The sequence below is a fragment of the Parasteatoda tepidariorum genome, chromosome 6 (assembly GCF_043381705.1).
Source record: "Parasteatoda tepidariorum isolate YZ-2023 chromosome 6, CAS_Ptep_4.0, whole genome shotgun sequence".
Lineage (NCBI taxonomy): Eukaryota > Metazoa > Arthropoda > Arachnida > Araneae > Theridiidae > Parasteatoda > Parasteatoda tepidariorum.
This window is the reverse complement of record NC_092209.1, coordinates 30,818,197-30,947,093: the sequence shown is the minus strand read 5'-3', so window position 1 is coordinate 30,947,093 and position 128,897 is coordinate 30,818,197. Positions and strand designations below refer to the sequence as shown.

The 128,897-nt window shown below is 28.4% G+C and overlaps 2 long non-coding RNA genes across 2 annotated transcripts; both read left to right on the top strand.

The window, feature by feature from the left end:
- The first annotated feature begins 28,106 nt into the window (after nt 1-28,106).
- On the top strand, nt 28,107-61,242 carry LOC122269424 (uncharacterized). The gene is made up of 2 exons (XR_006225179.2): nt 28,107-28,289; nt 60,577-61,242. It is a non-coding gene; the product is annotated as an uncharacterized lncRNA (long non-coding RNA).
- Nucleotides 61,243-81,837: 20,595 nt separating this feature from the next.
- Nucleotides 81,838-120,027, top strand: LOC107448627 (uncharacterized). Its single transcript, XR_001584674.3, has 3 exons — nt 81,838-82,256; nt 108,239-108,398; nt 117,722-120,027. It is a non-coding gene; the product is annotated as an uncharacterized lncRNA (long non-coding RNA).
- The last annotated feature ends 8,870 nt before the right edge of the window (nt 120,028-128,897 follow it).

Sequence of the window (128,897 nt, the reverse complement as noted above, 5' to 3'; positions counted from 1 at the left end):
TCGTAAGTATATTTTAGCCTCTTCTGGACTACTGCATTGTTATAAAAAATAAATAAATTGAAATTGAAAACCTTTCCATGCATACGTAGGAAAGTCGCAACACCCCGACTCCTTTTTATTTGCTTAAATTTTTACTTTTACTGTAGTAATCTAATTTTGAGAATTTGATAAAATTCAAATATACGATGTAAATTTTGTTGAAAGAAATTTATTTCATGAAATTTAGAAACTTCCGTGAAAAAATATTTTCCTTCCTCGAAGTTAACTTTTATTTAAATTTGGAAATTCTACCAAACTTAATATTTTTCCATATTTTCTTATGCATTTTGCTTTGGTATTAAATATTAAAAAAAAAAAAAAAAAATCGAAAATAAGAGAACTTTAATGCCTTGCGTAATCATTAAATGAAACTTAAATTTCAAAGATAATGTAAGCACCTTTTTCTACTCAAGTTTTAAATTAAAACAAAAAGTGCTATCTGCTCAAGTTTAGTATTTTAAATGAATATACAGATATTGTATGCAAAAATACTCTAAATTTACCAATGTTAAACCATATGTGTCAACCATAATAAGGTGTTACATTGAACCATATTCTCATTCAAGTTTGACCATAAGAAGAATTCAAATATTCCGTAAACATGCTTTCGGCAATTTTGGACTTTCCCTACCCTCTTGTCAGCAAGTATAAGCAAATCATAAACTCCTCTCCTGTTTAGATACTCATGCAATATTTAGACGGCCCCTATTACTAAAATTGATATAAAAACCATATGAGTTAAATGATCGATATTTTTTTTTAAAATTAATATAAACCTGAAAAAAAAATAGCCTAGTTTTGACACTAAAAACCTTTAGTAAAAGCAAAAGTTTTTGGGTTGAAATTTTTCTTTGCAATTCTAATTTTTTCCAGCAGTAAAAGCATAAATAAACTCTTTAATAAAACATCCCTTTTTTGCTACATTTTAAGTCAAAATACGTTTTATTGTAATTTTTTTCGGTTGCGATTATATTATGACTTTTATTCCAGCAGTTTTCTAAAATGAAAAAATGATGAAGTACAAAATCAATAAATGCCTGTTTGTAACCTTCTTTGCATTAAACATTAAGTAAGAGTCGAATCTGTTGCCATGTAGCTAGCAAAAAGAGAAACTTTTTTATAAATTAGTTTAAATGCCAAGCCTCCTCCCTACGGCAAACAATTTCCGAAAATCCAAATTAAATGTTCCATTTCCTGCTTTTACGTATTTCACTTCCATTTCTCCAATAATCTTGCTTCGCGCATCTATTCAATTTTTCATTTAATGAAACACTTTTCCAATACTTTTATGTTTGTGAGGTTAGTTCGTATGGAGAAATTCTGATCAGACAATTTCTATCAAGAATTCTCTGAAAATTTTATTTGTTTCATCAAACACAGTAAGTTCGTGTAAATGAGATTTCTGCAAACGATTCCGAAACTCCATCTACTGTACTAAGCAGAGATTTGAGTTCCACTGCTATTAATCGTCTGCGTTACAATCGCCAGTTTCCAAACGATACTAATGAAAATCCTTTCAAACTATGTCCTCTCAACTCCAGCTTTTAATGAGGAATTGATGAAAGAGTGTTGCGGATGTGGCAACACCGAATTTAGAGCCAAGTGGGAGGTCTTTTGTTGAATAGTTGTGTTTAAAATGGCGGTTGTTTGGTTGCTACAGGCGTCTATCTGGAATTCCAATATATTTTGCTGCCGCTAAGAGTTAATATCACTTCATTAATCTTGGATCCATTAAAGTTTGGATTAAGTCTCTGGAATTGCTATCCAATTTACTTGTCTAATTGCTTCGGAGTTGAAATGTGGAATTAAACTTATATCCCAGTGACGGGAATTCATTAGGCGCTTAACGCATGGAATTCTTTAACTTGATAAAATAAATTTCGATTTATCGACAAGCGTTCTATTTAAATTAATAACATACATTAAAAAAGTAAAAATAAATTAACTCTTGGGTTATGCAATTAAGTTAGAAATATCAATCTTTTTATATGAATAAAAAGAAATATTAAACTGATACAATTTGCGCTTTTCAAACTAATATATATACTTATAATATACATTATAAATAATCTATAAAAATAGTAAGCAAAAAAATTAATAAATATAGAGCTTACTGAATCACGTTAGTTACTTGGATTTTCATGAATTAAATTCAGATTTCAATTATTTCAGTGATACGCTCTAAATATGTAATAAATTAATTCGCGTGGACACATTGATGCTTTGTTAAATCAAATACCAGTACATTATTTTACAGAATAGGCATATTTTTGCTTTAACTAGTTTTTAAGTCCTTACCATAAGGTTTTAGCAAAAATTGGCAAAATGTGGCCAAAGTAATTTAGTCAGTGAAGTGATTGCAAATTTGGGTCTTTCATGTTGTTACTACATTTCGAGTTTTATGCTATATTTCTAGAAATGATTACGCGAATTAAAAAATTAGTACTCGAAACTATAAACGCTTAGTTTTAATTTTTAAAGTATTGGTTGAAAAACTTGGAATTATTAATTTCAATACCAAAATATAGAAGTCTATTTATATTTTGAAAGTCGATTGAATAAAATCAGAGAAATAAAAAGTCGTAATTTTAATTTTTATTCATGCAAAACTATACAATTGAATTCATTCACACTTTGAATTACTGCGCTAAATATGAATTTGAACAGATTTGAAACATTGTTATTTACATCAAGTTATAAAAAAATATGTATTTTTGGATATGGTGTCCCAAATATTCCAAATATCCCATATATCCCAAATAATTTATCGAAAATAATTTCAAATTCATATTTTAAAAATTATTCCAAAAAATAATATTTCTTGAATCGTTTGCAAAACATAATTAGAATTGTTTGCATGCTAATAAAATTTTATTTGATCGCAACATTTATATAATTATGTTCATTTATCATTATTAATTGTTTTTCAAAAAAAAAAAAAAAATTTAAAGAGAAATTGTTAGTAATTTGTTGAGTAGCAAATTATTCGAAAGCAATAGTTCGTTAATTGTGCAAAGTATTAAAATTATATTTAACGTATTTTTTTAAAATTGAAATTGATTATATTATAACTAGGAAATAATGAGCTAACAGTAACAGTTGTATATAATTATGTAAATAACAGTAACAATTGATAAATCAAATGATTGAAAATTAGCGTACTAAGTGAACAATGAACAAATCACTCCTTTTCTAAGTATTATTTCTTTTCAACAATGTTTCATGATTAATTATAAATTTCGATTGCTGCAATCGAAGTATATCTAAAGCTGGGAAAGCCGCACCATTGCTTTATACCAAGTATCGAACCCCAAATTATCATTTTGAACATCATTGTCATTATCGTCATCAGTTTAACCATCGACTGAGCTTTCGAATTACACTCAGACAATGTTCAGAGATACGTGCGCTTTACATTGCTCATCTTCCATTGACTAGGATATGCACGATAACTCTAGTCTAGGCTCGTTTTGCTAATGATTACTATTACCAAACAATTACAAGACATACTGCAATTACTGTAAGAAAAAAAAATTTTTTTTCTTGGTCACAGGATAGAAGTCGCCGGCTCAGATGAGACAATGCAAAAAAAAAAGAATTTTTTTCTTCTTTTGGGAAGATTGACAGAAAGACGTATTGAAAGATAAAATTAGTAGTATTTCTTTCCAGAAAGGTGGTTATTTCCCTTGCATGCTGAGGAAGGAAGAGATTAAAGCCCTCCCTTCGTGAAAGAGGGGTGTTCGGTGTCACGTGTGGAGGAGGAACGTAACGGTATGGCGGGGATGAGTTGTAATTTAAATTATGAGTAATAGAAATTGAATTTTGCTCCGGTGCTCCACTGGTCTTTGAATAGAATAAGTTCAATTTATTTGGAATTTTTATGCGAATTGATACTAATATAGATGAAGCTACAGAATACTTATTGTTACAATGTTACCAATATAGTTGAAGCTAAACAATGAAGCACAAATAGCATCATAGAGATAGTAAAACTATCGTTTTGGTTGTATGAATCAGCCTCAGTATTGAAATACTGAAACTTATGCAACCTTCTGTGTTTATATATATATANGTTTAACCGATATTTAGTCAACGCCCTCTACGCTAGTTTTGATAGATGGGCGAAATGTCATGATCAATTGGATGATATATATATAAATCCTTTACCTTTATTATTGAGTATTACCTTTTTTCCTTTCATTACTTATGGCATGTTGTGTTTTTTCAATAATATGATTTTGTTGTTTAGTTACCATTCAGTAGTGATTAAATAAAATTTGAAATTTTAAAGTAAAATACCGACTATTCTTGAAATTATGGCGAAAGAAATTGTTTCCAGAGATGAAAAAAAATGATGCAGCTTCTTCATTTTTAATTTTTTTTCACAAAATATATCCTTCATTCAGAATAGATAAGATACAGAAATTAAATCCTTCGTTCATAATAGATAAAATAAAGAGATTAAAACTTTCATTCAGAATAGATTAAAAGAAAAAAAAATTAAATGGATTATATGAAGTAGAAAAATTCTGGAAATCAAACTGTTCAGTCATAATAGACGGATACAGAAACTATAATTCTTAACACAGAATAAAAACAGAATTGAAATTTTTTCTTCCCCTATATTAAATAAAATTCAAAATTTAAATTCTTTATGCGGAGAAAGTTGAGAATTAAAATTAAACTCAACATCCGGAAAAGATAAATATAGTAATTAATTCTTAACACAGGTTAATAGAATGAAAATAGAAATTAAATTCTTTACACACAATCAATAAAGTACAGAATTTAAGTTTCTTATGCGGAAAATATTAAGTGTGAAAATCAAAGTGAATACAGATATTATAATTCTTCATACATACATATAAAATAAAAACAGATATTGTTTTAGTGATAAGGAATAGAGGTACTAATATGAAAATTTGTGAGCAAAGACAGTCAAATTCCCATACAAGCATATTGAACCTGAGTTCTTGAAAATAATTATGATGATAACTGCAACTAACTAATTTAATTTTATGAAATTGAGTTTCAAAATTTTGAAATAATATTTAAAAAAAAATTATCTTAAAAATCATGATTTTAAAGCATTTTTAAGAGCAGTGAGAGGAGAAAAAAAGGGAACACCTTTAATGAATAGTGTTCTCAGGATTTGTGTAAAACGACAAATTAATTTATGCAGACGATATTTTAAGTTTCAAAATTCGACACATATTTTTGGATGTATTTGGATTTTAGACTTTCAAACTATGGGGGGTAGTCGTACTCTGAGAAACATGATCGCACGAGTTTAACGAAAGAGGTTAAAAGCTCGGACTCCTTTATGTAAATTTCTCTTACGTATTTTCGCCATGTCTTCCGAAGTTTTTAAGCAAATCAGAGAAATTTTGCTGGCTAATATCATAATTATTCCAACTATAATAATACGTAATAAATGACGAAAGTAACAGACAATAATATAATAAATCACACAATATGGTTATTCAATATTCCGGCAGATAAAGTATGTTTGATTTCTCATTCATATTGTGTTATAAACTTTTCTGTTAAGACGTTTCGAATTAAAGTATCACGCGATATTATCATACTCACTGATATAAAAGGGAAAAAAAAAATTTTTTTTTTAATATTTCGTTCACTAAAGTTCAACATAATGAAAACTCGGATCTTATTACACCGCACACCGGGTTTGTTGATTAGTGCCCATGTCAATCACCAGCGTTTCTGTTTGGTTTCACAGTACCCCTTTCCCCACCTAAATATATGGTTTTAACCCTATATGAAATTACTTTTTCAACCTGGGTCTGAAGGGATCTTCTTTACTTCCTAAATCCATCCTTTGGATTATTTGTGCCATTCAAACTGGCGCTACTGTCAATCACTTTGTTTGCCGCTTAAGTATACGTTGCCATTCACTGTTTCATAAAATTGCCTGAGAAAAATCAGTTTCCGGAACTTCTAAAACTCGTTTATTTTTATTCTGATAATATGATCACTGTTTCAAATTGCTTCAATTTGTACCTGCTACAACATTTTTTAAAGCAGGCATTTTTTTACAAAATTTCTTGGATATTGCTTAATGCAGGCTTTCAGTGCACTGACAGTGCATAAATTGTTCTTTTAGAATATTTTTCCAAATCTGTTATAAATTACTACAAAATTGACGGATTATGGTGTTGACCTTATAAGAAATTACTTTTTCAACTTGGAATTGATGGAATCTTTTTAACTTCTTATATCCATTCTTGGAATTATTTCTGCCATTCACACTAACGCTACTGCTAATCATTTTGTTTGCTGCCTATGTATGTGCTGCCATTCATTGTTTTGTAAAATTACCCAAGAAAAATCAGTTTCTAGAACTTCTAAAATCCTTTTATTTTAATTCTGATAATATGATCACTGCTTCAAATTATTTCATTTTGTAGCTGCTACAACATTTTCTAACGCAGACATTTTTGAACAGAATTTCTACGTACCGGAGCACGTACCTAAAAATAATCCTTCACCGTATAGTCCACCAATATGACGGCAAGGGTACCCTAATCCACGATCCGTCTACTACTGAGAATATTTTACTTCAGCACTGTGGTCGGTGCGAGCCGAATGCGGTATTCGAATCCATCAGTCATCGTTGGGATTCGAACTCGGGACACCTCATTGGAAGGCAATTACTCCACCCCCTGAGCACCCACTGCTCAAAAAATATCCCTGGTATTGTCAGCGGTATCCCTGCCATTATTAAGATAGCGTCTTAGTGCTTGAAAATCCAATTATTAGATCAGAAGTTATTAAGGAGTTCTTTTTGCTAATATTTTGCACAGGGCCGGGATAGCCTGGTCGGTAGGGCGCTGGGCCCATATCCAAGAGGTCGTGGGTTCGATCCTCGCCGGCCGAAGACTCCCCGCGTAGTAAATGGTGACTGATGCACGTTAAATCTGTCGAGTCTCAAAGTCCTCCATGTTCCCACAACAAATCAATACCTCTGGGGGTACTGATCCAGGAGTTTCCTTGTCTTCTGGATTGGTTCAAAATTACAAGGCTACGGAGTTGAACGTTAGTAGTCGTAAACCCTTGAAATTGGGTCGGCTGTTCAACGACGGTTATAAAATAAAATATAAAATAAAATATTTTGCACACTGCACTTTAAAGCGATGTCTTTATCTACATTCACTGGGGAATGTCAACATTCGCCAGGTTTTGGATATTCTTGCCACAGTTCATGAAAATTATATTTCATTCCAAAGAGCGATGGGGAAAAAAGGAAAGAAAGAAAGGACGAAACAGTTCAGAGAACGATACAGATCAATCATAAATGAAGATTTAAAATTCGTTCTTGTTTCATATACTATTTTTCAACAAAAGTTACAAATGAAAACATTTCTTTATTGCAATGCTTGTTCAGCGATCTATTTTCATGTCAAAACGCGTTAAAGGCATTTATTTTCTGACAAAACAATTTGTTTAATATCAGTCCAAGCTAAAATTTTTGCTTCTTTTCGTTCATCTTCGTACAATAGATCACTCATCACTGCAAATTCAAAAACCGTATCTGTAAACATCTTGTTATTCGGTATATTATCATTGTTGTTTTTTTACCTTGAAACAACGTCGTGAGCAATCGTATTGGCGAAAGGGTTTTCAATTCGAAAATTGCTTTTATTGTTTTGGCGATTTTTAGAGACAATTGAATCTCTATTTTGAATCAGCAAGCGAGACAAGTCCTCATTAACGAAGGAATCAATCAGCAGTGTGTTGAACTTGTGGTTGAACTAAGTTCCGGATGATGACAATCAATGGTAATATTTTTGTTGAAATAATGCTCTCAGCATTTGTTGACCATTCTTTTCACTTTAAAATTATCATTCCGACGTTGGAATGTAATGTTGGGTTCTCATATATGCTTTTGTTACATACTCACGGTATTTAAAAGGCTGCTTTTGGAAACCCTGTTTTCATATGAAATAAAGTTCTTTTTTCAAATGACATGCTATTTTCATAACTGTTGTGAGTTTACAGCACTTATTCATGACTGTTAGACGAAGTTTAACCGATATTTAGTCAACGCCCTCTACGCTAGTTTTGATAGATGGGCGAAATGTCATGATCAATTGGATGAAACGTCACGAGAGATTGGGCAAAACGTTAATATGAAGAAAAGCCACAGTTCTGTTAAAAAGAAAAGTTCTTATGATCTAAGCTTTAAATATTTAAGTTACTCCAACCAAAAATAATTTCATCAGTAAACTTGTTTAAAAATTACATTTATTCCTTCAAAATGCAATGCTCGAGGTAAATATTTAGCCGTAAAAAATTTAATGATAAATATAATTGCGTAAATGCCATTCATAGTTCCTCATAATATTTAAAGTGGTGACGACATAATAATAACTCCACTTTATGGTTACCAATTCCTTTATATTTGTTTTATATTGTATTGTGGAAATCAAAATCATTGTAAATTAAATTTATTATCTTAAAAATAAAGAAATAGAGTGGAAAATTTAATCGCCACTTTAAATATTCTAATATTATCTAATTTAAAAACAGAAAAAGTTGGCCTTTTCGCATGGAGGCCTTGTGGTGTCATTGTCTTCGACTCCCCTTTCAGCATAATTTTGAGTTTTATTTAGAATAAATTTTCTTAGGATAGACCACTTTAAGTATCTCCTATAGCTCACTATCTGGTTTGAAATGGTCTATGCCCAGGGTCTCAAATTTTCAAAAATGCTCTTTGGAAGCAATGGACAGGTGAAAAAAACAGAATTATTATTTACACTTTTTCGTTCTTTTGTTCCAAAATTCCAAACTTTTAATGTCTTTAGGCAGCACCTGGAGGTAATTTAAACACGTACATCAACTCACACATTGTCTTATAATCCCCATGCCCTGCCATGTAAGTTCGCGCATGTGCGTTAATGCAGTTTTGGTGATCATTTCAAAGCAGATGTGCGACGCCAATTGTAAATTGAAAGCTTTTTCGGAAAAAGCCAAACTATAAACCCGAATGTGATTTTGAGTGGGAACCCACTAAACATAGGTTTAGATTCGTCAATTCCAAAACACCAAGACCAATCTAATACGAATGTCGTTAGAGACATTCTAAAAATCGTGAGTATCGTTGTAGCTTTCCTATTGTAAGCAATAATTTTTTTTTATGAACGTATCCGGCATAGGCGGGGTTCTAGGAGTGTAAAAATTCTAACTTCGAAATGCTTAGATTTGAAAAAGAATGGGTGGATTGAAGGTTGGAGATGGACTCCCCCCAATTTTCTGATGACTAGCAGAAATTTTTTTACCATCTCCTCCTTCGCTGGATGTATAAAAATTATATATTTGTCTGATTATTTTATTGTAGTAGTAATTTCAGAGAAGTCTCTAATTTTTTTCTCGTTTGAAATTTCGAAAATTGGTCTATCTTTTCATATTTTGCTCATTCATTTATTTCTTTGTTAAGGACGTTCTTTGTTATTATATTAGGTATAAGTTTCTGTCTAAGCATTAAAATAACCATTAAGAAGAAAAACAACACTTTTGATTATATTTATATCCATTAAACGCACCCATAAAAACTGTTAATGGGTAGATTCATCAAAAACTTAATTTGATGTTTATGTTGTTGCCGTTTTGCAATACGCAGTAATAATTATTACGAAATATTCGCCTTGATAAAAGCAATATCTATTTATTTCCGCATCTAAAGGAAAATTATTGCATTTATAATTCGCAAGGTTGTAAAATTCAGAGCGTTTAATGCATATTTATAACGCCAAACAAACTCTGGGAAAATAAAATTTTCTTTTGTTACTAGCGTTAAAAAAAAGTGAGAGCTTATTTCAACTTTTGGTAACTTTTTCACACTGAATTGTAGGGTTTTTTTCATGTTGAATTGTATAAAAAAATGTTAAATTTTCATTCCTCCAGAGCTACTTGATCATTTAAACTTTGGAATTAGTCATTTAAAATTACCTACTTTAAAATGATTTAAAATGCGCATGCTTTATAATTCAAAAGTTTTTTACTATTTATTAAAATAAATTAAAAAATAATAAATAACTGAAACTTCAGATAAATAAGTCATATAATTGTGTAAAATTATTTGATTATCTTAAACAGTACCAGAGATATGGTGAACTACGTAAGATGGGAAATTGACGTAAAGGGGCCAAAACTTTTGACCACGCTGATGTTTAAATTATTGGGACCAACTTTCAGATAGTCCTTACTCCATATATTTTGAGGATCAAAAATCCAAAAATGGTATGTTATAACATGATTTGTTTCAATGATTCGTTCCAAAATTATTACGTGTTCGCTTTTTTTCTTAATTTGCGCTTTGCTCATTTATCTAAAAGTCCTTAGAGGGAAAATATAAAGTAATCTTTCTTCCTTTTTTTTTCTTTAAATTTCTGAAAATTATTCAATTTAACCAAATTTTACTATTTCCTTTGTGTATATAAAGTGTTGATGAAATAATGGAACCATTATACGAATACATTTCTTAATACTTCTGAAGAAATGCTAAGAGAATCATTTTATAACTTCAGAAGTGATAAGATCATGCGATTTTGTCAATCATATCAATGAAGTTTAAAGAGTTTAGGGCTTGAAAGACCAACAATAAATTACAAACCAAAATAATGCATTTGAACATCCTATACCAGAAAATGTAGCAATAAATTTGTAACTTGTATAAATTATTTTGGTTATTATATGCAATAATCACACGAAGTTTCGTAAGCTTAGCATAAATATTTATGGAGATCTGGACATTTCTGTAAATACAAATTTTTTGTCTTACGTTTTTTTTGCTATAACTTTAAAAATATTCAATAAAATTAAACAAATTTCTTAGAACAATTTTAAATTAATTACGAAATTTTTGCTTAAAAAATTTGAAAAAAATTCGTTCAAAACTGTGCAATATATGATGAACTGAAGTAGTTATACTGCACATGAGCTTAAAAAATTTTAACCTTTTCGTATTCTTTAACTTTTTTTTTTGAATTTATACAACTAAACATTTAAAATGAAGAAAAAAGACATTTTATGCATGACGTTATGACTTATATGATAAACTTTAATATTTTAGATAGGCAGACTACGTGAAAAATAAGTTTCAATTGCATTATTAACTAAATTCAATCATACAAGTTAAAAAGAAAGGAATTAGAAAGGAATGTTGTCCAAGGAGTAAAGTCTAATGGTCTAATGTACAATGTATGGTGCTTTTAGGTACAACGCCGTGTTCTACCTTTGACCAATTTTCTCCTTTTTTTTTCCTCTGAGAGTATGGAATAATTCATTCACTGAGAAAGTTGCTTTATCAGACAAACGCATCATGTATTTCCTACAAAGCTTTTAAGTTATTGTAATTATTAATTTCTGTATAAATAAATAAGTAAATAAAATTGGTCCAAAGTATGATACTCTCCGCTGTTAAGCTTATTGAGGCTCACATAAGAGGCCTCTACCCTCATCATCTTGGATTTTAGGTGAAATTTTTGATTGAATTTTTGATTAGAATTTACTGATTTTCCTTTTGTATCAAACAAAGTATAAATGATACGTTATTATTCAACAGTACAACTTTTCAATAAAGGTAGAAACGAAAGAGGTCGTAAATTAGGAGAAATAGCACTTGATAATTTTAGTATTTCCATGAATTTTTCCTCAAACTTTTAAAGCAATAAAAGTATGTGATTTGTGGTTTTAAGGAAGTAATTTAAAAAACTGTACATTTGACAGTTTTTAGATATGTTATAAATTTTATTTTAGTACAGTTTAAACTGAGGAAAACTTATTTTGATGATGCTAAAAATTCTTATAACGTTAATTACATAAAAATGAAGATACTTTTCATAAATCTAAAAACAGACAATTGCATGCAAGTTAAATACTTTTCAAAAACTGCTGATTCCGAAATTGTATTGTCATAATTTTTTCGGAAAGTTTTTAAAAAAAAGCCTAAAATACCGCACACTTTATATATCTCAAATTCTGATTAGATGTAATTTACAGATATCGAAAGGTACTGCCGAAACCGATAAAATATTCACCACTGTTTTAGTTGTGAGATTTAAATTTAAAGGAATAAAAGTGTACTTAGATTTCTCCTTCCCCGTCTTTACCCTTTCGACTAAATTTGGTTTTTATTTATTTTATATTTTGTTGTTGTTTTGTTGTTGTTCTTTTTCAAATCAAGATTTTGTTTGGCATGTTTCAAACAAATCAATATTTGGGTCAGAAAGGATAGGAAACAATGAAAAAACTTTTTGCTCAGCTTAGAGCTCAAAGCTTGAATTGAAAAAAAACTTTTTTTCATTTATTCGTATCTCGAATTTGTTTCTTCCTTATCATTGTAAATGCCAGTTGTTTCTTTATTGTATTATTATTACATTTCCGTTAGAGTGGGTTTTGGCATGTTTTTTAAACCGAATAATTTGTTTGGGCTTACCGAATGCATGCATTGTGATGCAAAATATTAGTACACTCTTCGAATGTATATATTTTATTGTTGCTAAAAAACGAAAACATTGCATTAGGAACTCCCATTAGAGTTATATAAGCCTGCAGTTTTATAAATATTGTATTAATGCAGTTATGTGAAAAATATTCTAGATATATTTATATTCCTAACCTTTCGCAGTTATCGCAGAATTTCACCAAATTTAAAACAGGGATGGCAAATCCGGGCCCATGCAGGCACGCAAACCCATTCCGAATTGAAAACGAAAAATATTTTTTAGCTTTTCTTCAACTTTTTCCCTTCTTTTTTTAGCTGGCCCCCTTTTCAGCTCAGAAATTGTTGTTTTTTACTTATTGTTACTCAGTAATGAGCTTTGTTAGAAACAAATATTGTTCATTTCTGACTTAACATCATAAAAAACTTAAGGTGCTTTCAACTTCAGCTTTATCACCGAATCTTGTACAATTGTTATTCGTAATAAAGTGTAAGTTTTTAAGTTTTTTTTCCCTGTAAGTTTCTCTCGGTCATTATTCGTTCTTGTAAACTTTCTAATTCAATTTTTAAAAAAAAAATGTCGTTAAAAATGAATTTTCTGTCATTAACAATAAATTTTCTTGGTCATTTGGAATTAATGGTCCAATTTTTTTATTGGTAAATTTAAAGTTCTATAAATATACAGTTTTATTAACAAGAAAATATTAAGCATCGGCGAAGTAAATGCAGAACATTATTATTAGAAAGAAGTATTATTATCAGAATTAGTAAATTTTACTATCAAATGCATGCCCTTCTGCAAGCTACTTTTGCTAATTATTTTCTTATGCATTGCAGTAAACTTTTTTTGAATAAGTATATGCATGATTTGAGAAACAAAAAAGAGTAAGCTAAATAATTTTGTTTATTACCATATTAATTATGCAAAATTTCAATAGCATTTATCTTATAAAGTATGATCGATTTTCTTTCTTTTTTTTCACCCTATTTAGAACACTAAATAAAAGTATGTCAGAAATTTACCGTGTTTCCAGCTCTATGAGAAAAAAAGTTCACCAAAAGGTTCGACCATTTTTTTACCAAAGCATTTTGGTTATGATTTTGGTAAAATTATAACAGTAAAATATGGTTTTAAAAATATGTGTTAAAATTCGGTAATTTTATCATGACACCTTAGAGCATGACTTAAAAATCACTTATTCGGATAAATAAACTTTTCAGTTTTGTATTTGTACTAAATAGCAATAAGGACTATGGTTTTGTAAACAAGAATTTCGGGTGAACCGTTACTATATGAACGGGAAAATTACCTAATGAACGGTTTAAACAACGTATATTTTGATTTTATTAACCAGAATTGTTGTTTTTTTTCTACCTGAAATGTTACAGTATGGTAATTTTACAGAAGTTTTTTCTCTGTGTGCTATCTATACGCCCAGCCCGGCATATGGGCAATTTTTATTAGAATTGGAGGAGTAATTAATTGGTATATTCCGGTATTTCTGACTGTGCATGACCGGCCGGGCACGTAAAGGGTACAATATACATATGTTATCAGAAATTTTGCAAGTCTCAGGCATTGTGGGCAATGATTTTAGAGCTCTTATAAGAAGTGCTGCTAGTTGCAAAAAATTGGCAAAACACAACAATTCAACACCGACCAATATCATTAACAGTGCATACATTACATTAGCAACGCGTCTAAAGCCTGATTTGCGAAAAGTTATTTTTAAGATTAACGTATTTAAAGGTAGTAGTAGTTTACTTACGTCACACTAGAGCTGCACAATGGGCTATTGGCGACGGTCTGGAAAACATTTCCAACTGTGATCCGAAGTCATATCATTGCATTTCTGAACTTCTGAATCCTCATCTGATTTGTAGCCCGACGATCTGCCCTTGAAGTCAAGCACTTCGCAATAGAACAGTTTAACAAGGACTGATTCCCCACCAGCTCGATCCCTACGCAAGCTAATCCAAGTTGCCACCCACCCGCTCATTGACAGCAGTCAGTGATGCTTGATTTCGATGTTCTACTGGGACCAGTGTCTTAACGATCAGTCCATTGAGAGGCGAATATATTTAAAGGTTCAATACACTATATACCATAGTATCGGGTGACTCTGTGAGTAGATATGCATATATTTTATTTTATTTTTTCGTCGTTGAACAGCCGACCCAATTTTTGGGTTCACGACTACTAATGTTCAGCTCCGTAGCCTTGTAATTTTGAACCAATCCAGAATACAAGGAAACTCCTGGATCAGTATTCCCAGAGGTATTGATTTGTTATGGGAACATGGAGGACTTTGTGACTCGATAGATTTAACGTGTACCAGCACCATATACTACACGGGGAGACTTCGGCCGGCGGAGATCGAGCCCACGAGCACTTGGACATGGGTCCAGTGCTCTACGAACCGGGTTATCCCGGCCTTAGATATGCATATAGATGAGTTCCCCTCCCCCTCAACAATTTCTTTATGGCAATAGGACAATGGTCGAAAAGTGGAGATATGTGCTTACCATCGAGCCAGGCAACACAAAAGCACCAAAATAATATTCTCCTTCATTTTATTAAATTCTAGTAACATTAAGTATAGCATAGATAATAGTGTAATTCTATTTTCTAAGTGTTATGTAGGATACAAGTCAAAACGAGGATCAAACTCTAATTTTAGATGCTTGTCTGCAATCACGCGTCTTCAGATTGCTATTTATGATGCAATACACTCCAAAGTACCGTTTGGGAGATTATGAGCAGTGCCAATCTCCTCAAGAAGTTTCTGTATTGCTGTAACGCATAATACAGCGTCCTATTCAGATTAAAGAGAATAAAAGAAAAGTTCTTGAACCAACAAGAGTTAGTGGTGATTTTGAGAAAAATGTTGAATAGAAAATTTAGAATTTTTTTTTTTTAAATCATAAGTATGAAATGTGATCCGCTTAAATTAGCGTTTAATTCTGACAAACATCATCCCAGTGTATAAAGAAGAAAAATAATAATAATATTTTAAAAAACTACGTTTTTGTAGTGGAGAATAATAATTAAAAAACCAAAATTCGAAAAACGAAAAACATGGGGCACATGAAATACATAACAGTAACAGCATGTGTGTTCATGAGAATATGTGCATGTATATCTGTAATTGTATCTGAATGTGGATGTGCGTGTGGTTGTGCATGTGTATGAGTTAGAAAATGTGTATATGTATGTGTATATATTACTATATTTCATGTGCCCCACGTTTTTCGTTTTTCAAATTTTTGCTTTTTAATTATTATTCTCCACTACAAAAACGTGGTTTTTAAAAATATTATTTTGATTTTTATTGTTTTTTGTACTCACTTCCAAAATCTCAATTTTTTCACTCACTATACACAAAACTTTTCAACTGACATGTGATACTAATTTGAAATAATCGAATCGACAACAAAAGACAATCGCGAAAATATAAATTTTTCTTTAATTTTAATTTTATTTTACTTTGTATGTTTTTTTTTCTCTTCATTTTCATGCATTGTCATCCAATTCTGAACTATGTGCCAAATTTGAAGTCTGTAGCTAGTCGGGAAGTTAGTTTAAAATCGATTACAAAATTCCACCCGAACAGACATACACGAAGGCAAGTTGATATAAACGTGGTAAAATTGCCTAGTTACGACTCTGTTAGTTGCAAATCTCATTCTGTATGGAAAAAAAGTCGAATTTCTTTCTATACCATTCGAAATAAGCAGCATTTTCATTAAAGCAGATTCACTGATTCTTAATATCCTGTTTAATTTTACGAAAATTTAGGTTCATCTTCTCCCCAATCTCATTTTACGAAATAAAATCGTACATCATTCTTCTAGACTAATTAAGAGTAACGCATTCGCATCTTCAGCATAGTATTGTTGCAAAAGATGAATATTAAAATTGTGTAAAGAAAATTTATAAAAATTTATAGATATTAGAGATTTTGGCATAGTGCAAAAGAGGGTATCAATAACCATGCAATGCACTCTTATTTTTAACACTATCTTTACTTTCTTGAATGATCAATAATGTTTTAGAGAGATTTTATTTTTATTAGGGCATATACAACTAAAAATCATACGCTTTAATTCGAACAGTATGCACATTACTATAAGTGTTATAGAAATATTTTAAAGGAATCGATCAGTCTTATGTTAAACGAAATTTGATAAGTAAAAACTGAATTTAAATGTGCAATTCAAGTTTAACTGAGCATCTTATACTTTATTTAAAATAACTTATTTAACATACAACCATAACTCAGTACTGCCTGAAATCATACTGTGAACTAAATGCATTGCTGAGCTAATTGAAATTTAAGATGTAGTTGTTTATTTTTAACAGGAGATCTTAAATAGCTAAAAATGTCACTTAACTAAATGTCATTTAACACACGTCATTTCATTTTACTAAGAAATTTTCACAAAAAATTTCTTCTTACCCGAAATAGAACTGATAACATCGGAAGAAGACAAAATCGGGTTGCGATTCACAAAATAATGCATACAATAATGAAATTATTTTTAAACAAAGCACATCTGTCGAGATGCTCGAATGTTCACATCAACCACAGTGTTCAATTAAACTGGGGTCTAATTGGCCGAGTAGCATCAATGTTAAGCGTGGAGATAGCGGGTTCGAACTCCACAGTGACCTTGGATGTATCTTTGTGCAGTTCCTATCTAATTTGTGTCCTACAGTCGACTGATCGTTAAGACCCGGTTCCCAGCAGATCACCGAATTCAAGCATCACTGGCTGTGGTCAGTGTGAGGGTGGTTGACCACTTAGGTTAGTCTGCGTAAGGACCGAGGGTGTGCGGTATTGGTCCTCGTTAAACTGTTCTATCGTAAAGTGCTCGACTTTGCGTGCAGGTCATCGGGCTACCGAATCGGGGGTGACATCCCCACTGCTGAGGATCAAAATTGTGATGGTGTGTCTTCGGATCATCCTCAGGGATGCTTCCCAGACAGTCGCCAATACCCTATTGTGCAGTTCAAGTGCGATGTAAAATAACTACATTAACCTTAACCTTTCTAATTTGTGTTATCTCTTAACTTGACAAGGGCTTATAAGCCATTTGATGTATTTATTGATACGCCTACATGCAGACTCGTGTACGCAATTAAAAGAATAAGCTTTAATAAGCATAATCTTGTAAGCCTTTGTCAAGTAGAATATAACAAAGTATTAGACTTATAGGGTAACGGTGGGATTTGAACCCTCTACCTCCACGTTGCAGAGCGTTTGGAATGCAATACGGCTGATGGGAAAGCCCATTAGCCGTTCGAAGCCATTTCAGCACGCAAATCAGCACATGTATGTTTAACAATAAATAAACGAGCAGTTTCTCAGTCCCGTCCAACAGTCTGTTGCGCGGAGGTAGCAGGTTCAAATCCCACCGTAACTTTGGATAAATCTTTGAGATGTCATTCTTGAACTTATACAATCTGTTTTTTTAATTTGACAAGGTCTTAAAAGTCTTTCTTTGTAACAAGCACACAAACCTGACGCAAGACAGTAAATAAATAAACTAAACTAATCTCGAGAGAGCGGAAAGACAAGGGTGACTGGCTGTGAGTAGGAAGACAACTGGTTTGAGCCTCGAAATCACTGATGAATCTTCGGTACTTACAAGAGACTATCATACAAGCGCTCAATTGAATTATAACTATCCTCATAGTAACTATAAATGACTTAACTTAAAAATTGAAATCCCAAATACATTGAGACAAAAGAAAAAGAACTGAACTGTCTTTTTTCTATAATGACTATGAGTCATCACACCTTATCGCTGCTTACATCATACCAAGGTAGATTGCTGTAGAAAAATAGTATAAACTACAGCATACTCTTGTGTATTGCCATAACATTTCAATTGCAACTGCTGTTCGCCTGCATCTAAATACCAATCGGTGTGGTGGGTTCAATCTTTATCATCATGGCTCGTGCCAGCACGATTCTCCTTGCTGAAGGTTAATTATCTGGTCGAATTGCACTTCCACAGACTGTGTCTTAAGTGGTCCAGAATCCAAACAAATGTAGAGTCCTCGGTGGTTTTAGTGCCAGCAAAGTGCCAGAATTACTGGATAGACAGGGAGTATTTCGAGATGGATACTAGTACCAACATCTACCCTACGATCCATATGGTGACCGCGTGGTGTGCATATGTGCCAGTATTGATTTCTGATCGTCATTGAAGATGAATTCCAAAACCCGAGTTGTGACTCTAGTACGACGTTAACATATATTTGTTGTATCATAACCCCGTTTCGAAATTCAAACGACAGTGTCTTGGTGTTGTAAAGTGGTTGTGGGATGAAAGATGGCCACTTACCTTCAACCTGGTGGAAACCTCGTTAGTCGGTGGAGTTAAGATTTTGATCCCCAGGCAACACTATACATGAATCACAAATTTGTTCAAATTCATCAACTTAGAACACATAGATATACTGTGGATATTAGCGCTAAAAATAAAAGGACGATTTGTAAAGTGGCTGTGGGACAAAAGATGACCATTTACTGTTAACCTGGAGGAAACTTGTGGAGTTAAGGTTTGGATCCCCCAAGCGATACGATATATAAATCACAAAGTTGTTCAACTTCATCAATTTAGAACACATAGATGTACTGTGGATATTAACTTATAAAAAGGACGATTTAAGCACGTATTACTCTGTACTATAATATTTTACGCTGACAAAACAATCTAAAGGGGAAAAAAACTAGCAATTCCAAAATGCCTTCAATTTCGGGTTTAAATTTTTTTCTTAAACTTCGTATATTATTAATTTACATACAAATTTAATCCTTTATACTGACACAGAGGCCGTTCAAGTGTTGTGTAAGCCCCCAAAGAGATTTTTGATCTGATAATTTTTGTTTCACCTCTTATTGCCAAATTTTTTTTAAATGAAAATAAAGTAAGGAAAATTTTAAATTTAAAGAAAAAGCTGCATTTGTCGAAAAAAATTGTAAGAGAATTTCTTCGAAGATTTTCACAAGTCAGTTTTGATGTTAGAGAAAAAGATTCTAAAAAAAAACATTTTGTTTAAAGTTTCATAAAATAAATCGAAGCGTAGCATTACGTGTAGTTACATTTTTTTATTGGAATTAAATCTTTAAATTAGATTGCAGTCGGGAACATGTTATAGCCAAGAGGGCTAATCTGTCAATCTCATGACCGACAGAACGGAGGTTCGAATCCCAGCGTTGACAATAGAATATTTACTCCATTTCTTCAACACATGAAGAGTTTCTAATGTCCATGCACTTTCCAATTTGTGACCCTGGACTATTAGAATATGATACTCATATTAACGTATAAATAGCTGCTTCATAAAGCTGCTAAACACAAAAAAGTCTAGTATTTCCCATCTTTTACGATAGGTAAAGCAACTGGCCAAACTAATTCAACCACGGTTCAACGGTAATATTGATAAAACACAACTCAACCACAACTTAACTCCAATGCCCATTACATAACGAATCACCGAACTTCAAACCTAGCAAGTTAAGTCAGTTTTCATTTAATGCTAAATTTGCGGTTAATTGGATAGACAGACTGCACCCGCAGTTTTTCTTTTTTTTACCTTAATTAAGGAATTTAATTCTAACAATGCATAGTTTTTCGTATTTTAAAAACGATTTTATCTCAATTAATATAAATAAATGCATAAAATATGTTTCGTACTTTCGTATTTTGTATAAGAAAAATATTTTTCAAATTTTTTTGACGTTCTAAAATGTTTTTAAACAATTCAACTAAAAAGTTATTGCTTTTTTTTCCTGATTTTTATTTTAATTACATAAAATAATTTTTTTAAGATTGCTCATAAATGCGGGAGTAGTTTTCTTCCTTCAAATTTTGCTTATTTTCTAAAAGCTTCATATAAAATAATACAAATATTAAAAATGTGTTTCTTATTTTAAGCTTGAAAGAAAAAAAAATTGAAAAAGTATTTTATACTTCTTAAAACCTTTTTAACCGATCTCGGTTTTAATTTATCAGTTTCCTTTTATCAATGTCCTTTTTTTTCCCTTTAATCCTGCTCATGAGATTAGAGGTAGTTCTCCTCCAGTAGTTTTCTCTGTCTTCAAAAGGTTTTTTTTTTCTTGAAAATTACGAATATATAAATTCTTTTTATTTTATTTTAATGGCGGACACTTGGAACTATTGTCCATTGGCCACAGAAAGTGCCAGAACTGCTAACTCTCTTTTCCTTACCCAGTGGGCACATGTGGCGAAGCCACGGCGGTGGAGCAGCGTCGCCCACGTCACACTACCACATCCCGTTTTAGCGTTATTTATCAAAAAAAAAAAACAAAAAAAAACGCAATAAGGTAAGAGAAATATTATTTTAAGAATTCTCAATTTCAACTTATTTGCTTAAGAAGTATTTTCGAATGAATTTGTTTTTACTTGAAATTTATTTTATCAGTTACATAATTTTTTTTAATAACGTAAAATTATCATCGTGAGTACGGATGCAATTTTTCTCCTCTATATTTTGCGTTCCTCTAATATATCGAATAATGCAAATAAGTTTTTTATTTTAGCTTCATCTTTATTTCGATTTTATTTAGCTATATTATACATTTTTTATTTATATTTTATATCTCTGAACAAGAAATCATTTAAATTACAGACTTCTTGAAACTGCAAACAAATAAAAACTTTAATTGTCCGATAAGAGCTTTATCAGCATCTTTGTCGAACGTATGTTTTAAATACATAAAGTTAACTTGAGAAATATCAAATAAAATTTTTTAATTTGTAAGTCTATCAAAATTGTAAATTTTTATTTTAGAATTTAAAAAATAATCTCTTTCTAAGCAAATTAAATAAAATGAAATGCAGAATCGGACAAATCCAAACTTTTTGAAACATTATAATTAAAATTTCTTATATTTTCATAATACTATTTGAAAATATTAAATGCATCACCTCAGTTGTTTTCATTATTCGATTCTCGCCAAACTGCTCTTTCTTCTCCAACTAATGACGAACTTTTGATAGCTCAATCATTTCTGAAAATCTAATTTATGCTGAAAGCTCTATCATTTTTCTAAGAGCAAATAGTTATGATAGATATTTTTGAAAACAGATTTTGTTGTCTATTATTCTGCATAAAATTTTAGAATAAAGGAGAAAAAAAATCCCTTTTAAAAAAACTTTTTTGCCACAATTTGGCATCTAACTATGGGGAAATTACTGGTCGAAACAAATCTTTCTTGTTATTGAAGAATAATAAAGGCGAAAAATAAAAATAAGGCGTTAGTTTAAAATTTTTGCTACTGCATTTTTGGCGATCAAAATTACAGGTTGGCGATCAAAATTACATCTTTTGAAAGGAATTCATAATAAAGAAATTTAAATTTCTTAAAACGTTGCAGCACAAACGACAAAAACTTGTTATCTAAGTTTTGAATAAGCTTTTGATTTAATTCCCTATCTTTTAACAATTCATAAACAATATTATTAACTGCATATAGTATATGATATTTAAACGCGCTATAACAATACGCAAATTATGTTATTCTTCACAAACGTTTCATTGCAGAACGATATACAATTTAGTTCATTTTTTTTTAAAAAATTAATAACGAAAGGAGCAGTTTTAAAAAGTTTAATATACCAGTCAAATAAGATTCGAAAATTTTGAAAATTAAATTATTGAAATGGTATCTTATAATTTTAAACTTGTATATAAAAATAAAAATGATAAATTAAGTGCTACATTTTTTTTCTTCAAATTTCTGAAATAATAAACAGTTTCGTATTCATTGTTTTTAACCTGAAGTTAAATACATCAGGGGAGCATTCAAATAATTTATGAGTATGTTTTTGAAAACTTTAAACTTTCCATCTCCTTGGCAGCAAAAATAAGCAAATTATAAACCAAAGAATATACATAGGTAAAGAAGGCTAGCTTACATAGACATAATGCAAACCATTCCCCCAAACTTTGTTTCGGTTCCTGTATATGAAGGTAAAAACAACATTTAGGGGCAGAGTAGCAGAGGTTCTTGAAACTGGTTTACACCCTCCCCCCCCCCAACCTCCACTGGGGTTGGGAAGGAGAAGAAGAATTTTCTCTTTTAATTCATAGTTGGTTTTTCTGCATTTTTACACTATTGATAATCAGTACTGTATTATTAATTAATATATTTTTGAGAATACATTTATATCCTCCATGTTGACTAAATCTGCTAACAAATTTTGACATAGAAAGAAAGAATAAATTGGTGGATGCCTGGAGGCAGCGTACCCACATGTAGAGTTATACATGTAGAGTATATACAAGTAGAGTTATACATGTACAGCTACATGCATGTAGAGTTATCCTATAACCGATTCTCAGGAAACGTACCTCCTGACTGCCAGTACATCTTTACTAAATCTGAGTATGTTGCTCACCCTGTAAGTTGTTTTTCTGATATAGCAAGCATATCGCACCGAACAGTTTTCTGCGTTAGTTGCGTTTTCGAAGAACTGGGCTTCTCCTTTCTATTTTCTTTGTTATAAACCTCCTCCCATGCTAACGCAAGAAAGTTGTCGCACATCCCTTCTCCTTGATTTTTGCTTGAACTTTGACCTTTACTGACGTATTCTAATTTATAATAAATTGGGGTTAAATTCCTATAACCCTTTGGCGCAAATGGTACGCGGATGTCCCTATTTATCATTGTTCTGACGCTCTAATTACTAGCCAATATACATTTTGAAATTCTTTAATTATAAAAAACTGTCCATTAGTTTCTAAAAAAAATCCGTTAGATTATCGGAATTATATTTGTACTAAATTATAGTATAACTCTTTGACGTATAACCCTTTGACGCAAATGGTACACGGATGTCCCTATTTATCATTGTTCTGACGCTCCAATTACTAGCAAATATACATTTTGGAATTCTTTAATTATAAAAAACTGTCTACTAGGTACTAAAAAAAATCCGTTAGATTATCGGAATTATATTTGTACTAAAATATAGTATAACCCTCTGCCGCAAACGATACACGGATGTCCCTATTTATCATTGTTCTGACGCTCCAATTACTAGCAGAAATATGTTTTGGAATTTGTAATTATAAAAAAAACTGTCCTGTAAATTATAAAAATTATAAAAATATTTTTATAAACTGTAAAATTATAAAAATAGCTATTAAAACAAAATCTGTTACATTATCGGAATTATATTTGTACTAAAATATAAAATCCGAAATAAGTCGTTTGAAAAAGTTTTTTTTTTTCATTCAAGTTTAAAAAATATATCAATAATTAATTTTGCAAAGTAAAGAAATTTCAATAATGAATAACTGTTTCTCTTAGATCTAAATAACTTTAAATAAGCGCAAATGTGAAAAAATTATTGCTCGTAAGTGAGCTATGTTTGAAAGATTTTACTTTTAACGCTGAAGAAAGCACCGGTATTTCATGCTGTATTTCATAATCATAAATTATTAAAATGCTGAAAATAATGTATATTTTTTTATTTTGACCTAAATTAATACAAAATAATAAAAGAAGTTGGAAAAATATGTTTAGTAAGATTCTGAGCTAAGAATCTTACTAAAGATTCTTAGTAGTAAGATTCTTACTAAAGATTCTTAGTAGTAAGATTCTTACTAAAGATTCTTAGTAGTAATTATAAGTAGTAAGTAATTACTCTTAGATAATTACTTACTACGTTTAAGAGTATTAAAATTATAAAATATGCAACTTTGCATAAATTAAAATTTACGTTTAATATCTTGATTTTTTTTTTTTTTTAAATACTCTTCCAGCTTTTTTCTTTTCATTCAAATTTTTTTGTTGCATCGAATGTTTTCTATAAAATGTGCAATGTTCCACTTAAAAGTATATAAAAAATATAAAGATGGAAAATTTAAAGTGTAACGCAAGCAACGCTCATACCCCACTAATGCAATACTAAGGTTCTTATTTGAACCACCCCTTAGTTTCTTATGAAATCAAGTAACATCATTATTCTGACTTAAACATAAATTAATCGCAAATACGAAGCAAAATATGTATTTCAGATATATATATATATTAAAAATTATCACAGTATAATATAAAAAAAATTGAGTTTATTTTAATGTGATTCGTTAAATCAAAAAGTAAGTAATGATGATTTTTTCAAAAAAGAAAATAATGTCTTTTGATTTCATAATTATAAATAAGTATCATCCTTAAGTTCTTCTTTTTTTTAATAGAAAATATAAAATTTCAGATTAAGAATATGACACGGAAGTTATTTTATACTAACGTAACTTTTGATTAAAAAACATATATATTTTTTTAATTCTTCTCCTTCTTTCAAACTAATGATTAGGTTTAACAAAATGACGTTACTGCAAATCAAAGTCCTTCAATTTCACAAAAACAACTAACATAAAAATTTATTTTATAAGTGCGCAAATTTATCTTATAATTGTGCACATTTATTTTATAAGTGCGCAAAGTTTTTTATAAGTGTGCAAATTTCTTTTATATGAGCGCCAATATTGTGTTTGTCGTAACGTTGTTTTTCGATTAAGCTTTTCTCAATTTAAAACTTCACTTAAATTAATGTTTTTATACTGTCCCTTTTTCTGAAATCTATTTTCCCCCTCCCCTCTAATTTAAAAATTTATTAACCACTATATTTCTTCAATATGTTCATGTTAGAAAAATTCTTTATTTTATTATTTTTCAGTTTCATGCGATTTTAGGTAGTTTAAAATATGTTTTGGTTTAGTACCATAACTAATTTTTACGACTAGAAAACTTAGTTTTTTCTTTCCTTTTTCTTTTTTTAATCGTGATTTCTATTCAATTTAGTAAAACAATATTTTTAAATGTCAATTTGAGAAATATTGATATAATATTTCCTTGATATAAGATACTTTGCACGTAAGCTTATCTTTTTGATATTATTCATGTGTGAATAAATATATATTCAAATATTTTCAATGCATTTAATCAGCCAATTTTTGCATTCAAAGTTTAGCTTCTATTATTTTCTTAACAATATTACAGTTAGATATATTATTGTAAAATGTTTCTGTTATGCTTTTTTTCCACTAACTAATTGTTATGCTAATATTTTATTTTAACAGAAGGTAAAAGGAAAAACTTTAACAAGTCAGAAATAAAAATTAATAAATAAATGAAATTAGAAAAAAAAAACATTTTTTAAAATTCTATTATGTTTTTTATTTCAACATTTTTTTAGCTGATTTATTTCAACATGTTAGAAACTAATTTAAAGTAAGACCCGTTTTTGTTATAATTGCTGTTATTGTTCTTTCACTTTAAATACCGATTAAGGTAAAAATTGAAATAAAATGAGGTTATGCATATTAGACTCACAATAAATAATACGTTAAGAAATGTTAATAAATTTCCTTTGTGTTTCCTTAATACAATTTTTTGCATTTATTTTATTTTATTTTATACTTTTTATTTCGTATGTTTTTATTATCTATTTGTTTTGTTTTTTTTACTTATTTCTCATATTTTTATTGATTATTGATTTTTTCTTTGTATTTCAAAACGTTTTAAAATTAAAACTCTTTTTTGTAAACTCTAATATAATTATAATTATTTTTTAACCAATTATTATTAAAATTTACTAAGTTTTATTAAAAAAAGGGAATGCAATTTTTTGCATTCTTTTATGCTTTTTATTCCAACAAATATCAAATTTTAGAAAATTTTCAATTTAAAAAAAAAAAAAAGATTTATGGTAATGAAGAGATTCTATGTAACCAATCAGGATGACTTTTACTTTTAAAGGCAAGTTTAACCCACCGGTTTTAAATTTATGACTATCATACATTTAGAACCTGTTTATGACAGATAGCATAAATTTAATAGATGACATAAATTTGAAACTGATTTACAGAATAAGAAAAAGTTTTGGATTTATGACTAATTTTAAGAATAATAAAGTTCAGCGTAATTTTGTTGAATTTTAACACTTGAAATGAATCTTGTTGAAATTTAAAACTGTTTTACGGAATTAGAAACAGTTTTAGATTTATGACTAATTTCAAGAAAAATATAGTTCAGCATAATCTTGTTGAATTTTAACTTTAAAAAGCAAACCGAACATTTTCAATGTCTTCTTTTTGTTAAAAATATTTTTTAACTACATATGTTCTAGCTAATTATAGTTATGAGATGCTTCACTCTCGTTATTTACAATATTGAATAGTTTTTTTAAAATCTATTTTACTTGAAATGCATGTAAATCGTATTATATATACAATTTATACGCCGTACCATGTTTGTGGCTCTATGGGAACGCCAATAAGTTCGGTAATTTTTATCGAAACATTTGTATTTTTTTTCCCTTTAAATATTATAAATAAGATAAAAAACTATAATTTTGGTAACAAGAGCTATAATTTCGAAAACCAAAATTTCAGGTAAACTATAACCATATCAACGGAAAAAATTTCAAACGAATGGTGGAAATAGTACCGGCACTCAGAGTACCAGTACTTTTTACTGTATTACTTATTTTTACCGTAACATTATTCAGAGCAAAAAAATCTGATAAACCGTAATTTTTACAGTAATATTTATCTTAATTTTTACAGTAATATTTAATTTTTACAGTAATATCTACAGTACAATCACTGATACAGTAATATTTATCTTAATTTTTGCAGTAATATTTAATTTTTACAATAATATTTACAGTAAAATCACTGATATTATAACTATTTATCTTAATTTTTACAGTAATATTTAATTTTTACAATAATATTTACAGTAAAATCACTGAACTGCTGTAATTAAATAAATATTACTGTAAAAATTACGGTTTACAGTAATATTTATCGTAATTTTTACAGTAATATTTAATTTTTACAATAATATTTACAGTAAAATCACTGATACAGTACTATTTATCTTAATTTTTACAGTTATTTAATTTTTACAATAATATTTGCAGTAAAATCACTGAACTACTGTAATTAAATAAATATTACTGTAAAAATTACGGTATAAAATTTTACGGTAAAAATGGATTTGGTGAATACTACACTTAGGGGGTCGGTACCTAATCCCACAATTTGATCTGGTATTTTTTACAGTGAGCGCTCCCCCAAAATTTTTTAAAAGAGAATTTATCTTTAATTTTTATTTAAATTTACGACTATTACAATGGGAAATTTTATTCACCCAAATTTCTCTCATATCTTTTTCCCTAAATATTAATTCAAAAGCAACATTTCATTAAAGATTCGATTCGAAATATTGTTTACAAAAGATCAAAGGAATCTTTGACCGCCCAGGAAGAATTTTTTTTCTTCTTCATTATCTTTCATCAACGGGTAAAAGAGACTCCTCTTCACGGCTGAAGGAGCCACCTGCTCCGAAGGCGGGTTACCCGTCCACTGTCCAACCCCCGCATCCGTGAAAAGACGATATTCCCGTACACCCGTAATATCACTCTACGTTGGAAGAAAATGCTATATTATTAAACCAACTAAAAACTATTACAATGGGACGAATACAACAAAAGAAATTCTATTCATTATTATTTTTGCATCACTTTTTTTCTCTTTCCGGAAAAAGAACTTTTTTTACTTTTTTTTAACGATCTTCTATTGTCGATGGAGGTTTTAAAATATATTTCTTTTAAATGGAGGATTTATTTGGAGACAGGCGGTCGATGTGAGAAAAAGTCTCTAAAAATTCCCTTTAAACTTTTTTATTTATTTATTTATTTTAAGTTTGTCTTAAGCGACGCAAGAACAAATTATTATGTAAGTATTTCTATTGTTAGTTTTTTTTAAACTCGTTTTTGTAGTATTTGCGTCTCCAAAATGTTCAATTAATTGATAAAGTTGTTAGATTTGAAGTTTTTTAGTTATGTGAAACTTTAATTATAGGCGCCGTATAGTCGGGTTTCAATCACAGGAGCAAAATCTATAAAAACTATGTACGACTGACACAGTATAATAGCATTAGTCAACGATTCTCAAATGGTGTTTTGCGGAACCCTAAGGCTCTATGGAAGAATAAGAAGGGTTCCGCGAGCAAGGACTTTTTTTTACCTCACAGTGATGATTTTTGAAACCTTGTTTATATTTTGAACGAACTAATAGTCTATTATTTATTTAATATTTCGATTGTTTTAATGAAATTATTTTTAAAAAAAGAAATAGAATTTTTTTATTTAAATGTTACTTTTTTATCCAATATTTCAAATATATTATGAAAATATTGTTTCAATATTTTGAATATATTATGAAAAGGACCTGCTTTTATGAAAAATTGTATTAATATTTCCCATCGCGCTTTGCAAATCAGCATAAATTCGTTAATAACTCAATTCATTAATAAAGAAATACGTTTCCCTGGTAACCAGTTTCAACATTTATAACAATTCTTTTAGCTTTCGTTCCAACAAAAATTCGACTTATTTGTTTTCATTTTCACTTATGTATATCCCAAAAACACATTTAAAACTGAATAAGATATAGTTCCAGGAGTATGAATTCAACCGTTGAATATAAAATTAATTTAAGATAATGAATGAAAAAATTTCCTTCCTCTTATGTAATATTTTCAAACTAAAGTAGTCTTCTATTGGTTAACACGGTCACTATTGTTTTTATATACGTTATTATTTATAAAGTCAGGGTTCCACCAAAAACAGTTCAATCATTTCGGGTTCCATAGCTGAAAAAATTGGGAACAGCTGTTATATGTTATACCATGGCACATATTTGAAGCAAATTTTAATTTCCCACTTTTTCCAAAATGTCCACTTGATTTTCAAATTGTGAGACTTGTAGTTTTTTAGTTGTCTTTAATCTTTTATTATCGACGGCGTTGTGTCAGAATTCAAACACAATAGAAAGATCTTTTATTTTTACTGATTTATTTTTACTATTTTACTTACTATTTTTTTAAAGAGTTATATGACTGAACATATAACATGATATTTTATACTAATCGAACACTTTTTAAATAAATTTTAATGTTTTTTTTTTATTTTTTTATTTTTTTTAAATTATTTAGTTGATTTTTAAAATGTGAAAATAGAGTTTTTTAGTTGTCTTTTTTATTATCGGCACCGATATGTCGCAGTTCTAAGGCAACTGATAAATTTTTTGTTTTTTAATTTACTTTTATTTTAAAGGGTTATATATCGGAAAATATAACATTATATATTATACTAAGTCACACATTTGAGAATTTTTTTTATTTTTCCTTTTTTTCAAAACGTTTAGTTAATTTCTTAAATTGTGAAACTTGTAGTTTTATTTATTTATTTATTTATTTTTATTTATTTAATTTTATAGTTATTTTAACCTTTTATCATCAGCTCCGTTATGTCAGAGTTCAAACACAATAGAAAGATCTTTAATAAGAAATTTTTTAGTTCACTTTTTCTGAAAATTCTGAAAACTGAACATGTAACATGTTCCTGAAAACTGAACACGTAACATGTTATTTTATACTAATGGCACAAAAGCGAAGCAAGTTTTTTCCCCTCATTTTTCAAAAATGTTTAGTTAATTGTAACAATAGCTAGTTTTGTAGTTCCTTAGTCGTGCCACTCTTTGATTACAGGTGTTGTTGAGTTGGAGTTTAAACAAAAGTAAGATATTTTTCATTAACTAAGCTCCTTAGGAAAAACTTTATAGAATATATAGATATAACATAACATATGCCATGCTATGTTCTACTAAAACACACTTCCAGGATAATTATTTGATTCTTGCATTTCTAAAATGTTCAATTAACTCTTAAAATAGCTTGATATAAAATTTTAATTATTCTAACTAAAAACAACTGCAGATTTTTACTGAATTTCTTTAAAAAAACTTTTATATGACTGATACATAATATGATATAGCTCATATCCAAAATTAGCATTAAACTTTTACTTTTTCAAAATAATTAGCTATTACAAGGGTTGTAGTCCATTATTGTTTAAATTTTTTAATTTAGGCACCACTTTGTCTTTTCCTTGTTGTTTTTTCTATTACAGACACCATGACATAAAATCATTTATTCTGAAAATATACTTTTCAGTTTCGTATTTTTTACTTAATGTGTGATAAGCATTATTATTTTGAAAACCAGAATTTCTGACAAACCATTACCATATGAAAGAAAAATTACCAAATGAATGGTTTAAATACCGTATATGAATGGTTGAAATGAATGGTTTAAATACCGTTAATATCAAAATTAGGCTGTTGCTGTTTTTTATTAGAAATGTTATATCATACAGTACCGTAATTCTTCTAGTTTTCTTTTTGTAGCGTGTAGAACCATATCATTCATTCATTCAAATATTTTAAGAGATTGTTATATTATATGATGAAACACTGTTTAATTTAATACTTTATTAAAGATGCACCATATTATTCTTTGATGTACCGGTATTATGATTCAATGTTAATCCGATTTTTCTGTGGGAAATGTCTTAAATTCCTGAAAACTCAATTCAGGAATAACATGGGACCATAATAATATAGTTAAAACTTCTTAAACTATTTAAACTAACTCGTTACTCGTAATATGGCTACTAAAACCATTTATTTGCAATTTAAAAAAAAGTTTTCCGATTTCTTTTTGTTTAAAAATATTAGTTTTAAAATTCAACAATGAATAACTTTATACTTAAGAAAATTAATTATAAAATTTTATTTCTATCTTATAATTCTGAGCTATATTAATTCTATTCTTTGTATCAATTCTATTTTCTATATCTTAAAATATTAACCGGTTAAATGTCATAAATTAATGAACTTTTTGAATTTCACACAATGATAAAATTCTGGAAAAATTACCATACTTCATGGTAATGATATTTATCTTTTAAAAAAACTGTAAATCTGGTAATAGAACCAAAATTTAAGGTATTAATAAAACATTCATTTGCTAGTTTTCCCATTTATATGGTAACGGTTTTCCAAAAATTCTGGATTTTAAAATTACAGTTCTTATTACCAACCATTTGGTTAAAAATACAAAACTGAAAATTAATTTAACCGAATAAATAGTTTTTATCCTATACTCTAAGGAAACATGAGAAAATTATCAAATTTTGCCACATTTACCAAATTTTATCATATATTATAAGTCTTTATTTTATGGTTAACTTAACCAGAACCATAACCTAAGTGCTTCTGTAAAAATTACCGAGTTTTTTTTTGGTGTTCACATAGTGCCAGAAACACAGTAAATTTAGTCATATTCTAGTAGTTTTGATAGTATTTTTTGTCTCAGTTCAAATTTAAAAAAAGAAAAGATTCAACTCGTTTAGTTGATTTTCAGAAAGAAGACTTATTCGAATTTCGATTTAATAAAGAGTATAGCAAACAAAAAATTTGTATTAAATTTGTATAATTTGTAATTCAGTACAGTCATTTAACCAAAAAGTATCTGAGATTATTAGGGTAAAGATTTTGTCACACATAAATGCTTCTCATAAATTTTATCAAGCGAATAAGTTTTTGCAAGAAATAATTGTTTACATAAATTATATCAAAAACTGATTAAAGATAGTGCAATCATAAACAACATTATGGATTAAAGTACGAATGTCATGTGTAGTTCCTTTTCCAACTTCTTACCAATTTTGCCAAGAGTGTTTGAGAGACAAATGAAAAAATAATATTTAATACATTTTATTTTTTATTTAATTAATTATGCTGCGATTGAGAGGAAGACTAAAATGTAATGTCTCTTAAATTTATTGCGAAATACTCCCATGTATTATTTGTAACTAAAATTATTTGACATTGATTTATAAGAGAAGAAATAAATTACACTTGATTTGATATATGTATATTATAGTACCATATAATCATATTTAAAGAGGGTATTCAAGGTCGGCATATTAGTCTCCCAGTGTGCTTTATTTTTTATTAAGGGTTGAGTTTAAAAACAAAATGAAAATAAATTCTGAAATTTTCTATTTTATTTACAATACAAAATTTTAAAATTGTCTGAACAGTAAATGGGAAGTGTTTTTTGTTTTTGTTTTTTCTAAAAATTAAGTTTGTATTAATTACATGAAATAATTGTTTTTAAATATCTGCACTGAGAAAAAATGATCAAAACAACCAGAGTGTGTTAAAACCATGTTTCTGGCTCTAGGGGAACACTAAAAATTTTGTTAATTTTTACCGAAGTGCTTTGTTATTGATTTTGGTAAAATTAATAATAAAATATCGTTTTACAATAAATTATAAAATTTGGTAACTGTGACAAAATTCGGTAATTATGGCATGAACTTTTAGCATTTAAAAAAATTTTATATTGTTAATTATGGATTTAAATTTCTTTTATGAAATTTTAATATCATAAAAGTAAACTATGTCTGATTTCTGCTCTTGATTCTTGATTTTTTTGACATCTAGATAGATAGACAAGTGTTTTTTTTTTCTTCTGATATAATCATGATTGTTCTTTTAAAATTCTTAAGCGAATTCTTAAGCTAATAATTCTTTTGAAATTCTTCAGATTGTTCTTTTGAAGAATTTTAATCTTTGTAAGAAATGCTATGCTTAAAATATTCCTGGTATTAAAATATTCTTTCGAAATTCTAATTACGATATTCCAATATTGTACAAGTAAACTATGTTTAAAATATTTTTGGTTCCTGACATTCTACTCATTAACAAATTTCAAAACTTAAATATTAAATATCTATAATAATTTATAGTATGTTTTTTTTTTATTTGCAATTTTATGTATTATATTTAATATATTTTTTAAAAAATTCAATCTCAATCTTCAAAGTTAAAAAAAAAATTTAAATAACGAGTACACGAAATAGAAAGGAAACAAAGACCACACACTGATTTGTATTATTTTATCTTTATTTATACGTTTTTTGTAATACGGTATTAATTAAACTCAATTGACTAATCCAATGGCTAGAAAAAAAATCCCACCGGCTAAAACTGTTTCTTTTACGGCAGCATATCAACAATCTCCGTCGAAAAACTTAGTCGCAAAATACGTCGAGCATGAACCGGTTTCTTACTTTTCCTTTTATTTCTCAAAATGTTTTTATTTTTTTTATAAAAAAAAGAAGGAAAAAATAGCATTTTTAGAGGAAAATAAATTACAAGTTTAGGAATTTAATGACATATGCACACTAATGTTATTCCCCCAACCCTCTATACGAACCAAACACGAGAAAATTAATTACGTAAGAAGTCAACCGTATAATGAAACAACAAAATCATTTTAATGAAAATAAATAGATATTTTATGTAAATTTTCACCATCAAAGGCAGTTAAAGCTGGATCGTAAAAGATAAACATTAGATTTGTCCTTTAATTAATTTTATTATTAAAGCGTGATTTACGTATTTTTTTAAAAATTTTTTTTACATTGCATTTATTTTTAATATAGTTTTGTCTTTAATGGATTAAAATAATATTCTGTATTGTTACTTCAAAATCAAATTTCAAATTTTATAAGGCAATTTCGGATGTTTTATTATTTAAAATAAATGAAAAGCTTTATTTTATAACAGCAATTTAATTTATGGAAAGCTTTGAAAATAATCATATCGATTCTAATTAAAATAAAGAAATTTTTTGTTTAGCAATAATAAGTAATAAAGTACGGTTTCTTAACAATACTTGTACATTATTCTTTCTAGTTAAATAATTGTACAGAAATTGTATGGATAGTACTAAAATAAAAATAAAAATAAAAATAAAGCTTTTTAAAGTAAGTTAAATTACAATGCAAAACATTCTTTTTTTAAATTTATAACTGCAAATTTTATTGATCAAAAACATTTAAAAATTAATCCTTTTTAAACTTAAAACAATTTTGTCTTTTGTCTTTGGGCATAAATCTCTTTGAGTTAAATATCTAATTAATAATTTTATGTCTAATAAAAATATACTTTCTTTACAATAATAAGTTATATTATGATTCGAAAACAGAATATATGCATGATAGCAATTTTATGAACCTTATTGCAAAAATTGCTTGCCATCAACTAATAAATATAAAATATGTGTAAGTCCTAAATGTAATATGTATATATCTTCTGTATCACTTTCATCACCAGTAAAAGCATTTTTCCTTTAAAACGCTTTGCAATTTCTGACTGTGCAGTTTGAAGCCTAAAGCAATATCATGTTTTTTAATGTAGTAAACAATATTTTTTATCATCATTGAGTACATTTTTGTACGTTTTGGGATTAAAATAGTTTTCTAAAAAAAATGTTGCTCTAATTGATGAGTCACGAAGTGATTTTAAAAAATATCTAGTTACTGTATTTATCACCTTGTATTACTTTCATTACCAATTAAAGTATTTATCTTTCAAAATGTACTGCAATTTTTGATTCTACACTTCAGGAAGACAGATTTACTCTTGATTGAGAAAACTACTAACAATTTTTCATAGCAATTTTAAATAAATAGGAAAGTATTAATATCACATTAAGGAATAATACGAATAAAAAACTATTTTGAATGATAAACTGTCTGTAGTTAAAATAAAATATAAAATAAATAAAACATATATAGTTAAAATAAAATATAAAATAAATAAATTATAAGGGTTTTCAATTGGATTCATTTATTAAAAGAATATTACTTAAGCAATTTATAGTTCGATAATGTTTGGTAATATAATAGTAGTAGAAATAATTTATAATAATGTCATTTTAATGCGTAAAGATATCATATAACTAATGTTTCTCATTAATTAATGAAAATAATGTGCAAAACTTATAAATTTGCTTTCTGGATTTATTATTTGCATTAAACTAACAAAAGCACTGGGGTTTACATTTAATATTAGTTACAATATACTTCTAATTATATTTAACATAAGTTATGTATTATTTTTTTGAAGTGTCGAGGTATGGATGTTGGCTGCCATTAAAAGATTTAAGCAGTAGAAGTTATATTATCAATTTAGCAGTAAAACGTCTGAATTGAAATTAATAAGTAAGTTCCGCTCATAAATTTGCTTAACAGATTCATTATGTGCATTAAACTAACAAAAGATACAGGGGTTTATATTTAAAATTATAGTTCCATTATACTTCTAATTATTCGTTATAAACTTCTTTTTAGATTTAATTACATATTATTTTACATATTATACATATTATTTTACATATTATACAAATTATTTTACATATTATACATATTATTTTACATATTATACATATTATTTTATAGATAAGTTACATACTATTTTTAGGATAGTCATGATATAGATCTTGGATGCCGACAGCCATTAAAAGATTAAATTGGTAAAAGATACATTATTTTACTTCCGAACTGAAATTAGTCAATTTCGCTCATAAATTGGCTTTGCAAATTCATTATTTCCATTAAATTAAAGGAAGACATTAGAGTTTATATTTAATATTAGCTGCATAGCACTTCTAATTATTAGCTATTTTAAACTTTTAATTAGATTTAATTTAAGTTACATATAATTTTTAGGAGCGTCATAATATAGACCTAGATGCTGACGGCCATTAAAAGATTAAAAGGGCAGATGATATATCATTTTACTTCTGAACTGAAATTATTCAGTTCCACTCATAAATTTGCTTTGCAGTAATCATTTAATAGTAATTATTTCCATTAAATTAGCAAAAGACAATGAGATTTACATTTATTATTAGCTACATTACACTTCTAATTATTCGTTATATTAAACTTCTAATTACATTTAATTTAAGTTACATATTATTCTTAGGAGCGTCATAAAAACTTTGATGCTGAGTGCCATTAAAGGATTAAAGTAGTAGAAGATATATTATTTTACTTTTAAATTTAAATTAATCAGTTCCGCTCATAAATTTTCTGTACAGATTCATTATTTGCATTTATTGCAGCAAATTAACAAATTAATTCCTATATATAGTGTAAAAACTATTTTCAATAAATAGTAACTTTCATTTTTTGCCACTAAAGAACGTGTGCTATTAAGTTTGTTTTTCGTCTACATACATTACATCGATTGAAAGTTAAACAAGAATTACTATTCAATTGTGAAAATACATTAATTTCGCATGATTCTGTTCAATTTTGAGAAGGAAATTATTCGCGTTGATCAATATGATTACATTTATCATGCTGACATTGGTATTGTAATTATATAGTTTATCTTAATATACATCCGAAAATTCGTCTATGACATGTTTATCATCATTAATATAAACTTACACCTACAGTTTATTTGTTTTTTAATGTTTATTACAAATATGAAAGGAAGTAACAAAGAATATCTAAAACAGTATCTATAAATTAATAAATATGAAGAAAAAAAAATTCACCTACCCAGCTTTCACTTTTTTTTTATTAACAAATTTTTTCAATGCCTATAAACATGTTAACAAAATTGAATTATCGATAAAGGCTAAAGAATAACAAATATTATACAATATCAATTGATTCATTGAGATTAGCTAAAATTTGACATTCTTACTTTACCAATATTCAAATAAATTGGGATTTGGTTACATTTTAAAAAGCCGTAGATTGTTTGTTGTATTTCGTTCAACCTGTTAGATTTTGCGTGTTTAATTGGTTTACTTATTTTATGTTAGATTTTTTCCAATAAAAGTAATTATTTTCAGAACTGGAAGAAACGCAATATTATTTTGTATGATATGCTTTTATCCAATAAATAAGACAAACAAACGAAAATAAATTAAATTTATTTAATCGTTAGATTAAGTTGTATTCATAATTTATTTTAGCATTTGCAAATAAATCTTTTGAATTTATTAAAATGATTAAGTTACCATGTCAATTTAATTTTACAACAAAAGAAATCGAATATCATTTAAAATGTTTGTTTTTTTGTCAAAGATATCTAAACATTTAGTAAATTATTAAATATTCAGTTTAAAATATCCAAGTTCGTATTGACCAATAAAACCCTTATCTCTCAGGTCTATACATCATTTCTCATTATAAACCAATCATTTTTTGAATTGGATATTAGTTTTTTTTATACTATGTCTTTCGAAGATAATATATCAGAAAATCGTTTTTATCACATATTGATCAAAAAAACTAGTAGACCTATTCAGGCAAAAATGTGAAAACCTAATAATTTCAGAGTTGTTATAATTAAACGTTTTTTCATTATATTGAACCTTCATATATATATATATATATATATATATATACATAAATTACTACATAAAATTATGTAAGTATCTACTTAGATATTCCATCACTGGCTATCATAAATCAAGTACTAAATTCTCATTGCAGGTCTAAGTTACTCCATTTTAGGGGGGTAATTAAAACAAATTTGCTTTTAATTTCTTTAAAATGTAGTCCCGCAGTGAACTGATCATTAAGACACTGCTCCCAGCAGATCCCCGAAGTCAAGCACCACTGGCTGCTGTCAGTGGGCGGGTGGGTGACCACTTGTATAAATCTTCATACGGACCGAGGGTGTGCGGTATTGGTCCTCGTTAAACTGTTCTACCGTAAAGTGCTCAGCTTCGCTTACAGGTCGTCGGGCTACCGAAGCGGGGGTGCCATCCCTGATGGCATGTCTTCGGATCATCCTCAGGGATGCTTCCCAGACCGTCGCCAATAGCCCATTGTGCAGCTCTAGTGCGACGTGATTGAACTTCAACAACAATATCTTTAAAATATATGCTATACAAAACTTTTATGCGACTAAGCATATAAGGAAACTATAGATCCAATTTTTAGAATATTTTGCTAATCTCGAATATAAATGCTCTTAAATTGACAAAGGATTTTAATTAAAAAGTCGCTTAAATTCGATTTACGGTATCAAAGACACATCATTAAATATTTTATTACATTTAAATGTTCGCAGAAGGAAACTATAAATTAAAAAAATTATGTTTTACACTAATTAATCTGTCTCTAAATAATGGATAAATGGATAAAATGGATAAAATAAATGGATAAATGCTCATAAATGGATAAAAGCATTAAATCGAAAAGCAGTTTAAGTAACTTCGTATGACGGTATCAAAGGCATAACATTAAATTTTATATCACAATTAAATGTTGAAAATGTCACAGAACATGCTGATGTATAAATTTTTATTATTTGATGATAACTCTTAACTAAAATTTTTATATTTGTGCTGACAACTATCATACTTTTAAATATAATTTTTGACAATCTATCAGATTTCAGAGTAAAACATTAGAGCCAACAATAGTCTTTAATTGAATACAAATTTGTCTTGGTGTTAACTAAGAAATGCATATTTGAGGAAGACGCTCCAAGTAATTGTGCAAATTCAGCAGGTTGTTAATTCAATTAACCAAGTTTGGAAACAATAAAAAGTTACCCCTCGACAACTCACCCGGGTGTCAAATCAGAATATCATTATCTTCTGAAAATCTGTAAAAGTCACTCAAAATTATAACTCGTCAGGGTAATAATCCAAAAAATCATAGTTCCAAAATGTGGAAAAATTCATCAGGGTGTTAATTAAAATAATAATCTTTAAATAAGTAGAAAATCTAATACGATTGAAAACATCAGGATGTTAATTTAGACAATCCTACTAATAATCCTGTCCTTTAAAATCGCAGAAAAATAACCAAAATAAACTAGTCAGGGTGTTAATTCAGAGTTAGCCAAGATTCAGAGCATCATTGGACTTTATAAACGTATGAGTCTCCCAAATTCAACTGATCAGGGTAATAATCCAGAAAATCACAGTTCAAAAATGTGGAAAAACCTTTCCAAGAAAAACTCATCAAGATGTTAATCAAAATAATAATCTTATTATAAGTAGAGAATCCAATGCGAGTGAATTCATCAAAGTGTTAATTTAGATAATCCTACTAATAATCCTGTACTTTAAAATCACAGAAAGATTACCTTATGTTAACTTGTCAGGGTGTTAATTCAGAATATCATAACACTTTAAAAACATATGAAAATTATCCACAAAACAACTGGTCAGGGTGATAATTCAGAAAATCAAAACTCAAAAATGTGAAAAAGTTTTCCGAGGAATCAGGATATTAATTTAAAAAAGTATCTTTGTGAAAAATCAATCCCGTAAGAATTCCTCAGGTATTTTTTATACAGATAATTCCACTTTAAAAACGTAGAATAATTACAAGAAGTTAACTCATCAGTGTTTTTATTCTGAACACTATATTTTAAAAATGCTGAAAATCATTCCGCAAGAAACTAATTTACTATTGATTTAAAACATTAGAAATGTGTATAAATAACAGTGTATGTGTAAAAATAAAGTCCTATTTTTTACACATAACCTTATATTTTGAAAGCTATAAATTATAAAAGTGAATAAGAAATAATGTTGAAACAGAACAGAAGGAACTGGCGCATCTTTAATTATTTTTCTCTCGTTAAGAAATAGAAAATTATCACGTGAAAAAAATCTCTTAAGAAATTGCTGGTTTACAGTACGACTACTGTGCAATTTATATCGTCCCCAAGGTAAATCTTAACTGCGTGGTGGCAAGTTTAGAGTATTAGCCATATTATTATACATGAGTCGTATTCTTAATTATAGGAAATGTATAACTACACTTGAATTATTCACCCGTGATGTGATAGTATTATCTGAATGTTCTTATTTTGCAATGTTAATTATTTAAGTACAACCTTTGAGCTAATTGGAGGAGAAAAAAACTGTTCAAACTGTTAATTTTAGAAAAGCAAATTATTATTTAAAAGAAAATTACAGTAACTCGTAGTGTTAATTTTATTCGAAATGCTAATAAGTCTGAATGAAATATTAAAATTACTAGAATTAGTAAAAAGTAATGTAAACTTACATGGAATATTAATTACAGTGTAACATTTCTGAATTTTTAAACTAAAAACTGGTTTTAAACTTATAGTAAATTAGTATTTCCATTACCGAGTATACCGCAACTGAAACCAACCGTAAACCAAAGTAAGCGGTATTTTCCGTTCATACGGTAACGGTTTACCGGAAATTTTCGATTCCAAAACTATAGTCCTTATTACCACACTTTTAGTAAAAAAATACAAAAGTTCAAAATAAATTGATCCGAATAAATAGTTTTTACGCGATACTCTTAGGTATCATGATAAATATAACAAATTTTACCACATTTATCAAATTTTACCACAGTCAACAAATTTCATCACATATTATAAGAAAATATATTTTTGTTTTTTTTTTAACATAATCATTACTAAAGCACTATGGTAAAAATATACTTCGCTTTTTGATGTTCCCATAAATCCTGAAAAACAATAAATTTTACCATATTCTGGTAGTTTTGAACATGTTTTTTTTTTTTTTTTCGAAGTGTGATATCATTTGAACTTGCTGCAACCTCAATACGATTGTGAAATCATAATATCATTCTAAAAAAACTTGGTCACACGATTCGATGATACAATTTAACGTCTAATTAGCACCATGTAAGGAGAGAAAAGTCAGTTCAACGTTGAACCAACTTTTCAATTCATCTCAACACCATATTAAGCTGCGTCTATAATATGGTTCAACATGCTGAAAACTTTTATAAAACTTGCAAATAAAATAAAATAATAAGTTGCATAAAAAATTGAAAAACTGCATCAAGAAAATCTACCAGTGCACATTTCTGAAAAATTTCATGAAAAAAAAAACACTTAATATTATAGATGCAGTATAAATACTGTATTCTACACTGAGAAAATAATATGGTCAAAACTGCTAGAATACGGTAAAATTTACCGTGTTTTTGCATCTATAGGAAGACAAAGAGCTCGATAACTTTTCCCAAAGCACTTTGGATAAGTTATAAATAAAATATAATTTTATAATATGCAATAAAATTTGTTAAATGTGGTAAAATTTGGTAATTACTTTTCAGTTTTGTACTTTTTACTAAACGTGTGGTAATAAGAACTATAATTTTCCAGTAAACAACAACCATATAGACGGAAAAATTGCCAATGAATGGTTTAAATACCATATATAATGATTTCTATTACCAGAAATATGTTTGTTTTTTTTACCAGAAATGCCATTACCATACAGTACGGTCATTTCACCAAAATTTTCCCCCTTGTAGCATTAATCATTTTAAAACTATGTAACGCTGAAAAAAATAGTTGCAAACTGATGTAATTAAAATCAGCATTTTTGGATGTTTCCTAAGATTTAGAAAACACGTTATTTGTATAAAAAAATCTTTATAAACTAAAAAAACAAAATTTTACATTAAAATAAATTACGGTTTTTCTTGAATTCAATTTTATCAACGCAACATCTTCTAATCCCGCCATGGATGGAAAAAAAAAATTTTTTTTTCTTGCACAATAATAGGATGCGCTGTGTTTACAATGGCCTCGGTCTTGTTTACCCATTCAGATAACTATAACGGAAATAGGGCAAGAGTTAATTTATTTAAAATTACAGTCATCAAAGCATCGCGTGTGGTCAGTAATTTGAGGGTGGCTAGACCGCCGGACAAGAGAAAACGGTCACTTGACCCTTTTTCTCCCATCAACTTTCTCATAAGAGACTTCTCAAGCTTATGTTCGACTTTTACTTTTTTCAGAAGAAAAAAAAAATTATAAATTCAAGGCTATCGACTATTGCTGATAGCTGCCTTATTGATTTATGAAGTAGTTTTCGTTTGAATAAATTATTTTGATACAACAGATAAAAAATTTTATTACAAGAATATCAAATGCATTTTAAACTACATTATTTCAAATGGTATTAAAAATGTATATAATATTCCATTATTCCTATAGTTTTTAAAGCATAAATATTATTTTAAAATAACATTGTTAACAATGAATTTTATATAGTTTTTATCCTAAGTCCGACAGCTAGCTCATTGTCTTATTCTTTTTAAGAATAGAATAGTTTATTTATAATAGTTAAAACAGAGAAGTTATCATTTAAACAAACAATTTTTTCTTATGCGTTCGTTAATAGACAAAGATTACAGTTTTTATTATAAGATAAAAATATTTTATGTAATATTAAAATGCATAATTTCAATTATTTATTGTAATTATTTATTGTAATTATTTATGTGTGATACACATTCTATTAATCCAAAGTAGCTTTTACTATTAAACATATTTAATACATAATATATATTAAATATGGTTTTTACAGATTTTGTTCTCGGTTCGATAGCTGACTCGTTAATTTTTTGAAAAGTTTTCGTACGAATAATCAATTGTTTCTTATTCTTTTGTTAGTAGTTAATATTTAGTAAGATAGAGTACATTTTTTTTTACTTCTTAGTCCATGATGAACAGTCCATACATCTAAAGTAATTTTTATGATTAAATATGGTTTATTTGTAACGATTCATATAGTTTCTGTTTGCACCTGGAAAAATTTGTAATAAATTATAATTTGCTTTTTATTATTTAAATATCATGAAGCTAAAAAATTCCGAGGGCATCTTAAATGTTAATCATCTCATAAATCTAAACTTTCTTTTTAGTGTTTGTGCAAATAATAGGATTCAAATAATAATTTGTTCAAATATTATTCAAATACAATATGAAATAGAATCAACATAAAGTAGAGACGAATAAGAATTCTGTGTAAGGCTGGATTTGCTAGTGATGATCAACTTATCGGCATACAAGGTAAAGCTCTTTGTTCAGATAATCATATTCAAATAATAATTTGTTCAACTAATATTCATATTCAATATAAAGTAAGATTAGTGTAAAATAGGGACGGATAAGTATGCAATGTAATGTTGGATGTGTTAGGGATAACCAATTTAATCGGTATACGAAGTAAGGCTTGACTATTCGTGCAGATCTTCATCAGTATACAATAAAAAGTAGGATTAATATAAAGTAGTTGTAGATAAATGTTTTAAGTAAAACTAGATCAGTATACAAAGCAATACTGGATTTATATATAAACTGTGGAGTGACAGAATAACCGCTAAAAAATACATTCGTACTTAAAATATCTTTAAAATCAACCATTGTTACGTGAAATTACTCATTACCAAACTTGCAAATTTGTTGTACAAAGAGAAAACCTCGAAAGAATTTTAATATTAAAGAGAGGGCTAAAGAGTTCAGTCTACTCATATCAAATTTATTCATAGTAGAGGGGTAGAGAATCGAGCCCGAACCGGCTATAAAAATCGATATTCAAACGTTAAACTTGAGGCAATGAGCATACTTTGAACTAAAATGAAGTTCAAAGTTTCAGAATTGATCAAAACTTAAACTACGTTTTATAATAATGCTCAGAATTCTTCAAGCTTTTTAATACATTTCCATGTTACATGTTTATTGTTTAAAATGTTTAACATATGACAAGTTTCTTGAAGATGAATCATCAACTAATCTTTTTACATGACTTTTGAGCATTCCATCTCTAATCTCTTACTTCAAGTGTATCAATTTCATTTTACATACTTATAATTTAAAATATTTGACAAGAGGCAAGTTTAAACCATTTCTTGATGATGAATCATCAGCTGATCTTTATCCCTGATTTCTGACTTTATCTTGACTTGTGATCTTTATTCCTGACTTGACCCTATTCCTTCTATAATCTCTCACTTCAAACGCATCCATTTCATTTTACATGTTTATAATTTAAAATAGTTAACAAGTTACAAATTTAAACCATTTCTTGAAGATCATTATCCCTGACCTCTGAGCATTCCATCTCTAATCTCTTACTTCAAGTCATCAATTGCAATTTACATGTTTATAATTTCAAATATTTGACAAGTGACAAATTTAAAACACTTCTTGAAGATGAATCATCAACTGATCCTTATCCCCGATATCTGAATGTTCCATCTTTAACCTCGTACTTCAAGCGCATCTGTTTCATTTTACATATTTATAATTTAAAATTTTTGACAAGTGACAAGTTTAAAACATTTCATGAAGATGTATCATCAACTGATCTTTATCCCTGACTTCTGAGTATTCCATCTCTAATCTCTTACTTCAAGCGCATCAACTAACTCAACGAATCGACAGACTTCGGGTAACTAGTAATGACTTTTAAAAGCAATTTACGAACGGAATGATTGAAGTGAAAACAATCCAGGATGCGAGGCCACTAAACCATCAATTTATGATTTTCGGATTTATGTGCGAACGCTTATAAACCAGATATTAAGTTAAATGGACCGATACTGCCTTCAGATTATCTCAGTCCCTTAACACGAAAAAAATTAATAAAAATAAAAATAAATCATGCAAAAAAATAAGAAGGTCACAATCGAAAAATGCCATTTTCTTTGCATCAGCACCTTGAGTCTAAATCGTGACTTTCTGATTTCGTGTTCTTGACTTTGATTGGTTAAAACATTGACGAGTGGGCGGAGTTGAAATGATATTTTCAACTTAGTTTTTTACTACTTGACTAGACCATATGACGACTGAACATCCGGGTATTCAAGGACAACAGTCTAGAGACATGACCATTCTTCCAAGAAGATGCTGGAAGAAGAAAAAAAATTCCTTATGATTTTTTTTTTTTTTTAAGAAAATGTAAGTAAATTGCAGATGAATTGCTCCAGCCTTTTTGATGGGAAAATAATTTGCAAGCCAAAATTACTACGATTTAATTGAAGGTAATTTTGAGACTCAGAATTTTATTTGAGTATCTAACGGTCTATCCTTTGATCTTTCGTCTTTGGAAAATAAATAAGAATGTTAAAAGAAAATAAGATATCACTCAAGATTTGCTCCCGGATTTCTCAAAATAATATTCCCATTTGAATGACAAAAGGAAAATTTTTCAGGCGTTGTAAGTTAAATCTTGTTAAATAAACAAAGATACTCATCGCTTATGGGGAATATATATATATATATATATANATATATATATATATATTGTAAATTTAAAAAATTTTAATGTTTAACGATTGTTACGAGAAACTTTTAGGGAAGTTTAGGGCATATCATCAGGATTAAAAAAAATTGCTTAGGAACCGATGTCCTGAAATGTCTTCGTGACCTGCCAGGTTCGCTTCCCTATTACGAACTGTTCCTTCGTGTGCTTCTGAACAGTTCATAAAAGGGAAACGCCCTTAGCCGCGTACGATGACATTTCTGGGCATGGATTAATATGTAATTTTAATTCTAATGATATGCTCTAACTCCCCTAGAAGTTTGTTGCAACATTTATGCGATCTCCTGTTATATGCAACGTTTATAACATTTCGACAAAAAACAGACTGATAAAAAATTTAACTTTTTGTGCAAAACTAGTTTTAGATTTGAAATCCCTCCTCCCGTATTAGTTAAGATCAAATATTTGTATAAATGCAACAAAAAATATATTTCCCAGTATAACCAATATATCATTTAAAAACGATTGAAGCAATCATGACAATCAGCATTTCCTATCCATCAAAACATTATGAAATTTGTACTATATTTGAATATGCATTCATAGCAATTTAAATAATGACTTATTTAGTAAAAATGGGAGCCGAGGTTGACATCTTGTCCTCTTCTAAGTTAAATGACTGACGGAGCATAACTGATTATGAATTTGAAAAGACCGAAACAATTGATAATTGATAGTCAACTTCCCTGCAGTCAACCGAACATAATTATGATCTTAATATTTAGGGGGGTGATAGTCCATGCCTAATGTTTAGGTTGTACTTTCTTTTACTAAACATATTTTGGGCGAGGTATTTTTCTTCTATATTAATGTCTCTATTTTAATGCTAAAAACATAAGGCGGGTAATATTTTAGGGTCCAATTAAAATTTCGTGCTACTTCATTTAATTTTTAGATCCCGGTTTTTACTGGGTTTCTAATAATATTCCAAGGATATTGGGTTGTTTTATATCCAATTAATTTATTTAGTTTTTTTTTTCTTTCTATAAAAGGGAGAACATAATTTCGTACGAAATCAGTAGATTCTGTAAAATTTTTTGAATTTTTTTTCCAATGCAATTTACTGAAGATATTATGTAAAATTGTTTGAATTTTTTTTCCAATGCAATTTACTAAAAATATGGCTTAGTGAACTTTCAGTACATTGTTATGAAAATTCACAGCATTTACAATAAGTGTCTAAATGGTTACAGAAGAGGCAGATGTTAGGATGTCAAGGGGATATGGTCTGTGAGACAGAATATCATTTCAGCTTTTTTAGCCCAATGCTTTAAAAAAAATACTGCCGTATCATACCAAAAAATGAAATGTTTTGTTCATTAAAATTTCTGACGTGAAGTTTTAACTTGTTAACGGTGTCAGATTTTATCTATTCTTAGAAAGCTATAATAAAAAGTACATAACCGAAATTGTAAATAGTTCTCATTACATATTTAACCATTGTTAAAAATACACAACTAAAAGTATAACTGCAATTAGCTTCATATAATTAACTTATCTTTAGATATTTATGTATAAGATAGATGAGTCGGCTTTGCTCTTAGACCACCTCTATTATTTTTTTTTTATTGGTAGCAGCCTTTACTTATTGACTGTTTAACATACTTTATGAAGTTTGAAAATTTCCATCTTTGCTATGAGTTAATTACCTTTCAGACAAATTTCCTGAACGAAAAAAAACTAATTTTGTACTTTTTATCAAATTCATAAAGCGAATTATTTCACTAAAATACCAATTAAGTTTTTGTTGTTATTGAAAATATTTATTAGTATTAAATCAGCATTATTTAGCCATATTAATAAAAATTATATGCTTTATCATAACTAAATTTACGGGCTTATTAAAATTCCGGATCAAATCTCGGTTAAAAGTACCAACTCTTAGGGTCTACTTTCTAATTCGCATTTGCATTACATGGAGAGGAAAATCATGAAAACCTCCCACTGTTAGCCCGATGGCAAGGGGATTCTAATTCATTATCTGTTTACCCATTGAGGATATTTTACGTCAACACTGTGGTCGGTGTGAATCGAAGGCAGAACTCGCATCGATCAGGGGTCATCATATTGGGAGGCGAGAGCTGTATCTCCTGAGTCACCACGTCTCTCTCTGAGCCATTTTATATTTTATTTTACAACCGGTATTGAACAGGAGTCCCAATTCTGAGTTTATGATTATCAATGTTCAACTCTGTAGCCTTTCAATTTTAAACCCAATCCAGAAGACAAGGGAACTCCTGGATCAAGCATTGGGACAAACTAGTCTTTGTGGAACCATTGAGCCATTTCCCTCTAAGCCATTTTATTTTATTTCATTTTATAACTGTTGAACTGTAGATCAAATTTTGAGTTTGCGACTACTAATGTTTGTACCCTTGACTCCGTACTTCGTAGCCTTGTAATTTTGAGTTCAATTCAGAAGAACTCTTGGATCAAGCATTGGGAGAAGTTTGTCTTCGTAAAGCACTTTTTGATGGAACTAACCCGAATTCGCGTTACCTGGAAAGAAAAACCACGAAAACTTTACGGGTTTCCCTGATGGCAATGGGACTAGATATGCATGGTCTAGGTGGACTAGAATGCGTCTAGATATGCCTAATATGGAAAGTAAAAATTATATGTATTAGCCCATGCGAAACTATATAATTACCAAATTTAATCCCAAAAATAACTGTCAAAATTAAATGGCCTTTACCCAATTTTCATGTTTTACCCAAATCACGTCTTCCTGAAATTTATATTATAAACGAATAACTAATATCTATTGAGAATTAATTTTATTTTCATAGCACTGCAACAAAAACTAGAGAACACCAAATATTGAAAGGTGCAAACTATAAAGCATAACAAGTATCTCAAAGGCAATTAAATCTATTTATTTTAAACTGTGACACATCATTAAATTTAGTTGCTGTATTAAAAGCTTATGAAATTTTGTACCATTTTTCAAATTACTGATGCAGCACAATTGACAAAAGAGGTTCTTAACTAAAGCTTAGCTGAATGACTTAACTATTTTAAAGAAAACTACTACTTAAAAAATAAAAATTTAAATCGTCATGGTCCACTACTTTACAACTACATTCTTCTTTTTTCGCAGTGCACTTCACATCGCAAAATGAGTTTAACTTTTAGTTTGCGTAATTCATAGAATTCTGTACCGTTCTCACCTCTGTAATTTACTTTTTTATTGAAAAAAATACTTGAAAAGAGATAGTTTTCGACGTGCGGAAATAAATTATATTGTAGATGGGTTACTATAAAATGCTTAGGATATTTATGTTTATGCTTTTAACTGTTTTAAAGACGATTTTGAAACAAGAAAATATATAGTTTTCGACGTGCGGAAATAAATTATCTTACAAATGTTTTACTATATAAATGCTTAGAACATTTATGATTAGCCTTTAAACTACCTCAAAGAGGATTATAATGCAAGAAAAGAGATAGTTTCCGACGTGCAAAAATAAATTATCGTATAGATGTTCTACTATTGAATGTTCAGGACATTAATGATAATCCCTTAAACTATCTCAGAAACGATTATAATGCAAGAAAAAAGATAGTTTTCGACGTGCGGAAATAAATTATCTTACAGATGTTTTACTATTAAATGTTTAGAACATTTATGATGATTATCCTTTAAACTATCTCAGAAACGATTATAATGCAAGAAAAAAGATAGTTTTCGACGTGTGGAAATAAATTATCTTACAGATGTTTTACTATTAAATATTTAGAACATTTAGGATGATTATCCCTTAAACTATCTCAGAAACGATTATAATGCAAGAAAAGAGATAGTTTTCGACGTGTGGAAATAAATTATCTTGCACATATGCTACTATAAAATGTTTAGGATATTTATGTTTATGCTTCAAAATCTCTCAGAGACTATTTTAAAGCAAGAAAAGATATATTTTTTAACGTGCGGAAATAAATTTTGCTGCAGATGTGTTAGTATAAAATATTTATGATATTTATGTTTATACTTTTAACTATTTAAGAGAATTTCTTATTTAGTAAGTAAAGAAAAACCAAAAAGTACAAAAAATACTTTTGTTTGGTTTGGAAGTTTGACAAAGCAGCTTCAAAATAGTACTTTGCATTTTATCCCATTTTTATTTATGCATTTTTAATAAGTGCCAAACAAAACAGTTTTTTCACACAGAAAAAAATATGGTGAGAACTTTCTGGCTCTATGGGAACACTAAAAAGCTTAACAATTTTTCCAGTAATATACCGGATAAAATGGATTTTCTGGTGAAAAGTACCAACACCCTGAGTGCCAGTACTGTTTACTAAAATTTGATACGGAAATTTTTAGAATGTGCGATTCAGGAAAAAAATTTGCCTAGTCCATACCATTTGCTCCCTAAATCGTACTGACTTTAACAATGCTGTGTATTTATGATTAAATGAATAAGTAGACCATGTGTAATCCTAAAACAATTATTTAATAGCGTAATTGATAAAAGTAATTATTAACTTAAAGCATTTTGAACAGTTACAAATGTATAAAAAACTATTAAAAGCTTAAAAAATGTCCCAACTCTTTTCAATTCATTTTAAAAAATAACCCATATTTGCGTTACATGGAGAGGTAAAATCACGAAGATGGTTCACGGTTAGCCTGACATCACTGGGATTCTAACCTACGATCCATCTACCACTGAGAACATTTTATGTCGACACTGGTCATTTTGAACTTGGCACGGAAATCGTATCGACCAGCCATTCAGCATCCAGTTGGAGTGACCCGAATAAAACCCGGGTCACTTCGATGGAAAGTGGGTGCTCCATCCCCTGATCCACCAAGACTCAAAAAACAGATGTTTTATAAAAACCAATGGTATTGCAGTCAGTAGATCATATACAAGACTCGTGGACTTCTCAATTTAATTGCTGTTTCAGAAATGATACGGCAACAGATTCCACGATTAAAACCTTACTTTTTGGTCTTTATTTTATGTTGCAGATTAAATTCATGTTAGGCATATCTTCTAAGAATATGAGATGTTTTCTGAACGGTATATTTACATATTTTAAGCATTTGCAAAATATTTCTTTCTTTAGGCGTGACCTTAAAAAAGTCACGATTTGAAAATAATCTACTTTTTAATGAGGATTTAATTATACATTAGCGCACAACATACACTTAAAGATCAAATTTTTCAAGGATATTGTCTTTTTCTTAAGAAAAGAATAAAACTTTTCTTTCTTTGTTTCTGAAAATTCTTTTCTTTTCTAAATAAGAGGATATTTATTAAAAGGCTTTTTCAAGTGGCCAATTTCATGCGCAGTTTTTGATTTTTCTGGAATATATCATAGCTTTATCATATACGTATCATTTCGTTCACAAGTAAACCTGAAAATACTTTATTTTTTAAATCAAAACATTTATTTAAAAGAATTTCCACTGCTTGTTTTGTTGCTTTTAAAAGTAGTTATGTTGCTTAAAAGATCTAATAGCGTAAAAATAAAATGATGAAAAGAAGAACATATTTTTTAAATAAATGCATATTTACAGAGCTTTTGCAACTTTACAATTTTGCACGCAGTTTTGAATGTTATTTCTGGAATATATAAAAATTATTTTCGGCTATAAATCTTGAAACTATTTTATTTTGCTGTTTACAACACTTCGTAAACAAATACAATAAATTAACTTTTAGTTTTGTTTCTAAAGAAAGTAGTTTTGCTGTAATTTATGAAAATCAGCAACTAAAGAATAAGAAGATATTTAAAAAGTAGAAAATAATTCTGAAAAATAAAGTTGGAGGAACAGAAAAAAATGACTATGGAATAGAAAAAAATGTTGCTGTCAACTCAAATTGAGACTTTGACTTGGCAGTTACAAAATTGTGACTTAGGTACTTACAAATAATAACAATAATAAATTGTTTATTATGTAAGATATTTTATGGAGTTTAAATTGATCTACTGACACCAAATTTAATATGGATTTAAAGTTCACTGTTAAGTAAAACATGAATTTGGGATACAGTGTCTAAGCATTATAGATGTAAAATGCTGTACGTGATATAAGATTCAAGGTACAAGATCAAATGTCATATGAGATAATAAAATAAGGCGATTAAAAAACTTTTTTCCTCAATCTAATTTAGATAGTAATACACGACAAAAAAAATTTCTGGAAAAATCACCACACTGTATAATAATGGCATATCATATTTAAAATTTTTAACGATACATTACTGTAGTTTAATTTAATCATTTGTATGTACCTTAAATACAAAAAAAAGAAGAAAAAAAAAGAGCTATTCCCAGCAAAAATTAACTAACTCTCAGACGTAAAAAATATTGACTCGTTCTTGTTACTTTTTTCTGGATCTCGTAGTACTGTACAAATTTCAAATTTTAAAAAGCAACTTCTTTAATAAACTTTTATAATTTTACTAAACAAATTATTTTTTAAAAAATTTAAAAAAAGATGAAATAATTCAACAATTTATGTAATTCTAAAACAAATCATTAAAAAACCTTTTACATTTAGCACTGATCGGTTTCCGGACCGTATTTTGAAAAGCAGAGCTTTCGGAAGAAGTCATCAAATGTTTATCAACTCAAGAAAAAACAGCTTTCAAATAAATAGCACCTATTTAACGCCAGAAAAGGAAGGAAATAATCATATACAAGGCAGCGACTGGCATTTCTGAGTAATTTTTACCAGTTTATAATTAGAATTATTGTCGCCAATGTAACACTTACACAGTCAATGGTTGTTATTATCAACACTAAGTTTCATTTTTCCTGTTAACAAGTGATAAAACTGTAGATTTAATTACTACCAATCTTTCATCATTTTTTGAAAACATGGTATTAAATGCTGTAGCTGGAATTTAACACTCTTCATCTGGGGTTTGTCCCTTGACATGACAACTGTATTGAATATGTATGTTACATGTCATTTTGTGACATTTACAAAGGATGTGATGTCACTCTTGTTGTAAACCGGCCTTCACCCCAGTTTTTAATTAGTCAAATGCTTGGAACTTGTTGGGTTTCGCATAGAATGGATATAAATTGCCGTGAAAATAGGTGTCAATGATTGTTTGTAAACCTGCTTGCAGACAATCATTGACACCTATTTATAAACCTATTATTTATGATACCTATTGCTTTTTTTAAAAAGATTTTTTTTCTTTTGAAAGTACAATATAAATATAATATAAATAACAAATGAAAGTACTAAAATAAAAATAGAGAATCTTCTGTACTTTCCATTCATCATCATTTAATGGATAGTTCTTTTACTGTGAAATAGCATTATTTTATAACAAATTATGCAATATTTTGTTTCTAAAGTAATTAGTTGAGTCTCTTATCAAATGCCTAAAGTAAATAAAAGAAATTAGGTTGCTACTAAAGAACTAGTTCAATAAAACGATTCTCAAACTCGTCAAATTTGACAATTTTATGGACTTATTGTCAGTTATGTTAATGTTATTATTACTTTTTCCATACTATGCGTACACAGATATAGACGTGACAATTATATAGTGTTAAATATATAATGGAAAAATAAAATTAAGTGACGTCGGTTCAATATTACTGTCATTGCACCAAGGGGTTTTCTAATGAATGTGCCAAAAGCTATTTTTTTTTTAAATTTCAGTATCTAAGTACGATCCTAGGAGTCAATAAAATGTTTAAAACTTTTATGAGCTTATTTCGTTGGGATAAAAGGCTGATAGAAAACCTACACTGACCACAGAAATGCATGAAAACATAATCTGATGTAAAATGTCTATCTAGAAGAAATAAATTCTAATTTTAATTGTCGATTCAATTACTCGTGATGTATTTTTAATAAATCAGCCACAAATAAATTTTAGTATGTAACCCGAAATTTTAAAAATTAACGGACTCGATAAAATTTCCCATGCTTGGATCAACTGATACCAACTCAGATTGGCTAATTGAGGGCAACCAGCAATTGGTTTATAAGTCTATATATAGTCTTTAAATTTGCTTATAACAAAGTTTTCTGTCAGTTTAAATTGGTTGCATAACGCTGATTTAACACAGTTTTAAAATTATCAGACACTTAATAAATGTTAACGTCTCATTGCACGATGAAAACAATTTCTGTTAAAATTGCCGTACTACTTTATATTAATAGCATTTCTGTGTGTGTGTGTGTTTTTTTTATGTATTTTCAAAAACTAGAATATATGGTTATGGATTTTAAATCATTTATTTGATAATTTTGTCATTCGGTTTACCAGAATTTCTAGATTTCAAAATTATAGCTCTTATTACCATATATTTGGTAAAAAATAACGAACTGAAAAGTAAATTTAGCCCAATAAATGGTTTTTATGCCATGCTCTAAGGTATCATATTATTACAATATGTTGCCACATGTACCAGATTTTATCTCATGTTATAAAATCTCATTTAATTTTTAATTTACTAAAATAATTACCAAGGCGCTTCGGTAAACAATTACCGAGACTTTTGGTGTTTTATTGAGCTGGAAACACTGTAAATTTTACCATATAGTAGAAGTTTTGAACACATTTTTTTTCTCTCCTCAGTAAGATGTTTGCATTGAAAGATTAGAAGATAAGTACAAAATTGGTATTTTGTTGTGTAGAAACATTATCTAAACTTGAATTAACTCACTGTCAATTGGCAATTTTCTAACTTCTGCTATCAACAACTACAAAATAATACAAGTGGTTCGACGGCCATTGTTAGCAAACCATCCCCTATATTGATAAATAACTTTATGACTGATTTTTCTATTTATCTATACGAAGTAATTTGCGAATACAAAATAAATTATAATTCAATCGATACATTTTTTGCTTTTATCATTAATTTCTTTCATCATTTAAGTGTTTTATATCGAAATTTCTCTAAATTCCTGATTAAGCACAAAGATAACCTATCTTTCCAAATAAAGGTCTCAACGATAACCTATACTTCCAAAGCTTGTTTTGCTATATATTTTGTAATTACAAAAACAGAGTATAGTAAATTTTTTAAAATTTTTCTCAAGAGACTGGTTGGAAAATATTTAATGCTAAATTTTTTTAACGCCATCTATACTATGAACTAATCTTCAATGAGGTACTTGATAACAAGGTTCAACTCAGGGGGTAAAATAGTTAAACTTGTCTTTAAAAAAAGTTGCAGCAAATTCGAACAATTACTATGATAAATCGAATTATGATAATTATTATAGATTCGAACTATTATTATAAGGATTATGACATGACTACTAATATAGTTCAAATTGAATATTTTTTTAGCTTCGAAATTAGTATCAATTAGTAGATCATCTCAATTGGCTATTGGCAACGGTCTGGGGTACATCCCTGCGGATAATTCAAAGGCATGTCCAAATACAATTCAAAAGACATCACAATTTTGGTAATTTGCAAATTAGCAACTTTGCAAATTTTGATCCTTTTCGGAATTATGACTCTCCCACCTTGGTAGTCTGACGACCTGTGTGAAGAGTTGAGCATTTTACGGTATAACAGTTTACCGTAGAGCTTTAACACAGACCGGTACCGCACACCCTCGGTCTCTACCAGACTGATCAAAGTGATCACCCAATTGCTCACTGATATCAGTCACTGATGCATGATTTTGGCGTTCTTCTGATACCGTACTTTAATCAGTCCACTGTGGGACAATATCAATTCAGATTATAAAGAAATCACTATTAGATTATATAGAAATCTGATACAGATGATTTCGTGAATTAGAGAACTTATTTTGACGAATTGATGATTGTTTCACGTATTGACGAGTTGATTTTGATGAATTAGAAGAAATGAGCGTTGAGATATTCAAGTTTTCTCATTAGTAATTTAAAAATAAAAATATCCATAAAATAACAGATTACAAAGACTAGATTATACAAAAACCTGATAGAGATGATTTCGTGAATTAGAGAACTTATTTTGATGAATTAATGATTGTTTTATGTATTGACTAGTTGATTTTGTTGGATAAAAAGGAATAAATGCTGAAATATTCGAATCATCCAAATTATTAATTTAAGATAAAAAATATTCATAAAATAACAGATTATAAAGAAGTCACTATTAGATTATATAGAAATCTGATAGCGATAATTTCGTGAATTAGAGAACTTATTTTGATGAATGGATGATTGTTTTATGTATTGACAAGATGTTTTTGACGGATTAAGAGAAATAAATGTTGAAATATTCAAATCGTTGCATTAGTTATTTTAAAATAAAAATATCCATATAATAGCAGATTATAAAAAAAAAAATCACTATTGGATTATTTAATGAAATCAGATAAAGAGAATTTAGTAAATTAGAGAACTTATTTTGATGAATTAATGATTTTTTAGAGTATTTATGAATTGATTTTGATGGATTAAAAGAAATAAACGCTGAGATATTCAATTTCTATACATTATTCATAAAAATATCCATATAATGAAAGTATATGAATATTGAAAAGTTTAAAAATACAAATTTCATAGTTGCAACAAAGCGCTATTCTTTACAGCAAAAAAAACTTTAACAGTTCGTATTATTAAGTGATGTAGTATATTCAGATTACAAATTAGCTTTTTTTTCTTTTTTCGAAAATGTAAACGAATAAAAAAAAAATTTCAAAACTTTCTTTGCATCTCATTAAATAGTAATTATGGCCCACTTGAAGAGGTGCTCACGTTTACCAACATGCTAAATTACATGTTTTTAATCCATTAAGTTGCATTAAAAATGAAAAACTCCTGACCTCCACTTTACCCACGACCCCTCCTACTACGTGCCGAAAATATTCGTTCACGGATTTCAGACGAGAAAAAAAGTATTTACATACGGGGCCCATTTTACAAGGAAGGACATTTAAGGAGAATTAAATCCTGTATTTTGGGGACCAACATTTTTTTTCTTTCGTTTATAATGTACCTAAACGTGAGTTTCACGTTATAGCAAGGGTAAATTAAAGATCGAGGAACAACTAGAATAATTTTCTTTCTTCTTTTCTTTTTTTCTTTATTTTCCTTCCCCCTTTATTACTCTCCCACTTTGCGTTCATTTATTACCCCCCACACACCCCTCCGAACACCCAGAGAAAAAAATTCTCAGAATTCCCCTCTTCAAAACGATGATGGCAGAGTTGCGTGATGGCATCGCCAAAGCTTGATTGGACAGTTGAGGCAGTTATTACAGCCAATGAATGCTTTCTTTCTTCTTTAATGGGCGGAGATTCATTATAAAAATCCACCTACTGTGAAACATAGTTACTAGAGCGATGTTTAATTCAATAGATATTATTACATAAAAATACCATAATATTAAATACGATTTTAAACTTTAATGAGTAATTGTAGTTTATGTAAATAATTACCAAACATTAAGTAACTAATATAGTATTTAAATTACATATCGAAAACATGTTTTATTTACTAATTTCATGTTATTAATATAAAAAATTATAATTAATTTTCTTATTGAAATATGAATTTTCGTGATACAAAATATTTTAGAGTCTATTGAATTTGAAAACAAAGTGTGCGCTTAATATGTAGTTTCATAACTTCTTTCCTGTTATTGGGAATATTTTAAATAATACAAATTCTGTTACGTTATTATTAAAATGCATAATAATCAATTTCATTTTTAACTGTTTATAATTTTTTGCAAAATTTTATGTATTATTTCTGTTAAGGGAGTAGCTTTGAGAAAGGCCAAGCTAAATGATATTTTAGGAACAGTTGAAATTCGGATTTTCAGACATTAACCCTTTCCACTTTTTTTTTAAAAAAAAAAATTTTTTTTTTGTCTTTTGTTTTATTGAATTGATTGTTTTGTTTCAATTTCCCTCTTCCTGTCTTTTTTTTATATTCTTTTTTATTTTTAGTTTTTATTTTTTGAATAATCTTTTGTTATTTTTACTCCTTTTCAATTTTTACTCCTTACTGAATTTTCTATTTCATTCCTTTCATAAATAAATGACCTTAATTTTGTTTTAAATTTTATTTCTTCTATTTTTAATTTTTACGATTTTCTAGTTCTGCTATAAATTTAATCTTTCATTAGAAAAAAAGAAAAAGTACCAAAACACAAAACTAAAAAGGAAAGATTTATTACCTGATTAATTACTATTCAATCGTGAAATGACAAAGTCTGGACTTTCATACTGAAGTTTCTAGCTTATTTTACATAATTTGCAAATAACCCTAAACATTACTTTAATTAACAACAAAAAATAAAGAAAGTTAAAATCACAAGTTGAGTTATTAGTTCGTAACAAAAAATTAAAACTAATTTTTTCAAAGAAAGTTAAGTTGTTCGTCAATAGCAGAAAAAATAAGAACACTTCAAAAAAATTTTAAGTTGTTAGTTAAAACAAATATATCTCTCTCACAAAAAGAACATTTAGGACAATTTCCCAAAGTTCTATTGAAAAGCCAACACAAGTCGGAAAGGTTTAAGTTTAAAGCAAATTTGTAAAATTCTGAAAATATTGTACAAAAAGAGATATTGAGTATATGAAGGATATTGGTATTATGGAATGTGAACAAGTGAGCAATTTTAAAGCTATTCAGTGTTCAATGTGATAAAATCGATTGCTTAGAAGAATTCAGAAGATAATGAAAATTCTGGTTCTATAAGTAAAAAATACAAGTAAAAAAGTACAAGTGTCTACAAGTAAAAAATATGCAAAGTTGCAATTCTGTGTTTAATTCTGTTAAAAGAGGCAATCTGTGGTTAAGGTATGGTACAGAAAGAGATACTGTCTATATAAGAGGCATTGGTGTCATGGTTTTTATAGGGGAAAATTTCAAACATCTTCAATTTTATAAAATTGATTTGCTTCAAAACGTCCAGAGAAAATACACGGAAGAAATTCAGGGTATATAAATTAAATTGGTACATTAGCGTCTACAAAAAACTTAGTTTGGAAGGTTTTTTTATTCCTCTTATTTAAATTTATTACTCAACTCTTCATGCTCCCCAAAGTATTACATTAGGCATTGTGAATGTATTCAAACTTATAAAAATAAATTTGTTTAAAAAAGTTCAGAGGTCACTGAACAAGAGAAATTCTGCATATATCAGAGACATTGGAGGAGACAAGGGTGTCTTCAATTAAATTATTCAAATGCTCAATTTCATAAAATCAATTTATTTAGAAATGTTCATAGGATACTATACAAAAGAAATTGGTCTCGGTATATCAGAGACGTTGGTGCCAGGTGGTCTATAATTAAATTACTCAAATGTTCAATTTAATAAAATCAATTTATTTAGAAATGTTCATAGGATACTATACAAAAGAAATTGGTCTCGGTATATCAGAGACGTTGGTGCCAGGTGGTCTACAATTAAATTACTCAAATGTTCAATTTCATAAAATCAATTTATTTAGAAATGTTCATAGGATACTATACAAAAAAAATTGGTCTGGGTATATCAGAGATATTGGCGTCAAGTTGTCTACAATTAAAAGATTCAAATGTTCAATTTCACAAAATTAATTAGTTTAGAAACTTTCATACGATATTGTACAAAAGAAATTGGTCTGGGTATATCAGAGACATTGGTGCCATGTGGTCTACAATTAAATGATTTAAGTGTTCAATCGCATTAAATAAATATCTTTAGAAACGTTCATAGGATAATGTACAAAAGAAATTGATCTATGTATATGAGACATTGATGCCAGTTGGTCTACAATTAAATTATTCAAATATTCTATTTCATAATATCATACTGTTTAAAAACGTCCATAAGATACTGTACAAAAGAGATTGGTCTAGGTATATCAGAGACATTGGTGCCAGGTGGTCTACAATTAAATAATTCATATGTTCAATTTCATAAAATAAATTTGTTTGGAAAAGTTCAGAAGATACTGTGCAAAAGAAATTCTGAATAAATCAGAGACATTGGTGCCAGTGTGTTTACTATTAAATTATTCTAATCTTCAATCTCATAAGATAAATTTGTTTAGAAACGTTCATAAGACTCTGTGTCAAGGAAATTCTAGGTATATCAGAGACACATTGGTGCCACTGTGCGTACAATGAACCATTTAAATGCTAAATCTTATAAAATCAATTTGATTGCAAAAGTTCAAAGGACACTATACAAAAAGAGATACAGTGTATTTAAGAGATATCATGATGTCTACAAATAACCAATCTAAAAACTGTTCATTTTTTTAAAATCATTCTGCTTAGAAAACTTCATAAGATAATGTACAAAATGCGATAGTGAGTTTATTGGGTACTGGGTATTGGGAAATATTAGTATTATATCGTTTAGAAAAAGAACAGTTACAAAACTATTCTATCTAATAGAATCATTCTTTTTTTTTTTTAAATGTTCAGAGGATATACAGTTCAAAAGAAGACACTGGGTATTTAAAAGATATTGTAACCATGATATTCAACAGGAAGGAAGTGGTAAAGGCATCCAACAGATAACTAATTTGCTTAAAAAAGTTTAATGTATAGCACCTTTAAAGAAATAATGGGTTATACAGGGAAAAGTGGTATCGTCTACAAGTAAACGAATTTAAAGCTAATCCAATCTTATAAAATCAATTTGTTTGAGCTCAGAGAGTACAAAAAAAGTGGATCAGTTTTAAAAGTTAACTATAGTATATTTAAATATAATATTAATTATATTCACTGAAACCATACTCGAGAATAAAGATTTAAGTTTGAACCATATTATGTTCCATATTTTTGTTCGCTTATAGACTTTTAAATGATAATTTAATCAAATTACGAACGCAACATATCATGCCTCACTGTTGGTCAAAAATTTAAGTAATTTTATGTTGAAATTTGACTTCAATACACATTTCACCCCGATTATTTCCTCAAATTTAGATCACATCACGTTTGAATGTGTCACAATACTAAATTTGTGCAAAATGTAACACAATTTGTACAAAATATAACAAAATTTGCACGAAATATAACAAAATTTGTACAAAATGTAACAAAATTTGTTCAAGTTGTTGTTGTTGTTGTAGTTCATTTACGTCGCAAAATTTGTTCAAAATATAGCAAATTTATACTTCACCATTAGAAAAATTTCAATCGTCAATCTATAAATAAACATTACCAACAGTTATGAAAATGACTTTTTTTTTTTTTACTGATTGCGTATATTATTTTGTGGTTTTTCATTGTATTTAAGCATCATATTTTTCACTTTTCAGAAATGTTTTTGAAATTTTCTTTGGACTAGGAGCTGGAACGATTTCTTTAAATGAGGAATAGTTTAATGGTGAAGATTTCATCTAGAACGAACAGATTTTTTTACTTGCCGCAAAAAATGTTGCTTACTTTTATTTCATCCATATAGTTGATAAACATTAAACACATATCATAAGCACTATATAAACATTATTATTATCTATATTTTAATATTCTAATGTGAAAACTTTTTTTCTGTCCTTTTTCTGAAGTTAAATATTGGTAGTTAGTCAAAACTCTAAAATTGGGTCGGCTGTACAACGACGGTTATAAAATAAAATATATTTTGCAATTTTTACGTGTAGAGTAAAATTGTTTGTGTTAGAATACTGGTCGCAATCTGCGAGAATCGTTATAACTAATTAAATAAATAGTTCCTTTCGGAAAATTTTATTGTTTTGCGTTATAATGACATCAAACAAATGTTATTATTGTTATAAATTTTTAAAATATTGTATTTTTAATTTTCAATAAATTTGGAATAAAAATATTAATTGCAATTTTAATGTTATTATATCATTCGTAAAATTTCTTGTATGTATTTTACTGTATTATAAAACTGTATAAGATATATATTGTTACTTTCACATGTAATTAATAAATAAATATCCACCATTCGGATTCTGAAACTGTTTTTTGTCTCTACTTTTTGTTGTAGTCTATTCTTAGATTAGAATTACTTAAATCCTTGTATGACAACGTTATTCTTGAAACTGCTAGTTTATTACTTATACAACACAAGTATACCCCAAGTGGGTACTCGTCAGTCTTAATTTTTACGTATAGAATGAATAAGAGGTTAAGAATTTGGGTTTAGTTTTTTTTTCTCGTCTGTTTTTCTTATGTTCTAGAAAAATATACATTTTTCAAAATATAAAAATTTAAAAGAATTTATAGTAAGAATTACCTTTTGTTCACCAAACGAGCTGTAAACGTACATTTGATAAAATAACTTTGATTTTTGATATAAATAGATGATATATTAATTTAAATCAATTGATCGATTGAAATTCTCAATCCGATGAATTGACACTCCTAATGTTTTATAAATTAAACTGCAAATATGTTAAGGAAATAATCAATTGAAAAAAATATTTCATAATATTTCATGTTCAAATGATCAAATCCAACTAACGCAAATTTTGAAAAGATATAAAAGAACTAATCTCAAGAAAATAATCAGAAAATTTTGATAAAGTGTAAAAAAACTTATCGCAAGAAAACTATCAGCTAATTTTGATAGGACGCAAAAGAAAGCTTTTCACAAAAAATAATCAGCAAATTTCGGTAAGATGTAAAAGAACTTATCATAAGAAAGTAATCAGCAAATTTCTATAAGATGTAAAAACATTATCACAAGAATTTAATCAGCAAATTTTGATATGATGTAAAAGAACTTATCACAGAAAAATAATTAACAAATTTTGATAAGATGTAAAAGAACTTATCACACGAAAATGATCAGCAAATTTTGATAACGTGTAAAAGAACTTATCACAAGAAAATAATCAGAGCTTAAATCACGCATTTTAATAAAGTTTACAATGTCTAGATATTTAGGAAAAGTTTAGAATAATGGCATATTTAAAAGGAAAAAACATTAATTACAATTCCGGCACAACAAAGTTATTAAAAAAACTGTTAACCAAAATAAAAATATGCCTGTAACTTTCAGGAAAAGTGATAAAACTAAGAGTTTCTCTGAAATCCAATACTCTCTTTGCAGTTTTATCAAAAAATAATAAATAAATAAAAATGATTAGTTTAAGAATTATTTAACACAGTAAAAAAAGGTCTATATTTGACTAACTTAACAACTTTAACTATTTAACGAATAAGTTAATAATAATAAAACGTGGTTAAGATTTGTCTGAAAGAAATTTGCTCCTTTCTTCCCTGGAAGAGAAATAAAAATAATATTTTGAATTTTAAATGGGTGTTAATGTATATTAGATCACTTTATTATGATCACATCTCTGAAATTATGAAATACTAAAAGTATCACTGATATTAATTTATCCTCAATATTTCTAGTTAGACCTAATAAACAAAGAACATTGTTCTGAAAAGTTATTCAAAAAGCATTATGACTAGTTAGTTTTAAAACTAGTAGCTTTTTTTCATAGTTTTCAGAATAACATATTCTGTGAAACTTGTTAAAAATTAAGTTTTGTAGGATACCCAGGAAAAGAACTGAAATTTCTCTTGCTTCAGGGAGTTAACAAATAATGGCATACTTAAAGAGGAAAAGAAAACAAAGCATTACCAAAAAATCTATTTTCAGAAAATTATGTGAGGAAAAAAGATAAAAAGAAAGCTGAAGTTTCCAAAAAAAAAAAAAATTTATAATCAATTCAGTAAAATATTAAGAAAAAATATTAAAATTATGATAATCAACCTTAGGTTCAAGTATTTAATAACAACTGTTTAAGAAGAATCTTATGTATCAAGTGGTTCCATAAAATTTGCAACGTAGAAATCCTTTGATCCAATTGATCCGGAAATCAAAAAAACGTAAATGGAGATGGATTGGTCATGTTCCACGTAAACCTCAAGAATTTAAAGTTAAACATGTTTTTGATTGGAGCCCTCAGGACAATAGAAAGAGAGGAAGACTTAAAAATACTTGGCACAGGGCGATTGTAAGCATTGAAAACAATAGGAAAGACATGGAGAGAGGCAAAATATCTGGCCACAGATGGAAAGCTATGGTAGAAGCCCTCTGCTCCAATTCGGAGTGAAGAGGAATTTTATATGTGTATGTCATCAGCAATAGGAAGGCAGGAGAACTTAGACACTAGATAATTATACCCGTTTATAAAATGACAATATGAAATGCGTAGCTGGAAAAAAAAAAGCTATGTGAACAGAACACAAAATTAGTAATACAAAACAAATAAAATGTAATCAGTGTAAGGTACAATGTAAAAAATTAAGGAACAATTTATGGTAAAAATTACTGGCACCCTGGGTGCATCATCCGTAAAATTCATTTTAGCGTAAGTCCATTTTTAAAGTAAAATTTTACATTGTAATTTTTACAGAAATATTTATTTATTTATAATGATTCTGTGATTTTAAAATAAATTCTGCAGTAAAAATTATGGTTTCAGATTTTTTGCTTCGTAAAATTTTACAGAAAAAATAGATTTTATGGCAAAAAGTACCAGAATCCAAAGTGTCGGTATTCTTTACCATAATTTGATCCGGGATTCTTTACAGTGTATATAAAACACGTTTCCTATGCATGTTTCTTTTTAATTAATTAGAACAGAAAATAATGGATTAAGTTAAAATAAAAAATAATCCAATGAAATAAAAAATATTAGATCTACAAAGTACAGTTTTTTTTAAAATTGATCTATTTTTATTAACGGGTACTATAAAATTTAATACTGAATATTGAAATTTCTTTCATAGATGCTAAAATATTTGAAATACTTGTTGCGATATAAAATGTAAACCAAACATTAAAAAAAAAAAAAAAAAAAACGTTTTTTGGATTTTAGAAAATTTAAAAGAGTTTATTTTAAAACTATTGTGTATCATCAAAAAATAAAGATTAATGGTTCAAACGAAATTTAGATAAAATTCTTTTAACTGTAATATCTACTGAGGAAATAAAACAGCCTTTAATAAAATTACAGAATTTTATGTGTGTAATGTAAATTATGCGTTCTGGTTAACATTCAAGACTTATCTTGCTGAGGAATTTATTGGAGTATTTGGCAAAATCCTCATAAAAATTTTTATAACTAACCAGAAACTTGCAAATCAGTCATATATCATTTTGATAAAAAAATTTAAAGAAATTTAAGTTCAAAATAAGTTCTAGTTATACGTTAATAAAATATGATTTCTCAGAAAATAAACTATTGCTACCTGTATAGAAATCTAAATGGTAAAGTTTTTCTACATCTTAAAATATATTCATATGTTTGTGATTAAGGATTTTGGTTGAATTTATAACTTTATAATAAAATTTCTTACGATAAAATCACAGAAAGCATTATTAAAGCACCCAGGTATTTTTTTTTCCCTTTATTCTTTTTAACATTTATTACTCGTTTGAAGATAATAAAAAATGAGTTTTGCAAAACATTAAAACATAATTTTACAAAATTAAAAAGTACTTGAAAATGCATGTTTATTTTTATTTTTATTTATTTATTTATTTTTTTTTTTTTGAATCACCAAGTTGGTTAAAGAATATCCAAATAACTTTAACTGGAAAAAAGTAGCATCAATTTCGAACGAAACACAAAATTTAAAAAAACAGATGATTTTAAAATAAAAGGTACAATTTAATGAATGCGTAAACTGTTATGCAAACCTATTAATAGATTCAGGTAAATAATTCATTATTCTTCAACGAGTTATTAATTTACTGAATTATTTCTGTGCTATAGAATAATCAAATATATTTACAGCTATTAAATGCAATTAATTTTTTATTTCGAGTTTGTTAATGGCAGCCTGAATTTTTCATATTATCTCTATGGTTACTAGAAACACAGAAGAATAATCGATGTTATTCTGTGGTGCTATTATTAAGAAAACAAATAAGAAGATATGATAGCATCAATAAAGTTCTATTAATCCTAAATAAATCTTCGATTTCGAGAAGATTATGGATAAAAAAGATCGAATAGAACATCAATTTTGTAAACAAAAGTGTAACATCGAATCAGCTATTTAAGAATCAAATTTTTATCGTGTATAATTTAATCCAACATTAATATCTTTCTTTCATTAAAGTAAAATAATAATAAATATGAATATCCGTTTATGTATACAAGAGATTCAGTTATGAATATTTTACAGACAAATCGTGTATACCACTCAGTAGAAATTGGATTTCCAAAATTTATATTGATTTCCTTCGTTTTTGACGAAACAATTTTCTAGGAATGCAGCAGGGTTTGTCGATTTAAATCATGATTTAAATCAAATGATTTTTTTAAAAAAATCAACTGATTTTTTTATATCTAAATTGATTTAAAGAGTTAAAAAGCAGTGTTTTAAATTATTGATACTTTTATGATTTCTTTTCTTAGTTTTAAAATTTATTTTAAATAAATTGCTGCATTAATTTTAAAATTTATTATTGCTGCATTAATTGATTTTAGTTGACGAAATTACTTTCTTTCTTGGTATGTGTTCCAACACATTTGAAATTACATTTTGAAAAATCTTTTGATTCTTGAGATTGAAAGTACAGATTAAAGTAAACAATTAAGTATTTTTTTTTCTCATAATATGTTTACAGTATCTTTGACATTATCAGATTTTCTATAAAGAAATTTTGCGAAAAACAATTTCAATGAATACATAGATTTTTTTAAAAATTTTATTTAGCTTCATTTATCTATTATGATATAGGATTAAAAATGAATATTTTAATATAAAAATATATAGATTAAATATATATATATATTTTTTGAGAAAGGACTACATTTATAAATACAATCTGTTACATTTATAGTGTCCTTTTAAAAATCAAGAGAAAGAAAATGAAATCACAATTTTAAATTAAAATTATGGTTTGGTAATTGAAACTTTGCTTTAATAGGTAAAGTATTCCTTAAATTCTCTATTTCATCTAGTCTTTAAATTTCAATTTCACAATTTTAAATTAAAATTATGGTTTGGTAATTGAAACTTTGCTTTAATAGGTAAAGTATTCCTTAAATTCTCTATTTCATCTAGTCTTTAAATTTCATTCATGCATTTGTTTCAAAATGGCTGATATGCATTCAAAGCTATGTATTATAATAGAGAATTGTTTTCGGTAGTTAGAGCTTCTAAAATATTCTTATGATACACTTTTAATATTAATTTAATTTTGTTAAACATTTATAAAGTTTTTTTAGTCATAAATCAAAGTTCTTACAGTGTATTTGAATAAAAAAAAAATCTAATTTAAACCAAAAAAATCCAATTTAAATCAAAAAATCACGAACCCTGAAATATAGACGTTTCACCAAATTAAGGACTTAATTATTTTGATGATACAAATTTCATCAAAATCATGAGATTTAATGGCAACACAATTGATTAGGTAATACCAATTGAAGTAAAAGGAGTATGTTTAAATGAGCTTAAAGGCATCGCAAGATTCGAACTCAGGAAACTTATCTAGTAAGTTAGTGGCACTAGCCCCTGCATCATCCCACCAGAAAGTTCAAACGGGTTTAAAATCATCTGAAAAATGTTGGAGAACTCCCAGAATACACTGAAATGAGTCAGGAAATGAGAACTTAATCTATCATGTTTCGTCATCAATCATGCGATTTCGTAACGAAATGTACATAAAAAATAACGAAACATAGTTCAAGGATTGCTAAACCCTCAAAAATGAAAATATTATCTTGGTTTGTGTAGGGGTGGAGGAAAGAAAATGTGAATATAGTTAAATTAATTTTATTAAAAAAAAAATTCAGTTCAGCAGTCATAGAAAATTCTATACATTAAGAATTTAAGTTGTTTTGAAAGATTATAATCAAACCATTTAAAATTAGTTTTTTCTTTCAATGATAGCATTTTTAGTTATGCATAAATTTTAATAATTATAATTTGAGAAAGATCACTATTAAAGCTAGAACTTTGTCTTTTAATGACAGTATTTTCAGTCACGCTTAGGTTGTACTAACTAAACTTAGAGGAAGATAACTATTAAAGTTTTAAATTTTCCTTTTGATGAAAGCACTATCTTCCATACCTGTGATCTTATTGCTATACTTAAAAGAAGAAGTTTAAAGTTTGAGTGTTTTCTTTCGATGACAGAACTTTCAGTCACGCTTAGATTGTACTTACTATACTTAGAGAAAGATAACTATTAAAGTTTAAATTTTTCCTTCGATGACAGCATTTTTTGTCATACCTGGCATCTTATTGCTGTACTCAGAGGAAGAATTTTAAAGTTTGAGTTTTTTCTTCCGATGATAGAACTTTCAGTCAAGCTTAGGTTGTACTTACTATACTTAGAGGAAGATAACTATTAAAGTTTAAAAATTTCCTTCCGATTACAGCATTTTTTGCCATACTTAGGATCTTATTGCTATACTCAGAGGAAGAATTTTAAAGTTTTTTCTTCCGATGACAGAACTTTCATTCAAGTTTAGGTTGTACTTACTATACTTAAAGGAAGATAACTATTAAAGTTTAAAAATTTCCTTCCGATTACAGCATTTTTTGCCATACTTAGGATCTGATTGCTATATTTAGAGGAAGAATTTTAAAGTTTTTTCTTCCGATGACAGAACTTTCAGTCAAGCTTAGGTTGCACTAACTATAAATTTCGGTTGTACTAACTATAAAAGTTTAAAATTTTCCTTTCGATGACAGCATTTCTGGACTTCCTTTCAAGAACAGTATTTTTAATTATAATAAATGTTAAGCGTTATAAGTTAAAAAATGAAAACATTGAAGTACAGTGTAAAAATTTTATTTGCATGTTTATCTAAAAATATCTGTAAACATGTTTATTTCTTTTTGTTTTTTTAATGAAAACAATATTTATACAGTTCAATGTTATTCTAAAATCAGTATTTCAAGAATTTTTAAATTCCTTTTAATATAGTAAGCGCAAGTTTTGTACGCACTCAGAAAATCGGTACAACGTTCAACCATCATACCTTGAATCTTATTATGGTTCAAGGTGAAAATTAGCTTCAACCTTAAAAAGTCGTTAAATTGAACCATGTTTCAGTTTAAGTTGAACCAATTGTAACAAGTTGAGTTATTGTAACATATAATCATAGAGTTGAAACATAGTATATACCACGTAACGAAGTTTAGGTAGTACGGTAATATAGTTTAATTTAGAGCAAAATTAAGATTGAAGGAAATTTAAGTGATGTTATTAAAATTCAATACTTAACAATATATGCTAACTCCGTTGTTAACAGTAATGTATACAAATAGCACTATTTTGAAATTTTAATCATAATCTTTCTTCTATTGTCCCTTTCAAAATATGTTGGGAGTTTTGACTTCTAAAATGTATCATTAAGGTGTATAAGAGGAAATTAATTTCTTAAAAATTAAAATTATTTAATATTATATAGCTCACTATCTGTGAGTAATTTTGCTATTTGTTTTTCTTTCCACAAAAGAATATTTCATTTATCTCAAAACGATCTTTGTAAACTTTTTAGATCTCAAAAAGTTACTTTTTTCCCACTAAAAAACAACTCATGATCGTTGTATACTTTTTAGATTTTTAAAAATTACTTTTTTTTTTACTAGAAAATAAATCATTTGCCTTATTGCGATCTTAAACTTTACAAACCGCTTAAAATTAATTCTTTTCCCCAGGGAAATACCTCACTTGTCTTAAAACGATCTTAGTAAAGTTCTTAGATCCCTAAAAATCAATTTTTTTTCCATAAGAAAATATCTAATTTATCTCATAGCGATCTTTGCAAGCTTTTCTGATCTTTAAATATTTTTTTTTCACAGGAAAATACTTCATTAGTCTAATAGCGATCTTTGTAAACCTTTTAGATCCCCAAAAATGATTTTTTTTTCAGACCAGAAAATAACTCATTTGTCTTATAACGATATTTGTAAACTTTTTAGATTCTTAAAAACTATTTTTTTTTCCCACAAGAAAATATCTCATTTGTCTTATAACGATCTTTGCATTTTTTTAGATCCTTAAAAATTTATTTTTTTCCTCAAGAAAATACTTCATCAGTCTAATAGCGCTCTTTATAAACTTTTTAGGTCCCTAAAAATTATTTTTTTCCCACTAGAAAATAACTCATTTTTCTTATAACTATCTTTGTGAACTTTTTAGATTCTTAAAAATCATTTTTTTTCTTCTAGAAAGTAACTAATTTGTCTTATAATGATCTTTGTAAACTTTATAGATCCCTTAAAATTAATTCTTTCCGCAAGAAAATATTTCCTTTATCTCACAACGATCTTTGTAAGCTTTTTTGATTCTTACAAAAAATTTTCCCTCAAGAAAATATTTCATTAGCCTAATAAAAATCTTTGCAAACTTTTCAGATCCCTAAAAATTATTTTTTAATCACTTTCGCTGGATAAAACAAAAGAATTTGTAAATTGATTCGACCTGTTATAATTAATTTTTAAAATAAGATCAGAGTATTGTTTTGATTTATTCGGAATTTATTGGTTGGAAGTTAATTTAAATAAATTCCCACAGTTGTAGGGAGCAGAACTGGGTCATGGCAACTTGCATTGTTGTCTTCTATATGACTTTTAATGCCTGCAACTACTGCCATTTTTTTTTCTCTTTTAACGAAAGAAAAAAAGCAGAAATTAATTGCATTCGTAACATATTTCTTGTTAATATATTTGCGAATTGTATTAAATTTTAATGTTTTAACCCAATTGGTGTTATTTATTTTATTATAATAAGCAAATTGTATTTTGCACAATGCTTTTTATTATATAAATATATTTTTTTGAAAATTAAATTTTTATTAATTCAAAAATAAAAGAAACGAAATATAAATAAATTATATATTATAACTTAAGAAAACGAAACTCGTCTTCGTATTAATTATTGTCAAACATATGACGGTTCTATTTAATTTTAAGTCATTTCCTTAGAAAAATAATTGCATTTGTATGCATGCAAAACGAATATTAATTTACAAACTTAGTAAAAAAGTATTTTGGAATTTTTTTTCATAAATTTTTAATGTGCAACTTAGTTTTTTAGTAACAGGTAAATTTTTAAAAATTTAATAATTTCAACTATTTTTAAAATATATTTTACCGTCCTTTGTTAGAAATTTTACTTATTACTTAAATTTGCTGTAACGTTAATATAGTGCTAAATTAAGCTACGTTATCGCACTCCTCGATTACACTATTCTATTGCTCAACCTCAACAGAAAATGGTTCAATTTAAAAAAGCTATAGCAATTATTAATGCTAACACCTTAATAAGGATTTAACAAATTTGCACCATATTATGGTTCAAGATGCTGATATATGGTTTTTACAAGAGTTTATGTTACACACCCTTACATATGCATTAAAATAATGCAGTCGAAAATGGTGCGGCATTTTACAATTGCAATTTGTAAAGCCGTGCAGTAGCAATGCTATTTTCCTTTCTAAATGGTTGGTTTTAGTCATTATTGCTACTATTTAGAATTTTTTTTAAACTTTTATTTGTTTGAAGGATGAAATTTTATGGGAGAACAAAATTATTTCCTACTGCCTTAATATTCGGTTTCAGTGCCATTTCCGAAGAAAAAAAAAAATTCGAAAGCACTTATAGTGTGATTCTGAAAATAGATAAAGATATTAGAAACATGCTAAAAAATCCTGATCCATGCTGGATTCCAAAATTCAAATCATTTAGTACAAAGAAAATACAGACATTTTCTTCACTGATACACTTCTTATAGGCGCGATTTCCCAAGCACCAAGTGAACTTTTCTCCAGATTACTCTATTTAGAATACTACTACTGACATCCTAAAATCCCAATAACTATGATCGCATGGCTAATATTGCTTTCCGAACAACCACTTACAGCAATCAAACCATAAAAAACTGCTACCATTTCTTTTCATTTTGAAAGATTTATGTCCTCCGGATCTAGTAAGACAAACCATAAAATTTTCCTGCTTAGAACCACAGCATCCTTAAAATCACATTTTTTTGAAAGAAAGGCATAATATAAGTATGGTAGCAGTCCTTATTCCCACATATTTCGTGCCATTAGACGCTCATAATGCCTTCTTCAATAGCTCCGACGTAACAGCTTTTGCATCCAATCTTTCACGCCAATAAAGTCATAAGCACTAACCAAAAGATTCATTGAACCGGCGCCAATCGTTTTTCTCAGGCCAATTATTTTCAAAGAACCATGGCACTTTTCATAGAGATGTATACAAGGAGATAATGGCTTTGGTAGAATTGTCTTCGAACATAATTTCTTTCATGGAGTTTATCTTTTTGGCATGGTTGAGGATGAAAGTTCGCCAATCGTCAATATCTACTATGAAACTGTTGATGCATGAGTCAAACGTTGTGAATTTTTCTTTTATTATTTTGATCAGTAATCATGACAAATCTTCGAAGTGAAGGGTTTAGATGCGCCAAAACGATTTAGTTGGCACTTAATACAGAAAATAAAAGCATATGATAATGTTCAGTTGCATAATTGGTATCAATTGAGTGCTACTGGATTTTGAAAATATTATTTTAGCAAACTTTGTTTTGCATCGAAATGCCATTTCATTTCAACTAATTAGCTTTTCAATTATGGAAATAATTATTTTAAGAACTACATATCTTCGAAGTGAAGGATTTAGATGCGCCAAAACGATTTAGTTGGCACTTAATACCGAAAATAAAAGCGTATGGATAATGTTCAGTTGCATAATTGGTATCAATTGAATGTTACTGGTTTTAGAAAATATTATTTTAATTAACTTTGTTTTGTATCGAAATGCCATTTCATTTCAACTAAAATTATGCTTTTCAATTGTGGAAATAATTATTTTAAGTACTACATATCTTCGAAGTGAAGGATTTAGATGCGCCAAAACGATTTAGTTGGCACTTAATACCGAAAATAAAAGCGTAAGGATAATGTTCAGTTGCATAATTGGTATCAATTGTGTGCTACTGGGTTTTGAAAATATTATTTTAGTAAACTTTGTTTTGCATCGAAATGCCATTTCATTTCAACTAATTAGCTTTTCAATTATGGAAATAATTATTTTAAGTACTACATTTTTTAGATCGAATAAAGAGGAGAATTCTGTTTGTCACAACGAGAAATGCAGGGCGTATCTCGAAGGAGGAAATGAGAGAAGTTAGTTACCGACATTTTTCACTTTTTGTCAAAAAGAGAATTTATGAATTGTATATACAGGGCGGCCATAGTTAAAGTAAGAGAGTTCAAAACCAGATAACGTGACAACTACTGAACAAAACTCGTCCAAATTTACTATTTAGATTTTAGGGAATTTAGTTTGTAAAAGAAAACATTTTATTTTATAACCGTCGTTGAACAGCCGCCCCAATTCTGGGTTTACGACAGCTAATGTCCAACTCCATAGCCTTTTAATTTTGAACCTAATCCAGAGGACAAAGGATACAGACTCCCAAATCAAGAATTGGGAAAAATTTGCCTTCGTGAGGGACTTTTTGATGGAACTAATCCTCATTTGCGTAACATGGAGGGGAAAACCATGAAAACATCCTACGGTTAGCCTGGAGGCAAGGGAACTCTAACCTATAATCCGTCTACTACCTAGGATATTTTACATCAGCAATGTGGTCGGTACGAGCCGTGTCCAGAATTCGTATCGGCCAGCCACCGTTTATGGTATCGGTTTATGGTCGTATATCATTATGGTATCGTTTATGGTCATACCGGCCAACCATCTTTCATCTTCCTTAACTATGACCATCCTGCACTGAGAAAAAAAGTTTGGTCAAACCTACCAGAATATCATTAAATTCACAGTGTTTCTGGTTCTATGAGAACACCTAACAAATTGGCAATTTTTACCGGGGCTCTTTGGTAACGACTTCAGTAAAATTTAACTATAAAATATGGTTTTGAAAAATTTAATAAAATTTGGTTAGTGTGGTAAAATTTGGTAATTTTATCATTATACTTTAGAGCATGGCATTAAAACATTTATTTGGTTGAATTTAGTTTTCAATTTTATATTTTTTTACTAAATGAACTATAATTTTAAAAACTTGAATTTTCGGTAAACAGTCACCATGGGAAAAGAAAAATTACCAAATGAATAATTTAAATACCGTATATTTTAGACAATAATTTTATTTTAGAAGAATATTTTTTCCCGTGTGTATATTTCCTCTTTTTAGTTTGCTTTGAAGATACAGTTTTAATTCATTATTTTTTCTTTTTAGTTTTACATTTAACCTTCAACTTTAAGATCCAGTCGCTAAGATTAAAACAAAGAAATTATAAATCATTAAAATGTTAATAATATCTGAAATTAGAACTATAATTAATGACAAATTTGTTTTTCTTCCATTTAGACGTAATATACTTTTCTTAGTAAGAAAAATTCGGTTAAAACTTATTCAATTTTTGACTTTGAAAACAAATATTATTTGACAAGAATTAATTACTTAACTTTTGCATTTGGTGTGCATTTATAAAAATTATTTTAATATATATTAATTTTATCCCTCAATCTATCTCGGTTTGACTGGTAGGTATACCACGATCATTTTGTTAAGAAATTATATAGCATACGAAATATCAAAACTAATTTAATGATTGAAATTTTGTTATACAAGTTCTCGGACTTATTAGTACGAAAACAGAAATACAAATATACATTCATATTTTTTAAAAAATAACAAAAACGTCATTTGTTAAATATTTCAGATAACTTAAAACAGCAAAAACTTATTTATTACAAAAGCGAAAAAGTCTTTTGTCAAAAGAATTCGTCACAGCAATCTTGTGTAAAAGTATTTAACAAGACATGAAAAATTTTAATTACATGAAATACTTTCTTTACATTTTTAACACAACAAACTCGTTGAGGTGAAAGAAAAAAACTTATCTCACATTCTTTAGCAGATACTTTCAAAGGTTTAAAGGCGACAGACCGTACAAGCTGCTGTATTTCGCGTACGCTAATTTGAATTGATCACGCAATCAAGTTGCTAGACTAGACAAAATAATTTCGCCCTTGGTCTACAGGCGATTTCCACTGCTTGTGTTTATAATTGTCTGGTTATTGACATATGAACCTGATGGTGTTTTTTCCCCCAATTAATTTTTTTATTACTCACAGAGGCATGCAAAATTTATAAATCAGAGTAGTTTTTTTTTTGTCTTTTTTTTTTTTTTTTGTCTATACATTCAGAGGTCTACAGAAATTTTTAGTTTTTAGGAATCAATACCAATTTTTAAGAGCCAGCATGTTATGGAAAGGAAAATAAAGTAACTTCTTTTTTTCTTTTATGAAAATGCATGAAGACAATTATTATTTTATTATTCAAAAAAAAAATAATAATAATAAGTTCGAAGAACAGTATTGATGCAAAAACAATTATAAAAGTTAATTAATGCAACAAACATACAAATTTATGTGTAGAGAAACAAAAAATTTTTTTCCCTCTAAGATATTTAGATTTTAAAGATTTTTATACCTTTTCCTGTCCTTATAACAGCTGTTAAATAGATATAATAGAATGTGAGCAGACAAAAGTATGGTATATAGTTTTACTGAAAAGAAAATTATGCAAGATAATAAATGCAATAAGCACACAAATTATGTTTTAAAAAATTTCTTTTCCTTTGAAAATATTCAAGTTTTCATCTTTATTTATCTCCCTAAAAAGAGAATAATTCTGAAAAAATTACTATACTGTATAATAAATGCATTTCCAGTACAAAAAAAAAAAAAAAAAAAAAAAAAAAAAAAAAAAAAAAAAAAAAAAAAAACCGAAGTTTTGGTAATAGAACCAAAATACACGGTATTTAAAACCAAATGTTTTAAATACCGTGTATTTTGGTTCTATTACCAAAACTTCGTTTTTTTTTTTTTTTTATGGCAATTTTTCCGTTATTTTGGTTCTATTACCAAAACTTCGTTTTTTTTTTTTTATGGCAATTTTTCTGCAAATGGCAATTTTTCCGTTCATATGGTAACGGTTTACTAAAAATTCTGGTTTTCAATATTATAGATCTCATATCCAAACATTTAGAAAAAAATACAAACCTAAAAAGTAAATTTTTCCGACTAAATGTGTTTTATGCTATGCTCTAAGGTATTATGCTAAAATTACCATTTTTTTTCCTAGCAATTCAGAGTGTGTAAAACATCATGCAGCATTTCGTATTTTGTTCGACTATAATTCATCCCTTTCAATCAGCGATAATTCATCTGGTATTAAAAATTTTTTATACCTCTTTCACAATCTTGTTACAAAATATCAAGTTATAAAGTATCCCCTTCAATTCTGCACTTAGAAAAAAATTGGAGTCAAAACTACCAGAATACGGTAAAATTTGCCGTGTTTTTGACTCTATGGGAACACTAAAGAGCTCGGTAATTTTTACAGAAGCGCTTTGGTATTGATATTTGGTAGATAGGTACTATACTTTATTTACTTCGCACTAGAGCAGAGCAGTGGGCTATTGGCGACGGTCTGGGAAACTTCCCTGAGGATGATCCGAAGACATGCCATCGCAATTTTGATCCTCTGCAGAGGGGATGGCTCTCCTGCTTTGCGAAGATGACCTGCGAGCGAAGTTGAGCACTTTACGGTGGAACGAAGACCGATACCGAGCACCCTCGGTCCCTGGCTGATCAAAGTGGTCACCCACCCGCTTACTTACCGCGGCCAGTGATGCTTGACTTTGGTGTTCTACTGGGAACCGTGTCTTTACTATCAGTCCACTGCGGGACTATAGCTTTTTGTAAAATTAACAATAGAATATGATTTTATAACATGTCTTAAAATTTTATAATTTTATCATGATACATTAGAGCATGGCATAAAAACCGTTCATCTGGTTAAATTTTCATTTCAATTTTGTATTTTACACTAAATGTGTAGTAATAAGGAATATAATTTTGAAAACCAGAATTTCCGGTATTCCGTTACCATATGAACGGGAAGATCACCAAGTTAATGAATTAAATGATGCGTCTTTTGGTTTCATTACCACAAATTATTACTGTTACTTTGTAGCAGAAATAAGCAATTGAACAATGCTGTAATTTTGCAAAATTTTTTTCCGTGCTAAAAACAATTATTATTTTTTTGTTTTTGTTTTGTTTTGTTATTAAATACTAAATATGGAGGCTACATGGGGAAATGATTTGCATTTATACGAATTGAATAATTAAATTCAATGTTAGCAATTTTTTTATTTATTTTTAATTATATAAAAAGCTGGCAAGCCTCTAATTTCAGCCATATTTCAAAACTTCTTTTTTTTTTAATGTAAAAAAAAACAGCAAAATTACTACCACCTACAATATCTAATGAATCAGCGGTTGAAGGTCACAAACCCTAGGCAATTTCATTTTCGATTCTTTGAAATTTCAAATTTCTTTCCTTGTGATTCAGAGTGGAAAAAAACATCATGCAGCATTTAAATCGGCGATAATCCATCTGGCATTAAATCATTTTTGTACATCTTTCGTAAGCTTATTACAAGGTAACTCCATTGTAATTTAATGTCTTGAAAAAAAATACAACAGGTTCGTGCCGTGACAAAAACGTGTTTCATACCAAGAAAAACAAATCCTATCTGAGGTAACAAAAATGTTGTTAAATTGCCCAATGCAGCGTGTCTTGGTATTTTACTTATTTCAAGGAAGACTTCTGTTCTTTTTTAAATCTATTGTTTCGTAAACTTTCCAAAGAAGTTGCCCGGCGTTCGTAAAGCCCATCAGGATTTACTGAATAAGGTATTTTAGTGGGTGGAAACATGATTCATCATATTTGACAGTTGCTGAAATCTTACATGATGAACACTTAAAAAACAGATTCAATTATTTCTTTTATTGCTGTACCGTAAATGCGTTTTTAATGCGATCGCTTAAGCGAGTTTTCTTAGAGATTATGAAGAAAAATATATTATCAGTTGAAAAAGTATAAAAACAGTGGGGATGTTATGTAGCTCAAGTTGCTTATCTAATAGTAATATTGCTGAAATTTAAGTTCAGTCAATGCATTTTCCGGGAAATAATTTCGGTCTAACTCCTTTTGGTAAAAATCAGGAAAATGCTTTTTTTTTTTTTTTTTTTTTTTTTAAAGTTTTTTGATGTTATGCGTCGGGAATGACTTGTTCCAATGAATTCCTGTTTATTTTCTGAGAAATTCAAATAGACTGTGTACCATGTAATAACATTAAGTACTTTGAACTATACAAAAGCTCTTCTATTACTATAATAGTAAAATGAAACAATACATGCCATTGTCTGACAGGTTTGCTTATTAAACTGCCGCGCTTGTATAATTTTAGTAATGGAAAAAAAATTAATCATTTAAAAAAATTGTTTTAATATTTTTTATTTCTACACAGTAAAAGAATTCCGAATCAAATTACGCTATCATGTTCTGTCACTTTGGGTGCATAATCCGTAAAATCCATTTTTACCATAAAATATTATGCCGTAATTTTTAGAGTAATGTTTATTACTGTGAAAATTACGGTATTATTACGGTATAATTATTACTGCAAAAATTACGGTAAATCAGAATTATTGTTCTGCAGCATGTTTCAGTAAAAAAGGGACTTTATGTTACTATCACTCTTAGTGCCGGTATTATTTACGGTAATTCAATTCATATTTTTTTCTGTGTAGCTTAGCACTGGAGCATTGATTGACTCGTGAGTGGCGTTCACACGGAACAGAAACACAGACTTGTCTGTATGGTAAGTAGCCAAGTTTGTATGGATTGAGTTCTATTAAATAAATTACGACATAGCGGTGCATTAGAGCCGCGATGGCTCAGGGGATAGAGCGTTCGCTTTCCAATGAGGCGAGCCGGGATCGAATCCCAGTCGATACGAATTCCGCATCCGACTTGCACCTACCACAGTGCTGAAGTGAAATATCCTCAGTGGTAGAAGGATCATGGGTTACAGTCCCTTTGCTGTCAGGCTAACCGCGGGAGGTTCTCGTGGTCTTCCTCTCCGTGTAATGCAAATGCGGGTTAGCTCTATCAAAAAGTCCTCCACGAAGGCAAATTTCTCCCAATACTCGATCCAGGAGTTCCCTTATCTTCTGGATTAGGTTCAAAATTACAAGGCTACGGAGTTGAACATTAGTAGTAATAAACCCATTAAACTGGGTCGGCTGCTCAACGACGGTTATAAAATAAAATATGAAATAGCGGCGCACTGAATGATTAAGTACCATTCCTATGAAATCGCATAAAATTGCACTAAATATCAGATACATATTATGGTAAAAAGGTTCCCAAACTAGAGATTTCCTTTTAGAAATTAAACTTTTCAATGAAAGAAAAAAAATGGCTAGCAAATTTGAGACAAATTTGAATTCATTTTTGAAACTATCAAAATCATGCTTGTACTACATTAAATTCATTTATTCATTTTTATTTTATTTTATTTACTTATTTATTTATTTGGGAAAACAATTGATTACTTGATATCTTGAAACTTGAGATCTCATTTGTATCATTCCAGGAATAAGACTTAAAAACATTCGTGTTAAGGCTTCCAGAAAGTGGTTTTTTTCAAGTAAAAGTTTCAAAAAGTAGTTTTTGTTCTATTATCTTAATGAAGCTTCCAATACATGTTATTATGTCTTTATTAATCCTTATATCAAAAATAAAAATATTTGTGTACTAAGATGCCCAACAAATTAAATTCTCACATCTCATTTATATCATTCTAGGAATAAGACTTAACATTCATGTTAAGGCTTTCAGAAAGTGGTTTTTTTAAGTAAAAACTTCAAAAAGTAGTTTTTGTTCTATTATTTTAATGAGCTTTCCAATACATTTTATTATGTCTTTATTATTCTTTATATCAAAAATAAAAATATTTGTGTACTAAAATACCCAACAAATTAAATTCTCACATCTCATTTATATCATTCTAGGAATAAGACTTAACATTCATGTTAAGGCTTTCAGAAAGTGGTTTTTTTTAAGTAAAAGCTTCAAAAAGTAGTTTTTGTTCTGTTATCTCAATGAGGTTTCCAATACATGCTATTAGTATTTCTTTATCAGTCTTTATATCGAAGATAAAAATATACTAAGATATCCAGCAAGAAAATTAAAAATATCATGTCATATTGGAACTAAGCATCATATCATGCATTCTAGAATATAAATAAAAGAATAAAAATTAAGAATTTTTATTTTAAATAAGAAATGAAGCAAATGATAATTTTCAGGAAAAAAAATAAAATGTCAGTAGATTTGATTGAAATCAAGTTCAAAATTATCTACTTGCGCTGTAATAAAACAAATTTTGTTAAACCTTTATTATGCTATTTATTTCTATCCTTTATTATGCTATTTATTTCTATCCTTTATTATGCTATTTATTTCTAAACCTTTATTGTGGGATCTTTTTTTTCTTTACTAAAGTTGTTATGTTTACAACACGTAATGAATTGTTATGATTATTTACCTCACTGAAATGTCTCATAAACATTGCATGAATATTTCAAGCTGTTCCACCATCACTTATTTTATTAGAAATCAACAAAAACCATGAAAGAAAGGGTGAAGGGGGGGGGAGAATTTAAACTGTTTATCGATTAGCTCGTGTGTTTTATTTATTTTCTGATCAAATTTTTCTGAACAAATAATAAGAGGCAAGAAAGTATAAACTTTGTTTAAAATACAGTAAAAAAGGATTTAGACATTACATTTTAGAGAAGAAGCAAAAAAAACATTACATTTTAGAAAATAATTTAAGAGCATATACTGCTTTATCAGTTTATTTACTGTTTGAAATTTCAAACAACAACAATAATAAATGAAACAAATAAATAAACAAAAGACAAACACAATTATTTTATTTTATTTTACTTCAACAGAACAGAAATACGAAAAAGCATTGCAGAATCTACAGATTGAAAAAATATTTTTAGAGCATATAAAATATACTTTTATTAATTTTTAGAAATTTAAATATTCGAAACAAAAAATCAATAAATAAAATGTAAAGCGAAACCAATTCTTATTTTAGTTGGGAATCCAATGTCTCTTTATCTTCTAATTTCCAGTTGTTGTTTGAGAAAAAAGTATGGTTAAAAATTCCGGAATATGGTAATCTTTACCATACTTCTGGCTCTATCGAAGCATCAAAAGGTAGTGAATTTTTAGTAAATCTCTTTGGTAATTATTTTCTTAAAATTAAGGATAAAATATGGTTTTATAATATATGATAAACTATGGTGTATGTGGTCAAATTAAACGGGAAAATTACGGAATGAATGGTTTAAATATTTTGGTTTTATTAACCGGAATTATGACTTTTTTTCTTTAACCAGAAACACCATTTTCAGATACCAGCGTAAGATTGATTTAAATGTCACCAATAATCTTTACCACAAATCCCAACAATGTTTATAAATGATAAGCAAATAAGCTATGCAAGCTTGGAAACAATGTTAAATTCAACTATGCTAGCTTACGCTTTATGAGGTTCGCATTAAGCTTGTATAAACAACCCTTTAATATCGAGTTTGAATCTATCTTTACAAAACAAGGTCAGAAAAACCTTTTAAAATCGAGGATGAATCACCATTCACAAATTAAGAGTAGAAAGCGTTCTCATACCGAGAATAGGAGCTAAATTCACCTTTTCAAGGCTAATTTTATATTTGAGACCATTTATGAAACAAGATTTATTTGCTCAGGTTTTAATATACTTTCTTTAACACTTTAAAAGTGAAGATTCGTCTGATCAATAAGTTTTCAACGCAAACATGTTGCATTTGAGAGTCTGGGCCAAGCTAGAGGGGAAAAAAAAAGGCGAAAACAAGGCGTACAGTACCAGTAAATAAAAGCTAAAAAAAATGAGAATTTTGGTTAAAGTTTTTTGCAAGCCTTTATTCTATCTTTAAGGAAGTAACCATTGCATACTAATATTCCTGCTAAGTTTAATTAAAAAAAGGGATAAATTAGTCAACCTATGTACACCAACCAAATAAAAATGACAATACAACGTTTTCCGTAAGGTTGCCTGCTATCTGGGATTACCACACAGTACGGTAATTTTACCAGAAATTTTTTCCTTGTTTGTAAACACTAGATTCTCTACATTAAAGTAATTATTAAATCAACGAAAAATGCAAGATAAACAGATTTAATCATATTCCCTTTCTTACATTGCTACAATGAAAGTAGGATTGCAGCAATCCAAGATAGAAATAACTATATCTGTTAATCACGTAATCGATCTGAAACTTAATTTCAATAGCACAAACAATACAAATGGGGAGAAAAAAATAGTTCCGTTATTTAAAAATCGCGTTTCATCTCCTCCTTTTCTAAACATTTGTCCCCTCTTCCCCATTAGATTGTTTTACCCCGAAACTACAACCGGAAAAAGTTCCAAACACCTCCAAATTTCCGAAACTCTGCTTACAATTCTGCACCACCCCCTAATCCCCGAAACCCTGGCAACACCCCACTAATGACAAGAGCTACCGACCCGAAAAAATTAAAAAAAAAGATGTTCCCCCTATCAATTGAGTCCCCCCATTTGCCAAAGAAAGGTTGTGGCAGATGTTAGAAACCTTCCGCGCCAACCCTGCAATTGTCCCGATCCGTAATTTGCGTCTTTTCTAACGTAATGCTGTCTACTTTCAGTCAAAGGAAAGAAAACAAAAAAGACTAAAGACGATAAAAAAAAAAGTTTTTTTGTGTTTTTCAGAAAACAATCTCTTTCCCCCATCCTTTTTTCTTATTTTGGAAGATTTCTGTGGTCATGGCATACAGCCGTCGCCAATGTGGCTTCATTTTCATAGAGATCTTAATGACCGCCGTGAATATTGACCGGATGTAAGTGAATACTCACCCTATGTTTAAGGGGTGACGCCAGTGTCTTCACATGACCTGTACCGTTACTTACCTTGTGGGGTAATCCTTTGTAACCACTTCTGTTGGCGACGACTCCGGCTGATTGACTAGGAAAGGTAATGTCACCTATGTTTCTCCATCAATTATGTGTTTAGAGTTATTTCCTGTTTGTGTGTAGTTTTTTTAGTTTAGTTAGTTTTAAAAATTTGCGAATCGTAATTATGTAACTGTACGTTGTTTGCATTTGTCACACAAAAGTTTTTTTTTTCCTTTTCTTTTTCTATATCTTTAACCTTTATATATGGAACCATAATAGTTTAAATTTCAGACATGAAATCTCTTAGTAAAATTTATATATTTATTTGTCTTCAATTTGAGATACATTGCATTTGTGTGTAAGGGTTTCTATTTAAAAAAAAAAAAAAAAAAAAAAAAAACTTCCAACATTGTGTAGAAATGTGTAAAAATAAAAAGAAATAAAAAAAATACAAAAACCATCCATCGTGTCTCAAATGTCACCAGAAAGCCTTCAAATTTTATTTACAGACGCCTAATAGAATATAAATCACGACATCGAGCAGATTTTGTTTACCTTTCGCAGTGTTTGAAAAAAAATTAAAAAAGAAAAAAAGCTTTTACAATGTTTTATTTATTTATTTATTTTAGTATTTTAAACAGAATTGTATATTTTGAGCAAACAATGAAACCACAACAAAATTGTTTTGTAATAATTGTGTCAATAAAGCAATACGTAGCAAGTTTTTGAATCGATATACCACTATATACTACGTATATAGAACTTACAGGAAAATTTAAATAAATAAATAAACAGTTATAAATAAAAGTTATTACAATCAAAATATAATTTTCATGCAAAATTACACAGAAATGAGAACATGCTGAACTGCCATTGTGTAGCACTGTGGTTCAGTCCCAAGAGGTGGATCGAAGATTTTGATGTATACCTGCTCGTCTGATAGGTAAAGGCGGTTGCTGCGCAACGCTAATTACATTGCCTCCATCTTGCATTTGTTCACAAAATTATGCTGATTTTCTGGACTACAATAGCCTGTTGCAGAGTTGCTGTATTTTATTCGCATTAACTTGATTACCTACACGGAGAAAGAAAATTCAGGTAAAATTACCGTACTTGTATGGTAATGACATTTCTGATTTAAAAAAAAGAAAACGGAAGAAAATTTGGTGATGTAACCAAAATATACGATATTTAAACAATTCATTTTGTAATTTTCCATTTGTATGGTTGGTTTACCGGAAATTTTGATTTTCAGAATTATAGTTTTCATTACCACAAATTACCGTGCTTTTTACTGTTCCCATGGAGTCAGAAGCAAGGTAAATATTACCATATTCTGGTAGTAGTGATCAGATATTTCTTCTCAGAATATATATAATTTGTTTTAAAGGGGGCCTCAATAGAAGGTGAAATAAATTAGAAACTACGTAGATTTGAGTGATATAATTCTTTTTGAATATTTATTTATTTGGACCACACAAAATATTTATTTTTGCGTTACGAATGAGAAATATTTAACTATATTAATTATCCAAGTACAAAGTATCCAAGTGCTATATTAACCAAGTACAAAGGAAGGGATTAAAATAATATTTTAATTTTTCTACTAAAAAGTAAATTAATTTAAACATTAATTTGATTTTTTTTCCTTCTAATTTAAGCGGTTATATAAGTGAGGTAACGCAAAGACTTCAATAACATAAAAAGATCAATTATTTTTTTACTTTGTTACAAAAGATAAAAAAAAAAAAAGAAAAAAATTCATTAAATAAAGAGAAGATAGTTAGAAAAGACATTAAATACGAGAAAGTAATCATAGCTTAAACCTACATCCTCTCCCATGTTTCTAAAAATATGGTAACTCGTAAATAGTTATAACATTACTTTTTAATAGAATATTAAAATATTCAAGGAAAGTAATATTTTCTCTTAAATATTTGGATATAATCTAAAGTATGAAACTTAAATTATATGAACAAGAAAAAAATATAGTATAATATTGCTATAAGAATATGCTTATACGCATATTGCTATAACATAATATTGCTTAAATAAGCCACGATATTAGTGGTGCTAAGTTGTACCATATTATCTTACTTTTTAAACCTGATTACACGATACTATTTAACATTAATGGAAACTACTTAAGAGGTTGAAGTGTGATACTTAATTTTTAACATTATTGCTAATGCATTACGTCCGTTAATGCATTACGTAATTCAGTTTATTCTGTCAGTACAGCCATTTCTGACTCTTGCGCCATTATATTTTACACTCAATCCAATGCAATGATTCATAAATTTTTAAGAATTTCTTATCAGTTTTTATCGTTTGTATTCGAAATTGTTATTTTGTTTGTAAAGTAACGTTTTAGATTATATCTTGAATGTGCTCAGTAAAAAATTCCGGATCAAATTATGTGGGTGCTGGTACAAAGTACCGGCACTCAGGGTGCCGTTACTTATTGGGAATAAAATCTATTTTTATCAGAATATATTACGAAACAAAAAATCTGATACACCGTAATTTTTACAGTAATAATTACTGTAAAACCACTTTATCACTCTGATAAAATAAATATTACTGCAAAGGTTACGACTTAATATTTTACAGTAAAAACGGGTTTTGCGGTAAAGCATATCTTACCACAAAATAGATTTCAAAAATGCACCCAGAGTGCAGATACTTAATACCGGGATTTGATCCAGAATTTTTTACAGTGTAGTGCTACAAACACAGATGTTTCGTCACTAAAAATCTTATTTTTCCCTAAAGCTAGTTTTTTTTTCTTCCCCCATATAAAATTTCTTATTTTTGGAACTTAAATTAGAGTAAAATTATTTTATATTCAAAATATTCACATCCATTTAGTTTCGTTACTTTATTTTGATAAAATTATTTCTTGAACGATTATTTTTTGAACAAATAGAAAAACGTATAGTAAACGTTTTTTTTTTCCCTTCTTCTTTTTTCCAATACCCACCTGTGTCGACATTCGACAATTCCGGCGTATAAGGGCAGATTTGTTGGCCACTCTTTCACCATGTTAGGCGAGCCGACGTTGCTCCTACAGTAAGGACAGATAAAACAGAGAAAGAAAGTACATTCATGCCTTGTCCGGGATTCGAACGCAGAACTTTTCTGATTCAAGGCCAGTTTCTTGACCCCTACACTGTCCGGTCGGCAGTATAGTAAACGTGGAACAATTTATTTGAAAACTAAACATAATTTTATTTATTGAAGAGATATAATCAGTGTTTACGAAATTTCTATGAAATTGCAAATTCAAACAAAATTAAACAATGAACAATGTTTTTTAGTTTAATAACAGATTTAAATTGATAAAAATTTTGCTTCAGAATGCTCTAAAAACTTATATCATTTGAAAAAAAATGAAAAAAAAAAATTCTTTTTTCTCTTTTTTCGTCATTGTTTATCTCAAAAGTAACATATTTTTACATTCTTTTCGTTTCAATTTCTTTTTTTAATACTTGATTCTATGCTTTCTTCCTTTCATTGTATTTTAATTTATTTTTTTAAATTTATTCATTTAGTTTTTGATTCCCGCAGCATTTTTTATTAATAAACGAATTCCCTTTTTACTTCGAAAGAAGTTCCTTTTTTAATTGAATAAATAAATTACCAGTGCACAAATAAAAATGAAAGAAAGATTTATTTTCTGATATTATTATTTTCTAACATTGAAATGTCAGTTTCCGAAAACAATTTGTTTACAGTATGTAAAGGCAAAAAAATCACAATTTAAAAGTGATTTTCATTAGCACAAGGGGTAGAGACATTTCAGAAATACAAAAATTCTTTAACGTACGAAATTTCAAAATTGTCATAGATTTGACTAAGAGATGTGAAAAACGAGAAACCTTATATATCAATATCATTAAAATATTTAAAATCTTAAATTTAAAAACTAACTACATTACATACATTTACTTAACTACATTACATACATGTTGCAAACACAAGATAAAGAGGAACACTAAAAAAGAATTACCTAACCTTAAAACACTATTATGCCAAGTCAATGAATGGGATAGTTAAAACTAATAATACTTATAACAACAACCTTCGAAATAGAATTTGAATTTAATTATTGGCATACGAAATGTATAATGAGGCCATGTAACCGTGATGAAAGTCGAGCATAATTTCAAAATTAGTAATTTCACATTTGTGCAGCATTGATTTAGCAAATAAATAAATATATAAATAAATAAATAAAAAATAAACATCATCTAAACTTCAGGCAGCAATACGGGGCTAGAAGATAATAAAATAAAATAAATAATAAATAACTATATAAGAATTTATATTGTAATTGAATTATGTCAATATGTCATTTAATTTATGTCGATTATAATTTGAAATGTTATTATTTTTATAAAAAGATTTTAATTAAAGTTGCTTAATGCTTGCAAAGACATTGAAATTGCGTTAAATTATTCTTGGGCTAAACTAATTATAATTTTTATCTTATGTTAATTTCATTATTTTTAGGAAATTTGAAATGTTTGATTTGGTAAAACAACATACTTCTTGAAATCTAAGCTTAACTCTTTAAAAAATTACTGCTCCAAAATTTTTTAAAATATTATAATACTGACACTGTTTTATTGAGAAGTATACTTTTTAGTATACAACATGTTTAATCATTTAAGTACTAAATTAAAAAACAATGTATAAATTATGCCATTTTTGACAAGAAAAATGTCTTGAAATATTTTTAAGAATTACTCTCTGTAGTTAATATCTAAACTGGAGGTTATATATTAACACGTTAAACAGAAAGAAACAAAAAACATTTCTCACTGAATTTTAAAAATAAGAAATCTTAAGAAAAAATAAATTAGATTACATTTAAAACATAACTAATTCTATAATTAAAGTAATTGAAAGAAGCATAGCGAAAATTCATTAAACAAGGAACAAAATTGAAAAACGAAGTATTACATAATGTAATAGAGATCCACTGTTCTTGCATATCGAACAATTGTAGAAACAATTTGAATCTTTGTTCACTTAGTTTTTGTTTTACAAACAATTTTTTGAAACATTTATCTGGTTACGAAAAATACCTAAATTAGTAAACTAATAAGTAATAGCCTAAAGAGTGACTAATAAATAAAACCGAAATATTATTTTTCTCTTTTGTGTAAAATTATTTTAGTGTATACAGCAAATATATTAAATAGAAAACGCAATAAACTCTTAAATAGCAAATTAAGTGCTCTGTAAAAAATTCTGGATTGAGTTACGGTACAAAGAACCGGCATTTTGGGTGGATGTACTATCCTTAAAATCCATTTTACCGTAAAAACTATTTTTACCGTAAAATATTGTACCATAATATTTATTTCATTAGAGTGAGTCATTGATTTTACGGTAATTATTACTAGAAAATTACAGCATTTCAGATTTTACTGTAAAAAGTAAAATTACGGTACCAAGTACCAGCACCCTGAGTGCAATAGTATAGTGAGTTACAATACAGTTAAGGATGCATGTAAAAATGTTTTCGGTAAAAAGCAGAAAATGCATGTAAAAATATTTTCAGCTCAAAGCAATGAATGTATGTAAAAATGTTTTCAGCACAAAGCAGAGAATGCATGTGAAAATATTTGCAGCACAAAGCAGTGAATGCATGTAAAAATGTTTTCCAACACAATGCAAAGAATACATACGAAAATGTTCTTAGTATAAAACAAAGGATGCATATAAAAATGTTTTTAGCTCACTGAATGAGAATACATATAAATATGTTTTAATCACATACACCAGAACATATATAAACTAAACATAATTTTTTAAAATAAATTTATAAAAATTAGAAAAGATTTTAGCAAAATTAAGAATAAATTATTTTAAAAATTAGTGCTGTATCAAAGTAAGAATAATTATAAATCTGTAGAACTTAGTCTGTGTTAATATAGATAAAAAAATAATAAACTTAAGATAAATTTTGGTTCATAGTAGTGAATTTTACTTAAAAATGAATTAAATTTTTGCTGATAGGAATCATGATTTGAAAACAATTAAATCTTGGTTCAAAGGAATAATTATTTGAAAAAATTTAAATTTCTGTTTTTGGAATAATTATTTAAAAAATTAGACATATTATTAAAAAAAATCATTAGAACGTAAAACAAATTATAAACTGATGCATCACAATTGTACTAAGTTGAATTGGTTTATAATAAGCAAATGTGTTAAACAAGAATTGTATGTGGGAATTTAAACTAACTAAAACCATCAACAGTAAAACTATAGCGTAACAATAATAACTAACAATTGTAACTTACAATTTAAAAGAAACAAGGTTAACTAAATTTAATTAAAACTAACTAAAACCATTAACTGTAAAAATACAACGTAACAATTATAACTCCCACTCTCAAAAAAAAAGAAGTATGCTATAATTAGGAAGAAAAAAAACAATTTAACTTCTCTTGATCATTAATAAAAATGGCAATGTCATTGAATAAAAAAAGTAAAAAAAATTAAAATTCAAGGTCGACGTTCTTATTCATGCGAGCAACTTATTTATGTGAAAGCTTTCACTAAAATCGTGAAAGCAACGCTTCCACCCACGCTTTTCATTCTGTAACAAAGAACTCTATGGTGTTCTTTTTGCACTTGAAGCAATTGTTTTCGATACGTTTGTTTATGACATAGTTTTTTGGAATTGAACTTTGAAACTACACCTTTTAAAAACTGCATTATTCTTTGATTAAAATTATTCTTATATAAGTTATTCAATCCACAAAACATTAAAAAAAAGAAAGAAAAATAATTTTTGGTAAATATTTTTAATTTTACCGAAACGATTCATATATATGAAGCTTATGTTACTAATTTTGTTTTTTCCATGTGAAAACAAAACATATTGGTATCTTTTTCCTATCAACAGAAACATTCATTATTATGTAATTAATGGTTCCTTTTCCTTTTATTTAATCATGTTTTTTCTTTTTTAACTGATAGTGAAAATAAACTAAAGTTAGTGTAATTCAATATTTTCATTTTGTAATTATTTTTAAACCAACAAATATTACGTTCAAATTTTTTTTCTTCTCTAAATAACAATATTCGACGAAAGTTTAAAACCTTAAAATCTCTTGTTTTATAGCTTTGTTGATTTTAAACGATGTAAAATTTTTAAATCCACTTTCCATAAATAATTTATTATAAATCATATCATTTCAAAATAAACCATGCTGTTTAAATTACAACTTATTTCTATATTTTTCAATGTACGCACAAAATTATTTTTTCGAGCTTATATCTGACAATTTTTTGATTTAATTATTAAATTTAGTGAAGCAGTAACGTTAAGAAAATTCTTAACTCAATCACATATATTTCAGTTGGTTGAATATTTTTAATATTTCTTTTTTCGATCTTGAAATCGTGTTTATATTTTGTAAAAGTAAAATCTTTCTCTAATTCTTTTTCGAAATCTTTAATTATAAAAAATTAAAGATTAATTATTTTTTCAACTTTATAGTATTAATTTGTCAAACATTTTTTTTTATTTAAGTATTAAATTTAGTGAAGTAGTAACATTAAGAAAATTTTTTACTCAATCACATATATTTAAGTTGGTTGAATATTTCTAATATTTCTTTTTTCGTTCTAGAAATTTTGCTTATATTTTGTTAAAGTAAAATCTTCCTTTTTTTTTGTTGTTTAATTTCAAATGCAAAAGATTAAAGCAAAAATACTAAAAGGAGAACTGTAGCAAAGATCATAGGAAGCATTGAACAATAATTTTAAAATATTATTTATAAGAAAATTGCGTTCTTTTGCAAATTTTCACACTCTGCAGTTTTATAATTTTCCATAACATTTAAATGTTATCGTTAAAAAAATATTATTATAAATATGCATGAAATTGAAACTATTCAAGCTACTTAATGCTGCTTTCTAAAAAAAAAAATTAAATATTATTTCATGAATTTCACGCTTTAAGAAATTAAGTTTTTATAAAGCATTGTACTTTGAAATTTTATATTTTTCGAATATGGATTTAAATTTTTCCCATAGAAAATAAAGATTCAGCCATTTTTAAATATAATAAATTTCATCACCTTTGCAAATTCAATATCTGCCTCAATATCAAAACAATACTCTTTACACACAAATGAGTAATTTTGTCATTGAAAAATACAGTTTAATGGCCGATGCAATGGCCACCTCTGCAAATAAGATATCTGCCTCAATATCAAAGCAACGCTCTTTACACACAAATGAGAAATTTTGCCCTCGAAAAATACAATCTGGCCGATGCAATGGCCACCTCTGCAAATAAGATATATGCCTCAATATCAAAACAACGCTCTTTACACACAAATGAGTAATTTTGCCATTGAAAAATACAGTTTATTGCAGACTGGAGAGAAACCACGCCTCTAATATATTTGACAACAATGCAAATTTAGTTTCATTAAAGGTAGAAAGCTTTTATCTTAATTACGCGTTCTTGTGATGAATTTAAACTGTCAAATATAGATTTCGAATCCGATAAGGGTAATCTATTACATTGGCTCTACCAATGAGATACCTACTCTGCATAAAAGTTAAAACAAAACGCTCTTTATTTATTCGCCCATTTTACGGCTGAAAAGTTAAATTAATGGTCGACTTGGTAAGTAACCAACAATGTCGAGTCTTAAGTTATCTACATCTTTATTTCTACCAAGATAGGCTCATTACATCCAACAAGACATCAAGTAGACTTGTCCCAAACTTCCTACAAATTTCCTTGCCCTTTGAGTTGAGTTTAAAATGCCGAAGATACGAATCATTACTTTTAATATGTTACAGCAAGAGCTAAGATGTTTAAAATGTTGTTCAAACTCACAACATGTATTTGAAATTATCTAAACAGTGTGAGCATTACAGATAAATTTTAAGTGCGCTTTTTATTATTATTATTATTATTATTTGCAAAATTTTTTTTTTGCTAGTTTTAAAAATACCTTTTAAATATTCTGCGCTACGCAGAGAAAAAAATTCTGGTAAAATAACTGTACTGTATGGTAATGATAACAGCTGAAATAAAAATCATAATTCTGGTAATAAAAATCAAAATATGGGGTATTTAAACCATTCGCATGGTAATTTTTCCATTTATATGATAGCGGTTTATGGGGAATTCAGGTTTTCAAAAGTACATTTAGTAAAAATGAAGTAAAATACTGGAAAGTAAATTTGAGCGAATAATTAATATTTTTGCCATGTGCTAAGATATCATGATGAACTTACAAATTTTTACAGTATTTACCAAATTTTATCACAAATTATAAAACCATATTTGTTTTATTTAACCACAATCATGTCTTCCCATAGAGTTAGAAACACTGTAAATTTTACCATATTTTGGTAGTTTTGATGAGATATACTATTATACTATTTTTTTTTCATTAAGAAACGTTGAATCTGAGAGTTAATATTTTATAAATCATTAGCGTTTGCAAAATATCAAGTAATTTTGCAAATTTAGTTTCATTTAAGATACAAAGCATTTATCTTAATTATATGTTTTTGAGATAAATACAGAGCCAAAAATATAGATTCAGCTACAGACAGGAGTAATCAATTGCATCAGTTCCACCAATAGGATATCTGCCCCGCATAAAATGCCCCGTAATACAACAACAAAACGCTCTTTACTTATGCATGCATTTTGCTACTGAAAGATTAAATTGATGGCCGACTAGCATGAAACCATCACACCCAGCTTTAGGACGCTACTGAGAATATAGAATCCCTCATAAATAATAAAATCCCCATCTTGGGGAAGATGAGAAAAACATAATACATCAAACCGTAGCCCGTCATTAAAAGCTACCGCCCCGAGTAAATTTCTGCATCCGATGTTAAATTCCTAGTTTTTGTGATAATTACCTTAACGAGGCAACGTTCTGAATATAAAGTGAGTGCTCTAGCCGACTTTAATAATATCTTCGTGTTTGGAATTAGAGATGATTTTCTCATTCGTTGAAATTAAGGGCCATTGAAACAATTGAGTTCTGGCGTCTGTTAGACGCTCCATCACGCCCCATTCTGTGGCTTAGGGAAAGACAATTGGCTACTAGTGTTACAGCATAGGCGGAGTTTGAGAAAGTCGCCATTCGCAAGTCTGTTGTCTACTGTGGGAGGTGCCCATTTGCCGCAAATATAGATGCTAAATCATTGGGTAAGGAATTTTTTTTGTTTTTATTTATTATTATTTTTTATTTATGGTTACGTGATAATTCTTCTTGAGGGTTTAAAGAACGTCGTATTCGAAAGGGCGTTGCATATCCCTTGCGCTAATAAGATAAGATCGATTTGGGATTTCGTTTTAGAACGAAGGTGTTGGAAATATTTAATTTAGCAATCAAAACGATTATGAATTATTTATAGGATTTTTTTTTCTTGTCTATGAATATTTTAAAGTGGAAGAATTAACGTTGATATCTTATATTTGAAGTTTTCTTTTGAAGATGAATGGATTATTGCGAACTTGCTTGTTATCACATTTAGCTAGCAATTAAATAAATATTCGATTTCAATTTGATAGATATTGCTAAGAGATCTTAAAAATTTTTCAATGTAAATTTATTTTTATAAAGTGTGCCAGTTATTTTCTATTTTTTCTATATTTTCAAAATAAATTTATGATTATTTTTGGGTGAATGACAGATAGTGAACTATTAAATTTTAAAATAAATAAAGCATCGAAAAGTCAGAGAAATTCCTGAAAAATGTCACAAATTTTGCCAATTGCTATGTACGTCACAAATTTTGCAACTTTTTATAATAATTTGCATCAATGGGCTCTAAAGTGACTAATAAATTTTGAAATAAATAAAGAATATCTAGTTTATTTTTAAAAAAAACTCTTGAAAATCTTGTCAAACTTTGCCAACTGCCATTTCCTACTCTTTAAGTTAATTTACACTAATTTGTATCAATTTGTGAAGCAAATAAATTTTGAAATAAATAATGCTTCGAAAATTAGCATTTTGAAATAATTAGCATGCTTCGAAAACGTTTCAAAATTCTCTCTCTCTCTCTCTCTCTCTCTCTCTCTCTCTATATATATATATATATATATATNTATATATATATATATCTTCATGGGTTTCAATGGCATTTGTGAACAGAACAATTATAGTGTTTATGCATACTTTTTCAGTGATAAATGCAAAATAAATAAACAAATGCATGAAAATATTTAATTTGATTTTAAATGCTATTGTTTGAAGCATAAGGAATATTGTCCTACTTCATGCTACCCCTCCCACCCCTCTTGTCAGAACATGTGACAATTTCATGACCCTCTTTCCGCCCCTCTCTGTAGGACACCATTTATGAACGATACTAATGCTAAAATTCTGAAGAATTGTCGTATGGTTTGTTAATTTCCATAAGTGCCACTAGTTTTCCAACTTTTCTACATTTTTAAATTAACTTCGGTTTATTTGAAATAATGATCGCAAAAGGTAAAAAAATTAATTTATTGTTACTTGCATCAATGAGTACACTGAGAAAAAAAAATTTCGTAAAGTTACCATATTGTTTAATAATGACATTCCAGGTGGTTAAAAAACAAACAAAAGAAAACAATGGTATTTAATAAATTTAAAACGCATAATATTTAAATCATTCATTAGGCAATTTTTTCGTTCATAATGCAATGGTTTACTGGAAAGTCTAATTGTGAAAATTATATTTCTTATTACCACACATTTAGAAAAAATATAAAAATGAGAAGTAAATTTAACCGAAGAAATGATTTTTATGCCATGCTCCAAGATAACATGACAAAATTGCCAAATTTTATCACGTATTATAAAACCATATTTTATTTTTAATGTTTACCAAATCATTACCAAAGTGTTTCTGTAAGAATTAAAGTTTGTTTTGGGAACCCCATAGAGCCAGAAATACGGTCAATTTCACCATATCCTGGTAGTTTTGATAATACTTTTTTTTAAGCGTGTACATCAGTAAACCAATAAATAAAAATTGCAATAAGAAGTTTTTGAAAAATTCTTGAATAATTCTCTATTGTGTCAACTGTCATGCTTCACGCAGTGTATTTTTTTAATTTTCCAAATTTGTAGTAAATAGAGGGTGTTACGTCATGACTACCCTTAACGTGTATCTTTAGAATTCGCGTCAATAATTGAAACAAAAGCGTATACGCATACGTATTCCCAAATTAACATTGAACAAAGTTAAAAAAAATTACACTTGTATTGCCACTTGTAAAAGTGTTTTTTTTTTTAATTCAGGAGGATATTCAGTTTTAAAATGCTAAATGCTCTTAAAAAAAAATTAGAAAAAAAAAATAAATAAATAAATTTGCGCAAATAATAAAAAAAAATGGCTACATAAACTAGTTATGCATAAGGAACATTGTTGAAGCTTCCCGAAAGCTTCAACAAATTCAAGAAAGATAAGTATCTAACTCTCCTTGTCTCTTAAAAAAACTGGCACTTTATAAAATGAAAATTATAAATTACTACAGTAATATACTAATATAAATGACTATGACTATTTTGACATTTAGCAATTTCAAAAAAGTCTTGTGATAGTTCCCATAGACAAAGCTAATAACAACTTTGTAATCTTCTGTAAAAAAAAATTCTGTCCTGAACTCTAAAATAAGGAATTTGTCAATAGTAAAAATTTAAATTAAGATATTTTAAATATCATTATTACTATCATTAAAAAAAAGCTAGCATTCTATGTGCGGACAAAAATAGAAATTACTAATGAACACAATTTATACTTAATAATCAGTGCAGTATTTCATAAAACACCCAGTGCACCGAAATAAAATTTCTCGCTGTTCAAATATTTACCTAACTAAAACTGGCACCATATTCCTTAAATGCTTCACCATTATGCTATCAAAAAGTTTATTAAACATGTTTACTTGGTATATTACCAAAAATCAACCTATTTAGATTTTATTAAATGCAACAAAATTAACTATATTTTTATCTTTGTTTTCCCAGATATCTTTCTTTAATAGCATTTTACTTATTCTTTTTATTATACTTTAATTATTAATAATATTTTATTAACACATTAATAATATACTCTTTTCAGTTATCAATAATATTTTATAAATATCCCAAATTGTGATTAAAAATATTGAAGATTTCTTAATTAATCTATCCGTATTTTTTAATTATTATCTTCATCATGATAAATAACTTTTATTTCAAATAGTTGGCATGCCCCAAGGATCTATTTTTACAAAATGAGAAATAAATTATGCTCTAACTATAAATTATTTTTTTAGACTTTTTGAAAATTTAAATATTTTCAATTTTATAAATTAAAAAATTATATGAAACGCTTATTCCAAAAGGTATATTTTTTTTCCTCGTAATCATAACGATAACATTGATTTTTTTAAAATTCCGAATAAGATTGATGTCACTAAGTCGCTTCCTTCGTCATTTCGCCTCCATTATTTTGTTGTTATTGACATTAAGTGCTTCTTGTTTATTGTTTAGAATATTTTTTGAAGTGTGAAAATCGCTCATTTCATGTTCAAAGTTTCTGGGCAAGAAAGTATGAATTTTGTACTTTTCTTCTTATTTGTTTACGTAAACAAATTATGCAAATCAGTGAGACGTTAATAGTGTTTTGCATGTTACTGATAGTATTTTACATTGAATTTAATCAACGTTATTTATCCATATTAACAATGATTGTTAACTTAATTATGACAGAATTAAAATAACATATTACATACTGATTTAATGCTTTCAATGAGCCTGGTTCATGAGGTGAACTGGGTTTGAATCCCAGAGAAGGCAGGAAAATTCGAATTCCACACCCAGCTAGCACCGACCGCAGTGCTGTCATAAAATATCCTTAGTGTTAGACGGATCATGGGTTAGAGTCCTCTGGCCGCCAGGCTAACCGTTGAGGTTTTCGTGATTTTCCTCTCCATGTAGTGCAGACGCAAGTTAGTTCCATCCAAAAGTGTTTCAGGAAGTCGAATTTCTGCCATGCTTGTTTCAGGAATTCGTTTGTCTTCTGGATTGGGTTCAAAGTGGGTTTGTAGCGGATACTTATGAATTGGGTTTACAAGGCTACAGAGTTGAACATTGGTAGTCGCAAACTCAAGATTGCGTCGGTTGTTCAACGACAGGTATAAAATAAAATGAGCCAGCTTCGAGCCGTGGTGGCTCAGGGGATAGAGCACTCGCCTCCCAATGAGGTAACCCAGGTTCGAATTACAGCAATGATTTGTCGATAAGAATTCCACTCCCGGCTCGCACTGAGCTATCTAACTCCTGATCATCAGCTCATTATATTTATTAGTTAACTTTTATTAAAGTTGCACTTTAATAAATTAAATAGTCATCCGCTTGTCCTAACTCAAAGAAGGCAACAACTTTCTCTCATTTATGTTATTATTTATTTGTTTATTTTCTTCCTGAGGGAACTTTTTTTTTGTATATTTCTTTAGCTTAAAACTATAACGTCCATTACTAGGCATTGCATAGAATGCAAAGTAGTAATTATATTAAGATGTATAAAACTATAATATTGCCAAAAAATAAATGACTAATAAATAGCAACCTTCCCTTAAGTTTTATAAAAAGAGAAAAAACTCTACATTGTTGAGTATAAATTGTAATAAATTTAAGTTTATAAACAAACTAATTTCAAGGAATTCTATTATTCAAAATATAATTAGATAAATAACACAATTCATCAAATAAATGGAAATAAAAGAATTTGTAGAAACATTTATTAATTTAAAAAACAGATTGATCAACTCTTTCCAAATTTGATTAAAAACAACCGTTATCTAACAAATGTAATTAGATGAATGTAATTAAATATAATTGGTTGCAAATTCTATTCAAAATCATACTATAAATGAAATATTGAATACTATAAGCTAGCATTTATTAAATATTTGAGTTATCCAGTTTAATATAATTGTAGTCTTGTGCAATTCCATTTCAAGCTAAACAATGGCAACCAAAAATTCAAATTGATTCTTAACTTTAGAGTAAACACTTTGAAAATTTGAAATTAACCAACGTCTCCAATAGCAAATATTATTCATTATTTGTTATTAAATCCAATAAAAATAATTAACTTATAAAGTTATTTTTAAAATACGACTTTTCATTAATATTTATTTTTTAATTATTTAGTTAAATATAGTTGTTGGCATGCATGAATCGAACTTGGGCAAATTTGAGACAACAAACCAATTAGATCGATATTTAACTTCAGTATGAACACACCTTAAAATTTTGTTCTAGTAGCAGCGGTAATGGTTTAATTAATAACATAGCAACTTGGTTTTGGAAATATATTTTTTTAAATAATTATCATTTGATTCTATCTCTTCATAAATATTTTGAAGTTTTGTAATTTTGTAGAGTTTTTTCTCTTTCAATAAATACAAAAAGGACAAAAATTCATTATTCTGTTATTTTTTCTATGCTTCCTCTACTTTTTGAACTTTTATGTATATATAATCGTTACAATATAAATATTTTACCTGAAAGAATATTATTTAAGTATTTGTAACCAATTACCATATTTCCATTATAAAAATGACGTATCTGGTCGAATTCTATGTATTTACATAGCTAACAAATAAATATGAGATTTTTTGTGTATTGTTTGCTTGCTATGAAACTTATTGAAGTCATATTCTGAAAAGATATTTGCAATTAAAATACAGCAAGGAAAATAATTTATCAGAGAATATAATAGAAAAAAAATCATCAATAAAACAATTTTTCTTGATGCATGTATTTTTACTTTTTGTTCCATAATCTATTGATGACATTATTAGTCCGGAATTTTATGCCCCCAATGATGACATTGATAGATGCATATGTGAGTAGAAAATTCCGTGAGATTGCTTGTTTTTTGAAAGCTTGTTTACCAAGTTAAAATGGCAGCTGGGTAATTGAAAATGATAGGTTCAGCAAAGTTCTTAATCATGTTGTGTTTGTGTTTTATCTTCTACCAATAACACACCAGGTTATTAAGGCCTGGTCATTCAAAATATATTTCTTTCATCATGTTTGTTTAATAAACAAGAGAAATAATCCATGGTATTGAATTTTTTTTAAAAAATGAAAGTAAATAAATAAACATAAGCTCTGCGTGATGGACAAATTGCTCTTTGAATATTTCAGAAATTTTTGACTTTCTTTTAAAAGTATTTTCAAGATTCACATTAAGTGCTTTTTGGGATATCAGTAATAAGTGAATTTTACATCATCACGTAATAATTTGATAATTTGTTTTTATTTTTTAGTATTTTTTTTTCTGAAATAGGTATATTTTTGAAGTATCATATATCTAAATAAGAAAATTTTAAAATGCGAGCTGAATCAAAAAAAAAAAATTTTTTTTTTATTAATTTAAGAGCGTTATAACGTAACATTGTTAGAAATTTTATAGCGCTTCGAACCATTGATGTAGTTCTAAGTTGAACCAGATTATTTCAGTTCTTATATTTAATGACCCAATGGTGTAACTAGAATTCATTTTATGCTACAGTTTAATACTTTATTAAAGTTCTAAGGTGCCCACATTAATATATCCTCAGTGGTAGACGGATCTTGGATTAGAATCCCCTTGTCTTCGTTGTAACAGAGGGAGATTTTTGTGATTTTCCTCTCTATGAAACGCAAATGCGTGTTAATTCCATCAAAAAGCCTTCCACGAAGGTTTTCTTGCCCCAATGGCTTATTAGTAAAGTTCTTAATCAGTTTGCGCTTCTGTTTTTTTTTCTACACCCATTAACGCAGTAGCTTATTAAGTACTGGTGTATTATGCTTAGAATATCGTTCGTGAACCAGAATATCGTACAAATTAAAGTCACATTAATATGGTTCTAAGGTGAACCAGAGTATAATATTTCTCTTACTTAATTTAATGACTCCTTAGCCCAACTGAAATTCATATAATGGTTTATAATTTAGATTAAGGTGCTAACAAACTTTTATTGTCTATTATGGTTCGAATGACAGCTGGTTAATTGAAAATGATTGATCTATTGGTAACGTTCTTAATCAGTTACTGCTTCTGTTTGTCCCACAATAACGCACCAATTCATTAAGGACTGGTTTATCATGTCGAGAATACCGTTTGTGAGTCATAATATCTTTCGAATTGGTGCCACATTAAGATGATTCTAAGGTGAACCAGAGTATTATATTTTTCATACTCGATTTAACGACACAAGGGTGAAACTCGAAATAATTTTATGGTCTATAATTAACATCTTATTAGCAAAGTACTAACAAAATTTTACCGTGTAATATAGTTTGAATAACAGCTGGTTAATTGAAAATTTTTTGGTCCATTAGTAAGGTTCCTTACCAGGTTGTGTTTCCGCCTTTTTCTAACCCCAATAACACTCCAGCTTATTTTAGGACTGTTGTGTCATGACTAAAATATTGTTCGCAACACACAATTAGACGCAAATTAATCTACCGATTCTGTTCAAAATCTTAAAACATCAAAACATGTTTGATTGCCGGAGGACAGAGAGAGAGAGAGAGACGGAAAAGTTAAAATTTGGTTGTTAGAAATACTTATACTCACTAGTGATTTGATGAAAAATTATTACTTAAATATCATTTGGCGACCTTTTTTAAATAACTTTTGACTGTGATTCTAAAAATCCGAAGCGAGCATTATGGAACACACTGCACAATTAGCTAAATTTTGACTATAAGTAATTATTGAAAGTCCATAACCCTGACTTAAAATATTTTATTTTATCACTGTTTAGGTGAATATTGTTACCTTTTCGTTTTGATTTGCAATAATTTTAAAAGTTTTATTCTTGAATTTTTAACTGCATAGGATAAGTATGATATTTGGTCCCATTTAAAACATAATTTCTTTAGCAGAAATATTTTGTTTATTTTATTTTCTACTGAAAATTAAAGCTAAGGGATAGCATAGCTTCAGCTCCTTTGCAAAAAAAAACTCTTCTTGATTGTCAAGAAAAATCAAAATGCGAGAATACTTTTTATTTCAACAAGGTTTTTCGTTCTATTATTTATTTAAAGCGTTTAAGCTCAGGCCCAGATCTCTCCGATCAAGAAAGAAAAAGAACTCGGAGCAAAAATAATGATTTTAAATGGGAGGTACTGTCGCTTCCATCATACTCGCCAGACATTGTACCATTGGATTTTAATACATTCAGATTGTTACGCCATTTTATATATGACAAAAAGTGTGAAACTTTGAATGATAACCAAGCTGTCATCTCCGAATTTACTCAAAAATTAATAATTTTTTTCTCTCTCTGGCAATGAAGTTCTGCTCTCTTTATTCGCAAAATGTTATTAAATAAATGTCAAGAATAAAGGATATAAATGTTTACGACTAAAAATGTTCAACTCCGTATCCTTGTAATTTTGAACCCAATCCAGAAGACAAGAGAATTCCTGGATCGAGTATTGGGAGAAATTTGCCTTCGTGGAGGACTTTTTAAAGGAGCTAAACCGCATTTGCGTTACATGGAGAGGAAGACCACGATAACCTCCCACGGTTAGCCTGACGGCCAGGGGACTCTAACCCATGATCCGTCTACCACTGAGGATATTTCACGTCAGCACTGTGGTCGGTGCAAGCCGGATGCGGAATTCGTATTGACTGGGATTCGAACCCGGTTCGCCTAATTGGAAGGGGAACGCTCTATCCCCTGAGCCATCGCGGCTCTAATGAAGGTGATTGCACGATTAAGTAAAAATAAAAACTTAACGTTTGAATTCAATGTTAAAGAAATTATATTATTTTCCATTGTAATATTGTAAACCGCAAAAAAGTTCAGCGTGCAGTTGTCAGTATTTTTGCTGTTGAGGTAAACTAACAACATTTTTAAGTACAGGGCTGTAGTTATCGTTCAAAAAACTAGGGCAAGCAAATTATTAAAAATGGGCTTGTATCTTCAGCGTAATGTTTTTGCGGTGAAGCTATAAACTGATTCTAATGCGCATGAAAATATGTGTTGTCAGTAAACAAGCAAACAAGCAAAAAAAAAAAAAAAAAAAAAAAAAAAAAAAAAATGGATGAATAAATAAACAGTAAACAAAATATAAATAATAACAGTGAAAATTGAAAAAGAAAATGAGACTACATGCACTATCAATAATTTTAGTTTGTTTCCACACTAAAAAGGGTGGCAACTTTGCACCAAAATTGTTTATAGTGTTTTATACATAAACATTAATTCCAACTTAAATCTTCGAACCAAAATGTCAGCATATATTACTAGTTAGTCTAGGAAATTGAAATTTAAGTAAAAAAAGTTTAGATGGTAGTTTACTATAATAACATAGAATTTCTTTCTAACTATTTTTTTCAAAAAAAAAAAAGAAATTGCTAACATTTTTTATGCATGAGCAAAACACTTAAGCTTCTTTTGCCTAAAATCAATTTCAGCGAAGATTTCAAAGATTAAAAATAAAACGCGGAAACTAAAAAACTGTAGTTTTCTCGTTATGAACTATTTCCAATATAAAAACTGCAGCATGTGATTGCAGGGTAGGCAAATGTTCACTAAATTATTCATGAAATGCGATGGTTCATACTGAGGAGAAGACAAATGCTGACATGCGTGTCAACAATACATCAAAACTTCTGTTTTGAGTAAAGTAGTAGCCTGGTATCGATCATTGTTTCTTGTAAGGTTCATGTTTACAATCAATTAATATCTCTCCCCAGTCATCGAAAACTCAAATACATGGGAGAGATATTATTTTCAGACAGAATGTGATATTTGTACCTGATTTGCATCACGGAATAAGAATAGAAGCTGTAATTTATGGGATCTTAAAACTGGCAGTAAGGATACAGATTGAAAAATGCATTTAAATATAACAAAACGAAAAAAAAGTAGGCGATGTCAGAGAAAAGAAGTTTGCTAATAGTTTTTTAATATTATTTTCTGCTGGAAAACTGAAAATACTTATCAAAGTTTTTTTTTTTCCTTTTTTGTATTGTACACTGAGAATGTGTGATCAAATCTACTAGAAGACGATAAAATTTACCATGCTTCTACCATCATTTCAGCTATCGAAAACTCAAATATATGGAAGAGATATTATTTTCTGACAGAATATTATATCTGTACCTGATTTGCATCAAAAAATAAGAATAAAAACTGTAATTTATAGGATCTTAAAACCAATAGAGAGGATACAGATTGAAAAATACATTTAACCCTTTGCTTATGGTATACCATGTTGTATCATCACATGTGTTCCATATGTTATACCAGCCGTAAGCAAAGGGTGAAATATAACAAGGGAAAAAAAGTAGGCGATATCAAAGAAAATAATTTTTATTTTTAATTTTATTTTTTGCTGGAAAGCTGTCTTATATATTTTTATTTTTCCCCCTTTTTTGTATTGTACACTGAGAAAAATGTATGGTCAGATCTGCTAGAAAATGGTAAAGTTTACCCTGTTTCTGCCAACATTTCAGCTATCGAAAACTCAAATATATGGAAGAGATATTATTTTCTGACAGAATATTATATCTGTACCTGATTTGCATCAAAAAATAAGAATAAAAACTGTAATTTATAGGATCTTAAAACCAATAGAGAGGATACAGATTGAAAAATACATTTAACCCTTTGCTTATAGTATACCATGTTGTATCATCACATGTGTTCCATATGTTATACCAGCCGTAAGCAAAGGGTGAAATATAACAAGGGAAAAAAAGTAGGCGATATCAAAGAAAATAATTTTAGAAAAAAAAAAATTTTTTTTGCTGGAAAGCTGTCTTATATATTTTTATTTTTTCCCGTTTTTTGTATTGTACACTGAGAAAATGTATGGTCAGATCTACTAGAATATGTTAAAATTTACCATGTTTCTGTCACCATTTTGAAAACTCAAATATATAGAAGAGATATTATTTTCAGATATAATATGATATTTGTTCCTGATCGCATCACGAAATAAGAATAGAAGCTGTGATCATGGGAGTTTAAAATAGGCAGATGAGATTTAGATTGAAAAATATAGTTGTGTATGTACTTGTCAACAATTTTTTTTCCGTTCTATATTGTACACTGAGATAAAAAGTATGGTCAAAACTACCAGAAAATTTACCGTGGTTCTCATTGTATGGTAAAGCCTAAAAGCGCGGTAGTTTTTACTGAAGCACTTTAATAATGATTTTGGTTAAATTAACAAAATAATATTGTTTCATAATCTGTGTTAAAATGGGCTAAAATTTGTTAATTTTATCAGGAGACCTTGCATGGTGTTGAAATCTATTTATTCGGCTAAATTTACATTTTAACTTTGTATTTTTTACTGTATGTGAGGTAATATGATCCGTAATTTTGAAACCAAAATTTTCGGTAAACCGTTACCAGATGAATGGTGTAAATACCGTTTAATTTGGGTTTATTACCAATTTTTTGTTTTACTGGAAATGTCTTTCAAAAAATCTCAAATTCATCAAAAATTGCAAAAAATTTCCTATTCTTTAATAAAAATGAAATTTCAAGTTTAAAAAAATCTTTTTAATAACATGCTTTTCAAACAAACAAAACCTACCACTTCCTAGTTTTATATTTTTTCCATATGTGTGGTAATAGAACTATAATCTTGAAAACCAGGATTCCGATAGACCGTTACCATATGAACAGAAAATTTTCCAATTAATTAAATGGTTTAAATACGGTATATTTTACAGTTTTAATTTACTAGAATTATCATTATTAAAAAAAAAAAAAAAAAAAAAAAAAAAAAAAAAAAAAAAAAAAAACAGAAATGTCATTATCATACAGAACGGTAATTTTACCAGATTTTTTTCTCCGTGTAGAAATAATCATTTGAGCTGAGTACAGTAAAGGTCCTAAAGAAAAGTATGGATCATCACACTTAGGGGCATTATTGTCTATATTCTCAGAAAAATCAGTTCAATCTTGAACAATAATATCGTTATCTTGAGCCATAATATTGTGCAAATTTGTGCTACCCTAATTAGTTGTTAAATCGTACTATGTGTTTTGTTCTTGAACCACAGTATTGTGCAATGAAATTTAAGAAATACGGTGATCTAAATCAAAATAGCCCCCCCCGCTGCATTAGAGTAGTAGCAAACTTTTAAGATATTACAGTTTAACATGTTCAAAACAGTTAAGTTATCATCAAATTTGCAGTGAATATTCACAAATTTTTTATGGGGGGGGGGGGNTTGGGGGGGGGGGGGGGAATGAATGTCTCAATCTGTACACTGCTTAAGTTTTAATCGAATTTGTATCAGATTACATTCCGAAATGTTGCAATGTTTTTTGCAGAGTATATTATGATTCAGATGCAGGCATTCGAAATTTAAAAACTGTAGTAAAAAAAAATTAAAAATTTTTTAAAAAAAAAAACGCTTTTTCGAAACTATTGTTGAAAGGAAGCTAATCCGTTTGCAGCATTTTATTAATATTTTCAGCAAGTTTTTCTCCTAAAATTATTATTCAAAAGTTTTAACCATGTTATGTAAGGTAAAAAAAAAAAAAAACTTTTGTAAAGCATATTCATTAAAATTAAAAAAAAAAAGGTTTATTTCTCATCTTAAACATTTATTTATAAAAGATATTAAATGTGGAACAAGTTAATAAAATTCTGGATAATATCTGTTGTAAAGAGTTTCATTTTAAAATGTTGCAGTGAATAAAAATGTCAAAATCTAATAACAATCGTATTTAATAAATGTAAACAACAAAACATACATATATGATACTAAGCTACGGAATAAGCTGGACTTGTCTTATATTGATACACTGTAATTTTTTTTAGAATTTTATGTACTATAATAACGAACAAAATTTACTTCATTCAATACTGGAACACATTGAAACCTTATATTATTGAACAAATCATTCCTTCCTAAACCTGATTACACACTGATCATAAACTTGACGCACTGATTAACTTCATACTCTGATTATAAACTTGATTGATACACTGTAAAAATTTTTATAACGCTATGTACTATAATACCGAGCAAAATTTACTCCATTCAATACTGGAAGGCATTGAAACCTTATATTATTGAACAAATCATTCCTTCCTAAACGTGATTATACACTGATCATAAACTTGACGCACTGATTAACTTGATACTCTGATTATAAACTTGATTGAAACACTGTAAAAATTTTTATAACGCTATGTACTATAATACCGAACAAAATTTACTCCATTCAATATGCATAGAAGTCTTATATTATTGAACAAATCATTCCTTCCTAAACGTGATTATACACTGATCATAAACTTGACGTACTGATTAACTTGATACACTGATTATAAACTTGATTGATACACTGTAAAATTTTTTATAAAACTATGTACTATAATACCGAGCAAAATTTACTCCATTCATAATATGGAACACATTGAAACCATATTATTGGGCAAATCATTCCTTCCTAAACATGATTATTTAGTAACTAGTTCGGTTTGCAAATTTTTAAGTCACATTGATTTTGAACACATTGTACTATAATATTGAACAGAGACAAAGTTAATTGCAACCATAACATGAAGCAAACGGGAACCATATTATTGATCAAATAATTCTTTCCTACACCTTTAACTCCTTTTTTAGGAAAATTTATTTAGAGCACATAATATCATGCAAAATTTATTTCTACCATAATAAGTAGCAATGTGGAACCATATTATTGGGCAAAATAATCTTTCCTAAACTTGATTTCATAATACATTCAGCATATGTGAAAATATGAGTCTTTAAGGCTGCAACTAATTTGGATGATAAAGGTGATGGTGGTGGATGATATTTGGATGATATATATGATATTTAGACGCCTGGTGGCTGAGCGTTACTGCTTCGCGCTGTCGTGCCACAGGTCCCTGGTTCGATCCTCGGGTCGGGCAAGGTTGACTCAGTGGGTCGATATCAGTCTCATCCCTTCAGTGGGTCGATAAATGAGTACCAAGCATGCTTGGGAACTAAACACTGGGGGTTCCGCGTTCGGCTGACCACCTGACTGGAACATCTGCTCCTGCACCCCAGAGCCCAAGGTCAAGAAAACTGAGATGGGCACAGTAGGCCTTGGCCCTCTTGGGCTGTCGCGCACCAGAGTTTAGTTATATATGATATTTAATGCTTTTTCAGTTTGAAATGTCGTAATAAGTTAGCTGCTAACTTAATAACGAGCTAACTGTTATCTGTTATATAGAAGGCATACGGCTTCAATGGTTTTTCTGAAAGTGAGTTTGTTTCCTGAAACAGATATTGAGAAACGTAATTACAGCTGCAATTCAATTGTTTGAAAGAAAAAGAAGAAGAAGTGATACACAACTTTATGTAAGTAATATTCTAAATCTTCGCTGAATTACCAATTGGATGCTAGATAATGATCTTTTAACAGATTTCAATCTTAAACTAATGTACTTAACTCAGTAAAAACTTGAAATAACGATGATTTTAGATCATTCACTGCAGAAAAAGGATAAATTTTAACCTTAAATTTAACCAAAACATTAAAATATCTTCTAAAATGGAAAATTGATTAATTTTCTCTCATAATGTTATTTTTTTAGTTGTCATGACTGATTATTTAAAATCAAAATAGAAAAAATAATTAAAAAAAAAAAAAAAAACAAACCCGAAATGAACAATACGCGTGATACAATATTACAGCAATTGATTGAATAATAATTGCATTGTTAAGTTATATAGTGCAGCCTCTAGCTGTGATATCTTTATGGTTAACATTTGCGAAAGTTTAACGCTTGGATCGCATTTCTTTCCTTTTTTTTTTGTCTTTAATTTAACTTGCATATAATTATTATTTCAAAAATGGCATTGTATGCAAAAATATGCATTGATTGAATTTTACCATGAGAATTAGACGAAAACAAATGTTCATTTATTTTAGTGGAGGCTGAAATCGATTTCGAAATTAAACGAGTATTGAAAAGAACTGGAAAATAAAATATCTTAAATAATTTCGCGCGAAAAATAATTGGAACTGTTTCTTTCTTTGTATTCAGGAATTTTAATCTTTCTAAGCTACTATTTATTTCGGACGCACATTGCAAACTGTAAAATAATGAGGACATCAACAAAGGAAAAACCTTGAGCTAATTATAAGCTGGACTTTAAATTATACCATTTAATTTAACTTATTGTTTTATAAGAAATTTCAAACTGAATTTAGTGGCATTAACTTGAACCATTCAGTATTGCCTGTGAAACTTGTCCTGCTGTAAAATAGGTTAAGAACTCATAATTGATTTGATTTAATAATGTATAGCACGATGCCAGTGCGACAGTCTTAAAATATTTTATTGGTTATTTACGAGAGAGGGGGAAAAAACTGCAATAGATTTTTTTTTCAAAATGTGAAGAAATAAAATAAAATTAAATGATTTTTGGTTTTAACTAAGACATTTAAAACTGCACATTTGCTTGAGTTTAAGTTTTTCTGAAAATTTAATTTTATTACATTTAAGCTAATGGAAACCAATTTGAATGACGATTGTAAAGTAATGCATCAGAAATACATGGTTAACATAAGCATTAATCATTTTGCATATGTTTAATCCTTTTTAGAATTGGGTATTGGCTCTTCAGAAGAAGATCACTGATACCCACAAATGTGACAAATAACGTCAGCACCAACTGATCGCTTATAAGCAAAATGGCGAGTGTTAAAGTTGAGCTGAGTTTCTCTACATAACTTAGAATGCTAATTAACGCTAATTATCGTAATGCTAATTAACGTAAGTTAATTAAATATAACGTCGTATCGCACATCGATTTGGTGAAATATGCTTCTTTCTAGGCTACGTCTTTTACTTAAATTAGATTTATTATTTGTTTATTGCGAGCGAGATATATTTTTGCATTGTGTACATGGCAACTTCGATGCATGATTAATTTATGTTCTACATGTCTTCATGCCTGTCTTTGTGTTAAGTAAGAAATATATAGTGAAAGAATATAGAATGTGTCATTTAAGAGAATTGATATTTTCAGGCTTGGCTTATTCGAAATAGAATGGAAAGAACAGTTGCTATCGTAAAAAATTCCAGGTTTCAACAACCAATCAGAATCGTGATACTAACACTACGTCACTTGCAGACATACCATTATAGTTGAGAATTCTTCAGTTTTAGTTTGTTGTACAGCTCACAAGGTATGAGCTTGTTATGAAATTTTCTTTTAATCTTAATAAATTTTTCCTTTATATAATAAAATATTTTCTTTTGTTTATTACGCTAAAAGTTTTATCTTTGCTTTAATAATTCCAAAAATATAATTTTTAACGTAAACTTCGCAAAAACAAACTTTTATATCAAAAATCTTAAAATAGACAAATGCATAATATGAACTGTCTTTGATGATCGCAGATGTATTGGTATAATTTTACAAGAAAAAAATGAATAGTGAATCTGAAATACCACATACCTTGTATCTCAAATTATGATTCGATGACGGCTTTGTATTTTATATATTGATAAGATACTGCTGAATTAGTAAATATCCGCATCAGTTTATTTGCTAAAATTAAGTAAAAATAAATAAAAAAATGTTTAGAAAAATGTTAGATGCTGCGATTCCAAGTTCGTCGGGAAGAAAAAGGATCACAAAATAAGCGAGAGAATATTAGTTTTAGGATTTTCTGCTTTCTACCATTTTTAGACTCTAAATTTTTTAAAAATTCCAAAAAGAACAGAAATGTTCGCAAAAGATATATTTGTTATGAAATTTAAACTCATTTTAAAGAGCTAACTATGATTAAACTAATAATAATCTGGATTGCATATTCAAGTAAATTACACTCATAAATTTTACCTAATGCAACTAAATAGCGTTTTATTAAGTTATAAAATAAATTCGTCATTTCAAAATTTTAATCAGCTGAGTAACTCTTTAGAATTTTGTTTTTCAATCACTGTTTGAAATTATTTATTTAGAATTAGCCGATTTAAGAATTTTTCATTCTTAAATAAAGTAAAAAAATTGCTTGTCTTTTGAGTTAGGTTGAAAATTGCAAAGTTCAGACTATTAACTATAATATCTACCGCGTGATTTGGTAGTGATAAAAAATTACATACGAGAATAGTTTGAATTCATTTTTTTTTTTTTTTTATTTATTTATTTTACAACCGTCGTAGAACATCAGACCCAATGTTTGGGTTTACGACTACTAATGTTCATTTCCGTAGCCTTGTAATTTTGAACCCAATCCGATGGATCAAGTATAGGGAGAAATTTGCCTTCGTGGAGGACTTTTTGATGGATTGCGTTACACGGAGAGGAAGACCATGAGAACCTCCCACGGTTAGCCTGACGGCAGGGGGACTCTAAACCATGATGCGTCTACCACTGAGGACTTTTCTCGTCAGCACTGTGGTCGGTGCAAGCCGGATGCGGATTCGTATCGACCAGCCATTGCCGGGATTCGAACCCGGTTCACCTCATTGGAAGGTGAACGCTCTATCCCCTGAGCCATCACTGCTCAATATAATTATTTAAATATTTCTTTCTAATCAAAACGAAAACATGATATAACAAATTTAATAATAACAGAAATTATATCAGCAGAACTATCACACTTTGCATATTTACACGAATTAAATTTTTTTTTTAAATCTTGTTTTCTTCCATTTTCCCATTTTTTCATTTGGAATCAGAAAACTTTAGAATCTCTGATTCTTGACTATAAATATCACACCTTCAGTGTGAGGTTCGGGAAAATTAAATATGAAATCTATAAATATAAAGTCCGCTATGCGAGTTAGTGCACTGTAAGAAAATTTTCTGCAGAGTTGCCTCCATTTTCGGTATTGAGATAAGCTAAAAGTTTTCACAGTGCACGTAGTCATATTTTTTATTTACTTTTTTATTACTATAATTTTTGTAATTTATTCATTAATTTTCTGTTAGTTTGCTTACTGACAAAACATATTTTATGACTTCATTGCAAAAGCATTGCGCTTAAAAAACAAACACATTTTCAGTATTATATTTCTTATAAATCTTTCAAACGATTGTTATTTTGTTAATTTAATATAATTAACTACAGTTCAGTACTTAAAAATGTATTTAGTTTACCTCATCGCCAAAAATGATTGCAACTATTCACTAAATTTTTTTAAAATGTATTGATAAAAGTTTTAAAAACAGCCCACGAATAATATTTCTGTTTGAAATATTTGTCATAAAATAAAAAAGAGATTACTTCCTAACAATACTAATAATAACATAAAATCTATTACACTTTGCACATTTAAAATAATCATACACGTTATTTTTTTATGTAGCAAGTCATGTTAAGTTTTAAAAAAACATTCTTCATTTTTGCATTTAAATTAGCTCAGTAATTCTTAAGAGAAAGCAGTGAGCTACTTTCACTTTTTGACCTTTTGCTTTTCATTTTTTTTCTTTCAACTTTCTACTTAATTTTTTAGGATCGAAAGAATTTCTTTTGTTATGGAAAACGCTGTTTGAACATGCTGGTAATTTTCTGCCGTTTGTGACGGAAAGCGAATCGTTAAACAAAACAATTGTTCAGAAGTTCTAGGAAATCCATTTAACGGCAACGGAAAATCTCTCACAGAAACTTTTATTTCCTCTTATAGTTCCAGGAAAATAGTAAAAATAATTTACTGGAAAAATAGGTCAATTTGAATGCGGTTGAATTTTTTGGGGATTTTATTTTATTGTTTTTATTTATATGTTTTGCCTACATAGATCGAAAAACATCTTTATGTAAGAGCAAGTAAAAATATTTACGAAATGTTTTGAATGTTTTTTCTTTCTTTCCCTTTTTTATTTATTTATTAAATTTTTTTGTTGTTGTTAAATTTAATACTTGAAGTTGGTGAAATAAATAAAGAATTGATCTGACAGAATTGAAAAACAAGTCTTTTCATGTGCAATAAATTGTTGAAAAAATTGGGAATTCAGTTTCTGTTTTGATGGATGTATGTAATCAACAAATGATATTTTACATAAATATTTTTAGTTTTACACTTTAATATCAAACGCAGCTCAATTTCCTAGAAATATTTGTGGTTTAAGTGTTTTATTTTGATATGTTTAATCTTTCAAACATAATACACGAATGAATGCATTAAGTTAAATTTAAATATATGACGCAACGAAATTTTTTAAAATAAGTTATGATAAATTCCCTATTCTTGTTTTGTTTTGATAGATATAATCCATCAAGTATGTTTGTAAAAGTATGATTTACTTTCAATTTCTCATTTTTATATGTCACAGACTAACAATTACCGAAAAAAGTGATAATAAAAAACGGTGCTTTCATGCCTACAGTTACATTGATATCGATTTGTTTTCATTTTCATATTTTAATATCACATACAACAATAATAGTAAAAAGGAACAATTATTTTGTTTTGATAGATTTATTTGAGCAATAAAACGCGCATCAATTTCCATATATTACTTCAAATTTAATGATTTATGCAAAACACATTAATTTATAAGAAAGTAATATGTTAGTTACTTTGCCTTGATTGATGTATAGTGGAAAGAAAAAACGGACAACTTAACTTTTGATCTAATGAAAGGATCTTTACGTTCTGGGAGTCATTCTTAATGGTTCAAGGGTGTGATCTCAAACACGATAGTTATTTAGTGCAGGCGATATTTTGAGTTACGAAATCAGACACAAAAACTTACTTTCTCTGAACAAACATATCTTTTTCTCGATTGATTCGAATTTCTGACTTTCAAAATACAGTGGGTGGCTGCAATCTGGGAAATATGGTACAATATTATGGTCCCCATAATATGGTCAGGTGAGCGATCCAAAGTTTGGACCCCTTAATGTTAATTTTACTTTATGCGTATCTCGCAACATCTCGAGCAAATTTTAAGAGCATTGATAAATTTTTGTACACAATTATAAAATTAGTTTATTCAAATATAATTTCCATGCAAAAAAAAAAAAAGCTTTAGATAAATATTTATAATTTTTATTATTTTATTTAATATTTTTGACTCGACAATTTTTTGAACTATGTGGTATACAAAATTTTACATCATTTTAAGGAAAATAATTTTATATGGCAAAATACAAAATTTGATTGAAACCGATCGAATATTTCCTAAGAAATCGAATTTTTAAAATACGACTTTCTCGAAATTCAATTTCCCAGGAACTATTCGACCGATTTCACGTAAATTTTGTATTATGCTATGCAAAATTATTTTCTTTAAAGTAATGTAAAAATTTGCATGCTTTAGAATTCAAAAATTTTCGGTTAAAATTAAATAAAATAATAAAAAAGTGATAAATATTTACTAAAAGTTATTTTTTACATGGAATCTTTGAATAAAAAAATTTTATAATTGTGTGCAAAAATTTTTCAATTCACTTTAAAATTTTTCGAGATATGGCACAAAATGAAAAAAGTGAGATTAACATTAAGGATCCAAACATTGGATCTATCTACTGGCCAAACTATGGGGATCACATTTCCCAGATTGCGGATAGCCCTATATTTTGGGACTCAAAAATTCAAATCATTTGAAAAAAAAAAAGGTATGATTATTCAGAGAAACTATGTTTTTGTGTCTAATTCTGTAGATTAAAATATCTTCTGCATTAATTAATTAGCATATCTGACGTTACCTACTCAAACTATTGAGAATGAGTCCTAGAACTTGAAGATCCGATCATTATATCAAAAGTTTTTCCGGGTAGTCTTTTTTACCCCACATTGTATTACTCTATTTATTATAATTTACAAAAACTCCAGTTTATGTTTGATTTCAAACTATTTTACATCATGCATGGAGAAAAAAGATTCTGACAAAATTATCGAACAGTATGGTAATGTCAATTTTAGTACAGAGGGAAAAAAACATGATTCTAGTTAATAAAATTAAAATATACGGAATTTAAATCATTCATTCGGTAATTTTTTCGATCACATGGTAACGGTTTACCGGAAATTCTAGTTTTAATTAATTATTGTTCTTATTAAACATTTAGTAAAAAATACAAAATTTAAAAGTAAATTTAACCGACAGTTTTAATGCGATGTTAAGGTTTCATGATAAAATGGCCACATTTTACCACCTTTATCAAATTTTATCACGCATTTTAAAACTATATTAAGTTGCTTATTTTACCAAAATCATTATCAAAGGGCTTCGGTAAAGATTACTGAGCTTTTTGGTGTTCCCGTAGAGCCAGGAACACGGTAAATGTCACCATATTCAGTTAGTTTTCAGTTAGTAATGAAACACTGACTAAATCTAATCAGTTAGTTCAATTGAAATTAATCAGTTAGATTCAGTTAGTGTTTCCTTAGTAAATAGCTCAAAGTCAAGAAAGAAGAGGACTAATCATTTTGTTCAGCCGTAGATGAATAATTTAACAATAACTTGTTAGAAGAAATCTCTTCTTATTTGTTACTTGTTGCTTTCTAACGCATGCGCTCTGAAACACTTGTGAACGGGAATATTTTGTGTGCTTGTCAGCTGGATTAGGGATTTCGTATAGCGTGTTTAGCTTAGAATTCAATCGTCGAATTCTTCAAGGTTTTATTTACTTTTATTACTTTGGCTTTTATGCGAGCTTCAGGGCGCATAGTTCCTTTTCCCAACTATTTTATAGTTCAAGTATGTTCTAAGCTTGGTTCTAAGTCTGTTTTTATTTTCAAGTTTTTAATAACTAGTTTGTTTTGGCAATTGAGTTTCATTTCATTATTCGATGGCTCATGTTAGTTTAATTCATGTTAGTTTTCCCCCACACATTTTGTTTCAATTAATATCTATCAATGATAATTGCATTAACGCAAATTTAGCTTTAATAGTTTCGAAGTTTGAAGTCCAGTAATCTAAAAATTAGTGAGAGGGTTTTAGTTTACATTAAAGAACGTAGGGCTTGGATTCTTGGTTGGGCCACCTTCATTATTTTGCAGTTCAATGTTAGCAAATACTGGTGTTTTAATTATTTAAGATACTTTATGAAGTTATAAAATCGCCAACATGTCTGTGTAGGCCGGGATAGCCTAGTCGGTTGGACGCCGAGGCCATGTCCAAGAGTTCGTGGGTTCGATCCCTGCCGGCCGCAGACTTCCCGTGTTGTAAATGGTGACTGATGCACGGTAAATCTGTCGAGTCGCAAAGTCTTCCATGTTCCCATAACAAATCAATACCTCTGGGGGTACTGACACAGGAGTTACCTTGTCTTCTGGATTGGTTCAAAATTACAAGGCTACGGAGTTGAACATTAGTAGTCGTAAACCCATAAAATTGGGTCGGCTGTTCAACGACGGTTATAAAATAAAATACTGACAGTTAGTTGCTTTTAATTAATAGCAAACCAGATTTGCCATGTCTGATCTGGTTGCCCAGTTACAGAAACCATATCAAGGCTAATATTTTGGTGGATTGTTTGGGAAGTATACTAAAATACTAAAATGCTGTCGTGTCCGTTTTATTTCTTCAGTTTGTTTTGAGACTTGAACCTGAATCTCTATTCATCACATTTAGATGAAAATGAAAATCGCAGAATTCGGACAGTCGTTTCGATCTTAATAGCGAATTACTTAAATATTTTCTGAGTTAAAAGAAATGATACATAAATAAATAAACTAACAAGTAAATAACTAAAAAAAATTTCGCTGAAAAATGAACGAACATGAAACAACATTAAAATTTGATTTTTTCTTGCATGAAAGGAAAAGAAAAATTAAGAGATTATTCCTTAGAATTGTTTCTGCTTACATTACATGAAAAAATTTAAAATGTGGATTAAGATTTTTCTTTCCATTTTTTAAAAAATTAAATTGATTTTCTTCCCTGCAGTAGTTACGTACCTTTCTTTTCAAAGGCATCTAATCTTACACTGAGGAAAAAAGTATTGTTAAAACTATCAAAATATGGTAAAATTTACCATGTTAACTTTATGGTCTGCACAAAAAGCTCGTTAAATTTTACCAAAGAGGTTTGGTAATGATTTTAGCAAAATTGACAATAAAACGTAATTTTATAATATTTGATAAAATTTGATAAATGTGGTAAAATTCAGTAATTTTATCATGATATCTTAGAGAATGGTGTTAAAACCATTTATTCGATTGAATTTACTTTTCAGTTTTGTATTTTTTACTAAATGTGTGGTCATAACAATAATAAATTTAAAAACTAGAATTTCCGGTAAACCGTTAACATATGAATGAAAAAATTAGTAATTGAATACCGTGTAAAATTGGTTTTATTAGCTAAATTTACATTGTCTTTTTATTAAAAATGTTATTACTATACTATACGGTAATTAACCAGAATTTTTTTCAACGCGCTGAGTTTGCCCCAAGCACCCAAACTCCCTTGCACGCCACTGCCTTTAACTGACGATGATTTAAAAAAAAAAAAAAAAAAAAAAAAAAAAAAAAATTATATCCTCGATCTTTTGCAACACCCTAACAAGACTGCGTGCCTGTTTATCAAAACACCACTTTTAATACAATTCAGGTAAAAAGGTGAGTAAACAGTTAATGTGTAACGTGCTAAAATAAGCACCAAACTCGACAAGACTCTTCCCGCATTTTAAGTTTAATACACCCCTCAATTTTCTTAGCCTCCATTTTTCAGGCACTAAGACATGCCCACGGAAGCAAAGCTACTTTTAGAACGTCGTTTTGAAGGAAATATTTTATTTTCCTCGGCAAGTAACACGTAAAAAGTACATTAATTGCCCCACCGCGTGTGAAATTGTAGCCGCGCGATCACCCGCCTAAAGGGCAAGATATACATAAAAAGAAACAAAAAATATTTTTTTGATTAATCGCCAAATTATGACAACCCAGTCTTAGGAACTGCCCTAATGCTTCTGTATTTATTCGTTGGATTCTAATCACTTGTCTCTCCTAACAACCGTGGGCGTAACCAGCGCTTTAACGCGCATGCGTATTTGAGATATGAAATAGGGGCAAGGGGGAGAGATAGAGGTAAAATTATTGGCGACCAAAAAAACGCAATGGTAAAATTTTCTTACTTTTTTTTTTTTTAATATAGTTCATTTCGTGTAAGGAATACAGAATGCCTTGTTATTCTGCGAAATTATTCCAAACACTTGGGGCAAAATTTTGGAGCAATTAAATGGTAGCTGCTGGTAATGAGTTTTGGCGAAATGTGCTTTTTGATCATTTTTAGATATAATTCTTAGCCAAGTGTAATAACACTTTCCCCTACATTTTGGTTCGTCTAATAGCCGAAAGCAATTTGAGTTCTTGCCAATTACATTGCTATTTCTAAATAGTTAATAAGCACTCCAGTGGCCCTAACCATTGTATGTAATGATTAGTAAATGTTTTTGCATTTAACGCTTATTATAGAACGTAATAGTTAATAAGATGGATATATTTGGCCTCGTCTTAATGTAATCATATGCATAAGAGTAATAATGTAGCAGAATTATATTTGAAATTACAGATTTCTTCCCTCATTATTAAAGAAAGTAATTTATTTGCGTTTGTTTTCATTTATGAAATAATCAGTCACACAACTTCTAAAAACTAGAATTAATGGGGGCTTAAAAAAGCTTCACTGCAAAATGTTGCGTAGACGCAATATTTCGCAGTGATGTAATAATTACCGAAATGAAAAAGAGAGACTGTGTTTATAGGCGTGTCTCTTAATTAAAACGCACAGCAGCGTTGGCATTTAATCGTTAAAGGTTACATGAATATTTTTATAACACAAAAACAATTTTGAATTTAAAAAAATGTTTCTTTGTTGCTCTATTTGAAATACTGAAATTATTGAGTTTTGATAGTGTAATGAATTATTTTTTTGCATGTTTTATTATGGTTTATTAATTAGATGTCGCAAATTTAAAGAAATTTTCTTATAATTTTCGGATAAAATGTTCAACCGACTACAATATAAAACTTTAAACTAAATTTTGATCCTGTAATAGTCGAAAGTAGTTTGAGTGCTTGCCAGTTTCATTGCTGCTAAATGAAAACACTGTAAAAAAAATTCCGGAACAAATTACGGTAAACACTACTGGCACTTAAAAGTGCATCATCCGCAAAATCCATTTTACTGTAAAATATTATATATTTTTTTGTTATGATTTATTATAAATTTTTTTGGTATGATTTATTTAATTATTAGTAACGATTTATTTAATTAAATGAAAATTACAGTATATCAGATTTTTTATTCGTAACATGTTCCGGTAAAAATGGATTTTAAGGTAAAAAGTACCAGTACTTTTTACCGGAATGTTTTATATTGCTCTCCAGAAATCTGGTAAATATTTTGCCACTTAAAGCATATTATTGTGTTTTAGAGAATTAAATATTAAGTTAAGAGTACATATTTGGTTTCGTCTAAATGAAATCATAAGCACTGAAGTTAAAATGTTGCACAACAAAATTTGCAATGACTGATTTTTTTTCTGTATGCTTTTTTTACGAATAAAAATTATTTTTGTATGGTTATTTGTATGACATTTTTTATTAGCGGGAAAACCCAGCAGCATATACAACTACAGAGAGAGAGGGAGAGAGAGACACAGAGAGAGAGAGAGAGAGAGAGAGAGACAGAGAGGCAGAGAGAGAGAGAGAGACAGAGAGAGTATGGGGCACAGAGAATGCACTCACACATGCAAAAAGAACAATTCATGCTTTATAACTACTTTTAAGCTGTCAAAAATATAGTTCTTATTAATATTTCCAAAAATATTTCTGTGATATAATCTTGGCTATACCTTTATCATTTTGGAAGGGTATTTATGAAATATTTCAATTTACTTCTATTGTCATGCCATTATATTTTAGAATTTCTTCTTACTGTACATTTTTGTAACTGTACATTGTTCTGAATGTGCATTTTTTTAAAGATGATCTTAAAAATATTTCTGTAACATGCCCTTGAGAACACATCTACCATACACTCTAAAAACTGTACCTCTGATTTCAGAGGCACATTTGAATCATTTGTGCCTCTGAATTTTAAGGGCACAACGTACCTTTAAAAATGAAAGGCACAATGTACCTCTGATTTCAGAGGCAAAATCAGATGTACCTCTTAACTTGGAAGGTACATTGTACCTTAGATTTTGCTTTTATGTACCGCTCATTGAAACAAGCATTTAGTGGTACCAAAACCTGTTATTTACCAGATTTGAACACATTTTTTTTTACCTATTTGTAATTTGCTAGCACTTTATATAAAAAGGGACTTTCTGTTTGGTTTACACTATTACCAAGATATTAATTATAATAATTCTTAATGAAAAATATTTCTCAATTCTTTGAATATTGGCCACTTGAAAGTGATCATTTCAAGGGATTCCATCTAAGGCTTTTTCATAGACAATTATAAAATATGTAAATTTATACCATTTCTTTAATTATGTAGCGTTTAATGATACTTCAACAACTACAATGATGCTTTTCTAATCAGATATAGGTACAAAAAGATAATATTTATTTCTGTTAAGCCAAGTCAATATAATTCATGGATTTTTTTTCTTTTCCAAAAAGCATCCTCAAAATGGAAATTTATTATAAATTTAGATATTTTTTAAATATTTAGAGATTTCATAAAATAGTTTTATAAGGATCAAAAATTAAACACTAAATATCATGAAATCTAATATCTTTTATTTTCACACATAAAGAACAATTTTACATAATTTAGTAACAGTTGCAATATGATGTATACAGTTGCACAAATTTGGAAAAACATAGAATATTTTAAAATGATAGATGTAGATTTTGACAACTTGGATATTTTATAACATGAAATATGCTTAAACAAATGACTTAACAAGTGTAAAATAAAAGATTTCTTTCCATTGAAATGAATTTTTTTAAAATCCAGATTTTGGCGAAACATATTAACCCGTTAGGCGCCATCATTCCCATTTTGGGAACATTAGCTTTCAATTTTTTTAGAACTAACTGTACTTAATATTATTTAATCGATGATTTTATTTGAGCTCAGAATATATGAAAAGCCTTCTGCAATTTTTTTGGAAAGCTTGTTTCAAATTTTTTTTTTATTGTATTTTAAAAAACGTGAAATTCTGCATTTTTGCCCCAATCATTAAACATGCATTTGTTTTATAAATATTATTAAAATAAAAATTACTTTCGTGCTTAAACTTGATTACAACAATCGGATATAATTCTCTTTTCTATAATCCGAATTTCGATGTCTACAGTATTTCTTAAAATGTCCTATTTCACCACAATAGAAACATTCACGTTCAGATCTAAATTTCTTCACAATACTTGGCGAATTCCATTTCTCATTAAAATGTTCTTTCTGGCGATCGTTATTACACGGAATAGCTTGTGGATCATACTGAAAATTGGCAATGAGATTTTCTTTAAAGTAATAATAATTATCATCATAAATTTCTGACCTTTCAGCAGGAATAAGCTGTAAAGCACACGAAAACCAAAGATCGAAATTCACACTAAATCTCTTCGCTTTCTGTTCAAAGAGTTCGAAGTACCGTCGAATTCCACACTTCTTGGCATCAATTTTAAACATCTCATTCACTAATTTTTTCTAAAGTAGGAAATCCTTAATAACAATAATATTTGTCACCAATTCTTTCAAAAACTTAATAAAACATTTCTGGAACGGATCCCACCGCTGCCACCAATTAATACATAGCTGTAGCGTATCAAGCTATATTAAAGAACTGTTCAGTTTTTTTATAAAAACATTTATTTCACACCACAACAAATACAATAACAAATATAAAGTACCCGTAACGGGATAGTTAAATCTTATAAAGGAAACTAGAAAAAGTGCCCGTAGCGGGATATATGAAAACTCACCCGTAACGGGATAGATAAAATATCATAAAACAAACTAGATAAACCCGTAACGGGTAATATGAAAACTCAAATTCCACACAAAACTAATTCTAAAAAATCAACAACTTTCTGGTGTTCTAATTTTATCGTCTGCTTTTATTATTTGTATTTCGTCATAAAATATTTCATTGATGTGCGCATGCGCTTCTTCTCCGTTACATCGTACCGAAGAAAAAAAAGGGAAGCCCATTTGAGAGGCACAGGGAACCGGTAAAATCCTTTCGTACCGCACATTGACTCGCGTTTGCTTTGGTGCCCTTCATTTCTTGTGGTGCCTCTCATTTTTAAAGGCACATTAGTTATGTGCCTCTAACGCGAGAAAATAAAGGGTACATTTAGCTTGTGCCTTTTATTTAAGAGGTACAGTTTTTAGAGTGTATAAGAAGGAGATTAACGAAATATTTTTGCAATGTCTTCTTTTAAAAATCACGATTTGGTTCCAAAGTAATTTTTATGCCGTTATGTTGCGGAATTATTATTAATCTCACAAAATGTATAGTTCTTAATGATGCTACCAAATTTCGATAGTGAGATCTTATAATATTTATGAAATATTTCTGCAATGTTTTCTTTGAAATATTTCAATTTGGATCTGTACAATTTCTATGTCCTTATGTTTCGGAATTTCTTTGATTCTTATAATATATAGTTCTTAATTTTGCATCCAAAAATATTTCTAAATTGTAATCTTAGAAATATACCAGCATTTTAATGGAATATTAATGAAACATTTCTGCTATATTTTCTACTAAATGTGTCTATTTGGTTCTATTTTAATTCTTTTGAAGCGTATTTTTAAAACATGATAAATCAGAAATAATTTGAAATATTATTGGGGCGATGCGGAGATTCCAGCTTTCTCGGAAATAAATAAAAAGACTTATGTAACTTTTAAACACATTACGTAGCTTTTAAATTTTATTTTGTAATTTACCAAGGCAATAAACGTTATTATTACGTTCAAAAATAATCAGGGTTGTGTGATTTAAAATTTCATTAGATAACGTTTAATTAACATTTCTATTGTATATTTATAATTTTTAAACTCAATTACATTCATTAACGAAGACAGACGAAAATCATCCTTTTTTTTTTGTAGAATCACCGTAGTTGGATTGAATAATTTCGTACGGAGAAAAAAAATTTCTGATAAAAATTTCCGTACTGCATGATTATGGGATTTATGGTAAAAGTAACCATAATTCTGGTTAATAAAACCAAAATATTTGGTATTTAAACATTTCATAAGGTAATTTTTCCTTTCATATGGTAACGGTTCACCGGAAATTCTGACTTTAAAAACTATAGTTCTTATTAAAACACATTCAGTAAAAAATACAAAACTCAAAAGTAAATTTAACCAAATAAATGATTTTTATGTCATGCTCTTAGGTATCTTAATTAAAATTACCAAATTTTATCACTTTTACCCAATTTTATCACTTATAAAATCATATTTTATTGTTAATTTTACCAAAGAGCTTCTTTAAAAATTCCCGAACTTTTTGGTGTTCCCATAGAGCCAGAAACACCAAATTTTACCATATACTGGTAGTTTTGACCATACTTTTTTCTCAGTGTGTTGTTTAAACACTCACTAGAATTTTAAAAGTGGCCTAATGTGCAGATGTAAAAACATGCTAAAGTCATTTATAATAATAAAGATATATTTATATATTATTGTACTGAGTCTTTGAATTTTTCTTTCAACTCATCTTTTCTATTTTCAATAGAAAAGATGCTTTAAACAGCTTTCTCGGAACTTCGCATTGGAAATAGAAAAGCTCTATCCACTTAACACATTGCTCATCGAAACAATAACTTTACTTTCAATTCATCTTTTCTATTTTCAACGGAAAATATGTTTCAAACAGCTTTCTCGGAACTTTGCATCGGAAATAGGAAAGCACTTAGCACATTGTTCTTCGAAACAATAAATATCATCTACTTAAAAAAGAGGAAAAAAAACGTATTTATAAAGAGTGGATGGCAAAAATAGTTGGATAGATAGAGTGCAAGGTAAAAGTAATTGAGCATTTTAATTGTAATTACATATCGAATTCCAGTCACCGCTGAAAATGTTAAAAAGGGGGAAGGAAAAAAAAATGGATCTCGGCGGACATTACTTTAGGCGCTCGATCATCAAAACAAGGACTCATTTAGTAGTTCGTCCTATCATTTGATTCTTCATCATTCGATGTCTCCTAGTATGTCATTTGGGCAATTACGGGACAGACTGTGACACACACGGACACCGTTTTGTATCCTGCCCCAGGTTATTCATATGGCGGCATACGGAATCGTTACATCGTTTTTCTTGATTATATATTTCAGTCTATCAAATTCTTCTTCCTCTGGTTATGGAAGAATATAAATCATACTACGCTATTTAAACACTGAGAGAAAACTTTATTCTGATGAATTCTACTCTATCAAGAAATTCGGTTCAAGAATAAACCATGATTGTGTAAATTTGATGAAACTTAAATGAAATCAAATTGAACCTTGTTGATCCATAAGTTCATGTACCAACGTAAATATTTAAACGCTGATAGAAAACTATATCCTAATGAATTCTATTCTGTCAAGAAATTCAGTTCAAGAGAGCCATAATTGAGTAAATTTGCTGTATTTTAAATCTTATTGATCCATAAGTTCATGTATCAACATAAGTACTTAGACGCTGATAGAAAACTTTATTCTTATGAATTCTATTCTATCAAGAAATTCGGTTCAAGAAAGAAGCATAATTGAGTAAATTTGCTGTATTTTAAATAGGGTCAATTTGAATCTTGTTGATCCATTAATTCATGTATCAACATAAGCACTTAGACTCTGATAGAAAACTTTATTCCGATGAATTCCATTCTATGAAGAAATTCGGTTCAAGAATAAACCATGATTGTGTAAAATTTGCTGTAACTTAAATAGGGTCAAATTGAACCTTGTTGATCCATAAGTTCATGTATCAACGTAAATATTTAAACGCTGATAGAAAACTATATCCTAATGAATTCTATTCTATCAAGAAATTCGGTTCAAGAAAGAAGCATAATTGTGTAAATTTGCTGTATTTTAAATAGGGTCAATTTGAATCTTGTTGATCCATTAATTCATGTATCTACATAAGCACTTAGACTCTGATAGAAAACTTTATTCCGATGAATTCCACTCTATGAAGAAATTCGGATCAAGAATAAACCATGATTGTGTAAAATTTGCTGTAACTTAAATAGGGTCAAATTGAACCTTGTTGATCCATAAGTTCATGTATCAACGTAAATATTTAAACGCTGATAGAAAACTATATCCTAATGAATTCTATTCTATCAAGAAATTCGGTTCAAGAATGATCAATAATTGTATAAATTTATTGCCACTTAAATTGCGACAAATTGAACTGTGTTAATCCACAAGTTCGTGCAATCAAGATAAGGATTAATTAATTTACATTATAATACTGTGCAACTTGGTATTATTTTAAAATTGGAGCAAGTTGCACTACATTATGGTTTAACATTCTCCGAAATTCGGTTATACTTTGAATTATAATATTGTGTAACTGTGTTAAAGCCTGATAGCGTTTAAATTAAAGCCTATTTAACCATAATTTCATACGAGCAAGTTTAAGAAAGTTTTGTTTACATTATAATATGGTACAACTTGACATCATATTAAGGTTGGAGCTATTTTGCCTTATATTATGGTTTTAAGTTCTTCAAAATTCAATTTAAGATTGAAACATTGAATATTCACAGCATTGAATAATAACATTGTGTAAATTTGCCACAGTCTTAATAGGTTACTTGTTGAATTTTATTCAACTATAATTTTGTACAATGAAATTTAGGAATATTTAATTTACACTATAATATGCTACAACTTGACATCATATTAAGGTTGGATAAAATTTGCACTACATTATAGTTCAATGTTCAAAATTTTTAACATCGCAGAAAATATTTTAATCGATGGATTGTGTAACAAAAAAAGTTTTACAATTTGTTTAAAGATATGAAGTTACTCTGCGTTATTTTTCGTAAGTTAAAATTCTTCTTGGTTAAAAAATTAATTAAACTGAATTATTCATAATTTAATTTTTAAAACTTGTGTAAATACTCAATATTTTATTTAAAAGCTTCATATATTATAAATTTCACTAAAATAAAAATGTACTTTACACTCTATGTAAAAACTCTACGTAGGAAGGTTATCAAATAGGCATAATTTTAAGGGCTATTTTCTTTCAAATTAAAGAATAAGTCAAAACCCTTAATGCATGCATTATTATGTATATTCATTAATCTGTAAATTGTAAAAAATATGTATATATAGTAATAATAAATAGAAGAGAAGGAAAGTTGACTAATTTGCAGCTACTAAATCTTTCGTAAACAACTCTAGACACACTCTAAGACAAATAGCTTATACCGTTAAATCCTAATAATGATGTTTAATTGAATTTTTTGTTTTCGATTAAGTTGAACCCTATTGCATGTAATGTAATTTAACAAGGGTTAATTTGTTCCATAATATGACCACATCAATAAGGTTGCAGAAAAATTTCTAACAGTGTAAAATCTGATAAAAATCGCTATAAAATATAGTGACGATCTTTTCTTTTTTTAAAAAATAAATTTCAAATTACTGAGCTTGGAGAAAAAATCATATGCATTGTGAAGCTGATTTTATCTGGATACAATAATACCGTCAGAAAGTTTTAAAAGATAGAATAAGGTATTTGATACGCAGGTGTTAAAATCTGTTAAAAATCTTATATCGTTATTGAGCTGGTAAAAAATAAAATGTACAAATAATGCTCTTTGAAAAATGTCAAAATAATAAAGAATTTAAATCTGTAACAATGGCATCTTAGTGTTAAAGCTGATAAAAAACTTAAAACCAACTTTCAAATAAAAAAAAATAAAAACTTGGTACTTAAAACATGAAAAATTTAATATTAATGTTGAGATTAATAAAAAAATTGATACAACTATACTACATCCTAAAAATTATTAATAATTAGGTATTTAAATGTTAGAAAATGGTATATCATTGTTAAGACAGATAAAAAAAGGAACTCAATACAATTATACTATTTAAGAGGGGAAAATGGCAGTTGAACACTGAGGAAAATAGTATGGTCAAAACTACCAGAATATGGTAAAATTTACAATGTTTCTAGCTCTATGGAAACATCATTAAGTTCGGTAATTTTTACTAAAGCACTTTTGTAATGATTTTGGTAAAAATAACAATAAAATATGGTTTTATAATGAGAGATAAAATTTGATAAATGCGGTAAAATTGGATAATTTTATTTTGATGCCTTAAAGCGTGGCATTAAAAAAAAAAACATTTATTAGAATTAAATTTACTTTTCAGTTTTGTATTTTTCTACTAAATGCGTCGCAATAAGAATTACAATTTTGAAAATCAAAATTTTTGGTAACCAGTTACCATAGGAGCGGAAAAATTACCAAATAAATGATTTAAATACTGCATTTTTATTTTTATTACCAGAATTATAGTTTTTTTTTCTTTTCAGAAATGTCATTATCATACCGTAAGAGGATTCCACCAGAATTATTTTTTCTCTGCACAATAATATAATTGATACATGTATAGTGGACACAATAATATCATTCTGGTTAATAAATTCAATTTGCGATATCTAAGATTTCTTGTTATGACTTAATTTCACCTTTATCTGCTAAAATTTTTTGACCAAATTCAGTTAGAAATTCGCGGTAAAATATTCTTCCTTAATAATCATTCCCTAATAACCATAAATCGGTAAAAAATTCTTCGAAAAAGTGCAAAAAGTTTATATTACACAATTCTTTTTGTACTAAGATAAATCTAAAAATAATATCATAAGATATCATAAAAATAAATAAATAATTTGCGTGAAAGTCACGCCAAAAATTTGCATCATTATTTGTAACATTCAAACTTAATTTTAGTTTACTAATGGACGCAAATATCCTTGCTCTCAGGTTACAATCTGTAACCTTCCTCTTTTTAAATCTCATTATCAAATCACGAGGCAAGGAGAAACCAAATAATGACCATAAAGAATTGTTTTTAAAGACCTTCACAAACACAAAGAATCTGACCATCAAAGGTGGAGAGGTTAAACTAGATATTATCAACGTTTTTAAATTGCAAGGCATTTATTTAAATTAACTACAGTCATCGAATAAAATGAATGTTTCAGTGTTCATTTATTAACAGACAATCAAAAAATTATGCTTGTGAATACATACATTCTATTTTAAAATAAAATAACTTAAATCAATTTGATTTTTACGAAAATTAAACTTTTTATTAACGAGAAATATTTATGAAAAATGCTAGTGCAAATTTTATAAATGTATGTCTTTTTCATAATTTATTCAACATACTGTAATATTTTTTTTAAAAAGAAAAATCCGTTATTTATTTTCTATTGGCATTTTACTTTAAATTAATTTATAAAGGCAACTGAAGTATTTTAATAAATAATGGATTATTGATTAGATCTAAATATAATTACAGGTCTCAAAAACGTTTTAAAAAAAACCTGGTTATAAAAATCCTAAATTTCGGAATTTTTTAACTTTTTCATGGAACGCTAGTGTTCCCCCGAACATTATCTGAGAACCGTTAATCTAATAAGAAAATTTATTTTTCGATTTATTGTAAGAAAATTTTGCCGAATAAATTTAAGAATACAGTTTAGTTTTAGAGTATCATTGAGCATATTTCATTTTCTTTTAAATATTTAATTCTGCTTTTTTAAATCTCTAACTACAAAATTTATCATAAAAAGTTTGCACAGTAAATGTAATAAAATATTTTTTGAATAGTTAGAACTGAAATTTAATACAATTTAAAATTTTAAAGCATTTTTTCTTCAAAATATGTTTAAAGCAAAAGAGTGGGCAATTATTAGATTTAAACGGATCATGATAATGTGGGCAAGCCATAGTAAAGCTAATGATTGTCTTCTAGTGACTTATTGTTTTATTAATGCTGACAGATTGTAATACAAATGCTTACAATACATTAAGAGCAAAACTATTCTATTGTCAAAATAAATTGCAATATATTAACAACAATGCTGTTAAATTTCAATCATTTATGCGTGGATCATCGAATGTTTGAATTCTTATTGTCCTTGACTTAAGTAATTTAGATTTTAATCTGTTGGCAAAATTTTTTAGACTGTACAAATTAACCACTCATATCATCAACCAATGAATCGAATAACAATTGCTTTGTTTCTTATTTTAAAACCATTTAGAAAACGGGGAAGTATATTTTTATAAACATTGAGAGACATCTCTGAACCAAACTAAAGTTTTAGGGGTGGAGACGGGAGAGGAATTCTAAATATACCCATTAAAAAAATTCGAAATATATTTGGCGGTAAGCTTTGTATTATGGACACAATTCAAAATACTTACTCAAAATGGACACAGCTCAACATTTGTGCTTAAAGAATAGATACAGATCAAAATTTGTGTTTTAGATAATGGGCACAGCTAAAAATACGCGTGTAAAAAATGGGCAGAAATTGAAATGTAGGTATAAGAAAATGGACACATCTCGAAATGCGTGTTTACAGTAATGAACACAGCAAACAATTCGTGTTTAAAAAGTTATTACAGATCGAAATATCTGTTTAAGATAATGAACTCGACTCGAAATGGGCGTTTACGGTAATGGACACAGCTCGAAATACATGCTTAATATAATAGACATAGCTCAAAATACGTGTTTAAGAACTGGACACACATCGAAATGCGTGTTGAAGATAATCAACACTGCTCAAAATTCGTGTTTAGAAAATGGTTACAGATTAAAATGCGTGTGTAAGAAAATGGCATAGCTCGAAATGCGTGTTTAAGATAATAGACACAGCTCAAAATGCGTGCTTAAAAAATGGACACAGCAAAAAAAGTACCTTTTCAATCTTCAACCCAAATTCAACAACTAAACGAGGAATCTCGAGCTTACTTTTCATTAATTTCTTAAACACTAAGCAATCTGAGCATAATCGTTACGGGGCAATGTCCCAGACTTAGAGACTTAGAGTAATAAAGTATATATATATATATATATATAATAGTTTCAACTTAAAAAAACATTTGAAGCTTAGCAAGTTTTTAACTAGGTCAAAAAAAAAANTATATATATATATACTTTATTACTCTAAGTTCGTACGACGTGAGTTTAATACCACAGTTAAGATTAATAAAATACGTTCCCAACATTGCAAAAATAGCTATTGACATATAAAGCCGTTTAAAAAAAAAACTTATTTTAAAAAACGTACTAAGTGATTTAGAAAAGTGGATGTCACGTCATCACATTATGCGAGTTTATTTTGACCCATTTAATTTCTTCGTTTAAGAAAGAAAAACTTGCGCAAGAGAAATAGGAAAAAACAAAATAAAATGCCATATCCATTTTTGTAAATAGCTGTGTTTATTTATTTAAACATGCATTTTGAGCTGTGTCCATTTTCCTAAACACGTTCATATGTCCATTTTCTAATGCACATTTTGAGTTGTGATCACAATAAAAAGTCCACTGACCAACTGATGTTGGATATTCACTCTGTTCGGCAGTATCCTTCGAAGCATGCAATATACAATACTTGATTGAATTTTAGAAATATAGCGTGCGTTATTTTAAATTCTCTATTGATTTTTCCTGAACATAATAAAATTTTAAATTCCATATTTTTTGAAAATTAGATTATATATTTACACGCTTTTAGATTTTTTACGAATATTTTTCTCTTTTTGCGC